The 144,179-nt window shown below is 37.5% G+C and overlaps 1 protein-coding gene across 2 annotated transcripts; it reads right to left on the minus strand.

The window, feature by feature from the left end:
• Positions 1 to 34,939: 34,939 nt before the first annotated feature.
• On the minus strand, positions 34,940 to 88,340 carry ST8SIA4 (ST8 alpha-N-acetyl-neuraminide alpha-2,8-sialyltransferase 4). Of its 2 annotated transcripts, XM_063423164.1 has the most exons (5): positions 87,865 to 88,340; positions 83,276 to 83,407; positions 73,846 to 74,103; positions 62,090 to 62,383; positions 34,940 to 39,727 (listed from the first exon to the last, which is right to left on the minus strand). In XM_063423164.1, exons 1-5 carry the CDS (start codon positions 87,975 to 87,977, stop codon positions 39,445 to 39,447), a joined length of 1,080 nt encoding a protein of 359 aa, XP_063279234.1. In that variant the 5' UTR covers positions 87,978 to 88,340; the 3' UTR covers positions 34,940 to 39,444. The 2 variants fall into 2 exon arrangements, with proteins under 2 accessions (XP_063279234.1, XP_063279235.1); XM_063423165.1 differs by lacking the exon at positions 83,276 to 83,407.
• Between the last annotated feature and the right edge of the window lie 55,839 nt (positions 88,341 to 144,179).

The following is a 144,179-nucleotide window of genomic DNA, read 5'->3' on the forward strand; positions in this document are numbered from 1 at the left end:
ATTTTCCATTACCTTTTGTCATGGTTCTGCCCAGGGCAGGATTAATTTTTTCCAATAAGTTTGGAGTCTTGTTGGAACAACTACATTTGGAACTTCCATTCCTAAACCATGACAGCCTTTTTAAAAATGTGTGCATCTGAATGGGTCAGTCTTGTCATTTCACCCTCAGGATAAATTTCTTTCTTTATTTTGCTTTCATGAATGTTGATAGCAGAACACTTATTATTTATGTGTACTGTAACTACTGAGATATAAAAACCAATCCATCAGGTAGATTTTATTGAACATTTGCTTTATTTATTATATTTGTAACTTTTAGTCAATGTGTTTACATTATCAAATAACTTACAACATCCAAGTACATCTCTTTGCTTTTCTTCATTAAAATTGTTACTTCAGCAAAGAAAAAAATTACTCTGGTTTGAGAAGATGCATTTTCCATATAAGAATTAAATTATTATCCTTCAAACTGTTTATGAAGGGATTCTTGCAAGAACTTTTTTATTATTTGTGTGGATTTCTCTAGTTCATTGTTATTTAGCTTATCTTCTTTCATTGTTTTTTGTTTGTTTGGGAGTTTGTGCCCTTTTTTTTTCTGTGTGTGGGGTTTTTGTCGTGTTGGTTGGTTGGTTGATTGGTTTGTTGTAATGAGGTTTTTTTTTTTTTCTATATAGTCAGCATAATGTCATTCTTCTTCCTTTTTGGAGGTTTTATAATTCTCTTTAAGAAACTTAGGTGCCAATTGCTCTAGCCCAATAATTAAAGAAATAATTTTATTCCTTCCACAATAAAGTGCAGTCCCTAAGAATAACTGAACTTCATATCACTATGATATCAAATCATTCTCATTCATAAGTACTTAAAAGAGAAATACCTACCTCTGCTTTAAGTCTTCCCTTTCTGTTTGATAAATAACAAGTTTCTTCTTGAATACTGTAAACTCCTAAACTCCTTCTTCTCCCTATTTAGCTATAGAGGTTTAGCTGAAATCCTTACCTCCCTTAACAACTTTATTTCAGAACCTATCTTTACCTGTTGCCATTTGATGCCATATTTCCTATTGCTTACATATTTTCCTTTATTTACATTAAATTTGAATTAATTATCCAATAGTCTTTTAAATTCCAGATTCAATTCACAGCTGACCTGAGATGGCGTATCACAAAGTTTATTGATTGGAGCTGGAATTCAACACACCTTGTATGTGTTTTCAGCAGGCACTTTTCCTTTATTTTGTTCTCTTAAGAATTCAGGAAAGGGAATTAGGATTTCAGAATTTAATCTATTTTTGAAGAAAATATGATCTGATGGAGCGATTAAGCAGATAAGACATATAAAATGATTCAAACAGCTGGAGAAATTCTTCCCAGGAATGAATGTGGCAGATACGCTCTTTTTCTTTTATGCACAGGTTGATCTCATGAAGCTGGTCTAACTAGTAAGGCTGAGAGAAAGATTGAAATTTGTCATTACACAGTATTTAAGCAAGTATTGAAAAGATGAAATAGACAAGGGGTACATTAAATAACTAACCAAATGCATGATCTCTATATCTTATTTAATGGAGTTAAAAGGTGATTAAGAAAATTATATTATGGTTTAGCAGATTTGAAATGAAAAAGTAATGTAGAAAATTTATGTTCTCCAGAACAGAGTTTTTCCAGATTAAACTGGAGTCTTTGAACTACAAATTTCTAAATGAGTGAAAAAATAAAGATTAAAAATAGATGGATTAGAAAATGAAAGCAGCAGAAAAAATCTGTCATCTTGACCTGCCTGAAGGACCAGGGAAAATAAGAAGAGAAAGTTAACATATACCTCTTTAAAGAAAATTTTGTTTAAAAAATTATGTCTGCATTTTTGTTCTTGCAAAGAACAGTGAGCAGAGCACCTGTTGGCCTCCACAAAGCAATGATAATGAAGTTTCTTAATTACAGAAATATAGATAAGCTGTTACAGCTGGCTACACTGAATAAGTCTGATTTATAATTCAGATAAGTACTGCTACTCCATGATTGCAGTATGAAGACACAAAAGAAGCAGGATCCATAGAAACTGAGAGGAAGCTTTGGGATTATAAAATTGAGTGCTTGTTTTATGCTGCTAGGCTTGAAATTGATGCACATGAAATTAGACTGTTTCTTTTATAGTACAGAAAGATTATCACTCTTGATTTACACAAGAGAGGAATAAACAAGATGATTGCAAATAAAGGAAGATTGATATTCTAAATGTCCCAGTGTGGCTGTTCACAAGTCCTCTCAAGAGCAGTGGGTCCACAAGGCCTATTCTCAGTGTTACTTCTGTTTAAAAGACAATTTAATGGACAGTCTCTTGCCTTCTCTCACCCAATTTAATACTAAATATTTTGCATACTGTGATTCCTATTTCTCAAACACCTCTCCCTTTTTGGAGTTGTGGCACAGGGTACATACTTGGCATATATTTCAGTAGGCTTTTGGACTCCTAAAGAGTTTATGCATACACATATAAACTACACATGCACATAGACAGAGAAGAGACACTCAGTCTCTTTCACAAAAGAATTCAAGCACATCAATCTCTTCAGCATTTCCTGGTAGCAATATTAAGGATTTTGGTGGTCAGTATGCTGGTTTCTGTGAACACATTTATGAATGTCTGTATCTCCCAAATTTTGTGGGGAATTTAGTTTCTTGAACTCAACTTTGTAAATTTTACGTTTGAGCAAGAGATCTATCTTGACGGCATCACAGTAGAAAGTATCGCAACAGTTAATCTTTCCTTGCCATTTGATTCAAGACCTTCACAAAGTCAGAGTGGGAATTATTGAGCTGTTTTAGGAATCTCTCAGCCCAGCTTCTTGTAGGTCACAAGCTGTCTTACTGGGTAGTGATACCATTTCCAGGTATAGGTATTTCCATTTCCAATTATATTTAAGTTTTCTATCTAAGAATAATGCAATTTGAATAAAACATCTTTGCCCTAGAATTAACTGTGGAGTAAATATTCTAAAAATATTCAGTATTGCTCTTTCTCCTGAGAGATCTCTTGATAAGGAGCTAATGGAAAGAGCATCTTTCTCTGTGGTAGCTGTGGCAGTTCTCCTATGGGTAAAACAGCTGGAAATGTGTTGTTCATAGAGATGTCTCTGAACAACTTATTTTGAGCTCTAGCCTGGCAGGGAACTATGTACCACAACTGCATTTCTAAGCTTTATATTTTACGATATCCTAAATTTCTCCAGATAATATAATGGTCATTAATAATTCCTCCTTCTGTTTTCTATGTTCACATGTAAATTGCTGAAAGTTTCCTTTATTTCCTTATAAAGATAGAACATATTAGTTACATACAAAGAATTTTAAAATGAGAAGTCTATTCTATGGAGGTTGATAAATGAAGTTGTTGTACTTCTTGAGCTGAAGTAAAATTTTCAAGCATAATGAACAATTGCCTGTGGGAATTTTTATGTTAAAGGAAAAATAAGGAAGTAAGGGGACAGACAGTCAAGCAAGTGAAAGCTAGTGAAAGTCTCCAACTAACAATGTTGCTTGCATTACTATCATTTTACTAAGCACTCCCAACTCCAAACGGATAAGCAGATTGAAAGGATCAAAGAACGGGACAACATTTGGAAAACCATGTAGCAGCTTGCATCTCTCCATGGTCCTGCAACAGGCCGTGAATAAAAAGAGATTGCTTTATTTACAATGAATTTCAACATTCAGCTGTACCAGCTGAACCAGACATGACCATTGCAGTCAGGATAGACCAGTCTGATGATGAACAAAGATGAAGATGAACAAAGCTGGGTTCTTCCATTGTATAGGAAAGCAGCTCAAAAGCCCTAAGAATGTCTTGGAAAACACACTCCTCCAAAATACATATTCCAGACTGGCAAGTGTAATATACTCCAGTCTCACAGATCTCTGAGTCATGTCTACATCATCTCTGAGCTATTTATCACACTGATTCTAAAACACACATGGTGTGCTACAGAGTCAGTGTTTGTTTATATCAGTTAATGCTTTATGCATTGCCTTCTAATGAGGCAGAATACTAAATATGATGGCTCAGGTATTGTACATTCATACAATGGTTTTTCAGTAGACAACATACTAGTGCTTTTATGCTCCAAGTACAAATACCATACAAGGATGTTGACAGATTATTGAGATACAAGTTTTAGCAATTTCCACTAAAAAAAGAAAAAGTTAAACATACACTATCATGATCTGGTCCTAAAAGACACCGAGGAAATGCATTAGACATGCATCATCTATTTTAATTACCAGTTTTAAACCTTCACTAGTTCTTCAACACTTTGGGCCTAGTGAGCTTTTATAAAAGTTTTGTATGATGTCTGAATTAATTTTTTCTCTTTTTTAATAAGAAATTATGAAGTAACTAAGATATTTCATTTCCAAAATACAACTGTTTTAAAAAATAATTCTAACCACAATATTGTCTATCTGAATAGCTGGTAAATAGGAAGAGCTCCTACCACAAGACCAGTATTTCTCACTCAGTTATCTTTAGCTCTTGAATGCAAATAAAAATGGTTTGATAATCTAAATTCCTGAGGAATCCAGAAAACTTATGGGCTAATGTCTTGAGAAGAGATTGGGTTACTGCAATATTCAAATATTGCTAATATTCATATGAGATGACATGAATGCTTCTGTGCTTGGTAAAATTCTTCACAGTCTTTTTTCTTAATGATTTTTTCCAATACCTGCTCAGTAACAAAGGTGGAGTTTTGCAGCAGAGACTTTCTCAGAGGTATTCTGCATTTTTTAAATGGGTAGGCATAATCCAAAGAATTTTCAAGTACTAAAATGTCATGAAATGCAAATGGAGTATTTGTATTTTAAGGCAGACCTCTGTCTCAAGGTTAGCTAATGAGAAATTGCTAGGTTTTGATGGTACTGCTATTATATTTCATTATAGATCACAGACAAATTTGTAAACCTACAGTAAAATAACAGAACATGCTCAGTTAGAAGGGACTAACAAGAATCATTAATTCTAGCTCGTGGCCCAGCACAATACAATCCCCAAGAGTCACACCACAGACCTGAGACAATTGTCCAAACACTTCTTGTACTGTGTCAGACTTGGTACTGTGACCACTCCCCTGTGGAATCTGTTCCAGTGCCAACTGCCCTCCATGTGAAAAACATCTTCCTAATACCCAACCTAAACCTCCCCTGACACAACTTCATGCCATTAACTTTGAGTCCTGTCACTGGGCACCACAGAAAGGAGATCAGTGCCTGCCCCTCCTCTTCCCTCACAAGGAAGTTGTAGACTGCTATGGGGTCTCCCCTCAGTCTCCTCCAGGCTGAACATACCTAGTGACCTCAGCTACTCTTCATACAGCTTCCACTCCAGACCCTTCGTCATATTCATGGCCTCCTTTGGGCACTCTTTAATAGCTGAATGATTTTCTTTTATTATGGTACCCAAAACTGCCCCCAGCACTCAAAGTGTGGCTGCCCCAGAGCAGAGCAGGGCAGAGCAGAGCAGAGCAGAGCAGAGCAGAGCAGAGCAGAGCAGAGCAGAGCAGAGCAGAGCAGGACAATCCCCTTCCTCCCCCCACTGGTGATGCTGGGCCTGGTGCCCTGTAGGACAGGGTTGGCCCTCCTGGCTGCTGACTCATATTCAACTTGCCATCCCTACATCCCTTTCCATAGCTCTGATGTCCAGGATCTCACTCCCCTGTCTGTCCATGCTTCCAGGGTTACTCCACCCCAGTGCAGAATCTGGCACTTGTTTTCATTAAACTTCATACAGTTTGTGGTTGCCCAGCCCTCAAATTTGTTGAAGTAGCTATGCAGGGCCTCTCTGTCATCAAGGGGTCATTGAAAAACTTAGTGTGCCTTTGAGTCTTATATCCAAGCAATTTTATGGAAGTGCTGAAGAGCTCTGCCCTTGGAATGGAGCCCTGTGGAACCCCACTAGTTACAGGTCACCAGTCTGATGTCACCCAACTCACTGTCACCCTTTGTGCCTGACCCATGAGCCAGTAGCTCATCCATGAGATGATGTATTTATCCAGATGGGTGCTGTACAATTTGTCCAGGACACTGTGAGAGACAATATCAAAGGCTTTACTGAAATTCAGAACTATGATTATATCAACTGCTTTCCCTTGATCAACAAGATCAGGAACCATGTCATGAAAGAAAATCAGATTTGTACAGCAGGATTTTCCCTTTGTGAACCTGTGCTGGCTGTGACTGATGACTATGTAATATCTCTTCTTTCAAAGCTATTAAGATTTATTCAATGTCAGTGAGATCAGCAGTAAGATTTTAGTGAATTCCCAAAGGATGACCTTGCCAAAATTATTCTCTGATAATTTTCATGTTATTATTTTATATTTTCTTGAAGCCTCTGGCAAAGTCTAAACCAGTGTCACTTCTTGTTTATCATAAGTGCAGCCACGATGCATACCCTATGTAGACCTAAAAGTTGAAGATCATGAAAATAAAATAATGTATGAGTCTGCCAGGTTCCTGGGCTTACTAGAAGGCATCTGATGTCTTTTTACTCCTTAGTATTACTGCTTAGCCCTTCAAATTTTGATGCCAGAAGTGACTTAGATGCTAACAACTCTACTTTGGTCATTCCCAAAGGTAGTAAGCATCTAAGATCTTTCCCCCATCTAAAATTGTTGGAGTATCACAGACCACATGTTCTTTCCATCCTGATTTGCAATGAAATTTCCACTCCATGGGATATACTGTAATTAATATGTTTTGGGTTCACTGCACAGCAAGGAAAAATCAGTACTTCAGTGCAAAACACATATTCATGAGAAGGGCTTGCCTAGATTCTGACTGTTAATGCAGAAAAGACTCACTCAAGAAATAACACACCTCTATAACTGGCCTGATAAGAGTCAGATTCCTCTGCTTCCTAGTGATCTATGTGGAAATTACAATCCAAAAATCACATTTGGAGTTGGTTATAGACTACCATATGGGTCTATGAACAAAGCTGCAAGAGAAAACATTACTATGTATCCCATGGTAAAGGCAGCTAGGTAACTTCTGTCCCTTCTTCCACAACTCTTTTGTTCTACATTAGGAAGCTTTTGCACAAAACCCAGAAATAATCAGAATGAAACTAGGGGTCAAAACAAATGTTAGGCTTTCTTTAGGACAACTTTACAACACTGGTAGAAATGCAAGTATCCGCATCAGTTTTCTGTGGCATTTTTTTTCCTTCCATTTTCATTTGTCTCCTACATGAATTTTTGACAGGAAGTTGTCAGTAACATCATTACAATAAGAGCACAATAGCCATAAAAAAATAAAAGTGATTCTGTGCTATTTTAGCTGTAAATACTACATTTTATTCCTGTATAGTCAGTAGTTTTATGAATAACATTGCAAGCAAGACTGTCATACTGAATAACAAAGTATTTTGAGGGCTTAAAGTAAAATGGATAAGGAATAAAGATGGGTGTATTTGTCTGTGTAAAGAGCACTGATCAGAATCTTCACAAAATCCCATGAACTACAATATCTTCTTTTGTATTTCTACAATGTGTGTGATTTTCCTTTTTCTAATTCAAAGCATATCCTAACAAAACCCCTGTTCCTGAGGTTGATATTCAGAATTTTCCTGGTCTGCTTTGAAAGTGAAATCACTTGACAAAAGTGAAATCACATTTGACAAAAACGTCAAATACAAAATTCAATCAAATACACTGGCACCCAAGACAGTCCATTTTGTGTCTACACATTTTTGATCCTTGGCTACTGTGACAGCAGTAAAAACTCTAACATTTAAAGAGGGTTTTTTTTTCTCCGATATGGTCAGAATAAGTTACAAAACAATTTATCCAAGGGGCACATCTAATCTTCATGGTTTTTCTAGATGCAAATAGTATAAATGTGACCTAAGGTTAGTGTAGTCTTCTTTGGTTATCACTAAACTGTATCACTACAGTCAGAAATACACAGCTTTAAAAGCAGAGGATCAACAGCAAAGAGAGGTTTATTTAAAAAGGCCTTTAGAAAGAACTGTTTATTACTTGGGTTTATTATTAAATCTATTTTTTTACTTTCTTTCTCGTAGATGAAAGCTTTTAAGACCCATTTTTCTGGAAAATTAATTTTAATGTAATTGGAATAACTACTAGAACTACCAGGAATGAATCCTTTATGCTATTGTTTTCATTTTGATTTCTTTAGCTCAAATGGAACAGATTGTCAAAGTCAAGGGGCACATGTGCTTTTTCATTTAAATGGATTATTCTTATGATGAATAGAGCTGTCTGCAAGGCCCATATTTTGTGCACTGAGAAATGCAAACAGCAACGATGGTTCTTCAGTAAAAGCTATAACTCAAATAGCAAGAAGAATAATTTTGTTAGTGTTCAAACTGTCATTGTTCCCAAAACAGTATTTCTTTTTCTGTTTTGAATCTTCTTCTCACTTCCACTTTTTTGCTATTATCATATAAATATATATATAAATAATAGTACATAGAATGCAGAAATCAGAGTGAATTAACAAACTATCTGGATCTGCTTCTGAGAAATGTCTTTTAGTTTCTTCTGGAGTTTCATGTGTAAGAAGAATTTTCTATTTTGATACTAGAAGTGTCAGCTGTACTTCCAGTCATTCACAGTTCTTGGTTTTTCTCTGGGCTGAAAAATTCATTTCCCATATATACATATATCACTGTAGATGGATAGGTAAAGATATATATCAATGCATGTGGACATCTCAACTCCTTTCTTTCCTAGTGTTTTACATTCTATCTGCTGTGTCATCCACAAAAGGAGGGAAGGAGGAAAGAAGGCTTAGTGAGAGCCTAGAGACTGCAGACTTCATTCTAGAAGAATGTGGCTTCCAGGCTGGTGTTCTGTTGTCTTTGTCTGATGTACAGTGCCATAAAATCTTCCCAATTCTATGATAGTGTTGTCAAGACACAGTTGGTCAGCAATGCCTACTCTGGAGTACAGACAAGTGGTACGCTTTCCCCTAGCTGATTACAGTTACCTTGAAACCTGCAGCATCTTTGATGCTCAGTTCCCTTCCTGGGGAGTGGGTCTGTGGGACTCAGCAGACTGGAGCCACATAGACCTACAAAGCCCCCTTGGAAGATACCTGGCAGCAGCATTGTTTTTTGTGAGCAGATCTGTCCTAGGAGGTGGAACAGATGTCTTCAAATGCCCTTCAAGGAGAGGACAGTGTCGTTCCCTCCAGCTGCACCTTTAATTATCAGAATGTTAAGTTGTGACAAAATGTGACAAAAACTCACCTGCACAAACAGAGGAGCATGGAGAAACAAATCAGGTGTGGAAGCCCAAGAACACAGTGCCTTGCCATTTCTAGGCCCATCAGAGGACTCATTAACACATCATCTTCCCGAGTCCAGAAGAGGCCAGGGGCACAAATACAGGTGGGAACCCAAGGCAAGGACACAGAAGGGCCCCCCTGTTTTCATCCTTCCTAGAGCCATCTCAGAAGAGACACAGGTGCTTTGTCAAGGCCTTAAGTTCTTTATTGTCCAGGAATGAAACTCTTCAAGATTAATAAATTCCAGAGCACATTTCAGATGCATGGTCACTGCCAAAGCGAAACAGGACATATTACAGCAAGCAGAACAGCATTTTGGGAGAAGTCTACCCATGGGATATGTAGTGCAGGAATCACAGGAAAGGAAAGGGGATGGATTTTAATGATTTAGAAGAAACAAGAATGGGAAAATAGAGGAATAAGTTTATAGAAAAGGGTCAGTTAGGTGTAAACACTTTGCTGGGAAAAGTGTACTCAGAAACCTACTGTATCATAAACATTTACATGTTGTTAAGTTGGAGGTTCAAAAAAGGTTCAAAATAAGATAAAAGAATTTACAATATATGACAATAATATAAATTATAGAGGATAAGCTAAATGTATATTTTCCCCTAAAATGGGGAAGGAGGACTGTATTGGTCTTGTGAGTTACCAGAAATCTTAGACAGCAAATGCTGTTTCTGTAATCCACTTCTTCCATGAACCACCATGTGTAAATAGGTGTCTTTCCTTTGCAGAGTTAACTAAGTTGATAACTGGTTGCCAATCTCCATCACTTACCTTTTGAGAAATGGCATTTTATGGATTCAATTCTGTATTTTGCAAGGATAATGCAAAACCAAAGCAACAATTTCTAGTGCCTTCACTAAATTCCCTCTGCATTTCCATAAGAGGCAGAAGTTCTGTACAATGAACAAGAGATCAGAAAAGCTCACTCTGCAGCATAATAAATCAAGACTAAAGACTAAGCACAGCAAGGGTAAATTACAATACTTGAGCTCATCTAACAGTTTACTGTTTTGTAAAGGGTGTTATTGGTTTAATCCATGTAGTGTAATTTTTTCCCTGATGTAATAAATATGCAGCAGCAATAAACTCACTAAATGTCCTCATTCAAATCATGGTATGCACATTTAAAACAGAAATGCAAGTAAGGGTGAATGGCATTTCTTATAATCCATAGCTTGGCTCTGTTGAACTTTTTTCTAATACTTAAAAGAGGTTGGTCCTGCCAGATTCAGTAGAGTTTTTAGGTATAAAAAAGACTGTTTTTTAAATTTTAATATGCTACTCCATTTCCTTTCATGAAGAAAAATGTCTTACTCTCCCTTTATGGGTTGCAGACCAAACTCTGAAGTACATTTCAAGAGTTTTTATAATTTTGTTCAATTTGTTCGTTATTAAACCCATAAAGATAGATACAAAAGCAAGAACAAAATGCTCATAGCACTTATTATTACAGCCTACAGCTATTTAATTTTAGGCACCATAAAGCTGTTCATATTAGAAATGTTTATTGTGGATTTTGCAAGCTCTGTAGGCCACACACACACACACAAAAAGATATTTAAAGACTGAATTTTATGGCAATATAAATACTACCCAAAAAGGTAAATATTATATGCTTGGGGATATTCTATATCTGGTGCTTCTTCCCTTGTTATTCTTATTATGTTGACCTCAATATGATGTCACAAAGACTTAAGCTTTGAGATCCTTCAACTCAGAAATCTTCATTCAGTGGATGAAGACATTAAAAATAAACATCTTTTTATTTATCTAAATTTATCATCCTGGATCTTAAATTTGTTTTATTGACAACAGTGTACGCTAAACCCACATTTACTGGAAGTTAAGGTTTTTCTCAGGATATTCACTTTATGCCTTCTAGAGTCTAAAATTTCCATGTCCCTAATGGCTATGAATATTTAACATAAAACATAAGTATGTTAAATATAAAAATGAAAAAAGTTTCGTTTCAGAACTAAAGACTGAGTTTCATTCCACTGTTATCTGAACTGTCAAGAATACACACAGAACATGATAGATAACTTTCAAGCCTTCAACTTTGCATAAGCTTTTAGCTGACAAATTCATCTGGAAGCTATTTAAGATATATAATGCCACAAAGCATACTTTATAAGTAACATGTGCAATCAAGGTGCAAATTAGAAAGAGAAAGGGAGCTATAATATTGGAGCATTGCAGTGAATTGAGAATGACAACAATGTACATTTGAAATCCAGTCAACGTTCCAATGTACATTTGGAATTCTGGTCTTAGAAATTAACAAATCACCTAATAGTTGTATATCTTTTTTATAGACTTCGTTATACATAGTAATAAAGATAGATATGTATTTTTGTTGTTGTTCTACAGAAAATTGAGTATATATTTCTGTGAATACAGCTTGAAATTCTAGTGAATTCACCAATATGACTAAAATGAAAAAATACTGTCTTTCAATCTTGAAATCAAATCAATATGTGAATAACGAATTGGAATGAGTCAACTCATTCAAATCCTGGAAAATTACAGGTTTTGATGTTATCTGAGTTAGTATGACTCCCCTGAAACAGAATGACAGAGCCTGACATCAATATGAGGCTGCAAATTCATAATTTTAGGCTATTGTTTTCCATGCAACAGGTACAACAAACTCTTATCCTGCCTAAATATTCCTTTTTGTCATGGAATGTCTTGCAGTCACTGTAACTTGATGTGGTAAACTAATTTTCCACTGAGCAAGCAGAGATTTTGGCTGCATTTGTCAGAGCTAGTATGACGTTCAAAGCAGAACAAAAAACATACCATGGTTCTGAAATTCTCTACCCCAAAGCAACAAGGAGGGATCAAGAGCTCCCTGCCTCTGCAATTAAGAGGGATCACAAGCTGTTCTTTTGCATACCACATAGCATCACTTTTAGTTAGACTATTCAGCTCTGGTTATCCTTTGGCTTTGAGCTTGGTACAATGAGAATTTCTTACTTTTTTTCTTCTTTTTAGACTGTCAGGACAGTAAAGGCTTCCATTATGATGAAGATGCTGAAGAAAGTCACATTTTTGGTATTTATGAACACCTGACTTAACAGGATGCCATTTCCTCCCTTGGATACTTGCAGAGAATTATTCAAAGCAAAATATATGCTCAGCTGTTTGCTCTGGATCTTAAATTATATATACATAGTTCAATGATCACCTAGTTCCACAGTTTATTCTGATTATCTCTTGTTTCTATCAATAGAAATTATTTATGATTAGTATTAATGATACTGTGAGCAACATCTGGAAAAGATATGTTGTCACAGGCACAGGATTAAAGTCATTAGCCCATTCCTCTTTGTGATGCTGAACCTGCCTAATTTTGTCCTTGTTTCTATTTTTTCACTGAAGAAACAACTAATATTTTCTCCACACACACACAATTAATTTTCTTTACATTTCCATGACCCAAACAAATTTAAAAATAATTGTAACCTTTCTTATTTATTTTGAGGAGGCAGAAGTAATTTTCTTTATTTCATCAAATAAAATTAATTCATGGGAGTATATCTGGGAAAAATACTCTTGGGAATATATCTCTTACTTGTGAATTTATATTCCTTATGTATCAGTTGAGTAATAACGTAAGAAACAGTTTGCTGATTTAATTTTACCTGGAAAAAGCCCTGCTCCTGTATGTCAGCATTGTCATTGTAACACAGCTTGCAAAGTGATATTGAAATATCCGTTTCTTTAGAATAGCTAGATTTTATTTTGCAAAACAGAGTATGTGAAAATAAAAAAAAATTCATATTTTTGGAAGATTTTTATTTAACTAGTTGTTATAGTTCCTCTATACTTTTTTTTGGTACAAATAATAGTTTAATTTCATAGTTCTAACCAATATTTCTGAGTGTAAAATGTGCATTCTATCTCTGCGAAGACTTGAAGACTAAACCATAAACTGTAGGAGTCTTTCTTCATTCTGATAGTCAGCATAAAATATATACTTTTATTTATGAAGAAAGACAAAGTTTCTGTGCCGAGCCTTCCACTGCTGATCTGATTAACATTTCTTTTTTTAAAGTAAAGAAAGAATGCTCATTTTTCCCTTCTATATTTAGGAAATAAAATCAAGCAACATCAAATACTATGGAATTATTTCTTCTCAAATGTGCTGAAGAATTCTCAATTAGCCCAATTTATTAAACCAGTTTTAAATTTAGATTTAAAGGTCAGTCCTATAGAACAGGCAAATTTTTGGGCATTTTGCAAGTGCTGATATGAACCCTACAGAAATTATGCTTCTGCTGCTACAGCTAAGCATATTTTGAAAGTTTTCTCAAGTTAAATGAGAACAACTTTCATAAACTCAAGTCAAAAATAAGCATTCTCACTCTCAGATAAGATGTGTTTTCAATATCAGATGGAATTTCCAAATGCTAACTCTTGCATCATATGAAACCTCTCTTCCCTCACGCTGGTGTTTCCACATCATTCAGATAAGCACTAGCACAGGAAGTGAAAGAAGGAGCAAGACTTTCATTTCTCCTGCAGATCATGTGGAAATTCTTTTGCAGTCTGATCTGAAACTGTTGACTTCTCCTTTTCGTTATGTGTTTTCTTCTCTTGTAGAAGAATCAAACACCATAGAGGCGAAATGAGGTGAAGTCTGTGGGAAAGTACCCATGGAGATTTTAACTCAGCTGGGGTAAATCAGTCCTTTTTCCAGCAGATCTCACAGAGCCCTGGGAATATACCCAGGCCGAAGGACTGCTCTGTTTTGAATAAAAATGTAGAGAGAAGTAGGCACTTAGCTAAGAAGGGCCATGCTTGCTAAATTTAAAATAACTGCCTTAGTAGTAATGATTAACGGTGCTCTAGACAATATATCCCTAATGAAGTATCTACTTACAGACCATACCATAAAAGGCTTCCTTTTTCATCTCAGTCTACAGATAAGGGGATTCTATACCCTTGATGATGAAAGAAAGATAAAGCTTAAAGAGGAAAAAATAACGTCATTAATTATCTGAGAACATGTCAACATATAAGACAAAAAAATCATCACCTATTTATAAAGTGATGAGTCTAAAAAATCTTGTGAGAATATATATGCATTGCACTAGGTTTTAGGTATATCTATTTAATATATACACATTTCTCTTAAAAAGATTAGTGTTATATATGTGTTTCTATTTATCTGTGTATGTGTATGTTCGAAAAATGTGAAACACAGTATGGGCAAGTGCACATCGACAACCAGTAAAGCAAGAAACTAATTCCATATCAGTTGGGAATTAGCAAAATGTAGAACCTCTGGGCTAAAAATAGAAAAATATTGAAAAAATATTCTGTGTTGTAGAGAGCTTGATCTGAAACAGACTAGCATCAGCAGGAAGTCAAGAGTTTCCTAGTATGTCATTTTCCTGAGGTTAAAGAACATTAAATATCTTCTTTGCTGTCCTGTATATGCTGTCAGGAAATCCTGTGAGTCCCTTGTAGATGGGCAGGAGAAAACGCAGACCTCAGAAACTTAGTCAAGATAAAAAAGAATTAGGAAACAGTAGACTACTCAAAGCACACAGATCCCACTTAGTCCCATCATTATTTGCCATTGTAAGCATAGAGAAATAAAAGTCTGCACTTACAATGGTCATCTTAAAATTCTCCAGAACTTCTTTTTCCTTGAGATGTCAATGCTTCAGGGACCTGTCAAGTTAGATTTTATCCTAGTCCAATTTAACTCTTTTGGGAGCTATCCATTCCCTCCATAACCAAAGCTAAGCTCTAAGGCAACCACACCAGGGGATTGTAGAATATTGTCATTCCAGTCTAGACAGCCATTTTTCCTTATCACATTCCATCTTTTAAATTGTTTTATTTCTAGTTTTTGAGGGCCTTTAAATTTGGAGAAATGGAACAGTCTTACTTCAGGTGTTAACTTCTTTTGTTACAGGTCCCTGTGCAAGAATTATGTTATTACAGTCCTAAATTCAGGTATGTACAGCCAAAAGCTGAGCTGACAAAGTATGACTATAATATCTGGTCACTGAAAACAGAAGGATTTTTTGAGTGAAAAGTAAATGCTACTGGGTTTAAGTTTTAATTTGTACTGTCTGTTTTTTGAAAATATTTGCTGCCTATACATGTGTGAATAAAATGCAAGAGTTTGTGAAGAAATAAGGGTTATATGTAATTTGGTAAACGTTTATAGATTTTTTTCCTCCATTTTTCTTTTGACACAAGGTGAGGCCAAGATCATAATGACCTCTTACTCTTTTGCTACAGATGTGTTAAAAGGCTTTTTTCTGTTTGCTGCAGATGTGTTAAAGACTTCAGAGATAGTGTTTAGGAAGGTTTTTAGCCCTGTGAGAGTGAATGTATTTCCTTTCTCACATGCACAGTTTGCAATGCTGTCCTTTTCATCGGAAGAAAAGTCTTTTCCCCTTCCATCAGTTTTGGCTTATGTACATACAAAATCCACACCAGGTCTGAAGGGAAGAGCTTAATTCTGTTGTTGTGTGACATGCCCCCTGCTGTGTTTTTTACCATCTTTCGCCTCTTAGAAACTCCGTTTCTTCTGACATTATAATCAAACATGTCCAGTCTTAGACAGCAGCACACATTTGTCATTGATGCCAAATAACCACTTTTCCTTTGGATTGCCTAGCAGTGAGATGCAGGATCCCTTTTCTTCCCAAATAGCTTGTTCCCTTTAATTATACTTTGGCTTGTTTCTTGGATCCCATTTTTCATTAGAATTCCTCAGCAGAAGTTGAATGATCTCAAGACAAATCTGTGAAAATCAGCTAAAGTGAAAAGGTAGGAGCAAACATCAAGATTACCTGATGCTCCAACAGAGCAACTTCATCTGAGTACTCAGCTGAGAAAGCAATATACTTGGTTACAAAGCTAAAGTAGTTGTAAACAAACAAAAGAGAATTATGATTTCTTTATATTTCAGACACAAAAATATTTTAAAATATCATCATCTGCTAGAAATTACTGTTCAAGTCGTACTAACATTACTATTACTTCTTTATTGTTGTAGTTGTTGAGTAAAGTTGAATGAAAGAATGATTTAAATTTTTTTTTTTTAGAGTGCTCTTTAGCAAAGAAAAAAAAAAAACCCTGAACACTTTCCTTCATCCCTCTAAACAACATCTACTTTCCAGGAAGTTTTATTTAAAGAAAAAACAGACATTAAAAATTAAATAGATTAACACAGAAAGAATAATAGAGCTAAGGAGATAGATTTTTTAGGGAAATAATCACAAGAAGTTTATACAAACAAGTATGAAATAAACAAAACAGATACACAGACTCTTGCATGACATCACCTACCTATCTAACTAAACATAGCTTCTTAAACCAGATCATCAATTAACCAAAAAGCTATCAACAAGAAAATAATTTTCTCTAAATATTGACAGAATGTTTTTTTCTTATCTGGATAAGAATTGTAGCCAGACAAAGACATGTCATTTTCAGAAGAACACAGAGTTTTACTTTGTTTCATATAGCTCACAGAATTATCTAAATACAATCTTGTTTACAATTATCCCACATGAGCAGAGTTCTCTGTTCTGACATAAAGGAAATCTAAATCCAAACTGTTTATTTTGTAAATACTATTTTCCTTAAACTTAGGTTAAAAAACGAACTAGGTCAATTTTCCATTTCTTTACTTCTGGATGAACTAGAGAGAAAAAGAAGTGGCCCTGGGGGTGGGAAGAGAGGCAGATCATGAAGGAGAAGTGGCTGGACACAGAGGGTATGAGAGAGAGAGTGAGAATTAGAGTGATAGAAGCAGCACTACATGAGAAAAGCATGAAAGAAAGAGGGAGAGATGGAAACATAAAAGGAAGGATTGGGGTGGGTAGAGATGAAATGTGCATGAGGAAGAGAGGAGCACAAGGAGCAATACCTTTCAATTTATTAGTAAAACTGAGGAGGATTTATGACATCGAATGAAATATAAAAACACTTTCAAAGAAAATGAAATATTTTCCTGCTATACATTTTCTTATTTTTGATTTGGATTTCATCTTCATTTTTGAAACCTCCCTCAAACCCAAAACATTTCCTCCCTTTTGACATCACTTTCAAACAGCTGTTTTCCCAAACATTGTATTAGCTCCAAAGTGTTGTCAAGAGACCTGGTTTGCTCTGTCAGAGAATAATAGATTTGTACTTAAGAGTACAGCAAAGTTATGATATCAGATGACCTTGAAAAATGCATTTCTACCAGCAAGCAGATCAGTGGGTCTCACTGTGGCAGATACAGAGCTTAATCTCCCTTCCACACCTTCTGCTATGAAACTGTGTAAATATTTGGCTGCTGCTACTTCAGGCACTGTGATCTAAGCATGAAAGCAGTATCTATAAAGTACATGTGCATGAGAATCACACAGTGTTATGCTATGATGAGAAAAAACAGAAATTTTGTTGTAATTTGGAGTAGAGAAACAGGAAAAGCCCCCAGATCCCCACGGACAAACTTCCAGACCAACCACCATATGTCACCTTCCAAGATTCATATTCACCTTCCAAGATACAATGAAACAGAGGTGGTTCATGAAATGCACAGTGTGCACCAAGCAAAATAATCTCCTCTGATTAAAATGAAAACTGTTTTAACAAGGTGACTTCAGCTGCAGTACTTCAGCTGGGCTACAGCTGCTGTCTTTGAAAGACTTTGTTTTGGCTCACTCATCACAGTTATTTTTCTTCAATGTTAACTACAAACTCCAAGCAGAAAAAACTCATTCCTGATGGTGCACACAATGTGGAACAATATGAATGGAGGCCTGAAAATTGTGACCAACATGGAATTCAAAGCTTTTGTCAGAACAACTGGACATCCTGCAAGTGAGCAACAGAGATATGAAGAGTTATTGAGCACTTCCTGGTGAGCTGTCATTAGCTTTGATCAAATGATGCTAAATTAAATGCTCAATAAGTTTCATTCATGTGTGATTTGCATACTCTTTTCTAAAGGATTTTTCTGATCTCATCTGAAAACGTCTGCTAAGTTGCATGCAAAAAGGCATGCAAAACATCCTGAAAGTTATAAAGAGATCATATTCTGGTTTAATCCAATCCTATGTCCAGACATGGTAAGTAAAAAATGTAAATGAGATAATTTCTCTGCCAATGCTCATGTTCATCCTCCTTCATTGTGATAAACGCCAATAACTTGCTTTTTTTGAAATTTATGAATATTTAATAAAGAATAAAAATTGGTTACAAAAATATTAATACAATAATAAAAGTTTAAAAAAAATTTTCAGAGACAGGACAAATAATGAGACAACAAGAGCAAAGAAAGTAGCCTGGGCCACCCAAGACCCCCCCCCCTTCCAGACAAAGGCTAGAGGGAGAAGGGCCCCGAACAAAGAGAAGTCTTCTTTTTTAAGCCTTCAGTTTATGACTATTCATATCTTACGTAAAACGAGTAATTTTCAGCTGTTTCTTGTCACAAAAGTTTTCTGTTAATTAAAAGAACGCATGAGAGCATACGTCCTTGAGAAAGTTAGGTTCTGTGGATAAGAGGCCATAAATTCTTCTTCACTAGAAGGTTTAGGGGCCTCTGTAAGGTTTAGGGGCCTCTGTGAATGTTATCTCTGTGCTGAGGAATTTCTCTTCTTGAGCAAAAAAAATATAACACACATACACAGCTTCTATAGTATTATGACATTGTTAATTACAAAACTACATTCACTTACATTATTCTAATGTTAATATAGTATAACTTTTCTATCAGATTACATATAGTAAATATCTGCGTAGAGCCACACATACAATATGCCTTTTTCACATTCATTTTGTAAATGGATCCACAGACTCTTCTGGGAAGAAATCTACCCAAATATAACTGTGCTGCTGCTCTTCATGTTGATACTGCATAGTAGCCTCTGAAGAGACCAGAGACACATGATGCTGAGGCAGTAATGCTCAGCTTGCTGCCTTTGACTTCTCAACATTGCTTGAACTTCCTCTACTCCCTACTGGGAGGGGAAAGGAAAGGAGTGTGCCCTTCCAATATGAGGTATGGCGGCACTCTTATCACTTGGATCTTGCATCACGCCCAAACAAATTTGAAGCCCAAAATACTCCCCACATGAGGTTAACCTTCCAGTTTTTTTAAAAAATATAATATTTCAGCCAAATTTTCAGTCAGGAGGAATGTAAACCTTTGAAAAATATTACCAAGAATTAAATATTTTCACTCAAGCAGTAAGAAGCATCAAATCAATATGCATTTCTGTAATTGTTTCTAGAAAATGAATTCGCTCAAAACCTACAAGAATGTCTGTGTTCCTAAAGCTATGACACACTCACCTGCTGATCACCAGATTAACCTGAGGGTATTTAATGCCATGAATGTTTCCATATCCAGCACTTTTCAGAAGCTCTTAGCTCTCTCAAGTTAATAGTGCCAAACAAAGTGTTTTCTTACACATACATCCATGTCAAAAGTAATTCGCAGTGTGGGTAGAGGGATCAAGAATTTTGCAAGGATTTGCCCAGATCTTTGCATGCAGCTAGCTCTAAAAACTTATAGGCCTATGTTATATTTGGCAGCTATCAAAAAAACACAAACCAAACAAACCAAAAAAACCCCAAAACAAACAAACAAACAAAAAAAACCCCACCACCACAACAAAACCAAAACAAAACAAACAAAAAAAACCCCAAAAAACCAAACAACAACAACAACAAAACTCCTAGGTGTTGGGTTTTGTACAGTGGTTCCCACTCAGTTTCCTGCAGACTGAGTGTACACACATTAAAGGATTTCTTTCTCTGTAGCAGTTCAGTGACTGACAGGTTTCTCAAGGCCACTACAGCTCAGCTTAACTGAGCTCAAAGATTAGTCTAATATTGCTGTGTGGCTGCTCCATGAATCAGAGAATACAGAGATGGACAAATACAGCTTTGCAGTTTGTCACTGTTATCACACAAACTAAAGATACTAGAGCTGCAGCTGTTCCATTAAATGATATATGCTGGAAACTTACTGCCTTCTGAAAATCTGCATAAACATCCTATGCATGTTTTGCAGATAAATTGGTGCACACTTTTGTGGAATGGCTGAATAGCTTGGTAGAAAAAATATATGCAGGCAAATTACTGATATAAGATAATGAGTTAGGAAAATTGATAGTGATATGAATGTTTTCTGCTTTTCAAGGACAAAGCATCTGAATACAAACAAAAAACATTATTTTAGACAAGAGACCCCTTAAGTAATTCTTTCATTTTTTTAAGACCTTCAGAATAAAAAAGTTACAATTTTTCAATTTAAGTACTCAGAAAAATAGGAAGGATGTCAAAGAACAGGACACACTGCAGTTCTTTAAAATGAACGTTTATTTTAAGCAACCCTTGAGTAAGGAGCTCCCTTTCCGTTGGACTTGAAACATTTAAATATATTAGTCAAATGGTTTTTCAATTTTCCTGTCCTAAAATATATTTTTTCTGTTTTACCTAAAATATGTCTAAACAGCCAGAATGTATGTCTAGAATCCTAAAGCAGTTTTTTTGCTGCCCCAGGAATGACTCACTACTATAGGAGGAAGTGTGTAACATTCAACTACCTGCAGATATTTTACTCTAAATATTTCTGCAATGAACACTTCTGTATCATCACACAATTCATATCTCTATTGACAAGATTAAAACTCTTGAGGAAAGTGGGTAGAAAGAATAACTTTCATTTAAATGTCTAAAAATCAAAATATTCTCCACCCAAAACCAACTAGTTGCACCTACCCTCTGACAGAAAGAAGCAGTTCTACCACTGCTTAACAGACACAACACATACTGCTTAAGCAGCTCTGGAAATGCTTTGTTCTGCAGCTGGGCATATACTGGGACAATGTGTTAATGATAGCTTAAAATATTCAGATTGGCCATTTTTGGTATCTATCTCAATGCTGAAAAATAAGAGGGGTAAAGGTCTAGGGCAAATGAGGGCTTAAAGGTCCCCGTTCAGGATGAAGAATGTGATTTTTAGACATTTCATTACATAAATTACAGAGTTACTTAGGTCCACAAGACTTTGCCTAGGATCATGTCACATTCTCACTATAAAAGTTCTCCTTTCTCCAAAGTGGTATTTCTCTGCTGAAGAAATAAAGAGTTGGTGGTTCATTCTGGGTCCTGTGCTGTGACAGTATTTGGTTTTTTCCCCCTATCATTGTTAAAAATAATGCCACCATCCCTTGAGGACATTGTTTCTAAATGTCAACTGCCTTTACCCAGAAGTTAATATATTTTAGACTGATTGTGTGCCATATGTCTCTTCACAAAATAAAGTAATTCCTTGTCAGCAGTGGGATCTTACTAAGCATATGTCAATTTTATCTGATCACGGACATAAAAATAAATGAGTGTACAGACTTTTTGGAGAATCTTTTATTCACCTATAGTTGCTTTGTACTGAAACTTTCATCAGACTTCTTCTGTGAAACTTTGCCTGAGGACAAGATCGTATGAAAGTTTGTCTTGCCCATATTTTGAGGTAAATAGAAGGAGTCTGCAGAAAATCAAAATATGTTTAGTTCTGTTAGCATGTCAATAATGCATCGTCCTAAGAGGCAGAAGATATACAGAAGTGTAACAGTGTATTTAAGTGAATGCAATAAAATATATTTAGGCTCAAATTTGACTTGGATTCTGGGCACACATAAAGTGGGCTGCAATTATGTCATTCCTCAAATGTCCTGTATTTCCAGCCTGTGTATTAGGGCAGTTCATTGTTGTCGTGAACTTTTTCCACATTACAAATTTAAACACCTTGGTGCAGGAGCTTTTAAGCACTGTAGAAGACCTTGTAAAATGTCAGTAGAAGTGAGACTTACCCATCCATCATCAGTATTGCATGGTATACAGGATCTGCTTCAAAAGTACCTAGGGGAGTGTGAAAAATGTGAAATGATTAATTCATGTTCTTATGGTAAATTGGAAAACTATAAAATTGTATAAATTTGTATTAGGTAAAAGTCTATGTTTTAGGAGACCTTGCAGCAGATGGTGAAACTAACAACCCTGAAAAAGCAGGGCCTCCATTCAGAAAAGAGACAATAGGCTTACGGGAAACGGAACAGCCTCCTGGAGCACCGGCAGGAGACCCATCGAGATGAGGTGGCAGAAACATCAACGGTTCCTGACCACTCCCTCTCCGGTCATCACCCATATCTCGATCATTCATCAACCATAAGGATCCATAGAAATTGGACATTAACATATGAACTGAGAGAAAGAACTCTTTCCAGCCTGGTCGGGGAAACTCCTGAATTTGTATAGCTGGTCGGGAAACAATGGGAAATACGGGGAAATATTGCCGAGGGCAGAATAAAGTGTATAAAAACCAAGCCCCGAACCGGGCGAATCTGCGAACCGTTGGGGGAGATAGCAGGCTGCCAGGCCCTGTATCTCACGGTTCACCCTTGGCATCTCCTGGGAGAACTATGTCAAGTGTCTCTGCTGTTGGTGGGTTTTCGAAATTCTGTGATTTGATCTGTTATTAATAAACCAAATTATTATTTTAATTGGAATATCGTATTGGCATTTATAACAGGGAGTAAGACTGATTTTCCGTCACATTTATTTCCTATCAGAGTGCCACAGAAATACATATTTTCATCAAGAATAACTTACCCTCTTTTCAGCTCAAAGCTCTTGTCTGTATCCTGGTAATATAAATAGCTTCAGCACATCATCTCCTGTTCTTCAAGTCAGTGTACAAAGTCTGTGGGTGCTCCCACACAGATCCTGCCTGTGCTGGCAAGGGTGGGACTAGTGCTGAAGGCTTACCTGGTTCTTTTGCAAACAATAATCTCCAAAGTTAATTCTATCTTCATAAAGCCTTTTTTTCCAGGCTCAGCTATCTAAGGCATCCCTTAATCAGTTCACACGTTCATACAGCACTCCAAGCAGAAACTTTTACCACTTCAAAAAAAAGGAAGTAATGGACTTATTTCAGAAAAACAAAAAGTATAAAAAAGTTAAGGAAAGGCTTTCAGGCTTTTAGACCCTGCTTTAGTTCTTTCTTTCTACTATATTTAGGACAGTCTCCAGAAAGGTTTTGTTTTCCCACCTACCACAATTATTAATATCTGGTGAATATCAGACTACTTAACCAGCTTCACTGCCAAAATGGTATCACTCCTTTTCTGCTGACATTTGTCAGTCTTCAGTTTGGGCGACTGGTTCTTTTCAAAAACTTTTTTTGCACATTTAACTCCTGGCACTTTCTCAACACGTGTATATATGACATGTTACCACTTCTTGATTATTCCTGCATCCTGCTGGCTTTTCTTATTGGTAGAAAGCACAAGTGCTTCCCTGTTTTTTTGCTGTTTAACCTACATAGCATCAGAACCCAATCTAACTATCAGCTGTCCCTAAATCCTAATTTCTGGCTTACTGCAGGAAAGCCTTTAAAGCAAGAGGAGAGTCTGATAGCAATTAGCAGCAGCCCAGTGGTGTCTGTTGAAGAACTCAGTTTTAATCCCAGAGGTTGATTAAACCTAAATAGTAAATTTTACAAAAAAAAAAAAAAAAAAAAAAAAAGAGAAAAGAAAAGAAAAGAAAAAAAAAGTAATGTCTGACAACATGTGGCAATGTACAAAATATATTAAATGAATAATCTGTGTACTTTGTCAATGCAAGTGACGCCACAGGAAAAGAAAGTGTTTTCCTCACTCTTTAATTTCAGTACATCTGTGTAACGAGTTCTAACTGGCATAGGATTTCAAGGACCAGTGAACTGAAGGTTATATGTTTATAAATGCTTATGAAATATAAAGCTTCTGCAGTGATGAATCTCGCTCTAACAGTTTTAGATTCCAACAGCCTGGGTGGCTACAATAACATTAATGGCTTTATTGTGCTGCTACTCTGAAACAAATTCACCCAGATGGTTTCCCTAAACTGCTTTAAAAAGCCACTTCTCTCTCATTTTCCTCTGCCCTCCAAATCTATTCAGACCAAAATTTACCACCAGCAATTACGAAAGTAACTTGTCTTACAGATGAGAGGAGGCTCAAGCAATAGGGCTGTCCCAGTGCTGGAAGGGGACATTGGCACAGCTGAGCACACTTTATTTACATGGCAAGAGCAGCAGGATCACACCACTAACATGAGCTCTCTGAACTTTTTCTTTCTGCTTTTGCCATGTTCATGGCCTTTGTAATATGTCCATCACCACATTACTACTCATCTCTCTCCTGGACTAAGTTTCCCTTTATGTACTTCTTTCTGCCTGTGGGTTCAGTCATTATTCCAGAATTCCTTCTTTAAGAAAACAAAAGCTTCATTCTTCTAGTAAAACTGTTATAAAAATATATAGCTGCTTATGTCCCATGTCAAACTTCACTGCCTGGTCACCATTCTGAATGCACAAAGGTAAACACACTTACCCAATGAGGTTTTTGATCTGTTGTCTGCATAATAGTCACCTATTTTCTACCTGGACCCCTTTTCACTTTAAATTGCGTATCCATCATAAGAGAAGGGAAAGAAAAAGCATTCAGAGAAGTTTTTTTGTCAGCTGCATCATCAGCTACAGCAGTGACATCAACCATAGGCAAGGGAAAAATCCTTTGTTCCAATATATACACACCCTATTAATGAGCTTGGTCTGAAGTCACATGTATTATGGATCATTCCTAACTTGTAAGTTATTTGACATTCAAAAGTAAGAGCTTTTGCCTTTGTCAAATTAGAAGCTTGCTTAAAAATCTTAATGATCAACTTTATTGCATCAAGTGTTTTAAGATAATTTGGGTGGTCAGAAATATTACTGCACATCATTAATCGAGTAAATATCTTCTGTTCTGTAAAATAATTACTATTTTGTCACAGCAGCTCAAGAAGAATTGGCTTAAATTAGAACCTGTATTCTTCTCTTCAACAGCCAAGCAGAACTTTGCCACTGCAGGTCAGAGACTGTTTCCAGACATTCATGCTGTACTGTGTTCAGCCAGAGGGCAATGGAATTTCCTGTGAAGTCCAAAGACTGGTATAAATACAGTTGAGTTATTTTTTGTAGATCTTCTACTATTTCTTTCACACTGCCTGCCTGTCTGATGTTCCTTCTCAGGGTTTTGGCCTGCAAAAAGTGAACTGTGTCTGTACTGTAACTAATGATGCATTTCTTACAGTTACTGACTTCTTGCCCCCAGGTTACACAGTTTGTATGTTTCTATGCTCTCTTGCCTAGTGAGGAGAATAGGTGACCTAATGAGGATGGAATGATTGCCTTGTGACAGAAGGTTGGCTGAACTCAGGTGTTTTCCCAATTTACAAGGTTTCTGCCAATTGTTTTCTTAATGTTGGTAGGTATACATAGGATATAAATCTTGTTGTTCTATAACAATTACCAAAGGAGCCAGCAAAAAAGAACACCTTCCTTAAAATAGTACTATTTCCTTAAAAAAACCCAAACAAAATCAAAAAAACAACCCACAGATTGAAATGAGAGCACCATGAGCACCACCTTCAAAGTCTGAATTATAAATTTTAATTAACTTTTACTGTTGTAGCAGATTAGATCCTCTACTTAGTGACCCTCTTTAGATGTGCACTATGTAAGAACAGAAGGATGTTTGCATTAATTCAGTTACTGCTTTTGTGACTTTCTGTTGACTTCCATTATGGCAGCAGCTGAACTGAAACTAAAATTACCAAAACTGAAATTTACCAAAGCTGTGAGGTATTCTAGTGTTGGGGTTTAGGATGTTTTCCTTTTGTTTATTTCGCTTAGGTAATTTTTTCCCATTTTGTTGGTAAGAGACAGTAACGACTGGATACTTGAGAAAGACAAAAGCTGTTGCCACGGGAAGGGTGCGTCTGATTGGGGGTGTTTCTCGTGGAGGAGCAGAGATGTGAGAACTGGGCTGGGGGAAAGGGAGCTGGATGCAGCTTCTTGTTCTCTTGCACTCTTGGCATTCGGAGTGGGTAGGAGGTGCTGCAGGTGGGGGAAGAATTCGCCTCCACTGCAGGATTCCATCTCCTGCTGCCTTTCTTCCACCGTGAGTGGAGCTGTGCCCCCAAGAGCGGCCTTTGCACTGGGACCTGATTAACACCCTACCTCACCAAAAAAAGGACCCTTCGCCTTCTGCTGGGGTGCCTCAGGGGAAACCTCAAGCAACTATGAATAAATACGCCTTATACAAACTATTTTGCATATTCCTATGCAAAATAATTATAAATGCATATACAAGTTCTATGTGTTACTCAGATAAAGAGTTTAGAGATGACAAAATCTTACCAATTTTTAGAGTACCACTGGTATCCAAATCACAAAGTTATCTTCTCTATGTAACTGGTTTCAACAGCACATTCAACAGCACAAAATCCAGGTCATTCTATTTTTTCAGTATGAGTGATTGCCTTCAAGCCAGATTCCAGACGTATTAGTCAATTTAGCTCTAAAAATAAAGCTCAAAGACATATGGCCATATGTTTTTAATGGCCATATTTTCCATTAATTGAAACCTTGTCCAAAGTATGAAAGTAAACAATATGCAAGTTATCTAGAATCACTTACCTGAAGAATCACTTACCTATCTAGAATCTCTTATCATAGCTACCTAGAGATCTGCTCAAGACAGAAGCCATGTTAAATCTATAAAATATAATCTGGCCCTAGCAAATCACAAGAATTTAAGGACAAAATGCTTCTGGACTACATGGTAACTTTCATATTGTTCCTGTGATGCAAGTTACTTTCCCTATCAGAATTGCACATCATCTTTCCAATGTTCATCACATGCTCCAGGCAAGAAGCTGCTGAAGATGAAAGGGGGAGAATTTGGTCTGGACTACTACTCATCTGCCTTTGTATGTCAAAAAATACTCCAGGTAGGGTGTTCAAATACTAGCAGTAGTACTGAGGCCAAGAAATAGGGTTTATCTCATTGACAAATAAACAACTATGTTCAGGCATCTTTATTTACAGTCACATACTTTTGTCTTTAGGTACAGCTAACTTCATCCTGGTTTATTGCATCCAATAAACTTTAAATGAAGCCACTGTTAGTTCATCCTAATAACTTAGCCAATGAGTACTGTACAGGCACATGAAGAAGTTTAAGGGTCCAAAGCATTTTTTTTGCAAGGAAATGCTCAGGAAGGCCTCAAAAATTGTATATAAATAAATGATGACTGTAAAGAAGAAGGAGCCATATTATTCTCAGTAGTGCACTCGACAACACAAGAGAGAAAAGGTACAAATTAAAAACTGGAAATACAATATAAAAACAAGAAAATACAATATAAAAACAAGAAAATGTTGTTTTTTTGGTTTTTTTTTACCATTAGGATGATGAAATAAAGGACCAAGCTGCCCAGGGAGGTTGTGGAGTCTTCATCATGGGAGACTTTGAAAACATGGAACAGTCCTGGGCAAACTGCTCTATCTGAACCAGCTCAAGCAGCGGAAGTTGGACTTGATGATGTCAAGAGACCCCTTCCAAGTTAAATGATTCTCTGATTCCATATTAACCCCTTCATCAAGTTCAGCCATATTTGGTAGAAGAGTAGCTGACATAGACATTTTAAATTCTTAGGACTTTTTGGAAATAACTAATTTACAAGGAGAAGAGGAGGACGGAACACCATTTTTACTTCTGCAGAAAAGACAGTTAGCACTCTGCACTCCCTCAGCAGTAACAGACTCCCAAAAGGGATTCAGATTTATTAGCATGGGCTTATTAGTGCTTGCATAGCTGCCTGTCTTACGAGCTCTCCGGTCTTTGCGGAACAGGTTCTTTTTCCCTCTTCTACAACAGTGGATACAGCAGGAATATGGGAACACTGGAAGAGGAAGCAGCTTAGTGAGAGGGCTCTAGAAGATGCTGGAAGTGTAAAGATGGAAGGTGGAAAAGCAGTGACACAGCTGGCATGAGAGGAGCTGAGATTACCTCAGAATACAACCATAAAATCAGGCTGTACACATTGACTTGCTTGATAAATAGAGCCCTTACAGCACTGAATGCTGCTTGTGTATCACACATTTTCTGTGTGCTGTAGAAGCTGAGCAAAGAGCATTACCATAATCCATTGCCCAGACAACTCCTTCATTCTTCTTAAAGAAGCAATTTTTCCATGTGGAGTACCTTACCACAATAGCCATTCTTCCTCCAGGTTGGTGCATTGCTACATAACACTGCCTCAGGCTTCAAAGTCTCTCTTCACACACAGATTTAGGACCCAGCTTGCACTTGCCAGTGTTTCAGCAGAAAGAAGTATAGAGTAGTGCTTGGAGAGCAAGTGGACAGCCCTGGAGAGGAAAGGGTGAATGCCATGAAGGTGGAGATTCAGGAGGTATATTTGAAAGCATCTGTTTCTATTTTGTTACCTTTTTTTCTTTTTCTTGCTATTTTCATACTCTTATAATGTCATTAACCTTCACTTTGATTCTTGCTGTAATAATTGACATGAAATAATTTGTGTTATTGTGTATATAAAATCGATTTAGGATATGTTCTGTAAAATAAAATGAACCAGTTGGTTGGGCTTGAAACAAAAAAAAAATTAGGATGAACAAAATCCACTGCCAGGAATTCGGGATGAACAATACCCCTGTCGGGAACTTGGGAAACACAAAATTAACAACAGAAAAGAAGGTGGGCCAAGAAACAGATCGACCCTCTTAGGCGGTGGAACTGTGAACAACACAGCTATCAAGAACAAAATGGATCTAGCTTTGGTATCAGGGAAAACGCCTCTCCATTCACAAATGTACCTCCCCATTTGGGCTTCCGAGAAACTGGATTATTATTCATTTTTCCCTCAGAAGCCCCATTCAACAGACTGGACGGCAGAAAAGTGACTCCTATGAATATGAAGAAAAAGACGGAGGACAAAGAACTGTGGAGAAATACTCTGCCCTCAGCTAAATAAACTGTATGTAAGGAGACCCCTAAAAGACTGGATTTGTGAACAGGGGGACTACGGTGCGCTAGAGGCCGTAGCTAAGGGTCACCCAGTGCTGATCCCGAGACTCGACACTGAACTTACGATTGCTGGCTTGTCCTAAATTTTTGTTTTGTTAATTCTTTAATTAATAAAAGTATTTTTTAATTTGGAATTGGCTGAACATTTATAACATTGCTTTTCTGCAGTCAGAGGATTATACAGCCAAACAACACGTGAATGGGCTGCTCAGACACTGTTCTTGAACATGTAAGACTTGAAGAATTTTCTTCCTAGTGCAGCTTGGAAGTGGCTGCAAACAAAGATTTGAATGCTCCAGAACAGCTGTTGAGTCAGGAAGGTAAGCCTGAAAAATGTAAAAGTAAATGGAGGCAGGTAAGTTGCCTAATTAGTTGATTTAATAGCAGCTGTCAATCTCTGAAAGGAAAAGAAACTACTGAGAAAAATATTCATGAGGTAATAAGGAAGCAAAAGTCCTAGAGACACTATCTGAACAGCACAGCTAATTCATCAAAAAGTTTTATTGAGATGGTACTTTTTGAGAAAAAAATGCACTTGACTATCTGCTGCCATCCAGGGAAGTAGCCCATTTCATCACTTCTGTATTAGCAAAACACTTTGTGAGCGTGAATCCACTTCATCGGGATTTCAGAAATTGATTGCTTACTAATTTGAGGCAAGAAGACCTACTAATAAAATCCTGTATCTCTTCCAAGTATTTTTTTGATATACACATCACATAAAGATGGTGACTATTTTGAAGGGTTTAATTAATGTATAGAACATATTTTCAGGCAGCCTGGGCTGAATGTCCATGCCCATTGTGACACTGGAACTAATAACTTGTCCTGCTTTACATAGGTCTTAATTCCTTGACAGCATCCTTGTGAGCAAACACGTGGTTTTTTGGCAGGCACATTCCAGGAATGCCTTTTGTGGTCCCTTAAATGAAATCTATACTTAAAGGGAGGAGTTGACCTTTTACTTCAGTATATTCATGATTGTTCACTGTATGTTATTCACACATGAACATAATTGTCACAGTATGATGTCAATGAGTGGTTTAGGTTCCTTAAAGAACCACCATGAAACATATTAGCAAAAGCAAATTTGATATAAATAGGCAGAAAACAAAGGAGCTGGATGGCAAGGCTCACTCTTTTGATTACTACATGGATGAAATACACAAAGGAAAATCAAATCAGAAGCACCAAAAGAAGAACCACTGTCTGTGTTGGCTTCTGATCTAACAGCTGTTTGCTCTAAAACAAAGGGCATTGACTCTCAAGCAACCTCTCTTTTGTAGAGTGGATCCTTCTTGTTCCTTTTTGTCATTTTATGTTTCTCATTGCACTTCCCTTGGAATATATTTTATTTTCCAGGAAAGAAATATTCTTTTTCTTTGGGACCACAGCCTCTCTCAGGGGCAACAGAACAAACTGAAACAGAAGTTCCATTTCAGTATGAGGAAAACAAACCTTTGACTTTGAGGTTGACAGAGCATTGGAATGGGCTGCACAGAGAGGTTGTAGAGGATCCATCTCTGGAGATATTCCTAAGTCACCTGGTCACTGGGTGAAGCTGTTCTGGCAATGGGGCTGGACTAAAGGATCTGCAGAGGTCTCTTCCAACCATCTGTTTAGTGCTACTCTGCTGACTAGCTATGTGGGCAGTTGGCTAGCTCTGTTACACCAGAGTGCCATGAAGGGACAACTGCATCAGAAGTGGAAATAACCTGCTTTTGGCAGTACTCCTTTTGGGAGTACTCTTTTGAAAAGCAGTCTTTCATCTTGTCAATCAGGTTTCTTAAGACAGCATTTGAATCTTATCAAAAATTTTTAAAGTTTTGCAGTACGAAAAGGGTGAAAACATCTCATTGATTTGTGCATTTATTTGGGGATATAAGGAACAAGCAGGAGATAAGGCATAAACTAAATACAGAAAGAAGAGGTTCATGAGGCCACTTTCAAAAGTGGCAGGAGAAAGTATGGCTGAACAGAACCACTGTGAGCAGGTCTTCATTACAGTGCAGTAATTTTTCATGAATGCAATTGCTTATTATCAATTATATGCTTATATTTTTGCTGTAGTAAGCAATCAGAAGATAGCTCTTTTCAATAAAAATGGATAACAATTTAAAACAATCTGATTAATATTACAGAGCCATAAGCAGAAATCAGCAAAATTAGGCCTCTTTTATGCCTGTGTAATGAAAAAGAACATAGTCATAGAATTTTCAAAGAGGCATAAGCTCCAACAGTGTGTGAAGATTGAAACTGCAATTACAGCATAAAATATCCAACTCATTATAGAAAAACTTGGGGATATTTTCTAGTGTCAATATCCAATAGAATGGAGGTATTTCCTTTTGCAACATGTCTGGTAAAGGTTTAGAATTGTTTGAATGTTTTATTAATAGTGATGGATTTAATAGGCTTTAAATATACTGTATGGTACTTGCACTATTAGCTGTGATTTCTAAATTTCTTCATACAATCACTGAGCACAGTTTTTTCCATTCTATTTAAAAATCTAAAGTGCATACAGAGTTTAAATCTAGATCTCACTGAGTCAGTTTTGCTCTCCTGTGAATTGCTTCAAACGTTTTATAATAGATTCTATTAATGGGGCATTTGGGCCAGGACCTCTCCTGCCTGGCTGATACTCAGTGCCTGGGGGTCGTGGGTCTCTGCACAGACTGAGGGCAGTGTGTCTCAGTTTGAGGGGGAGGTGAATTTTTCAAGGAGTTGTGGGCAAACAAATCAATGGTCAGGTTTGAATATTAGCACTTTCAGTGACCACTGAGGTGTTAGACACACCTCCGAGGACACAAGGAGTTAAAAGCAGGGACTCCCAGAGGGTTTGCGTTTTTGGGTTCCAGTTTCAGCAGGGAAACATCTCCTCTTCCCTGCCCAGTTACTAAGCTGGGTGGGGGAGGGGAGCCACGTGGCTGGGCTGAGGAGAACCACGCAGCCGGGCTGAGGTGAACTGGGGCCCCAGGGGGGGAAGAGAATGGACAGGACTGGAGCTGAGCTGGCCCCATCCAGGATGGAGGGGTGGAAAACTGTGGAAGTGCCTTCCGTCAGTCTGTTCTCCCCCCCACCTCCACTCCGCTCTGGGAGAAGGTGCCCAGCCGTGTGGGAGTTGCCGAGCCTGGGAGTGCCTGAGCCTGCAGCCCTGCCGAGAGATAGAAACTGTTAACCCTTTCTGAGGCAAAAAGAAACTTTTTTCCAGACATTGATTTTCATGACTAGTAGCTTCAGAAGAGAGAGAGAGAGAAACAGCTTGGGACTGAGAAGATAAAGCCAGAAGATGAAAAGAATCCTGGATGGGCAAAGAATGAGAAGAGTGGCTTTTTAGGCTGAACTTTTCTTGCATAATGTTAGCCGTAGACTGAACTTGAGACTCTTTTGAATATAAACTGCATTTTGGGGTGGATGTGGCCAGCTCGACTTGCTGCAGTGGAGCGAACAGAGAAGAGAAGAAGAGGGTGTGGTGGTGCCCTCTGCCCTCAGAGAAGAAACCCTCGGCCCCAGGGGAAAAATGGGGAGAGGCCGGCATGCAAGCATCCTTAAAAAGAGCCCTGTATGCAGCTTTAGCCCATGGACAGTGGTGAGAGCACTGGACATGGAGAAGAGAGTGTCACCATGGCAGCCAGGCAGTAGCTGTGAGTGACACAAATACACATAAAGGGTGGACCTGTGTTTTTCTGAAGAGCAGTCTGTAGTGTGAGAAAGACTCCTCTCTCCCTTGCTGAATTGAAGATTAGTTTTTTGAGTGGTGATTGTTTGATTTAAAACCCAAGGTTTTGGTCTACAGAGGGTAATGTGTAGGGAGTAGAAATTGGGAAAGGAGAAGAAATGGTCTGAGAAGTTTTCATTTCATTTCTGGTTTTGTGTGTGTGTGTGTGTGTTTAGAGTTTTCCTTTCTATTTCTGTTCCTATGTAATGTAATAAAGTTTTTGTCTTCTGTTTTCAAGTTTTGGGCCTGCTCTGCTCTGTTCCTGATCACATCCCACAGTAGTTGCTAAGAAAAACATATACTTATGGGTGCATTAACATCTGGCCAGTCCAAACCCATGACACAGTGTCTTTTCATTTTCAAGCACTTACAGAAGTAAAACTAAGCACACATCCTTGTGACACACACAGGACACTGACATGGCTGGAGAGTCACACTGGCACTGCACAATACCCCAGGGCTCCCTGCTCTTCCTTCCAGGCTGGCAGGCAGAAGATGCCCGGTGCAACACTCTGGGAACACTCTCCAGGTTCATGAGCATACACGTGTTCATGGAGCCTCCTCTGCCTGCTTGGTGCACCTGTCCCAATCCCAGACTCCCTCATCAGACCCATGTGTCCTCAACTTGCTGGCTGGTCCACATGGAAGTTTGCTGGTGATGGCCACGTGCACCCCAGCTACACCAGGTTTGCAGAGAACACAGACACTTCATCCATGTGCAGCTGGCACCGCTGCACAGAGAGACTGTGACCTGTGGTTCTACTGTGGCAACCAGCACTGATCCCCTCATTTGCTTCACTCATGCAGAGCCTCCTCAGCAGCTGGTTTTGGGAACACTCAGCATTCCCTTCCCCTGACAGGAGGTTAAGGAACACTACTTGCCACACTGATGACCCTGAATCACAGAATCATTGAAGTAGGAAAAGACTTCTAAAATCATTGAATACAACTGCTAACCCAGCACTGCCAAATCCACCACTACACCATGTCCCTCAGGTCAGATTCCACCACTTCCCTGGGCAGGGTGTTTGAATGACTAACTACTCTTTCAGTGAAGAAATTTTCCCTCATATCCAATGCAAACCCTCTGACATAAAGCCCCTCATTCCAGTAATTGAAGAAAGTGACTGAGACCTCCACCACTCGCTCCAGCAGCTAACACCACAGGCCGGGGACATCCACATTCCTCATCAGCCCTCCAGCAGCTGGCACCCAATCCTTTCATAACACTCCCCCACTATCTGGCACTGAGTCCTTCCAGTATGCACATGCATGGGACAGACAGTGAGATTACATGGAGAAGGAGGTAAGAGAAGATTTAATGGACTTAAGACCTGGGGAATCAGCCTTAGGAATCTGCCAGACAAGCATATGACCCACCATGGTTTACATGTGACCGGCCCCTTTTCTGTCTATTTCTCTTTTCCTCCCCTGCACATTGCCCCATTTGCAAAGACCCACCAACTCCTCTACAACATTCTGGACCCTAGGATTGCATCCTTATCAGTTGCAAAGTACCATTTGCCCATAGTTTCTTAATAGCTGTTCAGTGTGACTGATGATGTTGGCTTCTTCTCCTTGTCTCTATCATGATTTGCCTGTCAGGTTTGGGTCTCCGTATATTTTGCCTCCCCCTTCTCCTTATTATCCCATTTGACAAAATCCTTGAAGAGAAAATCATACTGGAATAAAAGATCCTACACCCCACCCTTACCATTTTGTGTGACTCATCAGTTTTGGTTCTTACCTCTGCCTCCCTTGTCATTGGTCAGAAGAGCTTCTGTCTCTCTGTTCCTGTTTATGACTTCCTCCTTTTCTTAATATCCCCTTTTGTATTGAGAAAGATTAGACACTTTAAAGGAGCAGACATTCTTCTACAGATTCTTACAATTAGAACAAGACTGATAAAATTACTGTATCTGTGTTACAAAGGAATATAGAACAGAATATAGCAGAAAACATTTTATTTTTAAGTCATACAAATAAAAAACAATCCCCATAGCTGTACTGGAAATAAGACTAACAGTGTCAAACAGGACAATTCTGAGAGAATGTTTATCAATACTTTAAACCACAGAAATTGTATGACATACAGTAGCAATAGTACTGTGCAGGTATGAATCTCTGTAAATGCTCTTCCTTTATTTACATTTATAACAATTGTGCTTTTCCCTACACAAAGTAACAGTGCCCTTAAAAATAAATAATGTGCAATTTCAGATTTCTATCCTGAAATATGCTAATCTAGATCCCCATCTAAATCCTGGACACAGCTCTCCCAGGAAAGTCACCACAAAGAGTGCTTAGCACTTTGCTAGATCAACCACTAAAAAAGGTACTGAACCTGCACCTGTTTTTCTTTAAATTTCAGTCAATTAGAGAAAAAGTACTGACCTCAAGCACTTGTTGCTTATATTGTTTAACAAAAGAATAATACAGTCATTATTACATCAGACTCAGATTTGAAAGGTTCAGTAGAACTTATATCTGGAGAGTGGCTCAGAGCTGTGGAAGAGAACTGTCCCAAAGCTGAAAAGTTAACAATCAAACATTTATCTATTATTTGTATGAAAATAAAAGACTGTCACAGAAACATTAACATGTATCTTAATAAGCAATTTACAATCCATTTATCTCAATGGAATCAAGTTATTTAATGCAAAGCTGCCATAAGCTTTGGAAAAATATACGTGTTCTGCTGCCTTGATTTAGTTTCCAGTTCTTATTTTTTAATGTACATTTAGGAACTACAGCAGGCAATTAATATAGCTGATGAGAGGACAAATTTGAGAAACACTTTGAACACAACTGATTGGCATTTCAGTTGTTCTTCACCAGGGCAGATAACATTACAACATTAGGGATCTTTCCTTTTATCCTACTGCTTTGTATTAGTTGTTGATAGTGTTGGATTTTGAAAGTGGCAATTGTAATATAAATTGATTATCTGCTCTGTGCTGTGGCAGCAGAGGTGTGAATGAGGATAAACAACAGAAATCACCCAAGGTAGCTATGAAGGCTTAAGCTGTTGACTACTAACCAGTGAAGAACCACAAAGTGAAATCTGTTCCATGCTGAAGTCTCTACACAGCAGTTAAGACTTTGCTGCAATGCCCTGGGTCACCTTTAGGGAAAAAGCCACACAGTGGAAGTAATCGTGTTTCTCCATTTAGATCCTGGGGTACATTATCAGAAATGCTCCAAGAAGGTACAGAAAGTACAAGGTACAAGGGAAAGGTAAGAAGGGTGTCTACAATGAGTACATTGCTACAGCTTCCCAGTTGTAGAGTGCAAACAACAGGGAATGTCCTGGGCATATCTCACCTCAGGTCGCCTTAGAGCAAGCACTAACTGGTGGTCACAAACCATACCAAAACAATTCGTAGCACAACAAACCACCCACCAGGCAGCCTCCCAGAACCTTTGGGCTCCACATGGACGCAGGTCTTATACAAGAACAACAGTGTAAAATGACCCCTAGTACTTGCGGAAACCTACACAGTCAAGGACTAAAACTGCTGCTTTCCTCAGAGAATGGTTTGAGACCCATTCCTCACTGTATCACACCTCAGCTCAGGATAAAGTGAGACAGGTGAAAGAACAGGTGGACTGGTGTGGAGTCCCATTGTTTTGGTAGGGTGCTGAGTGCTGTGAGAAGGATGAGTGTGGATGACAGTGGAGTGCCCTGAGCCTATGGCTCATGGTGTCCAAGAGTGCAATACTGAAGGTAGAAAGCCTGCAGAACATGAGGTTAAGGCCCAGTTTTGAGGAGGGATGGAAAAACTCTGTTGTCTTTGAAGCAGGTGCATGACAAGACACTGTCATGTCTTGTGCCAAACCAAGTAAGAGAAATTCAGTGATAGGGTAAATATCTGGACTCCATGGCTCATGTACTAAAGTTAACTTCACTTGCAGAAAATCAAATGTGAAGCGTGCAAACCCAATGTTTAGGCCAAGGTTTAATATTTCTGCTGACATTTAAAGGCAAATTTTCTCACCTTTCTATTTACATAGTATTATTTTCATTTATTCATTTGCACAAATAATTTTTTTACTTGCAAGGAATAAGACAGTCCCCATTGACTCAGCTGTCAGATACGTAATCAGTTGGCATATTCAAACCTTCCACAGGTGAACAAAATCACCTGTCAGTTAATATTTTACACTACTTGAGCATGCTGTTTGTTGATGGCCTGACACTAGAGAGAAGAAAAGACATTCCCAGAAGATAAAGTTGAGCAGATGTTTCTCTGAGCTTCTGAGAGACTGGCAATCTGTGAATTTTTTATTTCAATTTTGTCAAAGTATATGAAATATGCTGTAGAAGATCAACAGCAGCAAAACCCTAACAGCAAGAACAGGAATATGCTCACGCTTCATCAAAGAAATAACCTTGTATTAAACTGAAGACATACACAGTGAACAAATAGCACCCTCTGGTTTATCAACAACAAATTAAACATATTTCAGTCTGCATGGCTGTTTAGTTCCTCATGATGCCTTGGTTTCAGTGAGTTTCGTGTTAGGACCACTTATTGCACATTAGCATTTGGCCAAAGTAAACTGTCCTAGGTAGGAAAGTCTGGTGAATAAGGAAAGATGTTACTGTGTCTTACATGTAACAGAACCGACTTTCTACTTTCTGTAATATTTGGCTGCAAGGCAGTGATTTAGCTACCAAATTTGATTTTAAAGGTCAGAGATAACTGCAGATCTCCAATCATGCATGAAGAATACATAAACTTAAGAGGAGAAAATGGGTAATAAAAAGAGCATTTTCAGCTAGAAAATGTTTGTGAGAGTGATGATACATATGAAATTGTTCAAACTAATTCAAAATTCAATAGATACACTGAAAATCGTATTTGGAGATCAGGACCTAATGTAGCTTTGAAAACATAACAAGAAAATATCCATACATTATACCTGCATGCCTGCTCCTTAGCCAAGCATAACAGGAGAGATGTGAAACCATGCTGTTACCATTTATGTGCTCCTTTAGCACTAAAATATATCACAGGATGACAAGTTTTTTTTCTTAATGTATGCTGTACTGACACTCCACCCTCTCCTAAGCTCCTGTAATTTCTTGTGGTTTTTTTTGGAAAGAAGGAAGTGAAAGAACACTTGGTTTTTTTTGATAAACAAGAGTGATGATCAAAAAAACACTGTGAGATAATGCAGCTCTGTGTTATTTCAGTCAGTTACACATCAGAACATCTAGATAACACAAAGAGGTATATTAAATAAAGAGATCATTTAACAGCATTAGAAGTTTTAAAGAACTGTATGATCTGCATTAATTGGCTAGGTCTTTTTTTTTCCTTTAGTTTCATTGTCACCTGAGTTTCTTTAGACTTTTCCTTTCTACCAAGAATAAAACTCTGTGTGTGTGTGTGTATATATATATATTTGAATGCATGAAGTAATTACTTTACTCCTGCAGATTTTTCTGAAGAATTTTCCATGCGAAGTCAGTAAAGAGGCTTTGATTTGAGATGCTTAAAAAATATAAATAACAAAGAATATGTTCCCTTAAGTAGCAAAGAAACATAAATCCACACTATTTCTCCAAGATAAGGAAAAAATATGTATAAAAGTAATCTTTGGCACCAAAAACAAGTGCATCCTCTTGTATGTCTTCAAATCTGTACAGGAGAGAAAAACTTCTCTTTAAGTCAGATCAAAATGATATCTGCATTGTTTCATGTAACAGGTACTGACAACAATAGCTAGAAAAACAATTGGGATTTTAAGGATTGTGTGACAGTAGGATATAACACAATAACACTTGATAAAATATTTGATGTTCCCCTCCACCCTCTCATGCTTACAATTTTTTTTTCCTTAAGACAATTCTATAAGATAAAAAATTTCATTACTCATAACATCCTTGAAATCTTGTAAGGGCTCCAAAACTTAAAAGCAACAAAACCAAACCAATGGATAAGAAAAACTGCAACAAAAGCTGAGGTTATAATACAGTATCAGAAACAGTTCTCTGACTGAAGGCATTTACTGATTTGTTTGACGTTACAGACTTCTCTTTCTTTACTCAAATCCGTCATGGTATTTTCTGCCAAAGCCTGATTTATTTACTGAAGTAAATATTCCATCCACTGGGTATTCTTGTGTGGGCTGTCTGATCACTGTTGCAAATTGGCAGGCTCTTTTTCTTCTTTAATTCGTGATGAATGTGTCACTGCATCCTGTAAACACTACTGAGCATACATTCAAGCTTTGTTCTTAGTGAAAGTGGCACTTACTTGAACCCTTGCAGTCAAAATAGTTTAGTTATATAGCACTTTACAGGTATAATAGCTCATTATGTACTTCTGATATAACACCTTTTTCCAGTGACTTAGTGGGTATTGAAACAAATCCCCACTGTGGTCCCATTGCCATTCCACATCATCTTTATGACGAGCTGCATATTCTGTATTTATTGTACTTTACATATGTTTTATTGCTGGATGCATTTCCCTGTGGTTAATTTAAGTGCTCCTCTATTATGTAACACATACAACGTTTTAAACTCTAATGGCATCCTATGAGGACTGGCATTAGAAAAGTACCGATACTTCAGATCATCATAATAGTGATACTTGACTGGTTTTCCATGTAAATCCTTTGGGAATGGCCAAAATCCATACAGGTGAATTTCATCACAAAATCTGGTGGCAAGTGTATACATGAGGAGACCAGTGCTGGGTCGTTTAATGTGGACCTTGTTTGTCAGCCAATAGCTGCAAAGAAAGAAAAAGTGCATTAAGAAATACATACAACTTCACATGAATAAATCCTGTGAATTTATTTTATCTACTATACATTAATTCTGCCCTATGAAAAGGTGAAAGTCTCCTTTTCTCTGAGATCATAATGACATTGCTCTGATGCAGTGTCTTTATTCCTTCTGGAAGAGGTTAAGGGAGACCTTATTTAGCACAGTGTTGGAAAAAACCTGGCCAACTAAGGGACTTAGCTCAGGCTTTTATTCTGACACAAAATCATGTCTGCAGAAGACTGTAGTTAACTTTCTTAGACAGATCAGGGAACAGTCTCTTGGTGCAAAATCTGACCTGTTATGGTCCAATTCAAGTGATCAAGTGAGCCCTATGCTGAATGTTCAACAGGCCTGGTGGTTACTTCACAGATTGCTTGTCTAAATAGAAAGCAAATGGAAATGATAAACCTAACTTAGGCAAGTCAGTAGTCAGTAGACGAGAAGCTCTATTTTCTAGCTTGTGATTAAACACATAAAACCACCTGTTTGTGAAGGCAGTCTCCTGATAAGCAAAACCTTACACTACCAATTTTTAAAAGGTTTTGTTTTGTACTCAAACATTCACTGGTCTGACTGAGGCTACAGGACAGTTCTCCTGAGACAGTACCAAGAAGTCTGGGTCTGACTTCAAAAGCAGTAGAGAGTTTTCAAAGACACAAATGGAAACTTAACTGGATTCAAGCATGTAGCACATGTTGGTACCCTCAAAGTCTGTCACCAACATTGTTCCACACCTCTGGCCTTTAAAATCAGAATGTCATTAAAATAGTGCCAGCTGTTACTGGTAAAACTCTTCCCCCAGGTCTGATTCAATAGAAAGTCCACTAGTACTTTATGGAAATAAAAAGGTCACTTAGATTCTTAAACCTAGTCATTCTGCTGATCCAGAGGAACAGCAGCCATGCACACAGCTGTACTGATCAGACTGTGGAAATGTGTGACTGCAAATAAGGGAAGTAAGTATTACTTAGCATTACCACACAAATGTAAAACCATTGCAATGTGCCACAGTACTCTTAGTTGTAGGTTGTGAAATGCTTCTACCACAGTCTACGAAGAAGGTCAAGGGAGATAAGCCTCATGAGACCAGAGTTAACTTTGTTTGAAATGGGATTACAATAAGACTGGAACTTAAAATTATACATCCAATTATAAAGGCATCAACGATGTAGCAGGAGGATTGTCCCACCCCTTAGTATGAGACAAGACTACAAAATTATGTCTTTAATCAAAGCTTAATGTATGTTAAAAGCACCAGATCATATGATTAATAAAATTTCCCATCCCATTGAAACTGGCCTTTTCAGTTTCATTCTTTACCAAAATCATAGCTTTGAATCACAGACAGGTATCCATATGAAAGCTGGTTTTGTATTTTTGGTGGATTCTTTAGGATTTTTCGTTCTGTTTTGGGGGTTTGTTTTGGGTTTCTGTTGTTCTTGGCTTTTTTTGTTGTTGTTGTTTTTGGTTGTTTTGTTGTTTTGTTTGGGGGTTTTTTTTTTGCATTATACTCAAGTTCATTTTTTGAAGGACCTTGCAAGCAGAAAACATTTCTGAGCTGAGTAACTGCTTCTCCAATTCCAGCACAGGGAATGACTCAGGATTTTGCTTGGCTGTAAAAACAGGATGGTAAACAGCATATTTAAGGAGCAAATGCAATTGGGAATGGATACATCTACAAATGACACATGAATGTATCATTTTTCACTGTCTTCATAAACACCATTTTTTAGGCATAACATGCTAAACAGTTCGCTTCTCACTCTGATAAACTGCAACTCTGTAAAACAAGATAAACCAAAGGAAGGACTTCACTCCAGAAAATAAATGTTTGTTTAGGAAAAGTTGCTGGAGGAAGAAATCTGAACACTTTTAAGCACTTCACATCACAGGTACAGCAGAACAGATTAAAAAGCTAATTACTTAATTTTTGTAGTAACTGGCAGCAGTCTCTTGAGAATTTGGTACTTTAATCTCGAGCAGTCATCCATTTACGTGAGTGTTTCTAGCCAAACAGCAGTCAAAACTATGCATCTGGTACTACAAGGAATCACTGCTATCATTCCAGCTGAATTTCACCCTTCCAGGAATAGGATGCTCATGGCAGAAAATTAAATTAGTAAACAGGTAAATATTTGAAAAGGACTCTACATCTTACTTAAGCATTTCTGTCCAGAAATAAGTATGTAATGAAAGACTAAGATGCAATGAAGATCCTCTTACAATTTAAGAGTATAAAAGCATATCTTCTCTTCCCTATAACACAATAGAGGTGTTATACAAAACAGAAGTGTAACTATTTGGTATTTCCTAAAATTGGAAAGGTATCTAAACTCTCCCTCTCTATATTGAAAACAGGTTGGAGGCACTCAGTACTCTAGGCTGATTCTTCCTAAAGATCACTTATCTCTGCACATTCCTGGCTCCCAACATCTGCTTGAATTAATAGAATTGTTAAGTGGTGACACAAATATCAAGTAGTCTTTGTGATTTTTGTTCTGAAAGATACATGTCAACTTTTCAGTCACTCAGGTAGCTGTTCTAGTCTCAAACTGAGGAAAGGCTGATTAGGGTCAATTGATATTGTAGATGATTTAACCAATAAGCATCTTTGTACCTGTTTCTAGTTTCTGGAGTTTTATTATAGCTTTAATTCAAAGCATAAAGATACTCTCCCGATCTGCTTTTCTGGGATGCACTAATTTTCTGTTTAACTAAGATTACATCATGAAGGAAGCAACAAACTACAGGATGGAATGACAATCTCCTGTTTCTCATAACTAATCTCTAGATAGTCACCCATTACCAATTCCTGATTTTCCATCTGGATAAGGAATCAGCTTAACTGACAGGACTGGGAGGATCTCACCATGTTAGAAAACGGTCATCACTATGAAGTCTGTAACTGGCCACGTAGCGCAACACTACAAGCACTCGTTTTCTTGATGCCTCATGCTAAAACAACTCCTTTGTGGGGCCTGAAGGGTGAATTTATTGAAGATTAGTGAATATGCCATAAATAAACACTCTTTAATTCTGTAATTTCTGTGACTTGAAGTTGAGTAACCTGAATTCAAAGAGATCTCACTTCGAATTACTTTAAAATATATGGCTGATGGTAATGTACTAATGACACTGGCAAGATACCATGAACTTCGACTTATGTTCAAAAGTTAAAAGTAATCTCTAAGGGTAAGTGAAAAACAGCAGAAATAGAGAGTATGTTGAAAACTTTCTGCAGTGAATGGAAGGTCAGATCACTACTTAGGTTCATGTGTCGCATTTTATAAAGCTGCCAGTAACAACTACCATGTTTGCAACAGGTAACTATAACACCCCACAATACACTGTAAGAGTTAAGGGTCACCCTGCTGACAACAGGGGACTGCTAAAAATGCCTCTTCCGTGAAATGAAGGGGTATTTGAGCAGGAACTGGTTTCTGTAACAATGTCCTTGTGCTCCTACTATCATTCTGTTTATTTTCACCTCAGCTCCTCACCCCAAATCCAACCATCCTTGCCTCCAAAACTTCTTACCTGCTTCAGATATCAGGTAGTTAGCCATGGCCACACATCTGAGATCTCTTTCGTACAGTCCAATATGAATCTCTCTTCTGCAATCCTTTCTTTTTACATTTCAAATAGATTTTACATGATTTAAAAATCTGAACAATGATATCTTGCATGTTTCACTGTATTTTACAGTAAAGAATGAAAATAATCAAAGACATTTTTGGTATTTCTGTTAGTATTGGAAAGAAATAATGTCCATAATGGATTTGTGCCAGCTTTATTCTAGTATTTTCTGATGCTTTAAACTTACATGTTTTTTTCATCTTTTTTTTATTGTTATTACTTTAATGAAACCTAGTTCTTATATTCAGTTTCACACCATAAATAAATGACATTTTAAAATTCTATATGTAAAAATATATTTTTGTCACAGGTCCTTCTTTGTCTCTACTAAGATTATACAAAAAACTATAAAAATTATATAAAAATTGATTTTTAGTTGAGGTGTTGGTACAAAATGTAAACATCTCAGTAATAACTGTAACTGACTTTTACATGAATCATGAGATTATTTCTATGGGAAGGAATGTCAGCAGACCTCTGACCAACCTCTGACAGATCTCAGTCCAATCTCTTTCTCCAGTCAGGGTTCCTCAGCCATTACTGGCTGGGCCTGTGCTCCAGCCCACCCACCTTTGCAGCTCACTGTTCAACTTGCTTCAGTTAGCAAATATCTTTTGTGCTTTACGGGGCCCAAAGGTGCTTGAGTGAGAAACTAAGTTTAAAAAAGCAATGAAAAAAGTGAACATCTGCCCTGATGAATATAAGATAAATACATTATTTACAACCATAGCACTGTTAAAAGATTACTTTGACACTTACATTTGTCTTTGAGTTTACTGAACCTCAATATTTTGGCTTTTAAAAATACTGAACCTGTTTCTACCAAATCAAACTATCACCTATAGTTAAATATACAGTCAAATCCATGACACTTTCACCTGTATCTAGTAAGATATCCTCATTCTTATGAAAATGGAGCGTTCTACTGCCAGCATGACTGCTGAAGGAATGTCAATCGAATAGCACGTTGCTACCTGATAATGACTTCCTGCAGCTATTGACAAAAATGGAAGTAAAATAAACACATAAAACCAAAGACATCTGTTTTAAAAATAGTTAACATTAAAATGATCTTCTGACAAGACTCTATTACAATGACTAATACATGCAACAATTTATTCCAATCATCATTACATTATATGAATGTTGGGGAATTCAAATTACAATTGTTTATCCTGCTATGGTGGAATAGATGACTTCTGACTAAATTAAAAAAAGAGATGTGCTTTCTCATGGCTATGTTCAGAGTGCAGTGTTGCCTCAGACAAAGAAAATTAGATACAATGGTTACATTCAAATACCAGGTAATTTAGTGTACTTAGCATCTTTATTTGCCTTATCTACAGATTCCGTAAGATGTCACAGCATAAACAGATTCAGAATTTGGTTGCATATATTTCAATGGATTTTGAATTCCTTGTTCTGGAAAGGGCTGAATCTGAGGAAACATATATGTTGAAACTCTGAATAGCTCAAAAGGTTATATACCAAAGCTCTCTTTCTTGAGATGTCCAAGCTGATGTCCAAGCAAACCTACTCAACACACCTGGCTGTCACTGAAATTCTATTCCTTTTACAGACAGAGAGAATATTTGTAAAAAGAACTTCCTGAGAAATCACATATGGTATTTGAGAAGTTAATATATTAACATAAATAGGAAGGTAGGGGGAAAAAGATTTTGAAAGACAACAAAACATTTCAGTGTTACTCAAGAGTGTCTCTGTGAGAAGCTAGAGGATGTATATTGTCTGGATTACACTTCCTCAAAAAATAATTCAGAACAGGACAAGACAGCGAGTAAAGCAACATACACTATTAGAAGGATAAAGTAACTTCTGTATGAGAAGAGAATAAATAGAGTAGTTTGAAAAAGAGACACCTAGGTGGAAAAATGGAAAAACACTCCAAAATGATGAAGTCGTGAAGATGGCAAATAGGAATTTAATTACTACTTTAACATAAGCACTGTAATATAAAAAGCTATGGACTATGGATGTAAAGTCATTTATTAGTAGGTCTGAAATAAACAGTACTGAAAGTACTTTTACACAATACAACACTGAACTGGGAATTCATGGCAACAGGATGTTTTGGAGGCCATTGGCCAACTGACTAAAAACCCACAACTTGCCAATGTTCATAAACTCAGTGGTGCTGATGAAGCTCCTGCTCAAAGGTTTGCTAAGCTGCTGGCAATGGGAGCATACATCACAGAGTAATCTTTCCTCTATTTCTAATTTCTCTTCTTCTGTTTCTTCTGTTTCTGTGTTGGCACCTGGCACTGGTAAGACTACGGGCTAGCAAGGGATCTCTCTTAAATAGCCACTTTTATGTGCTTGGACCCAACATCTGTTTTCTAAAGAAAACAGATTGTGGATATTTGTATTAGGACTAATATCTTCCTCAATTTCAAAGAACAAATCCTTTTCTTGAGCTTTCTTTCTTGTCATTGGTGGCATTAATCACACCAATGATAGGAACAACTCTTCAATTTACCCTCTCAATTAAAAATGGACTACTTGTCTTTTTCTTACTGAGATATGCTGTGCACAGGATACTGCACACAGAATCTAAAGTGTGAAAGAGTTAAAGTGTTAATGACAACACAGAAAATGTAACAGCCAGCACAAAAGCACTGCTGAGTGTTTGCGCATCTACTTCAAAGTTTTCAGTGTACAATATTTTCAAAGAGCATACATAAAAAATCTCTTTCATTAAAGGGAATAAAGCACTTTATGAAGAGCTGAAACTCCATCAGAGCTCTACCAAAAAATCAGGATTCTGTCCTGCTCTGATCTGCCTCTTTAGTAGTTAGAAATGTTCTCTGTGACACATCACACTACAGTACAACAAGGGTAAGTAAAGGCTACTTACTTATGTTTCTTGTGAAACTTGTGATTTTGAGTATCCATCAATATATTTTAAAAATTATTCAAGCGCTCAGGAATTCAATTATGAATCTCATGAAAAAGAGACACAAACCTTTGCTAGTAAATATGGTTAGTCTTCTACATGCAAAAAACCATTTTCAAGAGTGAAACATAGCTTAATTTTAGAAGAAGTCATCTATAAATAATTTGAGATTACAGTTGCTCTAGATGTGCACACAGACACATAGCAAAGGTGCAGTGAAACAGACCTAGAGTACATTCTACAGGCTTAGCAAGTCAAAAGAGAAACTTCTGGAGAAAAGGTTTTCCTTTCCTGACAGATCAGCTCCTTACTGAAATATGATGGAAAGAGATAGATTTTCCAGCGAGGTGTTCCATGTCTAGCTTATTTCTGTGACATACTTGGACAATAACACATGCCAACAGATGCTGCAGATAATGCAGCAAAATATGGAATTCTATGAATTATAGAATCACAGAATTGATTCACTTGGGAAGGACCGTTACAGATTAATTAGTCCTCTCCCCCTGTTCTTGGTAGGGAGATATTTCACTAGATCACACTGCTTAAAGCTCCATCCAACCTAGCCTTGAGCAATTCCAGTGATGGGACATCCGCAACCTCCCTTAACAGCTCGTTCCAGTATCTCAACACCCTCATGATAAAACACTTCTGCCTTCTGTCTAATCCAAATCTACCTTCTTTCAGCTCAAAGCCACTGTCCTCTGTCCTGTCTTTAACAGATAGGTAAAAAGTCTCTTCCTCCCTCTCCAGCTTTCTTGTGGGCTCCCTTCAGGTACTGGAGGGCCACAATAAGGTCCCCCTGGAGCATTCTCTTCTCCAGGCTCAGCAAGCCCAGCTCTCTCTGCCCCTCTTCAGAGGAGGGATGCTCCAGCTGCCTGATCATTTCTGTGTCCCTGCTCTGTACCACTGCAGCAGGTCCTTGTCTTTCTGCTGAACACTCCAAAGACAGATGCAGTATTCCAGGTGGGGTCTCAGCAGAGCAAAATTGGGAATTCATTGAGAAGGAACTCCCTCAACTTGCTGGCCACGTTCCTTTTGATGCAGCCCAGGATACAATTGGCTTTCTGGGCTGTGAGCGAATATTTCCAGGTCATCTACACATGAAGACATGTTAATGTTTCCTTCAGTTTAAGAAATTCTAATCTCTCAAAAAATATTTTCTACAATTTTTTTAAAATCAATTGGTAGAAACAATTCTATAAACTAAAACCCACCAGTGATAACCAACAAGATTGCACCAATTTCTCTTTTACTTCCCACACAGACATTATAAATTAATAAACTAACTTCACAATTATAAAATGAAAGTCAATGAGCCAGTGTGCAATTTCAAATCAATCTGGTTTTGATTAATACAGACTGAACTTGTATCAAGGGAACTATTTTTTGTTATAGATTTGTTGAAAATTGCTAGCATTTCTGGGCTTTTTTTCCCCTTTACAATTCCAGCGGTTAAGATGACTATTTATTATTTTGTATATTTTTATCTTGTTCCATGGAACAATTTAAAAATATGGAAATATTAAGGACTAAGATAAAACCTTAAAGGTACTGGAGAATACTTGAACAGCGTGACTGGTAGATGTAAAAATGGTGATCAAGAAGCAAGCATATGACTTTATAAGGATTTGAAATGTCAGACAGGAGATGTTTTTAGATGCTACATAAACAGTTGAATCTAAGTGAAATACAATGTCTGTAGCAATATACAGTAGCAATAATAAAACACAAAATAAAAAGTATCTGATAAGTTAGGAAGAAATAGAACCATCAAGTTGAATATCAAATCTAAGCAACTATTTGCCATAATTTTCTAGTCCTCCTTTCTCCTTTGTTTCATCCTTCCTGCATGAAACCTAAGAAGATAAACTATTTAGCTATGCCTGCAACTATAAAGCACAGCTACAAAAGAAAAAACCTTGCCTAGAAAAGCTCTGTGGGATTGCCGTTCTGGAAAGCACACTGGGCCCAATTCTAAGAAAACACTTATAAAAGGAACACAGTTTTAAATATTTTAAGTAAATAGGGCTACAAATGGTTTCAGAGGAAGTCAATGGCTTTTGCTGCTCTTGTATATAGGTTGCAAATATTACTTTTTTTCTTCCTATAAAGGGTACTGGCATGAGTTTGGATTAAACAGAAGCAATGAAGCAAAGGGATGATTCATAATCAGATTGAAGATAGCACAACAATATTTTATTAGTTTTAAAAATTAAGTTTTTCTATGCAGTAACATAAGATTACCTACCACTATTCCACACACAGAAACTTATGTAAAGGTAGGAGAAATAAGCTTGGAAGTAGGAAAAAGTGTCAGGCAAAAAAAAATTGCCTAATGTGTAGTGTACAGAAAAGCTCCAGCATTTCCTAATGTGAGAAGGCAGTCACAGGATAGAGATATTTTTCAGGTTTTAGGACATTTGTAGCCAAAGCTTATATTTTGACTCATGTTCACGCTAGGTCTGTCTTAGAAGCAGACTCCTCCACTGAAGAAGTAGTTTGGCTGTGAGTGGCAGCAACTTCTAGAAAGAATTCCTTTGCTCTGCACTCATCCTCTAGGGCTTCATTTCCATCTAGGGGCGGCACAAGAGACATGGCTACTCTTCCCTACTACTGGAACATTTTATGGACCTATAGGTTGATCCAGACGAGCAGTGATGGCTGATTGGCTTCCTTGGCAGGGTTTTTCTCTGTGGCATCAGGAAGGTTGATACCAGCAGCCATCCTCAAGCTGAAAGACAGTGACACAAGCCCACTCTGTGATCTCTTCCATTTTTGGAGCTAACTGAGAAATCTGAACCCAAGAGTATACCCCACCTGGCCCACAGGGACAACTCTGTTGGCAGAGTTGATAGGCAGGATGATAAATAAACAGCCTATTTTTTCTCAGGCATATTCCCTTCTTGAAAGTGCCTTTATTACATTTCTCAGAGTAGCTATTCAAGCCTCAAAAAGACTATTGAAGCAATCCCTTGACAGGAAACCTTGATAATGGCTTAGGGCAGCAAAGGTACCACAGTCAAGAAATTAATTTGACCCATGTTCTGCACAGTAACTTGGTTATATAGCACCAATGCCATTGGGTATGCAAAACCAAATGCTCATACTGAGTGTGAATTTCTGTGCTTTGTCCAAATGGGTCCTGGGGTTCTGACTTTTTCTGGGAATTGGTGAGGGCATAACAAAAATTACATTATATTTCATTAAAAATTACCACCAAAAATCTATTTCCCATGCCAAGATAAGCAAATGGAGTGAAAGAAGAATTTGGTTTGTAAAAAGAGTGCAACTCATTGGATGAAACTCTTCAACTGTATTAGCGAAAGCGTGCTTGGGAAAGCCATGTCAAATCACGAACACGGAAAAATCTGCTGCTGGAACAAGGATACAAATTCAGTTAAAGGATAGCAGATTAGAAAAGAACTATGTAACTCCAGTGTAAAGTTATAACAGTAATGTGTATCAGAGTGACTGGAGACATTGCTAAGTGCTTTGAAATCCATAGGTAACTTCGGATTAAATTCATAAAATACGGATTTCAAAAGCTTCCATTAAATTCGAATATTTTATGAAATAAAATTCACATTATAAAGTATCAATTCTTCATATTTTATGTAGGCATTACAACAACTTATAATTGATTAGCATTTTTCCTATGAAAATCTGAACAGAGTATTACTGGAGGGGTGTAATTAAAATTAGTAACTTGCCGTATATCTAGCTTTCACCATTAGGCCTAGTCTTTCCTACTGAGTGAATATCTGTTCTTATGCTAATGGCCAATGAATATATTTCTGTGTATTTTTTTTCTATAACAGAAAAAAGTCCTATCTAATTTTTTCTCTTTTCAAAACAATGCAAATACAGACATGTTCAGAAGAAAAATCTAATATATGAAGAATAAGAATAAAATGCAGTGTCCACTATGCACAGTAGAGAATTAGGAAGACAGTAATTGGAGGCCCCACTCAAATTGTTAAATTCTGCCTTTGTCATTCCGGAATATTTTATCTGTTGCCTAGAACACTGTCTTAGCATGACTTTATGATGCTTTTATCCCCAAACATCTGTTTACGCTGGGTATTATGTTCTGCACCTTTAATACTGGTTCTGAGAGCAAAAGCAGGGAGAGAAGCAGCGCAGTTTGTTTGCAGAAACTGCACTTGCTTCCCTGCATTCCTGCCCCCAGACCGTGTTGTCTGCAGCATAGACAGACAGTGGGAGAGAGCTCTCCTTTGCTTTGTCGTTGTTTTTTGGCTAGCTGAGGTGGAGAAGTTCCCTAGACTGTATTTTTTCTTGGACCTGTTCAAACCTCCCCTGGACTGAAAACCCAGAAGAACACTGGGAGCTCACACCTTTGGCCTGGGATGCTGCATTCCAATGCTGGAGGGACTGATGAGAGACTGAGTGAGCTGAGCTACAACCCACAACAAGGACTTTCTGAATTTGCCATCTCTCGGCAGTGAGAGGTTGTATTGTTTATTATTATTAATTTTTTTTATGCTTGTGAATATTTGGTTTGTTAAATAAACATGTTTTTTCCACTTTTCTCTGAGGAAATCTTTTCCCAAACCAGTTGGGGAAGGGGCCACTTGAATCTGCAGGACCCCATTCGGAGGTTTCCTCCCAAATTTGCCCTCAACCAGGACAAACATCCATCCCACCAGCCTATATTCCTGAAAGACCATTTTCTAAAAACTTACATCACCTGTTAAATCTACCCTAAAAAAGAAAAACCTTGGTAGGAAAAGTTGTGTTGCATTTTCATTCTGGGCCCAATCCTAACAGAACAACTATAAATGTTGGCAAAAGAAAACAACTCCATTTTAAGTAGGGATACAAATGGAAGTATGTTTGAGAGTCAACTGCTTTTAAAGGGAGTCAGCATGGGGTTTTTTGATCCTTGCAATGGAATATTATATTACGTGTCCCTGAAATAGGGCAAAATTTAGGAAGATGATCCCAGGATGAGTACTCTGCCCTAATCTGAAAGCATTGCATTAATGGCATTGATACTGAAACTAATGTTGAAAAGCAAAACCTGTAAATTTAAGAATATGTTCAGGATGCTCTTTGCTCATTGGACTATAAGCAGTTTCAAACTGCTTTCAGCTTGTGCCCAGCCGCCCTTTACAGCTGAAGTCAATAATACCTAACATCAGGTCTGGATACAGTAAAACAACATGTTCAGTGCTATGCTACTTGTTAGACTAACTTCAGTTAAGGAGAAGAAAATCATGTCTTTTTGATTTAATCAATACAAACTGAAATCTCCTGCTTAAAGATTATTACAGAAAATATGCATTACAGGACCTTAAATTTGATCAGTGCAATGAACCAGAGCAGATTAATCAGATACAAACGCTATTGATTTTACTGTCTGTCTCAGAGTGATTTATGATGATAGTCTATTCCATGATCCTCTGTTTTATGCCCAAAAGTGGTTACCGTGTCTTCAAGGCCCAGGACTGAGTGTGTGCAGGGCTGGGGAGGGGGAAGCTGAAGGGGTTTTTGGTGGGCATTTTTGAAGGCTCACTTCCCGTGGTGTTGTGCAGTTCGGTCCTGCTTGGCTAGCTTGGTTTCATTGGCCGAGGCTGAAAGCTTTCCCCTTGCCCGCCTTGGAGAAGCTGCAGTGGAAATCTTTCATCTGCCTCAAGGGGAACTCAACAGCTGCAGGTCTGAGAATGGAGTGGGACTGGTGAGAGCAGGCCTGCCCTGTTCTACCCGAAGTCTCAGGGAGCTAAGGGAAAAAAAACACATCCAGAGGCTCCAGAGCAGGTTTTTTGCCTGCCATGACTGCTGTGGAGAGGAGGTCGATGCCAGAGAGCCACAAGGATTTTGCCTCCTGCTGGAGATCCTCTGTGGAAGCTTCACTTCGCTCAGACGGAAAGCTATTCTTGAACCATGTGTTGGAAAGGAGTACTTCTCCAACGTTTACCCCATTCTGGGGGCACTTTTGGGTTTTCACTCCTCTGCAAGTCTGGGGCGGAACATGAGTTTTGACAGTTCAACGCTGTTCTTCTTCCTTGTCTAGGTATCTTGCTGTTAATAAATGGTTGGGTTTTTTGTACTTTTTTCTATTAGTATACATCTACTGATGCAGGGACATTGTTAAAACTCATCAGAGGAGACTACTCATTACTCATTACTCCTCTCTTAAATTTGGCTCAAAAGTGAGACATCATCATAAATCCCATGGTTCTCATTGAATTAACCAACCAATAGAGACAGGCTTCATAGAAACAAAAGTAATACTACTTCAGTAAATGAAGGAGGCAGAAGTTACTCCTTAGGATAAAGATCACACAAAACCTTTGAACAGTCAAAAGCATTCACTGAAGCATGTGTTGAACAATATGTTTGAGCAGAATTACTTTGCTGCATCACAGCTTAATGTGGAACTCAAAGTGGCAGATTGCCTTACAAAATCCATTAAATATGAAAAGCACACTTAAACAATACAGAGGAGTCCATATGTCAAAGGACCAGTGTCTTTAAAGAACGAATGAATGAATGAATGCTCACTGTTCACATCCTATTCAATTCTAGCTCATTGCAAACAATGCCAATCAAAATGCCCATTAAATATCAATGGTATGTGACTGGAGTTCTGCCACGCCCATCAACTGGTTTCACAAGGACATGCAATACACCAAGGAAAAAACAGTTTTCAGCCACTTCAACAATCTATCATAAACAAATATATGACACCTATGTGTAAGGCTGCAGATACCACAACTGATTTTACAAGCAATAACTTCCCAAGACAAATTTCTGTGATTTTCAAGTACGAAGATTAATGGCTGTTTTTTTTCCACAAAGATCTTCTGTCTTTAGCTTGCTTTCTGATGTGACAGCCTTCTGCATCATCCTCTCTTTCGACTAGATATGAGAGGAGCACAGAGAAAAATGACAAAAGATTTTGCCATTATTGGCTACTATTAAAAAAATAGAAATGTGTCCTCTGCATTGTACAGTTTGCTTTATTTTCTTTATGTGGGTTTCATGCACTTTAAATCTGCACTGCATCAATAGATGCATACAGTAGGTAGGTATCTACTATTTTTCACTTTATTACTGTAGTTATATATCAAATAAAGTAAAAAATGAATCCTGAACCAAATCATATACTCACTTCACTAGACTGAAAGATTAAAACAAAGCAAAAATTTAAAAAAGAAAAAACAAGGTTGTGTAAATTTAAATAATTTAAAATTATTTTAAAAGCAAATAGTTCTTATTTCATGGATTAAAGCCTTTAAAGAAAATCTGAGCTGTTTTACTGCTACTTACAATGGTATCTTCATATACTGTCAGTGGCTTTACTAAGCTACCATCAACAATGAGACTAACAGTCATTTGAATTGAGATCTTCAGTCTTAATTCAAGCCACTCAACTTCAAGTCATCAGTGCTATAGAAATAAACTGTGTTTACACATTGGCACACTTCCCAGATATTCTGTGCCCAGAACTTGCTTTGCATATTACCAACAAGTTCATAGAATTTGAAAACAAAACCAGAAAGACAGATTTCCTGTTCTCTTTCACCTCTGCTTCAGAGAATGATCATCATACCAAAATAGCAATCTCATGATTTAACTGAAGGATATCTGTGGCATAATTTTGTGCTCTTCACCAGGCTTTATTATTCTCACTGGTGAGAAGCCTACTGTTCTTTAAACAGATCCATTTGGAAAAGATTTAGATACTAACAACAGCAGAGAGCTGACACTAACAAATGCATGAGCCTAATCTTCCTCTACCCATATCCTCTCAAACCTGTTCTCTCTCTCCTGAATTCATCCAGTATATTTTCTAACAGAGCCAACAAGCATCATCCCTCTGAGTCTACTCCACAGAGAAACATCCCCAGGGGAAACCCACAAACTACAGCAAATCAACTCCTCTTTGGAAACCCACGACAAATCCCTTGCAGGCAGCAGAAATCCCAGCTGCCACCAGAGATCTAGAGGTCAAGCCTGCATTTTGTTTCCAGCACCAGCAGCAATACTCCTGCAGCAGGCTGAGCTGCCCTCTCTGCTTGGCAGATATCTCATTTTTCCACAGCACAGCTCTCTGGGTTTCACACACCCAACACCAGTGGATGCCTTTTAGAATGGAGAACATACTGCAGCGTGGAGGGAGGGCTTCTCTCCTTGATGTTGTCTTTATCAGACCTCAAGATTTCTCTTTAATGATTTTTCAATGACTGCTAGCTTTGCAAAGGAAGGTAAAACTTAACACTGAGATTGTTTTCTGAAACCTTTTTGTCATTGAGAACTATGTTCTGTAAACCACCTTCTTCCTACTGCATTTCAATGCTCTGTCCATTATGGACTAAAGGGTGAAAAAGGCAAGGCCTCACATGTAGAGTTTGTGCCACACATGAATCTTTCTACTGCCTTGTTAGCCCATCTGTATGTTACATTTCCTCTGGGGCTAAATAATCTGATAGAAGCATAAGATGTGCCACCTGTTGGTTTCAGTATGACTGTGAAACACCCACTTACTTCTCCTCTGCCAATTCTGCTAGTGTGCCCACACTTAAGATGAAAAAAAAAAAAAAAAAAGGGAACAAAAACCCCCACCTTGCGAGCCTCCAAAATGTTCTGAAACCACAGGCTGCACTTGTTTCCAGGGAGGCCCTATCTCAGATTCTTTTACAGGTCTTCTTTTCTTGAAAAAGAAAATGATTACTCATCTCCTTTGGAAAATCCCCTGTATTCCAGAGGTAGACAATCAAGTACAAATAAATGTGAAATGAAAAAGCAAGTTCTAGTGATGACTTTTGGTAAGTCCATTTTCTTTGACTACTTCACTAAAGATATGATACAAAAATGCAAATTATGACACCTGGTTCTAAATACAGACTAGAAAACATCAATAAGCTGTTTCCACAGTGCTCATGAGGTATAGGAACTATAGTATTTCTATACAGAAATACTGCTTAAAACAAGTTAGAAATGAAAGTAATTATTTTTTACACATTATAGAAGTAACTATTATTTTCCTAATTTTTCCTGTGGCCTACTAATTCATCTGTTGAAGAAAGAAGGACAGATCAGAAAAGGACTTCAATACGGCAGAGTTGTAGTATTGAATTCATAATCTGAATCCAAACAGCACTAACCTCCCACACGTATAGATACAGCCTCAAGGCTCATGCAACAAACAAGAATAAGGATAAGCATAACACCTAAAAACAGAATTCACAGGAGCAACCTCTGCTGAAGGAGAGACAAGACAGAATGGAGAGGGACAGAGACTTTGGTCTAGAATGGGAAGAAATGAGTACTGGTGAGAGACTTCAAATCTCATTCCATCTGAAACACACACACTACTAGCCTCTACCTCAGCTATGGTCTGCTTTCCAACAGCACAGGAGCAGAATCCAGATTTGACACCTCATGAGTGAGTTATTTTCTTTGAAAACATGTTCTGTTCTTAAAACATCACACCAGGCATGTCAGCACTGACCTAACCCTCCCAAGGGTCTTAAATAGAGCAATGCTCACCCTTTTTCTCACTTTCTAATTCTTTGATGTGAACTGAAACAGGCTAACAGGCTTCCCTTAGCCTCTGAAAAGCCTATACATGGCTTATGGACCAAATAAACAAACACCTTCCCTCACATGGGGCCTGACACAGCCCAGATGCTCTCACTTGCCTCCCCACTCCTCAGTGGGGTGCGGAGAGAACAGGAAAAGCAAAACCGAGTCAGGGATCAAGATAAAGACAGCTGACTAGGTGAAGGAAATAGCTGCCTCCCATCTTCTTCTTCTGCTACCACAGCTGTATTGCTTGCTGAGCATGATGCTGGATGGTATGGCATTTCCTTTGGAAACAGGAAAGTTTTGAGGCTGTGCAAGTGCCATTCAGGCCCAGCCAAAACACTGGTGTGTTATTAACAACTTTTTACCCATAAACAGAACACACAGCACCTACATTTTGGCACAAATATACAGCAAGAAGGTAGTAGCCATTAGTCTTAGCACTCGGTAATTCCAGACAAAACATCTCCAGATGCTTCTCAGGGCTTCTGATCTGAAACACTTAGATCTCTCCCTGTATACCAAAAAGAACTCAGAGACTTCAAACATTTAAATCCATTAAAACATTCTTGAAGGAACTCATATGCATTAAAAAGCAAGGCTACAGAAGACACCAAGCCAAATTGCTCCTTCCCATACTGATACCACTGTCTCCATTTGTGCCAGTGTATTATTTCACTGAAGCACTATTCATGTTAACAGCCCAATGAGCTGAACTGACCAAGGCAAGAGGCCAAACCATATAGTGCATATAGCTGTAGCTTTGTTCATTTATTTCCACATTACCTCAGTAGTTAACCAAGCATTTGAAGAAATCTATTACTGGGTAGATTCTTAATACAACCTCTCCTCATCACAGAAGCTCAGTAAAGTAAGATCAAGACTAAAAGTACACATCTTTAAAAACTCTTGGAAGGCATTACAATCAAAACAAAAAGTAGCAGAATTTTTATTATTGTCTTGCTTGGAAACATCACTTTAAAAAAAGAGGAAGGAAACCTAACAATTTTCTCATGCATACATATTCCAGCCAGAATCAACAGATAATTCATCTCATGTGTCAAAAAAATCCCAAGAGAAGTTCTTCTCAATTCTATTAATACTATATGGCCAACACTAGTCTCTGTGAATTCCAGTCCTGTTACTGATGTGGTTCATCAGAACAGACTACAAAAATTGTTTCCAGTTTGCTTCTCAATTGCACAGCTACAGCTTTTTTTTACAGGAATATGAAATTATCAAATGGGAGTTAAAACACATTTTTATAGTTTTCAGAAACACAGGTTTTATGCAAGGGAAAATAATTTAAAAAACCCCAACATAAAATTGGGAAAAAAATCATAATAAGTGCCAAAATAATTTGCAAATAAATATAAATTTGCAAATACACTGTATGAATAAACTATGTGTTACTTACTCCCTGCTTAGCTACTAGGAATCATCAGCATTATTTAGAGTGGTAGAAAACCTAAGCAATAAACTTGAAAACAGAAAATTTCATTCCTACTTTTTCTTATGACTAATTCTGCTCCTCTCCACTAGTGGGAAGAATAAGTTTTACAAATGTTAGGTATATAAACATTGCTGATAAGGAACAAAACAGCTGCCTCAGTCAGAGATTAAACCATTCTCCCAAAACAAAAACTTACAGAAGTTTATTGTCAAAAGGTAAATAAGAATTAAAAAATTAAATACAAATATCCCTATTATCATGATAAACGTCTCTTGGCTTATCTGGCACAATGGACCAAGGAGGGAAAAAATATAAAAAAGCAGTTTAATGTACATTGTCACTTCTGCTTTTATGCTCTCTACTTCAACTGTGCTTTCCTCCAATGAAAACTCTCTCTCAAAAAAACTGAGCTATCTCTTGACAGACCTTGCAAAATCTTCCAGAAATGTGATAAAATAGGAGAATTTGTGCAAAGGAAAAAAAAATTCATCCTGTGAAACTTTAAACTAGATCAGGGCATATCTTTAAGAGATGTAGGGGAGCTGCAGCTCTGGCAAGTAGCTGCTAGACTGAAAAGTCAACCCTGGAGTGTCTCCACTTCAAGAACAAGAACAACACTTCCTGCTCCTCACATAGGACAGGATATTGGGATTAGATGAACAACTTCACACAATAGACTAGGTTCTTAAAATCCAAACTGTCTTACTATTTGTTTCTACAAGTTAAACAAGGCCAGCTCCAAAGATATCTTATGCTAGGATATAAGGGTACTGTAACATAAACCTCATATTTTTAACATCCACATACATAAAAAACCAGGATTGTACTAGACTGAAATGTGTGTTTTTTCCCAGCATTTTGAATATTTATATACATGATGCAAAAGACAAAGTCATTTTATATCTAGAATTCTATCTTTAGAGTAATCACCTTTTTATTTTTCTTCAGGTGATTTATTCATCCATGAATTCCAAAACATCTTTTCTTAATGAATATATTTTAGCAGTCAACTGAAAAGGGAAGTCTGTTAGCAGGAAGAAAGTAAACAGTTTGCAGAAGTTGGCAACATAGATTACTAACAGTACTTGTTTCTCAGCACAGAGCTGCTGGAAAACTACTTGATTTCTGCATGTTTCATTTTCTGAAAGTATTTTCATTGTAATTCCCAGAGTAAAGAACTCTGAAGATGTGGTAAAGTTGTGCAAAAGATCACTACATGCAAAGAACAGCTGTTTGCTTTCACTAACAAAGAAAAAAAGACCCTGCACTGAGAAGTAACCATAAATAGGCACAGCATACTCCTTACATAGGCAAAACTCAAGAGATTTCAGTGGGAGTTCTGCCATGTTTAATGCAGGATAATACTGCTCTTTCACAGGCAGGATCAAAGAGGAAATAAGCATAGCACAGGCAAATCCCACAGGATGTCCACACAATTGTTCCGCACCCAAAAGATGGGAAGGAATCTACTGTGAAGCAATTTCAGCGATACTGCTGCTGAGTGACTAATAGCTCAAAATATCAAGTTTCCTACTCCATGGCTCCAGTTGGAAGAGCAGCCAAGAAAACATTCTTACATATCAAGATGAGCGTGAGAACTTTGTTTTGTGGATTTAGGAGAGGAAATACAAGAAAAAAGACTTCTCAGAAAACTTCTCAGAGTGTATTTTAAATCTGTATTGCGTGTCAGGGCAAGGGGGTGGTGGTGTTCAGCCTCTTCAACAGATGTCTTTGAATATTTGCCAGCAGAAAACACACACACAAAAAAAAAAAAAAAAAAAAAAAAAAAAAAAAAAAAAAAAAAAAGGAGCTGTGCAAGGCTCTGGGAGTTAACTGACCTCCACCTAATGTAGTAACTACATGTTTAGTCTCAGGAACCCTCTCTACTACCTCCATGGATCCACGACAGAACATCCTGCTGATCCTACTTCTGAGTTTGGTTGTCTGCCTCCACTAGAAGTAAACAACATGATCTGGACTCTAATCCCGGCAGATTCAGTTCCAGTTTGCCTACTGTTTAATCCATATGCAGTTACAGTTCTCCTACTGGAACAAGCCTCTATACAGACACTTTCCACACCTCAGAGTGTATAATTTCATTTGGAAAATATTACTACAAATAATCCTAATGAAATAGTTCAGCATTAAATCTCAGCTCTCTTGATAAAAAAAGTTTCTGAATTTAGTCATTGAAGTCAATTAAAAAAGTTATGTGGCTTGTTCATTACAATTACTTTATAATTACTGTTTTTGGCAATGACATTAGAGAGCAAGTAAATGTTTTTAATCAGTTAGATGTTAATTTAAAGATCTTGGTTCAATCTTGAACTCTGTCATGTATTGATTGCCTCATTTATTTTATCAATGTGTGCACAGTGACATTAAAAGTTCTATAAATCAGCTTTTAATGACACTTTGGGAAAAAATCATGCAATGGTTCCCAAATCACTTTCAAAATCTAATATTCAAAACTTACTAATCAAGAAGTGAAAATGCAAAATAGAGAAAAATTATCACAGGTAATCACTTGATCTAAATCTACTGAAGAAAAAATATTTGAATATAATGACAATTTATGATACTACTGATTTAAAAAGTAGTTATTGTGGTGGACTTTGTATGTATATAACCTGGTTTTAAAACCTAAAATCCTTCTGAGATTCTAGAGGAGCATCCATCACTCACAGCAGTTTTATAAAGCATGAAATCAGCAAAGCAGTAGTTTCTTTTTCCAATGCCACATTACCTTTTTTTTTAACCCAGAAAGTGTATAACGGACAGAAAAAACTTTTAAAAATTTTCTCAGACTGCCATCATCTGATCAATAGAAACTCTGGAACGCTATGTACTGCTCATGAAGTTTTTTTTCTTAAAAAGAGAAGGAACTTCAGTGCAGTGCTTTGATTGTAGCTAAACTGACCTGTTACTAGATAAAACTCTAACATAAATTTATATTGCATTAGAAATAAAGAATTTGGCCTCATTAGATCAGAAGTCTAAGAAACTTTATGCTCTTCCCTTGGAAAGTGCCTAACACCACATGCTTTGAAGAGTAATGAAAGAAAAAATTGACAGTTTGAGGCATAAACAAAGGGATACAGATGACGCTTTCCAAATCTTGAGCCTGCAGCCTTCAGCATAGTATTAACATGTCAGGTTGGAATCATTAACTACTGATTACTAGATATTAAATGCCCCAAAACTCACCATACTTCCATATTTTAGTAAAATGTTAGGTTTATAAAATCAAAGAACTCTTAATATCAATTTAAATTTACTGTTGAGTTTAAACTGCAGATGCAACAACTGGATGAACCCATGTATCAAATGACACCGCCAGATATAATCTAAAATACAGCTGAATCCAAATTTTCAACAATTTGGATGACAGAGCTTTTGTTGCCTCATTCAGAGAGACTATGTAGGTACTAATAATTTTTTTTAAGACAAAGCCTTCTAAAGGACTTTTAAACTGGCCAGCTTAAAGACTGCACATTCTGAATTACCATTCACATTTGATAATTTTGCCCAGATTTAGCAGATGGGAATTAAAACTGTTGTTTCTAAACTGGAAGCCATCTCAGACAGGTTTATATACACATACAAACCACTATACCTATGCACTACAGACATTTTGAATACTTGATAATTCAATTCAACCATAGCCCATAAATAGTAAAGTCTAAATGTCTAATGAAACTGAGTAACTCAGTAAAAAAGTAAAGGTTTACTGAAGGATTTCCTAATTTCAGAGGCAACAGATTATTTTCTTTCCAGTGCCAGAAGTGCAACACAGAGGTAATGGGGTGGTTAATCTATGAGACATGGCAAAATAGCCTGAGGAACAACTTATGTCTAAACTTTATTCTCACACTACATTGGGATAACAGTTCAAACATCCTTTCTAAACTTATCTCTTCTGCTGTAACAGTAAGAACAGCTACATAATCAGTAACTGATGTACAATCCAATAGCAGTACTTTAAGGCATCTTCCTAAACCCCACAAACAGCACATTTCAACGAACTTCAGTGGAATATTACCATACTGTCATAATTTGATGTACAAACACTTTACCACCATCTTTTGAATGATTTTCAGGCTTAGCCCGACTTTTAGTATGTAGTACTGACAAAGACATTGGAGCCTTCATCAGACAGTTTGTTTAATTATGGGGTTAAAAAGAAAAATATCTGCTCAGAGCATCGATACATCTTTTTTCGAATAAGTGGTTTCATTAACATTTTCAGTGATTCTGATCAATATTTTTGAATTGCCCAAGCATCTGGCCAAATTCAAAAGGAGAAAGATTGCTCCAAATCCATAGATATTTTATGAAGGAGCTCAGTACTTTCAGATCTGCTAGGCTCCATTATATACACGGTTGCTTCTTTACCCCCAATGCTATTTAGATTGTATTTTTTACCTTCAGAGTTGTTTCCCAAAGAAGACACATGGCACTTTCACTGTACACTGAATTCAGACTATTGTTAAGATTAGCTTATCGCTAAATGATGATACATTTTTGCACACAGAAGTGCAACTGGAAAAATTACTGTGCTAATGCATTTCAGCTGTTAGCAGCGGAGCTGGCTAAATGAGTGGCCAGCATTTATTACCAAACAAAGTTGTCACAAATGCAATCCATTACATCAGAAAGGGAAATACCATGCTTCTTCTGACACCCATCTTTTTTTCTGCCTGCTAGGAATTCTAGTTGTGAGTTTCACTGCTCTGAGGACAGACAGGTCTTTTCCATACACTTACCCTCTGACAGCATGAATAAGTCTCAGTGATGGATAGGCGGTTCGAACTTTCAATTTATTCTTAAGGATTAATGCATTAACCCACTCCACATGCTTCTCTCCACCTTTGACCATGAAAGCTGGGATCCAAAGGACACTGTCATTCAGCATGGACAGTCTACGCACAAATTTTTCTCTGTCACTCTCATTCCGAAAGCCTCCAAATGCTCTTTGTACAACTGATGGGTTCATGGTAATAAAATCAGATTTAGTTCCCACATCGGCAGCAAACTCCACCACAGGAGCTAGATTGCACCTGAAGAGGAAGAAATTAATGGAAAAATGAAAATAAATATGAAACATTAACTCAGAAAAATGTGTGCATGAAGGGAAAGCTAAAAATGAACATGCAAGCCTATTTCAATTTAATGTGAGAAAAAAATACCAGTGGCAACAGGTGTGATAACAAAGTATTTTACTTAAGTTGCACAAGGATCAGACCAATTTTTGAAAACACTGTGAAAAAAAAAGCTTGTGAAAAGAAAGCTGTGAGAAGAAAAATTCCTCTTTGGAACCACTTGGAAACCATCTCATCATGCTCTAGAACGCATCAACATCTAAAGCAGCATTTGTGAATAATATGCTTTCTTAAACCTATTACCTTTCATTATTTGTTTATCATTATATAACTGACAGCTCTCACACAAACAAAGCCATACTAGCAAAATAAGGCATAATTTATACAGTTTAGTCTATGCAGTTTTATCTTACTTTACTTATAAAAGAGCATTTAAATGTTATTTATAAACTAACTTTACCCCATCTTTAAATGAGTTTTTGGTACTTTCATTTTGAAAAGTTTTTGGTATTATCACTGCAGTTGGTAAGACATTTAGAAATTTAGTATTTTTATTTGACTTAGAACTGTGATTTTTAGAAAAAAGTATCAAACTTTCAATTTTTTGTTCATATCTCATTTTCAAACCTTCTTTAATTTTGCAGTAGCTTTGTACCTTTTTCCTAGGGTTGAGAAGTTCTCATTGTGCCATTGTTCAGTAGATTTTTACCCCATTTACATAAACACATAGATATATAACAACACAAATGCGCTGAGTGCAGGTGACAACATGCTATTCAGAAATTCAGCAACCAGTATGATCTGACTGAAACAAATCATCTCCACAACATCCTCAATGAATTAGCCTGTAGCTGATATGCTCCAAAAAATGTATCCCGACACAACAATATTTTCATAACTTAACAGACAGCTCTGTTGAGGCAAAGGATGGTAAGAAGCAGTGTTGGAATGGGTTCCTCCAAAATATTTGCATGTTATCACATTCTTAATATAAACAGTATTCCATTATTTCTGCAATTTTTTATCCACTAGTTTCTTCCAATGCCAGATGGCATAAAATGACATAATGTCCAATGACATAAAAATAACTCGGCATTACTTAAAATCAACTGATGACCTAGTCCTGTCTGATAATACTAATTACCCAGAAAATAATTTTCATTATGTAATTTTCAGGTCAAGAAGTGGTCCTATCTTCTTCAGAAATATATTCTGAAGACTATAAAGTAAACATATTCCTAGGAGATAAAGAAGTCCAAGTTTCTGACAACATGTGGGCAGATGTAGGCTAAGGAAATAGATTTACATTTTTCATTATCTTTACACATCTATTGCACAAACCATCTGCAAGCATTTCACGCTGCTAAGAGTACTATCTTCTAGAAAACGGTAGTTAGGGCATGAGAAAAACTCCCACTAAATTTAATACTAGCTTTGTAAATTGTTTCTGAAAACCTTAATGCATGAGTTTACAACCTACCATTATTAAAAGCTTTTTAAAATCTAAAAATAAACATGATACAATAATCAAACCAAGTACTTAAAACCAACCAATCAAATTCACTGAATTACTGCCGCTTTTGAAAACACCTCTTTTAAGGGCAGATTGCACAATATAATGAGGGATTTGTATTGTGGGTTTGTTTTAGTAGTCACATATACACACATGATGAAATCTATTACTTAAAAATGTAGACAGATCTTGACATTGCAAATGCTGCTGTGAGTCCAAGTTTGAGAAACAGACCATGTATGTATCAACATCACCATGTTTACAAAGCTGTATGCCATATGCATATATCATATGTCATTACTGCTACATCAGTAACTCATATCTGTATTTTAGAAGGGTACACAGCGTAAGCAGTATAGACTCTATCGTACTGCATATTCAGATTTTTCAAGTATAACTTCAGAAAATAATGAGCAATCCAAATACACTCAGTAACAACAGGACTGCAACGCATTACCGCCCTTATTGTAAAAGGGCTTGCTTATAACCAGTGTGAATCTAACCTCCTTCACTTTAAAATTATTTCACCTTGTGCAACAGGCTGGGCAAAAAAGTTTATCCTTATATTTCTTTTATGTTTCAGGACTAATAAAAGTGGCTGTTGTCTATTTATATATACACTTGAGTGTATGTATATAGCTTTTATCTGTTTTGGAGCTTTTATCTTAACCTCTAATACATCTTTATGCTACTCCACAGTTTCATACTGTTGTTGGAATTCTTAAGTTTATTTTGTTAGAAGATGTCAATGACCTCGCACCAATTATCAAGATTCTTTCAAGATAACTTCACATTCAGAGGCAAACATACATATACTAATTTTCTTTCATATGAAATGAAAAAGTCTATTAACTGAACAACTTTTAAATAATCATAGCAATACCCTTCTCTTACAGTATTTTTTAAATTCTAGCTAATTTTCCCTAAGGCACAGAATGCCAAATATAATCACAACTGAGATGAAGTAGTGAGGCTGTTTCTGCACGAAAAGCTTTACCATTACATACCTAGGGATTTATTCAGTGTAAATAAAACCATACTTTCATTAGGGTTTTTTAAGGAATAATATATAGAAGATTGTAATTTACACAATTTCCTCTTTCTCACATGGCACATTATTAGTACCGTGCTACATATGAATGCATATTTACAATGTCTTGCAGCATAGTACCCTTTTCCATTCATTCTAAAAACAACTTCAGTGTTGTCTTCATGTTAGCATGCAAGTAAGCAAGCAGCTACAGGTGAAAGCTGAGCAAGACAAACTTGCTATGCTACTGGTACTGAGAATATAAGAACAGTAATTAAGAGTCACATTTAACACTGAAGATTGACTTAATTAAGCAAATAGCTGAAAATGAGTATTCATAATAGATCACGTTATAAAAAGATTTGCACATCTCCTAGATCTCCTTCTCCTGAGCTGTTTCCAGACACAAAGATGGAATGAGTTTCCTCCCAGTAAAAATAATTTTCTAAAATAATGGTTATAATGAGTTCCTTTGCTATTTTTTCCATAAAAATTTTGTTTCAGTATATTGCTTGAAACAAACAATCTTATGGGTATTTTTTCCTATAAAAAAACATTTAATCAGAAGCTCTACTACTTCTTTCTCTTGCACAGAACTAGCAAATACAGTTATTATTTGTTCCCTTACTTCTTGTAAGCAGTGTCTATGGCAGAAATGCTTAGAAAATGGTCTAATGAGACAAAGATTGATACATTTGAGAGTGGATGTTAGAAAAAGACTTAAGTGTACGGGAAACAGTCATGATTCATGTGATTGGTAGTATCACAGGCAATAATATCTATCGTACCTCAAATTAATGCTACAGTGCCTGTTCTTCCCATGACATCAGAGCAGATCATAGACAAAACCTCTGCGCAACAAGGTGATTACTCTGAACTTAGTATTAGGCCTCAATTATATTACTTAGAAAATCTCTAAGCTTACAGAGGCACCTAACTTACACAAATACTATGTGCAACCATGACACTAAAAGGCAAATATATCTATAAAATATTCTCAGTAGAACTACAGGAGTTTCCACACATGAGCTTTCAGTGTGATAACATAAGATTTCCAACTTAAAAATGCACTGCAATGCTATCACTAAGAAGAGCTCTGGAATAAAAGGGAAAAATTGATAATGTCTGGAATATTATGTTGTATTTGAGCTTGAGTAAAACAACTGAGATACTAAGACATGCAAACCAAAAAGTGTCAGTGATTGAAAACCTGCTTCTTCCACAATCACCTGTAGCATGTATTAGTTATAGTGGGATACGTTAAGAAAAAGTGTGGGGAAAAAACTCCGAATGGCTGGAGTTGTATGCCATGAGAAAAAAATGAAGAATGGAGTAGGTGCTTCTATGCCACACTTTCACCAGGCTGGGTGATCATCCCTGGGTTTGCTGTGCCATCTTCAGGGTCCAAACATCCATAACATACATAGTCTTTTAGAGAGCAGAGCTTACCAAAGAAAATAATGCAACCAAAATCACTAAAATATGCTCAAATGAGAAGTCAGTTATTCCACAGAGATTCAGTTCAGCTTGCTTTGTCGCTAACAAGTATATACAAAGGTCCAGTGCATAGTATTCATAGACCATATTTCAAGTTAATTTAAAATAAAAGCCATTCAAATTTCCTTGAGTAAAACGGTTAACATTTCCAATTTATCTGACATTGAGAACCAGAAGAATTTTCTACCTACACTAGAATAGTGCAAGAAATGGCCACGAATCTGTACACTACTTAATTCTCTAACAATTGGTGGACTTTAGGTTTACAAGTTGATATGATTACTTTAAAAACAGGGAAAGAAGTGCTTTATAGCAATGCTTTGTTTCATTAGTATCTTCTCTTGGTAGAGCAAAGCCAAAAATATCAGTTACACAGTAATTACCACATACATTCTGAGAAGACAAAAATGAAAATCAAGTTGTTGCTGGCAGACATATTAAACCTTTCTGAAACGTAAGGCACTACACCTAGATTAGTGTCAATAACATACACTCCTTTCCTGAAAGGGTTCATATCCAGATTCTAGAAGGAATGAAAACAGTAATCTCAAATTAAGTAATTCATGCCATTTTAAAGAAATAATTGGACATGAAAGAAAAATTAAAGGACTGAGCAAGCAGGAGAAGAAAAATGAGTTGATACTGAAGGGAGCCTCAGAGCTAAACTACACTCTACTCAATCTACATGCAAGAAGTACATTGCCCTAATACTTGCACGTATATAGCATATTTTCTCACCTGGCTCTCCAAATAAAGATGTGCAGCAGTGCTGTGGTAACTTTCATACACAACCAAAAAGGAGAGATTAAAAAAAAAAAAAACAAAACCAAACCAAAACAAAAATACCTACCCCTCCCCCCCCAAAAAAACCCTCAAAAAAACACCCCAAACCCATGCACAAACTTTCTATTTCCCCCAACAAATATAATTATTTGTAAAGTGTACGGATTCTCACATGTTCTGCATACTTCTATAGCTACTGAAAAAACTAAAGTTGCTTCAAATTAACCACAGGAATCTGCAATAATAGCGAATCCCCTAACATAACCACTTCATCTCTTTCCCTATCCATGGCAAAATGGATGTCTCATGAGAGCTGCAAGGTTAAGAGGCTTAGGTACAGCATTGCAGATTCTATTCTTACACAATAATCATGAGTTTTTTAGTATGTGCCATGTAAAATACTAACTTGATACACCCCTTCACAACACAAGTTCACAAAAATATGGAATTTATGACTTCAGTATGAAGATGTTTTTTGTAACATCACCTGCTAATAAACTTCATTAATTCCTATTATCCAGATTAGAACATATATAGGTAATCAACAAATTCTTTCTTCCCAGCATCTACCTTGAAATCAGTGACTGAAATCCATCAACTGACAAACCACAGTGGAGTGCCAGAAAAAGTCTGTGACATTTTTAGACAGAGATGCAAAACATATTATTTACACATTTATTGTCTGTCCTGCTGCAAAACTACATGGATTTGTTTTTCTGTTCTTCCCAGTACTATTCCTTTGACAACAAAATAAAGCAATGAATTTCTACCACTGAGAGTTCTTTTGCACATATAAAAAAGTTCAGCCTCTTCAGCCACAAAAGCTACAGCAGCAAAATATTGAAAACTATATTTTAATTAATGAAAAACTAAGAAATGGAACATAGCAGTATCCTGAACGCCTGTACCTTTGCCTTTTTATGTGAAAATACCATCACACATTACTGTTTATAAAGTGCATATTCTATAGGGCAATCATGAAGACCCACAGAACTGTAATTCTGATACAAAAAAATTTTTAAAAATCTGCAACATTATGAGAACAGAAAGAGTTAAAAATTTTATTATCCTTGCAATAAGTTCAGAAAAAAAATATGATTTTCACTGTTTTGGAGAAGCACTTTGGAGTTGTTAAAATTGAATGTAGAAAGCAGCAGTAGTTTGAACTTTCCAAAATGGAGAACAGCTTAAAAGCTGTTAAAAAGCTCACTTCTTAAAACAGCCAATGGGGAATAATAAAGCACAGTGTTTGAGTTTCCAACTGTTTAGAAAACTACTAAACTAAAGGCTTTGTATTATCAACCATAGAAGTAAGTGACTTTAATAGAATAGTATCCTTTTTTCTCAGGATAGTTATTAGAAGATTCAAGGAAGAGTCAGGCTAACCCTATCTGCTCCACATTTGGATGCCTATAGGATATGCATTTATTTAAATAGCCTCTTTAGAACCCATGATCATTTGTATATGGGTGTAAAGAAGTCACTTTCTACTGGTATTTCCTGAGTATTCTAGACTTCTGTCCTTAAATATCCTCCTAAATCACCTACTTAAGGACTAACTCCTTTAAAAAAACCCCAACAACCCTAAAATGCAGCTACATGAGTCAAGCCTTCTCCAAGGCTCTCCTGAGGTGGAGACCACCCACGCCTGGTTCACTAGAACAACTCCACCTTTCTCAGACACTCAAATTCCTGAGCAAGAATATTGGAACATGATGGTTTTCCTTTGCTTTCATTTTATGTTTCAACATAGTGTGACAAGTTTAAGGCAGAAGCAGAAGGCAAAAATAGAGCTGCCACATTTGAGATCTGAAAAGGGTCTAATGAGCTAGTCATGATGTTATTTTTAGAGGAAGACTCATGCTTTAAAATATGTGTGTTAAGTTGGTAACTTTACTTTCAACGGATCTGCTGGCTCCAAGGATTCAGATCTGCTTGGCGCAACAGCCATGGACCAAGCAAGGTGTACTAAAAAATATTTGGAAATGAAAGCTGATATGAATTACAAAAAACAAGTTCCAGAACATAGGTAAATTATTATTCTAAATATCTTTATTCTGACAAATTTATGATGCTTTTTTCCTAGCATCAGAAGGAACAACACACATAAATGAAGCTACTACTAATTTCTTATTAATTTAAATTGTTCTCCTGAAATAAGATACCACACCTGCATGGTATGTTTAGGTCTGTCCTTTTCTTCTGCCTAACATTATCTGCTGTCTTCTGCTCATACCACATAGGATGCTTGCTTCTCCATATCACAATTACTCACAAAAATCAATACACTAGGGAGAAAGTCAATACATCTATTAAAGGATGTATTATTCCAAAAGGAAAAAAAAAAAAAAAAAGGACTACAAGCTTTTTCACATCAAATTCACTAACCACATGGATGGTCAAGTTAAAAAACAAAAGTCAAATTATGTTGGAAAAATAGAGCTGCAGCAAAATTTGCCCCGCAAAATTTTATCATTAGTGATGGCAAAAACAACCATTTAGTTCCTAAATTCTGTCAGAGTCACCAGGAAAAACCTCTAATTGGAAGAGTTGTAACATATAAACTAGGCACTTCTAGCCAAAGACAGAAGCAACTAATATCTTCTCATGGCTGCTCCTTGTCAGAGCAGCCCTAACCTATTGAAAAAGCTTCACTCAACAGGTCTGTTCTCCATAATGTCCAACTGAAATGAAAGGGACTTTTCCAGAATTGGTGTCACCACAAAAAACCCACAATATATTTACTAGGGTTTGTTTGACTGGTTGGTTTTAGCCAAATAACTCCAAAACTGACTGTGGCGTCTGTTTTTGAATATATCTCATCACAAATGTGGAATTAAATTATTTTTAAAAATAAAAAATAAAACCGCTTATTCTGATTTTTGATATTGTTCAAATTCTGAACCCAAAGCTGAACTGTTTGGTATATATTGGCTTCCAGAAGTAATTCCAAGTTACCACCTGGCAATGCTTAGTATTGTTATTTTACACTTGCCCAAAATACAGCTGCATTTCTCAGAAACTCCTATGTAACCACTGCATTTCAAAGTATACCACTTATTATAACAAGCCTATCTGCTCTGTAAGATGCAACAGGTAGCTCAGCCCTGGCTTGGTAATTTCAGCATAAGAAAAAGCAGATAAGGTGGAAACAAGATGTATTTAATCATCTAATCAGGTATTTTGGAATGCTTCAGACTCTCTGGGTATAGTATCAAAATGCAGCACACTTAAGCTCAGCACTGGAAGAGAGCAGTAGGGGCACACAGATCAATAGTTCCTGATGGGCTATAAAAACAGGAGAGGTAAAAAGGAAGGTATACAGCAAAGGGTCTTCTTGCTTCCCATTTTAATTAGACAGACCACATTTTTACTGCCAAAATATGCAAGACTTCACTAATCTAGTGAAATGTCTAAGCGTTTGTCCTTTATTATAATCACCTTCACACTACCTTTATAGAGGACTGAGTTTATCATACTGCAAATATTGTTGGATATCCATTGTGTCCTCTTCATTGCCACAAACCTTCAGTGTCAGGTCAAACCTTCAGTGTCAAACCTTTATCATTAAATTAATGGTATTGTTGGTGTTAACTCTAACATAAGAACTGCTGCTCTAAGAAATAACTCTCAGAGACAATTTTCCTTCAGATTTCATCCCTATTCTCTCCCCTCCCCCCATAAAATACAATAAAAATCAAGGGAATCTATTTAACCAGAAGAGTATGACGTACTTGTCACAGCATATAGGCATAATGCACTTAGCATCAGAGGATTCTACAAAACTGTCCTTCACCAGCCTACACACTTGGACACATTCAGTAACTCCTTTCGAGAATACCATCAGGTGGCACATAAGTGAGGACATTTTACTTCTAGAGAGATCAGATAAAAGTAAAAAGATTAACAGAGTGTCATGGTACGTTTTCAGTAATCGTAACAGCAATATAAGTAAGTGCTCATGAAGCACTCCAAAACTTCGTAATTACACCATTAATTACACATCAAGCGATGCACAACTTTTTCTAAATGGAACATGAGGAATGTAGGAAACTAAATCTGATGAATGATTTGCTTTTTCTTTAACTTCCGTTAAATTAGTTACATGAATTAATTATTTAAAATAAATTATTTGCTATTTAAACAGATGCTATATAACTATACATGTATTGAAACTTAATAAATATCATATAGTTTAAATTATAATATGTAAATTCTAAAACACCTTAACTTTAATTTTTAAATTAAAAAAAAAAATTAAAAATCACTGCATTGAAATTCCCTATAGGCAGCAGGGCCAAGCATGTTATTCCCAAAACACCAGAGATTATTAATCACAATATTGTCAGATTCACTAGTTGTTATACAGATCACTTTAATTGTCATATACCATATGAGAGATGTTTGGTGGAATCATAAAATGGTTTAGGTTGAAAGGGGGCCTTAAAGAGTATCTAGTTCTAAATCCCTCACCTTTCACTAGACCAGGCTGAGTTCTCAGAGCCCCATCCAAACTGGCCCTGAACACTTCCAGGGATGGGGCATCCATAGCTTCTCTGGGCAACCTGCTCCAGTTCCTCACCATTATCACGAAACACCCACATCTCTCTCCAGTCTAAAGAACTGATTAGCAAAAGCAACTTCTTACTGCTCCTATTAAGCTCCACCAAGTCTTTAGAATATTATCTTTCTATAGTTGAACTAGTTAAAACCTCCTATCAGATATCATCACCTAGTTTCATGGCTAGTTAAAACAAGTGGAAGAGCATGCGAATGACTACAAAGATAGTCAGCACATGATTTAAAATAAAGTATGTACCTATCCGTCTCTATGAAAATTTTAATCTAGAAAATCTAGCATCTAATTTTTTCTGTAGTCCTGTGTCCTGGAGTGATGTTACTGTATCCCCTATTGCCTGCTTTGTGCCCATAAAAGGGTCCTACAACTTTAAGCTAAGCCCAGGGAGAGACAAAGAGGAAAGAGAAGCAATAAAATTTTTTCACTGCCTGTGCTTAAAAGCACAGAGCTAAAACTCTCAGTTTCTCCCAACTCGCGGCTTTTTCTCTCCAGAGAAAAAGAGACAGAGTTGTTTCTTTGCTTTTTAAGCTAGCTTTTCATTTGTTAACTGATGCAGAAGTTTTTCCTGGAACTGTAGCTTTGTCTTCTAGAACTGTTCAACTTTTCTCCAATCTTAACACCAAAACATTGCCCGGAGCCCCCCGACACCACACTGTGACCCAGAGGCCAGCTCCAGACTCGGAAAAAGACTGAACCACACCTACAGAAAGAACTCTTGCTCTCTCAAATCAGCAAAAGGTTTTATTGTTCAACATTATTCATTCTTTTCATATCTGTAAACAACTTGCTTTTAAATAAACAGTTTTTTCACTTTCTCCAAGAAAAATCCTTTTGAACCTGTAAGAACCCGTAAAAAACAACTACTAAAACCTACTCTTCATTAAAGGAAACACCTTTTCAGAATGTTTCCTCCTGAATTTGTCCAAAACCAAGACATCCTCTTAAATGAATCACATTTAATCTCAGAGAGAGTACAAAAGCATGCCATAGGCTAAATGCAATTTAAAACTGTGGTAATTACTTTTGGCTTTCCTCTGTAGTAAGTAAGGATACTAATTTGAATAACTAGTTGTACAAGTAAGACTAATAAGGAAAATGAAAGAGAAGTTGCTTCAGTTGCAATTTGTTAAAATAAGTTGCAAATGAAATACAAAACTCATGTATATTCTTCTTTTATTTATGAACTGCAAAACTATTATTTTTCTTTTTCATGTCCTTTTACTATTTATTGTCACCATCATTTTTTAGGATGAATAAAGAAAAAGCAAATAACTCACCATGACTACTATTTCTATATTGTCTTCTCTCACAACCCTTCTGTTTTCTGCCCTTCCACCCTTCTCAAACCAATCAATTGAAAGTTCTGCTTCAGAAGCAAAAGTACCCATCTCTTGCTCAGCATTTTCTACATAATGCCAAGATGTCAGATAAGGTCAGCTTTGACATGATCCCTGAAATCCAAAGGCCCTCTATCCTGTGTGTTTGAAGAATGAATGAAAAGTGAAACATGTAATTTTTTCACTAAACTGCAATAATAGGTTCTTAAACCCATGTGAAGGAATATATTAGGGTGACTTCCAGCTACCTCAGTGGTATCCTGGTTTAACATCAACACACCACACTGAAATTTTACTATATGCTCCACAGAAATAATGTAGTAATTTACAGAAGGCCATCTGTGCTGACCAAAAGTTAAGAAAGAGTATTTTTAAAGGAGAAACCATTTTGCATTTATGCTACCAAGACCTCTATAAGAATATTTTTTTCTGGAATAAGCACAGCAAAAAGCAAAATTAAGTCATGCAAACCTCTCTCTCTTGTTTTAATTTCACTGTAAAACTAATCTTCTTGTCAATGATATAAGCATGAATGGAAATTAGGGGAATCATGTCAATGGATACTGTTTCAGATCAATTTCAGACAATGCCTATAGTATGTACCCCAGGTTAAAACATTTCTCCCAGCTTTTCCCCAAGAAACATTATAGCTTGCATCTTCAACAGCAGATAAAAACTTACCTTATCACGAAGTCATGGCTATCAATCTCTTTTCCACAACCACTCTTCAGAAGAATGCCAGAATTCCCAACAACTGCACAGGTTTTAAATCGGCGATTTTTCATTGGGGAAATTTCAGGGAGAAGGCTGTGCAAATCCTGAGAAATGTTTAGAGTGCGACGTCTGTCCAGTACATAATGAATTACATCTCCTGGCTTGAAGCTGCTTTTGACCACTGAGACATCTCTTTCGGCATCCAAGAACTGCAGAATGTTCTTCCTGCATTGACAGAAAAATGCAGAGGTTAAAACCCAACACTCCCTGCTCGAATGGAGTTTATCTAACAGCAGTATGGACTGTACAAGGAACACAACATAAAGCAGAGGGTAGACAGCATCAGCCCTGCGAGGGTAATTTCCAATGCTTTAGGATGGAGTTAGAGCAAAGCTTCTAGAATGGCGTTCACACTCTGGTTACAATGTAACATAAAAATACTACCCAGCTAGAGGTTAATGACTTGTACACACAAAGGCACAGAGAGACAAAGGAAAAATGACTGAAAATTTGAAGGCATACTATGCTTGACTATCTTCACAAAATTTTGGAATTAAGACATTTTTAAAAAGGGCTGTGGCAGTTTGTTTTCATAAAAACAAACTGAAATGCATGAAGTATTTGTGATCAGGAAATGTCATCTCTTACAAATCAGCTTGGCTCAGGAATGGCCATGTTTTCTTATAGATTCTTACTTCACTATAAGAGTTATAAATTCAGTTTAGCATAAAATTCCTCCTAATCACCTGAAGTGTAGCTAAAGCTATCCTAATTAAATTGATATGAGAACACACCCAGTCTGTTTTACCAATTTGAACAAAATCAGCTTAAAATATATTGTGAATTAAACTACCACAGCTCAGGGTCTAGTCAAGCTGTTACCTGAACTCAAAATCTCTTACAAACTCATCAACACTTTGAAATATTTATCATCTTTTCTGCAAATAATTGTTTAAACAATTGGACAGATTTAGACACACATGACCAAATATCAAGGTTTAATAAACTATGATGTATCAAGTGAACTACCGCAGTTGAACAGTTGTATACTCCCAGCCTCCTGCAAGTAACTCATGAAGAATGTTTGCTTTTACGTCAGCTGAAAAGTGAAGTCATGGTATCTGCTTATGGGGCCATCAGGACACTCTGCCTAAGTGGAGGTCAACCACCTCAATCTTGCCTCTATTTGAAAAAGTTATCAGTGCTGATGGAGAAGAAGGCTTCACCCTGCTTTTGGTGTTGAAGAATGCTGAGACCATCCTGACTCATGACTCCCACAGTTAAACACTCTATTCTGTGAAGAACAGTCTTTCCTGACAGAAACTGGCACTGGTGAGGATGAAGAAAACAGAGCTCCTCATAATGGAGATAACTTAAGTAAAACTGCTGAGCTGATACATCTGACTGTCAATCACTTTACAGTACAAAAGCCAAGGCTCCCCTTTTTAATGGCAGAGAATTCCGACACACTCCTTCCTGGATGAAGTGTGTGTGCAGCTTCCTTCCTTGAGTGGAAATCACCTTCCAGATTACTCCTTAAGGCTGGGTAAAAGAGACTTGCCCATGGTCACTGATATGGGTAAGTACCATCAATTTCTACTCAATTATAGCTTTAATATTGTTGATTCAATGTGGCTTCAGTAGACAGTGCACTATACTAGAAGTTATAACTATACCATGTATCAAATAAAAATGATCTTTTAGTCTAATTATTATCATTATGATCATCAATAAATAATTTACTTTAATAACTTAAGTATATTTGGTTTGCCATCCATAATCCTGTGGGACAATGTTGCATAAAGGTTCAATTACACTTGCACAGTCCTTTAAACATCAATTGTTGACCAAGTCTGGGGCTAAGATTAGATCCAATCATACCCTGACTCCTGCTCTCTGAGAAGGAGTTCAACATGCAAGGGTTTTAAAAAACAACTTCTGTACCTCATAACTCAGTGGGAGGGATTATCTAATAAACTCTGTCCAAAGCTTCCATTCTACCTGCGACAGTGGGGACTGGAGTCCAAAAACTGGCACACGTTCAATACGTAGGTTCAAAAGAGATACTTAATGACTGCAATGAAATGACTAGTGTATGCAATGACTAATACCTGCACTGCCAGTGTAGAGCAGCTTTCAGTACACACTTGACATAAAAAGCTGAAAAAATCCCTAGGCCAGAGCTGCAGGAGCCACTGATAACTCAGGATTGCAAGTGAGCAAAGCTTTAGAAGCTTGAGTCCATCTGTGAACAGGAAGCATCTGTTCTTCTGTTTGTGATGGAAGATCACATCTGAACCAAGTACAACTCTCTTATGGAACAGACAGAGGGAGTGCTGAGCTGGGGCAGGGTGTTTAATATATGATAAATCTAATAGAAACTTTTGCCTCCACAAGTCTAATAAGAAAAGAACAAAACAAAAAGGTTTTCACTCTTGTCAGTAGGTAAGGTGGAATTTAAAACAAAATGGGTATTTTGTTGATTAAAAGAATGTTATTTTTGCATATTAAGCTTCTAGAGAAGAACTCCCATAGAGCCCAACCAAACAGAAAACGATAGGCAGAAGTGTTATTCTAGCAATGTTGCAACATTCAGTCACAGCCATAAAGGTGAAATAATCCCCCACAAATTAAAAGGGATGAACTGCAGAAACACCCATGCGCACTAGCCAGCTCTTGTCTTGCTGCCTCAAGTAAGAAGAGCATGTCTGAATCTTGCAACCAACACAAAATACTCACCATGGAACTGATCTTAAAAGCCACAGGAGAAGTGAAACATAACAGAAGTGGTTTTTTAAGTAATTCCTCTCATTTCCAAAACTTGGCCAAAAAAAATAAAAGTGTGGGGGTGAAATATCTGGAATGTGTTTGGCTGTTACAGCTGTCACATATGAAGGAAGCAGCATCAGAGCAAAGGCTGAGGCACATGAGGGACTCAGAATAACCAAGCAGGACAGACAATATAAAAATCCTGAGGGTAGCTCTTGGTTAGGTCAGTCAAGGCATTCCTGTAAAAGGAAGACGAATACTCAAATCTGCCCTTTAAACTGAATGGACTTTAAATCTCCTTGGGTTTGATAGCTTAACTTTATGGGCACTCAGCAACAGATAGACCAACTGATACAAAACAAAAAAGAGCAAGAAAGAAAGAATTGTGCAATCTAGAAGTATTAAAAATTACTGTAATTGTCCATTACATAGGAAAAGAGCTACTACAGCTGGGGCTGCAAAAGATAATATGAGTGCATCAAAAGCTATGAACATCATCAGCCAATCTATCAAGAGACTTATTTCAATGAACTCTGACTTGAGAAGGAATGACCACAGACAAGTCTCAAAACATCAAAAAATTATGTGAAATGTACAGAGACTAGATTTCCAACTATAAAAATCACATGATCACCAGAAGATTTGCCTTAGTCCCTGGTATCTAGAAAAAATTGGCCTAAAACTGTCCATGTGAGCAAAAAAGTAGCAGCATTTGTATATGAACACAGTATCTTCTGTATTATTTTAAAAAACAAGAGGAAGGCAGTGAAGTTATGCAAACAGTATCAAAAAAATTAAAAGCACCTTGGCTTCCATTATTCATTTGGTTGCCTGCATTCACAACTCATTTACCCATATGCTCATGAAAGTCCTCCAAAGAATTTCATGTGGACCTGAATTAGAATCAGATAATTAACCACTCACCTAACACAGCTGAAATTTCCAAAATGTCAAAGGATTTTTTTTTTTTCAAATGTGCAAACAAACAGTTTAATCTGACGTGGTTTTCAAGATTTTTTATGACAAACAGAACTGTATTGGGGTGTGACCTGAGCCGTTTTGTGGGCAGGTGAGACTGATGTGACTCACCCTTAATTGTAGCCAAGCAGCTGTTTGTTTACATGTTTACATGACTCCAAAAAACACAGTGTCATATTCTGTGGCTGACCTACATTTTTTCTTTGATAAGCAGAAACAAATTTCCATCATATTTAAGTACCAAGTGAAACTCCCAGTTATCTGATGAGTTCATGCAACAGTAATGTCTCTGAACAGCTTTCCAAATGTTCAGACTATGGTCTTAACATTTGAGGCAACATGGTGAGTTTTTTCATTATGCATTTTTCTGGTTTTATTTTGTACTGTGGTCTCTGTACCACAAAACTATTATATAATCTCAAACTGTTCTTCATTTGCCTCAGAACTGTGTGAATGAACGAAAGAAAACTGATCACTAGAAGATTTGACTTTTGAGATTACAAAAACATGTATATTTTTAGACATTCTCAAGAAAACTGACATACGACCTCCAATGCTTTTTCTGGGAAAATCATTTCTGTAGAGGAAGGCAGTGCCATAAATCACTGATCCTAGACTTGAGTGGATGCCTCTGGAGTGCATCCTAAGTGCTCAGGCGGGTTCAACAGCAATCACATTATGGAGCAGAGATGGACTAAGTGTCTAATTAATCCTCTCTGTGCCCTCTGAAGGTGTGCCTTTATCTACATCACCCCCAGCCCACGTTTACCCAGTATGTCCCTAATAATCCCTTGTGGTGCGGACTTGACAATCACCCCAAGCACCTCTGTTGGTGCTTCCTTGGCCTTACTGAAAGCATAGCATTCCTCAGGCCTTTCCCACAGCAGCTGAAGCTGCTCCTGTTCCTTATCCCTTGCTTAGGACTACACCTTATTCTTAGCAATAGCCTTCATTTATCTAAGGATTAGAAACTACTAAACTTTTTTTAAAAAAACTTTTATGCTGTAGATTTCTCTGCTTGATCTCCTGCAGACTATCTCTGACACGCCTTCATAAACAACTTGACTTTCTAACTCTATCAGCTCCTGACTCCACTTCGCACTCTGCAGCTGGAAAGCAGAAGGTGGCTCTCAGCCTTTAGAGTCACCAGGGACTATGGCCCAGATAAACCACAATTTTTTGCCAGATAAATTAGTTTAATTAAAAATAACATGAAAGAACAAACTCTGTGGTAAAAAAAGGTCACAGCTTGATCTTGTACATGACTCAGAGCTCCAGCTCCTGTCGGTTTATTGAGCAGGCAGTGGGGACCACAGGTATTTGCACCAGTGCTGGGTTTCACTTTAGTCTGAAAGGAAGTTTTTAAGAAAAGCTCTTCCAGGAAAGCAGCCTTTAGAATCATAGGATAGTTTGTGTTGGAAGTGGACTTGAAATATCATCTAGTTCAACCCCAATTTTGATCTGCTAAAAACATATATAGCTGCAAATAACCCTGGAAGGGTTCCTAGGAGCTCCGAGCTTATGGAGGCCACACTACCAGAAATGGTGTAATACAAGAGAGTGGGCATGCAGAAGGAAGAGGGCTTTTAAAGAGACTATGACTCAACTACTGCTTATCACAGCAAGGTCATCTATACACCAGCTTTTCACCAAGATAAGCAAGGTAGAGTAAGACGGATTGGCAAGCAAAAATCCCCTGAGGTTTACTATGACTAAACCAGACCAGAGAACCACAGATTCTGCATCTTTGACACAAAAATGATCAGACAGAAACAGTGGAAATAGCTTCAGAATATTGCTCCAAAAGCTTCAGAGCAACTGTGGTGCTCCATTTCTGGTTCTGTATTTACTTCTTGCACTTCAGGGACTTATCACAGCTGTTTCACACTAACTTGTATGACAAAAATTGATAATAATAATCTAAACATTTTGAAGGAGGAAGCTGTCTTTTTTTTTTTTTTTTTTTTTTTTTTTTTTTTTTTTTTTTTAAGATGCTGCTGACATCTTACAAGTTCTCACACTTTTCTGACAGGAAATATTCTCTGTTAAATTGCAGAGATAAATACATGTCCAGTGTACTCTTTACAAATTTTGCCTTCCAGCAATTCATGACCATCTTCTGCTCCTTTCAGCATAAATTCCCGTATTTATTTAAAGGTGAATAGAAGAAAGTCACAGACATCAAACTGTGGTACATTTCACACAGGTTACAGATGGGCTGTCATCAGCCCTGTAGGGAATGCTTCCCCATATAAGATCTGTACCATCTCAGCCACATCCCCACTTTCTGAAACTATAGCCTTCATTACAAACCAAGTCTCCTTATTTCCATATGCACAAGGAAAACCTTCACACTGCTACAGACAGTAAAAAGGACTTAAGACATAAAACCTTAGCAGATGGTGGACTCTTCCTCATGACTGAAATAATTCAGATGGAAAGGAGAGCCAAGAAAGCAGTCTTCTCTTTCTTCCCTTTGTCACAGGAATTATCAATTCTTCTTCAAAGAAGTTGCCAGCAATGAGAAGGTTAACATCAGCTGTAAAAACCACTCTCCCACTAAAGCAGTCATTGTCAAGGCAGCACATTTCACATAATCCCAAGTAATTAGTAATACCCATAATTTCCACCTCAAATACAGAAAGTGTAGCTCTTTCTTCTTAAGCCTGCTTAGTATCTACAAAGAGCTACTGCCCTCCCAAGTGGGCTGCTGCAATCCACAGACTGCCTTCTCTGGCTGCAAAGCCCCAGAGCACCAGAAACCCACTGGAAGCTTTCCATCCTTCCATAGGGTCCTGATCAAGGAGATTTACCACTCATTGACTCCTGTCTAAGCCTAGCCTTGCCAAGAATTCCTAAGGCCTTTGAGGCTGATAGACACATCACTAACTTGAGCAACAATAAAATGGCCAGAGATGATGAGCACAAAGTCAATGAAGCAATAGCAAAGTATAATATTCTAGACGCCAATCAATAAGATTCGCTGACCAACAGTCCTTGCTCAAAGCAAAAGTCACTGTAAAATACTTTCTACATTTGAAAATCGCTGATGTGGGTGGCAAGCTGATGTAAGACACAAAAATATCTCTTGTTTACAGGTGACTATAAGTTTTATGAAATATCACTATGATACAAACTAAACTTCACAAATTATTTCTCCACTGCTTAGAATTAATACCATTTTATATATTACATATAAAAATATATATTATATATATTTATATATATTATTCAACAGGAACTAGCTTGTTTAACACTTACTGTTACTTCCTGTGGTCAACCTCACACCACAAGACCACCAACCACTGCTCACGTTAACAGCTGCAATTATAGACTATGAATCATCTTCATGGTCCACACAGTGCACGTAACATATCATGGAGGACTGAGCAGTTAGTTAAACCACAAGAATACTGAACAGCTTTGATAGACACTTTTAAAGTTAATCTTGATAGGTGAGTATAAGTGTAAAACTACAGCTAAAATGCTTCTTACTGCTCTAGCATGGAAGAAAGGTGTACAGCAAACTGTCTGTAAAAGTGAGAGAATGTACATAATTTAGTCAGCATCAGACTCAAAGACATAATAAGGGGTTGCACGCAGCTTCCCCAGTGAAAAGCATGCCTGATACTCCTTCCTCACCACTAAGCACCATGACTGAATGGGCTATGCATGTCAGCAAAGAGGATTTTTGGGAAGACTATGCCTGGCAAGTAGCACTGACTCCTTTTGTAGAGCTCATATCAACTTTTGGCCCTAAGTCACATTAATCTAAAATAAGTTTCTGTTTCACTCCTGCTCTCTGCCCCAGTGTTCGCTAAGGTTGCCATTTCCTCTGAAAACAAGACTGGCAATGTGGACTTCTAAATACCCTCAGCTTTATGCTCTCTACGGTAAAAAAAAATCTTACAGTGGAAGAACTACAGGGGAACCTGTAATTCCAGTGCTTAAGCCAGTGTACAAGATACACTGTTTTCTTCCCTCTACTAATGAGAAAAAAAAAAATCCTTTCCTGCACAATATTTTTAAAAACCCCACATGTAAAAGTGCTTCTAAAGTAAATAGTAATTTATTAAAAAACATTTCTTTAATGTTTTCTCCCTCTGGAAAACATTAAAGAAAAAAGTTGTTTTGAAACTTATTAATTTAGTAGATTGAGATGATGCACATGCATTATAGGATGAAAAAATACTAAAGCATTCTCTTTTTTACCTTTTTGTCTGAATAATATATTTTGCATTTGGAAGAGGTGGAAAATTGGCATAACCCAAGCTTAATTGTCTCTCTTAATTTTAACCAAAAGGTTATTGTAATATTTTTTCTTGTTTGTTGTTTGGCTTGAGCAGCAAGGTGTATTGGTTTTAAATGGTTCTGAAATATGATACTCAATTGTTCAGTAAAATGACTGAGAATAATTGTCTCTACTTATAGTCACTCACTCATTTCCAAATCAGCTTACCTCACATGAAGAAAAAGCTGTTTTCTCCCAACTTTTTGACTCATAACTTATGATACATACATTCGTGAGCTACTTTTATCTTCTGCATGCTTTAGAATTAGGGACATAAAATAGCAGTCAGTAAAAAAAATCCCTAAATTTCTACTTCAGTGAGGTCAAGCTTTTATACAAGGAAACAATACTTGTTTAAAGGGTTTGTAAACTGTCCTTTAATAAAAAAAATTAAAACTAAAAATTTTTAAAAGTAGAAAGGGATATCACATAGAAACCACATTTTAATTAGACCACACCACTATTCAAAATGTTAATATTCAGAAAATCAAGTCTAATCCGCTATTTGATTGTTGTTAAAAATAGTTACTTTCCCTCATTTTTCACAGAATGCGACACTCCTAGGACTCCACACTGCCAATCCACGCTCCATATGCTTCTCTCATGGGCCACCTTCCTGATGAAGATGGGGAAGATATGACACGACACACTCAGACATCTTGCTACTCTCTGTGGCCACAATGTGCAGAGATCCACTGCGAAGACACATCAGAACTATCACTCAGTTTAACTCTGCTACTGGGTTGCCTCCTCAGCATAAGCCTAAGGCTCTTTTTGGCCTCTCTGACATCAAGAAAGGAAACTGCCTAAGTCATAGCTATTGCCAGTGTATGACCCTGTGATGTGGACCAGCCACAAGTGGATTCTCAACGCTTGATGGGCCAGCTACTGCCTCCTGCATCTCAGCTCTCTGCCTAAGCTCCCTCTGTAATCAAAGGGAGGAAAACTGGTATGCTCAGGATACTTTCACCTGTTCTATTTCAAACATTTTGGATGAGAGAAAATCACATCCTAAAATCACCTGTCCTAAAAGAGACAGTTCCTCGCCACTGACTGTGGAAGAGTTCTAGACAACCAGCTTAAATATGGACATGAATAATATAGACTGATTGCACAGCTCTGACAGTCACAGCCAGATGAAAACACTTTATTAATTCTTGTGAAGGATGACTTAACTTTGAAGCCTATTGAAATGCAGTTGCATTTAACACTGAAACCTTCATAGATACAGTTTAAAAACAACCACTTGCAATGTAAATCAAATTACTGTTTTATAGACCAAAGGAATTATAAAGCAACATGAATGGAAAGAATTATAGGTAAGGTGAAATGAACTGCTTTTTTATTTAAGAAACTCACCTTATTTCCATCACCAAAGAAGAATTGATTTTCCAACCTTCTGCAGCATGTTGGAAGATTGAGGAGCCACCCTTTCGAATTATCTTATCAGAGCTATTGATCATTGATCTACTCAAACTCAGTTCACCATCTCTGCAATGCAATATAGAAAACACACAATTACATCAAGGCTAACTCCAGCTTAACTAATTTACATCCCAGGCATCAGCAATATATCCTTTTATTCACAACAGAAAATAAGCAACTATCTCTTAGCTTTCTAAAGAAAATAAACCATAACAGAAAAAAAATCTATGAAACTGCTACCTGTAATAGTTGCATATGCAAATTACAAGCTTAAAAATGTTTATATTTGTAATGGAAGAGACATAATAAGAACTACAATAAACTCCAAATTCTGAATCTGGACAAAACTTATTTATGTCTGTAAGGCAGAATCTGCACTTCAAAATTCCAAATTTCTCGTACTAAACTAAGAATTAAGTGTTACATTTCAAGCCTTTGCCCAGTTCATAATCTGCAAAACTGGCTTAACAGATACCTTTGGCCTCCTGCTGATGCTAAAGATTTTTAAGCATGGAATTCTGGAATTTAATGGTATACAAAATACAAAATTTTCCCAACACTTCATGAAACTTTTGCATGCACACACACAAAATACCTCAATTGTCTTATCCTGTCCATCAGTCTTATGATTATAACTTTTTGGCAAGGTAATTTTAAAAAATAAGTGCAGTATGCTTTGGGTGATGACCACCGAACATATGGTGAGCTAGCATAGGTTGTAGTGATATTAGCCAACAAGATCAAATAAATGAGCCAGAGAATTCCAGACACTACAAGCACAACTTAAGGTGTTAGGACTAAAACTCGTTTTTATCTCCACACATCTTTCCATTATCATTCACAGTGTTCCCTTTTAGATGCCAGAGCAATATTCAGGTGAGTTCAAACACAGCTGTTAATCACAAGTATATCAAAGTTGTTGGATATAAAAATCTACCACAAAAAATGTCTTGTAACTCAGGAGTATTGTAATTCAGGTGTGCACAGGACAATAACATAGAGAATTCCATTTATCTGTTAAATAGCCATGCTCTGAAACACTGCCAATAACTTAACTTGGAAACAGAGTATCTGACCACAGACCTTCAAGGAGCAAAATGGTAAAGATGTGAGACTGTAAGCTTTCCAGGAACTGCTGAGTTGTGTCTTTCTGTGGCTGTAAGTTTTGATAACAACTGGATCACTGCCCTTAGCAAGAAACACAGCAACATTACTGCTGTGTATAAAGCAATACTATTTAGTAAATTATACAACAGACTAAACACAAGCTAACCTGCAATGTGACATTAATTAAGCTAAATTAACAAAACTAGTAATATGTAGTAATTTCAAAATGTGCGGTCATTGCAAAAGCCCTTATAACTAACAAACCCATATCGTACACTTCACCAAAACCGTCCTGCTTTACTTGCAGCTGAGCTCCATTTCTCCCTCACCCCCACACCAGCACCCTGCAGCCCCGACATCACACTGCAGAGGTAAGGCTGCCACCTACCGAAAACCTACAACTTCAGGTTCAAGACCTGTTTGTAAATTGCCCAAATCCTGCTAACCTGAAGGTATGGGAGGATGCTGCAGAAGTCCCTAAATCAAATGGCCAGAATCCAAGATCCTTTTTGCTACATTTTTTTAATTCCCTAAAACTTTTCCAAAATGGTTGTAATATTAATTACATACATATTCCTGCATGTATTTTCTAGATGCATTGAGTGCATGAATCTAAAGAAAAAATATCAAACTACATCCAGGTAAAGTTCTCAGTCTAAGGATAATTCAGAGATGTCTTTGGTTTATTCTCGGTTGAATATTATTTAGTATATACTTGAACAGCAAAACAAGTGACAAAACTTAGCAACAAAATGCATCGCCAACACGTAAAATTTGAAATGTGGTTGATTTCCAAAGTCAAAATTTACAACTGCTGTGAGTTCCTCAAATTGCAGATCGAAAAAATGTTAAATTATATCCTTATGAAAGAAGGTCCTAGGCACTTTGTGTTAAAGTTATTATTATGAATGCAAATGTGCTCATTTAGAGTCTCCTCTACCTTTTATTGGATTAATTTCACTTAAAGCAATATTGAACAAACTAATATATAAAATCAAAGCTTTTCCCAGGTAATTCTTCATTGTGTAAATAACTGAAAGGAATTTGGATGACTTTGTATCTTCTAGAATCATTGCAAATCCTCTCTGATGTAAATGAAAGAGCTGCTATACTGTGACAGCAATGTACAGCTGACAGTGCCAGCATTCACTTTGGATTACCTTGCCGTGGTGACCAATTGGACCCATATAATAGGATCTACTTCTTGTGAAGATAATTCATTAAATAATGTAACTGCCTTCAAGTGTATTCTATATCAGTAGACGATGACACTGCTTAAGAAATACCATCTGCACATAACATGCACGTTTCATTACTCGCTTAACTTTTAAAGGGACATTACTGTCTATTTGAAGCAGGGCACACTTCACAATAATTGTCCTAGAACACTTCTCTATGAGAGCACACAGCTGGTTTAAAGTTCCTCGTGTAATAGAGGACTGTAACTTAGAACTGTATATAGTCAGTCCATTTTGGATTGTCTAGGATTTATCTCTGGTGCCACTAATAACCATAAAATGAGCCACCTCACATCCATAACTTCTTAAGGTAAAACAACCCACGGAAAACCAACTTAGCTTGCCCACACAGCCAGTCAAAAATAACCCAATGTCCCGAACTACTAATTTGGGAGAAAGGCAAGTGTAACATCAATAGGAGCAGCAGTTATGAGCATTTTTAGGGTACTATTTCTGCTTCATACAATAATGAATGGGATGACAGGCTGTGAAGAGAAAAAAAAATTCAACAGATAAACTGAGTAGTATCACACAGTACAGTTAGTCTCTCTGATAAAAGATAGACATACCACGAAGTGACTAGTCAGAAGTATATTACTGCTGTATTTTAAAAGGCTTTTTAAAGAACATGCAAATTATAACTAAACACACTTGTTTCCTTTCATTTAACCTTAAACAACAGCTCGTTTTAGTAAGTTTTAAGGTGTGTCAAACAATGCGCAGTTAAGCTGAAGGAAGTTTTCTTTACAAGCTTATTTAAAACGTAATTTCTGAATAATTTCATCAGTTCCTTCTAGTCTGAGAGGAAGGAGCACACACTAAGAAAGTGGGTTATTAATGACAATTCTACCTCACACGTTCATTTCCACCTCTGTTTTCACACAGCTGTAACCCCAAAACTTTAGACTTCTGTACATTGCCTAAGAATACAGATACCTTTGTGGTAGAAACCAGGTTACATCCAGGCTGAACAAGAGGAAGAGATACCAGCAAATTGTGAAAATCTCGAATAACAAAGGAAGCAAATACTGCACACACAGAGGTGAGGACAGCCCCTGTTCTCAGCACATGCCGGGGCCACAGCTGCCCAGCCAGGCCAAGCTGCCTGTGTCCTCCTCCCTCACCGGACTGCCTTGGAAAGACAGATGTGCTTTCTGTCTTTAACTCCGGGGCCAAGGAGGCTGTCACTGCCTCAGTTTCCTCCAGGCCTCTACAGGTACTTACTACTTCCCTATGCCTGCTCCTTAAATTAAGGCAAGGGCTTACACAAGAGGCAAAAAAATCTGCTGTGAAAGAATTCTACCCACAGATGACGTGCATAAGCAAACAGAAAGTGTGAGTCCCTACTTAGCTTTTACTGATTACATTAAACAACCAATAAATATATCCATACATGCACAGTAGTGAAAACAAAATCTTATACATCTCCAAGGAAAAAACAGCGTGGCTGAAACCCAACATCTCCAGAGAACAGGTGCAAGTTGAGAGAACAATGAGGAACGCAGGCATTCACGTACATAAAGAGAAAGCTGAGGTGTAACGGAAAAATGGCAACGCACTCTTTGCCTTTTGTTTTGAGTCAACGACAGGCAGCAAAGGGAAGGTATGCAACAAACGGTCTCAGCCAGAGACCACCCTTTCCAGCGGAACAAGCTCGAGAGCTAAGGGGGATGACCAACACTTCTCTCAGAGCAAGAATCCCTAAGAAAAAGCCAGGTTAAGCAAAGCTGCCACGCAAACTTCAAAGACGAACGCAGGCGTTCACCTGCATCCCATCACGCTTGCCTAAGAAAGGCAAGGAGCCGAGGCACAACGGGCACCGGCGGCCGCCGCCGCCACCTCGGGCCGTCCCGGCCTCCGGGGCAGCCGCGGACAGGTGAAACATCCCAGGAGCGCCCCGTTACGGCGGCTGAGAGGCAGCCTCAGAGGCAGGGCAGCTCCCGTGCTTTCCCGTGCACTCGCACCCACCGAGCCCCGGCAGCAAGCCCCGCTCGCCACCCGTCCCGCGGCGGCATCCGCGCCCTCCGCATCGCCCGCCGGCGAGAGCACCGAGCTACGGCGGGACACAGCCCGGGCAGCGCGGGGGCACCTGACAGCCCCCGCCGAGGGCACCTCGGGCAGGGAGCACGGCCCGCCGCCCCCTCGGACCGCCCTCCCGGCGCGGCGCCCCGCAGTTACCCGGCAAGAGGTATCTCCTGGCGCTCCTCGGTCCGCGTTATTTCCTTCGTCTTGTAGAAGATGAGGAGGAGACTTATGGTGCACACAGTCCACCTCTTCCTGACGGAACGCATGTCTTCTGCGAAACGCGGGCCCCCTCCCCCTTTTCCTTTGTTTATCAGGGGTGTGCTGGAAACAACTGCACACGCAGCACGAATTGCTAAAAACACGGCGATGTATTTTTTGTTGTTGTTGTTATTTTTTCCCGAAATAATTACAGAAAATAAAATAAAATAGAACCAGGTAGGAGTAGCGGCTGGGGATTCGCTGGCGTTTAGTTTGTCTCTCCTTCGCCCTGCCAGGCAGCTGGGCTTGCAGGCGGTGTGACTCGCTCGCCTGGGCGGCGGAGACGAGGCGGCGGCGCCGCAGCGCGCTATCCGAGCGGCGCCGAGCCGGGCAGCGCTCCGCGGGCTCGCCCCGCGTCCCGATCCGCTGCGGCGCCGCTCGGCCCGCCGGGGGCGCGGCCAGGGCCGCCCTCGCCGCGGCGGGGCGGGGGAGAGCGGAGCGCGGCCAATGCGGGCGGAGCGGGCGGGGCCTTGGCCCGGGAGGAGCGCGGCGGGCGCGGGCGGCGCCGGCCGGGCAAAGGGAGGGGAGGAGAGGTGAGAGGCCCGCCGGCGGCACCGCCGGGTTTGGGGAAGGCGTGCCTGCCCGCCTGCCTCACGTCGCTTGTGCCGACATCGGCAGTTGAGCGCCTGAAAGTGAGAGCGAAGGACCGCCAGCGCAGTACCTCTGAAAACGAACGCGCTTCCTTTTCAGAGAAGGATGAGGGGGTTTGTTCGTTGGTAATTTTTCCCCCCCCTCGCTCCCGGTATGGATGATTGTGGCTTGAACAAGGAACTGGAGGTTTTTCCCGGTCTCTCTGTCTCAAAGCCGCAGGAGAAGGCGGGAATGCAGAAGGGAAGCGGCGTGGTCCCCGCACACACCCGCCTGGAGTCCTGAAGTCCGGCCAAATCCACTGCCCATGCCCCGCTCCCCAGGGTCGTTTTTCATCCGCACGGTCTCAACACGGCTGTTATTTTCCTAGCTTCTGCTAAGATGGTTTCTCTGAAATGCACGAAAAACTGGACAAACCATGAAACCCCAAAACCCAAACCTTTGAGATGGATAATACAACATGAATATTAAACTATTGTCTGTATCCGCTTTTCTCAGTGTTGCCTTCTTCAAAATGAGTGAACTCCGCTGGAAAATATGCTCATTCTGTATGACAGGGATCTGCCCACAACCCTGAAGTTTGCTCTTAGGGGACAAGCAAGACCAATATCACACTTCTCCCACGGGGACCCAGGAAGGGTTTGCGGTATATCTGGAGTGACTTCTCTCTCCAAGCTTAGATTACAAGCAAGAGCTCAAGGGATGACAGAAACTTCCCTGGGTCTATTTGGTCTGATATCTTGTGTCCAGAACTGATTCGTAACAGACATTTCACAGGAGGATGCAAGGAGATTTGGAAGTAAGTACAGATTTTTTCCTTCCCGGGAGAGTACTCCATCGCAGGCATTAGGACTGAAGAAAGGTTAGAGAAGTTTTTGAAAAACTTAAGCCTGCTAATAGTTATGTTGGAAAAATCAGTTGTGTGTAGTAAGAAAGTTTTAATTCAGTCTCAGGAACGGAATGAAAACTGCAATTTCCTTCCACACAAGCCAAATCAAGCCGCATTTTCTGTGCTCTTTCTTGCTGTGGCTCTGATAACTTCGTCTCAGAAAGTGATCTCCATAAGGCATCAGCAGCAAAAGGAAAAAAGCCCGTTCTATCTGTGAGAGTGAAGTTCAAATTTCCCATCGTATAATATTGACATTCTTTTCTAAGAAAATAAACTTCTTTCAATGCAAAACCCTACTTAATACCTTTGTGAAAACTACATCACATGTTCAGCCTAACAGGATTCTGTCAGTGTCATTAACCCTGTTGAATATCTGTGATACATTTTTTATATCTTATAAAATTTTTGTATATTACGTTATTTTTGTAGTTAGATGGACTCACTGAAAAGAGATGTTGAAAATGTATATATAGGATCCCAAAGTCACCCATCTTCAGAGGTGGTTTTACTTGATTCCACCCACGACTCCCAAAGGCATCTTAGGATACAGTTAGCCAGAGCAGCTCCTTGGTTTCATGCCAGGCCACATGTACATTCAGAAAACAGTGTTGCCTCCACCTTCTACTTCTTGTAGAACTTCTCTACCACCTTGTACCTTCTGCTGTGCTTCTTCCTCCCTGAAGGTTAAAACCCAGCTCCCCTGCTGCTTCATAAGAACTAATCCTCACTCCACACAAGAAATTCCTGCCTGCATCTAAGACACTTGAGAACTGACAGCAATGTTTGTGTCCTGCCCAGCAGTGCACTTTTCTCTCCCTACTCAGTCTGGTTGCAACCAGTCTGACTGAAACTGACCCCAAGTGTTCAAGCTCCTAAACATCAAGAATCTAAAGGGGTTTTTTCCAGTTACTAGAATGTAAAACTTTAGTCAGTTTATGTTTGAGTAAAACGGAGAAAACCACTTCTCAACAAAAGAACAGTGTGCATAACAACCTGTGGCATTTTCCTGAAAATTTCAGCTTTCCCCATGCCTGTCATTCTACTACCATGAAAACACACTTGTGGGTCAGAAAAGGACTGTGACATCCTGAGACATAAACCAGCTTATCCCCTGCAGTGATTCACTGTCTTCACCTTCTGCCCATGCCATTCAAAGCTCTGATGTGATCTACGTAACAGGGTCCCAGAGTTTCAGAAGCTGCTTAAAAGTGGATCCAGAGCAACTTCTCAATTTGTTCATTTCTCTTCTAAATCACTCCTGAGCTTTCATTCAGAAATAGGCTTACAGCTCTGACTACACTGAGGAGAACCCCTCTCTTAGCTCTTCTGCCCTTCCTTGGGTTTCTCTCCTGGTATAGTTTTATTCTCTAGCTGTATATTCACGTAACAGGCAAACACAAATAATACATATATGTATAGCACATACATATAGAATAATATATATATATGTATAGCACATATGTAATAGAATTCAGCCAGGTGTTACATTGCATTTACAATGATAGAATTTATTCTTACAGAAAATGAGTTTACTGTGCAGAGTTTAAATATTCATATCTAGTATTTCACCAATTCCTTTATCTTTCTTTAATATGTCATCAACAGCAGTTCATACCTCTAACAAGCTATCTAAATTATGCCTTGAAATTATTTCCTCTTCCTCATACATCCTAATGATATTTAAATAATGAATAGCATTTCTATCAGATAGTATGGTTTATTTTACATGAATTAGAGGGATGGTTTAGCTCTGTGAACCAGAAACATGTTCAGTAAATCCTATTTCATGGCATCTGGTAATAAGAGTAGAATTTCTTTCATGAAGACTACTGGAGGAACAAAAATGTAAATAATACAAATAATCATGCATTTAAGCATTTCAAATTTCAGAGTGCTAATTAGTTTCTATGGCAAAAAATTCTTGAAGGACTGCATTTCATGCTGAAGATAGTGCCTAGAAACATGAAACATTTGTGTTTGTTAATACATATTACCATATAAAGTCCTTTTTTCATTAAGAGTATTTAATGTTTTATGTGGGTGGTCAGAAATCACTTCTGAATTAATTCAGCCTGCTTTATCACTGAGGTTAGAGAACTAGAACAGATTTCCTGGGGAAGCTGTAACATTTCAATCACTAGTTGTCTTTAGGATCAAGTAACACAAATCTGGATTTTTAACTCAAGGTGGCAGGATGAATGAGGTAAATTTGTCAGGTACCGCTCTATTTTTTTAACATATTATTTTAATATTAATCTATCAAGTTACAGTGATACAGCTTTCTGATTCCTATATAGTAACTTTTAACAAAATACTCAACATTGTGGAAAAGTCATGTGTTCATATGTGCTTTTGTTTCAGGAGCAGGCAAAGCTAATGTGGCATTCTTGCATTTGCTTAACAACATTAACTCTGATTTAATCCTATGGAATGTATTTAATAGTATTAACTATTCTTTTTTTTTTTGTAAAAAACCCAGTTAAAACAATAAATTATGCTTTGTGAGTTTGTAAGTACTAATGCTACTTCTATGTGTTATCATGGCAGACTTCAATATCCTTCAATACTTTCACTGATGGTTCAAGCAAAAAAAAAGGAAAAGCACAACACATCACCTTAGATGCTTATGACTAATGTGCACAGAACACCTAAACTTACAGAATTGCTATTACAGTCTAAATTTGAATATTTGAATATTTTCTATACTTCTGATTATCATCATCTACACATACTTTCATCTGAAATAGAACTCTTGAAATATTATCTCTATCTCTAGTAGCAGAAGTCACCATTACATTTTTTTTCTGGTAATGCCAGCATTACTGGCATTGCAAACAGCAGCACAGCAAATACTTCATATTTATAATGCAACAGCTTTTTCATAGGCAGCAGAATAAAAGACAATGCACTAAGCTGCATTTTTGCATAGTTATTCTACCATATAGGACTCAAGGTTAGTGGATAGTAAATTTTTCTTGATGTTCAGAGGCACAAAAGTCAGGTCAGAATCCATATTCCCATTCACCTCCCCTGTCACTTTTGTAACTAGCGTCCAGTGTGATGACTTAGTCTTTGCAATCACCTTGCAGAACAACCACAGGATCAATAGTAAGGAGACAGTTAAAATAAACTTATCTGAATTTCTCAGGCATTTCTTTTATGTGTGTGATAACAGACAGCATACCTTTCTCTAGCAGAAGTTCTGCAGCAATTCCTTGGGAAATGTTACAACTAAATCCCAATGAAGTCATACTCTCTGTTTTACATTCTTTTGTGCAGTAGTGTATTTAGCCAGTGCAGAGGTCTCCAGATAAAGTTGCAATGCAACAGGAAGGAAGGATGTTTAATTTAGGGGCATACACTGTTGCATTTATTGCATTGCATACTTCCCTGATCTATGTTTACTTTAGTAGGAAAACACAAACCATGTCCATATTTCAAGCAGAATGATAGGGACCACTCCAAAAGAAGATACCATCAGTTGTCATGGTCTCCTTCTTACCATTGTGACATAGGATACTCCAAAAGTCCCACAAACACTGGTTATAAAAATACTAACTCTATGCTAATTCAAGGTGGCTCTCTGCTAGTATGCTTTTCAAGAAGGCTAAACCCTCACTAATTTTAATCAAAATGTCTATCATATGCATAGGGACTGTGTATGTGAAATTTGATAATGATGAGCTGCATTATTTCTCATACTGTATTTGAGCGAGGCTTGAGACAGCCTGTATTTTTTGTAATTGGGATGAAGAGAAAAATTAGGGAGCAGGGATAAAGGTTAGAGAACACTGGGAAACTAACAGAAGAGAAAGATAGAAGAAGAAGTAGATGTAGAAGAAGGGTAAGGATGAAAGGATTAAGGAGTTGGCAACTGGGAGAGAGGGCAACAGCTATATCTGGTCCAATAAAAAAAATTAGAGGAAAAGTTCAGAGTCCAGAAAGGGTACAAGAACCTACTTCAACGGTGTCTTATGTTATCATGTAAGATGTAATCAGAAGTGTATATTCTAATACAGGCTTCATAAGCTGTTAAAAGAGGTAGGGCAGTGTTCTTTATCTTCTCCATGAGTCAGCCCTGATAGCACCCTTCAGGTGCTGGGGGGCTGCAGCTATCTCTGCTAATGGGCCACCGAGTTCTCACTGCATGACTCATAAAATTACACCATCCCGTTGTGAGATGCTCCGCCCAGGGGGAGGAACCAAACAGTCCTACCTATACATAATCTGATGCTTAGAAAACCAGAGCAGCACCTACCACTGGATTCCCAGAGGACAAGAGCTCTGTAACCACCGCTGGACCTCCAGAGAAGGACCAGACTTTACTACAGGATCCCTGCTTTGACAGAGCCCCATCCATCACTCCAACAGGACTACAGCCTACTACATTTAATCGGACTGCTAAGACCACCCTGACCAACAGGGTGTCAGGGTGTATTCTGACTTTGTCAGGCTAAGCCAGTGTTTCTGTACAATTGCCTTTATTCAAATTTTCCTATGAAATTGTAATTCTGACTTGGAAGCTCTCACTGGTTTGCTTTCAATATAATACAAATGGAGAAGTGTGACTAATTCAGGCCTACTGAATAAACAAGGTAAGAAATGCATATAGCTGTGTCTGTTTTTTATCTCGATCTGTCCTTCTGGCAAGAACACACCCCTTCTCTCCCTTACTTAAATGTGCCTGAGCCTGTGGTCAAGCCCTAATTCACTTAATTGATCAGATACAGTTCTGTTTTGGAGTCTGAATAAAGAATTTCTATAACATAAAACATGACTTAGCCAGGAGACTGCTTTTTCCTTAGATGTTTCTTTTAGATGTGAAAGAAAGTGAAATAAATTTCTGGCCGTATGCTTGCAGTTTAACTTATAAATTGCAAACATCTAAAACATAACTGGATAAACATTTAGAGCTCCAGAAAGCAATCAGCTTTCTCATTACATCAAACCTCCAACTCCTCTCCTCATTAGGGCAACAGGGCAGCTTTCCCTTCAGACTCTGAAACCAGCAAAAATGGTTTAAAGTATTTCCAGGTAAACTTAGGGAATTAATCAAGAAAACCTGCACTACTGTCTAGCCCCGCTGAGATATTCCTTATGAGTTATGGGGTATTCCTGAGAGTTTCAAAGGACTCTGTACACCTCCTTATGCTATTGGTTGAACTGGACATATTGCTGAAGAAGAGAAGAAGAAAGATCACAGCTATATGTTATCAGTGGATTAATCTTAATTTGTTTGTGCTTGGTCATGCCTGCTGTGAGATCTTTTCCAAAGTGCTTCCTCTTAGGTTTTAGGGTTTAGGTTTGGGGCGAGAGGTCAGGGTTGGGTTTGGGGTTAGAGTTAGTGTGCCTAGAGCTAGTGTTATGGTTAGGGTGGTAGGGCTAGGTGTTAGGGTTAATATATATATATTTTTTTAATTGCATAATAAAGGCCTTTTCTGTTTTCCATACTGACACACTGACAAGGAAGTTGGAAGTATGTGGTAAAATGGGAGGAGACACAGCCAGGAGAACTGTAACTGACCAAAGGAATATTCCATACTATGTGACATCATTCTGAGTATAAAAAGTAGATGAAGAAGGGGGAAAGGGTGGTGTGAAGGGGTGTTTGGAGTGATCATGTTTGATGGTTGTCTTCCCAAGCCACCTGTATACATTATCTCTGCTCTCCTGGATATGGCTGAACAACTGAAGCAGTGAATTAATTCCTTGTTTTGTTTGCTTGTGTGCGTGGGTTTTGCTTTCCTTATTAAACTATCTTCATCTCAGCCCCTGAGTTCTCTGCTTTTTACCCTTCCAATTATCTCCCCAGTTCTACAGATGGGGCAAGGAGTGAACAGCTGGGCTGCTGGCTGGGGTTTAACCACAACACCCTGTTTTGGTCCTGTGGTGTTTCCAATGGCCCTCCTGAGCTAAGAAGTGAGATCAGACTTAGGCAGATCCTCTCTGCTTTGGCAGACTCTTTTAACATGGCACCAAATGTCCAGGTTGATATTCTTCCTCTATGATTTAAGCAAACTTCTAGGGCTGAAAGGCTTGGAATCACAGCAAGGTGAACTTGTGTTTCCACACAATCTCAAACCCCTGCACAACAGTGTGATTAGTTGTAGTTAAAACATGTTGTCAACACACCTGTTACCAGTCTGCTTTTCACTTGTTACTGCAAAAATGAAGTTTAAGGAATTATCTCAAAGTCATAAAATAATACCTGCTTTACATCTATTAATGTAGAGTTTGCGTGTTGATCTGTTTTTCAGAGTGAGTAATGATGGTTGTAAAAGCAAAGGTGACTTTTTCTTTTATGTGGAATGCTATGTTTTAGTTTCATTTATTTATAATTCTATGTAACACATCAGTGCATGAAAATATATTTCCTGAAATTGTTTTGTGAAATTATGAGAGATTACTTCATGAGCTTTTCATAACTGAGAATGGGAAAGAGATTTTCTGAGAAGCTAAATGGTGGATTTGTAAGATTCTATTATATTTTCATAACAGTGAATGGCCTCCCATTGAGAACCATCATTTTTATAAAAGTTTCCAGCCAGATACCCACATAGGCTATATAGATTTGAAGATGGGGAACTAATGTTTTTTCTGTATTCAAACCACCACAACAGCTATTCAGTCTTTGGGAACTAATTCCCATTTTTATTACTGCTATTTTAAAATTTGCTTACTTTAATGCTGGTTAAATTATATAGTTAGACAGTACAAAATAGCCTGTCTTTTATTGCTTTGTGCTGGATGAAGTAATAAAAAAGAGTTTTCCATGCCTTCAACTGTATTTTCTTACATATTTCTTTGACAGTAACACTTTAAGGCATTTCCTGAGTTTGACATTTTGTTGAGATTTCTTTTCCTTTTTTTTTCCTAAATGGAAAAGCGTAGTTCAACAACACTGTTATGGTATCCTTATAAGTTTTATAAGTTATACGTTTTATAAGTTTTTCTTATCCTTATAAGAAAGAAGTCTTCTCCACATCCAAAACTGAATTTCTTGTCCTTGGGGCAGGTCAGATCTAACATTGATTTAGCCTGTTCTGCACTCACCTGGCATACAAAGGATTTGGACTCAAATTCCTGTCAAAAATGGATTTTTCTCTGTTTTCATCAGCACTTTATAGACCTTACAGATCTTTATGAACAGGTGAACAAGCAAGCCTTTTTGGTTGACAGCTAAAATACATTAACATAATCTCATACTTGCTGCAGACAAAAGCATGTGTGCAAATTGTTACTGCATAACTAACGGATGCTGTAAGTTTACAGTACACCCTCTGCTGTGGTAAATTGTGAAGCTAATTCTCAGCCTGCATTGCTATGATCAAATTAATCTTTAATGACTGCTTTCAATGACAGTTTTACAGTATAAGTGAGACAAAGTGGTTTACAACATGACCTGGCATTTAAAATGAGAACCCCACTTCTTCTTCTCCATTGCAAAAGTAAGTAGCATCCCCTTCAGGTCAAGTTATTCTCTTAAATGCAAGGATGCCCATTTTTCACCCCTCTATGTTTTATTTCTTTACAAACTAGGATTTGGTGTTCCACTTACAGATGACCAGGGTCCTAGGTATTTTCACATGGAAAGCCTGCATCTGAAATTTTCAGCCCACAGAGAAGACACTGGCATCAACCTGGGCAAAAAAAATCCACAAGGAAATTACATTTCCTGTATGTCACCTAGGTCAATAGGAAGACATGTGAAGGAGATCTAAGATTATGTTGCTGATCTGCTGATATTGGTGTTAACTTTTGATTGACTTCAGCAGTGTTAGGTTATCCCTTCAGCTCACCTAACTTCAAGTCATATACTCAAGGTAGGCAGCCCTTGAGTTTAAAAAGATATATAAAGATACTTCTTAATGTTCCCTAATGTATTTCATTACATCTCTTAGTCTAAAAAGTTTTAAAAAGTACAAATAATGCAACTTCATCACATAAAAATTGAAGTAATAATCTAATCCTATTACTTGTAGTCTCCTCAAAGACAGTGTTGAGGGCAATAATCTTTTCCTTATTTTGATGGCTTGGGAAAAGCATACAAATTCTTAACCAGTCATAGTTATAGAAGTCCTTTAGAAGCTTTTCAATGCTGAGATTTTTCTTCTTAGGACGTATAAGAATTGTATCAGTTTCAGACACTTACTATTTTGACTTCTATAAATATGATTTGCATTAAATAAAAGGCAGAAAACTTTTTAGTTTTACTTAGACAACTTTTTTTTAGTGCTCTTTGAAGAAAATCATGTCAAAAAATCAAAATTAGCTATTTTTGATAGAAACAAAGAACATTATTATATAGTTCAGAGAAACACTATGGAAAGAAAATTTGATTTACCAAGCTTATCACAGACTACGAACCTTAACATTAGAGCAAAAGAAATATTTGGTTTTGAAATCATTGATTTAGCACTAAATGAAATAAAGTAATATGTGAAAGGAAGAGAAAGTATATATGTAAAGTGCTATAAATCACAAGATGTGAATATTCTCTAATTACAGAATTACAGGGGAGGAGACAAATCTGATTCTGAAGTGCTTGAACAGGAACTCACCACTTAGATGGGTAGAATTTTGGGAATTTATTTTCACATACCTGCTTTTTCTGACTGGAGAGTGGGAAGGTGTGTGTTGATCTTAGGCTAAAGAAAGATACGATGTATCTAGGTTTGTGTCCAGAAGCAGGTACTTTGAAATTATTTTCCTCAGCTTCTGCAAAGTGCTATAGTCTTGTTTGCTCTCAGCGGAGAATTTTCACAATACAAAACACAGATGTGCCACATTTAGGTCTGTTATCATCTCCATGTCCTTTCTTCAAAACAAAAAATGCCAATCAGAGGGAAGGACAGAAGAGAGGTGTAGTGTACAATGACAATTCTCTCTGGCAGTGACTGGAAATTGCTTTGTAGTGAGGTAAGTCCTACCAGCCCAAGGTCTGGCACAGTGCTTTCCAAATAAGATCTTAGGAAGCCTCTTTTTCATAGCAGTATAATATTTATGATGAGTTCCAGGTGACATTTGCTTCCCCCAAATCAATGTCTTTTGGATTTTATAGTATATTATAGGACTATCTCCTAGTACAGGTGCATTGACATTCAGCTTTCAAAAGCACCTGCGATACCTTAGCCTGCTTGAACCACACACTGCAAATGGGATTTAGCAGCACCTAAATCTCTGAATTTTGGGCTGGACAAATTAAAGCTGGACATATCTCACATCCAAGACTCCTAGCATTTCTGTCGGCATCTCAGATTATCAAGATTTGAGCTGTGCGTCCTGCAAAGCAGCATTATTAGGGCAATGGTTTTAGAATTCAGGCTGATGTTTTCGGAAGAAAAACTTGCTTATTTGGAGGAAACTTAGTACATTTTCAGTCTGGGAAAGGAAGCAAGTTGCAAATGAATGAGCTCAGGCTTACTACCAAAAAAATCCTTGTTCTTTGCTACGTTAACTTTCATCACATGCCATTCTGTGCTCTTTCCCTGTGAAATTCTTTCTACAGGGCAATCCAGAAAGCAATTTGATGACATGGGCTCTCCCCAGATGAAACATTGTTACGTATTCATAGACCTCTTTCTCCACTGACAAATCCTACACAACACAAAGACTCCTTTTTTTTTAATCCTCAATAGATACATCTTTTCTGGCAGGCTGCCTGTTCTTTGGGGTTTTTTGGGAAAAAAATACTATGGTTTTTTTCCTTCATCTTGACTCCCCATATCTAGTCAATTACCCACTGCATTTCATATTGGTTTTCCTCTGTCTCCTGTACAGCACAGGATTTTTTTTAACTAAATGAATTGTGTGTCATTTGCTCAGTTTCATCTTTAGATTTGGCTTAGTGATTGCTTCCTAAAGGTAGGAAAATATACTCAAAGTCTGGCAAAATTAATTTGATCCTTTACCAATCAAGTGAAGGTAGCATTTTCATAAGATGAAACTTTATAACCATGCTGAATAATATTTCCTAACAGTAGAGTCCTGTATTTAAGCACAGATCATTCTTATATTCCACTAGTGAGATGAAAGTAGAACTGAAAACACTACATTTCAGTGTGTTCTGCAGGCCTTTTTCTCTACCCACCCTGTGCATGCTCAGTAGTACTGACCAACCCACACCAAGTCTGACACACGGCTTGCACCTTTGTTTCCAGGCGCCATGTAATACCCTGGCTTCCTGGCTGTCACAGCCTGTATCTCTTCATCTCCTTAACACAAATATTTACATTTCAAGATCAGAATTTTATTTTTTTGAGCCAATTTGAACTCACAGTTATTGTATCAAATTACTGGTAATTCTTATCCCTAAGTTTCTTCTTGGTTAAATGAGATTTAGAAAGTTTTAGGTATCTCACTGTTTTAGTTGGAAGCTCTGTATTCCAGCTACTGTCATCACTCTCAAGAAGGATTTATTTTAATCAATTAAGACTGAAAATTTACTCCTTTGTTATTTTAGTAATTTTTATTTTTCAGCTGAAAATTGATATGTTCCCTTTCCATATCAACTAAAGCAGACTTTCAGTTTCTGTTTCAGGTCTCAAGTGAATATTAACCAAAGCTACCATTTCAGTCAGCCCCTCATAACTACCACATTTTAATTCTGCTGGAGCATTTGCCTGTCTTCTCCTTCCAGCCACCACAATTTTATGTGTCCTATGGGAATGATCTTCTGTGCGTAGTCAGTCCATGGCTGCTCTGCCCTTTTTCAGGCAAGAGTGAAAGAACTCTGCCAGTCTCCCTGTAACTTGTCTGTGTGATAATGATATCCTTTGTAGAGTTTCTGCATCTGAGAAGTGAAACACTTTAAAACCAGAGGTCCTGATTGAAGCAGCACCTACTTTTGCAGTTGCTTGTCTCAGCTGTTTAAATGAGGTTGAAACAGAAGGGAGGGTCTCTCAGCAGAAGCCAAAGCAAATATCTAGGCTTTTTCTTCCTTCTTCTAGAAAGAAATGAAAGGTGCAAAAATAATTTAGCTCTCTTGATCTTTTGAAATTGCTTCAATTCTTGGTGGTCTCCTTCAGTGCCAAAACAATGCAACATCCTTTTGGATGCTTTTCTCACCAAGTTTCTGGACCATGTGACTAAGGAGATCTGTAGGAGTACATGTTTAATTCAGCAGTTTCCAGCAACAGAGACTTCTTATGCTGTGAGACATTTGACCAGGCCAAGAAAATGAAAATTTTTCCTCTTGCTATCACTTCTCTATGCAATATTTCCATTATATGGTTTGAGAAAGAAAACAAACACTTAGCAAAAGTGAAATGAAAACTCAACATTCCCTCATATATCTGTCAGTCTGACCCTCTTTAAAGTTGGGGGGTTTCCTTATTTCAAGCAAATTGCAATGCAAAGAAATTGCATGTGTGAAATCCTACATGTGTAAAAATTCAAGAACCTATGAAGTATTCACCAGGAATGGGAAAATTACTAGATTAAGTTATTCAAAATTTAAAGAATTCTTTGATCTGTGCATAAGAGCTTGTTTTGAGGGGGAAATGCAAGGTGGCCCACGAAACTGCAGACCCATCTTTCTACAAACCTGCAATATAGCTGCCATACATATTTGAATATCCCAGGCAGAATTTATTCAGTGACCAATTTAGCATGACATGAAAGGCAGCATACAAAGTTAGTGTGCAGAAAGAAGCTTGCTCTGCAAATCTTGACAAATACCAACAAGGCTAGTGAAAACTGCTTCACAAATGTTCTTGTTAGGAAGCAAAGGAAGAAAGAAACTCTAGATAATCAAACACAAGTATTATAATAAGAGTCCCAGAAGGGTAAATCACTAACTAGAACAAGGTGTCTCTGTGATAAATGGGTCAGTTCTCAAAGAAAAATGCCGAGCAATGCAGGACAAAAGGGAATAAATCACACAATCCATAAAAGCAGCAATAGCAACATGTGGTATCTGAAAAAAATACTGCTGATGAAAAAAAGCAAATAATTTGAAGTTGGTAGTGATACAGAAGTCTTTGTTGGTTAGGATTCATTGTAGATACACAAGGAGACATCCTACATTTAACTCATTTATTACAGGAGTACACTATAAGTAGGAACTCAAGTTATTACAGACCATCCAGTGTTGGCTATGGAGGTGGTGAAGGGCCTTGAAAGGAAGCTGTATGAGGAGTGGTTGAGGTCACTTGCCCTGTTCAGCCTGGAGGAGACTGAGGAGACTTCATTGCAGTCTACAACTTCCCTCACTGCAGTGAGGGAAGAGGAGGGGCAGGCACTGATCTCTTCTCTGTGGTGCCAAGTGACAGGACTCAAGCAAATGGCCTGAAGTTAAGTCAGGAGAGGTTTAAGTTGGGTATCAGGAAAAGGTTTTTTACCCACAGGGTGGCTGGGCACTGGAACAGGCTCCCAGGACAGTGCTCACAGCACCAAGCCTGACAGAGTTCAAGAAGTATATGGACAAGGCTCTCAGGCCTATGGTGTGATTCGTGGGGATGGTCCTTTGCAGGCCCAGGCATTGGACTTGATGATCATGATGGGTCCTTTCCAACTTAGAATATTTTGTGATTCTGTGAAGACCTAAAATTCTCTTTGTCCTGGATGTATTTTGCTTTTTCATGAGGTGAGCTATTTTATCACTCAGGGCTTCAAAATTTTCAAATTTTAGGCAAAACAATAGTATGCTAGAAGAGATTTGTGGTGGTTTCAGGTAGAAACTGGACAGAAACACCAATTAAGTAGCAGGTTTGGTTCACCAGTTTCAGATTTCCTGGCCAATGCACCTAATAAATGTGATGGATTGAGCGCTGACTAAACACCAGTGCACCTACTAGAATTATTTACTCCTTTTCTGTTGCGAGATAGGATTAGGAGAAGAGCAAAGTAGGCTCAAACTTTAAAGGGTATAAAGAAAACTTTATTTAAACAGAACTAAAAGAAAAGAAAAAAATAATAAGAATCAGAATAAATCCTTCAGAACACTTCTCCTCCTCACATAGCTTTCTTTTCTTTCCCACTGACAATATATAGAGACAAAACCTGGGACTTAGGTCAGTTTACCATGTCTGAAATAGTCTTTCATCAGTTCTCTTAGGGAGAGGAGTTTCTCTTGCCATGTCATGGGGAGTTCTCCACAAAAAAGTCTCTCATGGCTTCAATTTCAAGAACAGCAGCCACCTGTAAATTTGCATTTGTGAAGTCCCTCCCATCTCTTGCAGTCTTCCCACAGCTGCCTTCATGGGCCATGTCAAACTCATGGGGTACTATTTTAAGACTGAGCTGTTCAATAGCAAAAGTTCTCTTCATCTAGCTCTGAGATCATCTTCATCTTTGGGAACAGATGTCAGAGGTCTTTTTCTTTCCCTAGGGCAGAGGGTCTTCATCACTTCATCACTTTCCTCTCTCCCTGTTCAAGCCTCTCATGAGATCACAGGTACTTCAATATTTACTTGCTTCAGCATGAATACCTTTGCTCATGTCCGCAATTTGAACACACCATCCTCCCATTCTTCTTTCATGAATTAAAGGGATATCCTAGTCCATCATCATGGCCTTACATAAGAATTTCAGCCTAAGACTAAGGCATCTTCTCATTCTCCTCCCATTTGGGACTTGACCCCTTCTTCACCGTCTTTGGGATCTTCATGTTGTTTCTCTACGTGTCTTCACTCTGTCCTTTTCTCTCACCCGAGAGAGGATCGATGTTTTGCAAGTTTGATCTGTGCAGTGAAAGAGTTGCTGTCTCCCTGGGGCCTGCAGAGGTCCTGCTGGTTTCTGCAGGGCAGTGGCCGCAGCCGTCACGGTGACGGGTTCAGCCCGCGCCGGGGCTGTGCCAGGATCTCCGGGGGCCCGGCCAGGACGGCGGCGGCCGCTGTGGGCGCAGGGCCGGTCTCAGGCCCGAACCGAGTTTAATTCCAGCCGCAGCCCGGCCTGGCCGTGCTGGGGGAGTGGGAACCAGCCCGGCAGAGGGTGTGAACAGCTGCTGGGGCATGGCCTGGCCCAGCGGGCTCCCCGGGAAGGGGCCCGGCCCATCAGCAGGGCCCACCCAGCCTGGCCTGGCTGCATGGAGGGGGCCAGGCCAGCCCGTTATCCATTCCCAGGCCAGGAGAAGCAGAAAGCTTCCCTGGGCTTGTTTGTCTTAGAATGTGAATCTCACAAAGGCATATTCAGCTCTTTAATTGGTGTGACAGGTTCTCAGTATTTTAACTAGTCACTGATTGGTTTTGTCAGGCATGGAGGAGACTCTTAGCAGCTCCTCTTAGAAAAATCATTCTCATTGGTGGCTTCTTGCCTGCTCACTAAATGTCAATCAATGCAAAACCAGCACAAGAGTCCATTCCAATAATTTTTACTCTTGGTAGACCTAAATCAGTTTGCCACAAAAAAGATTGAAGACAATGCATTATTTGAAGAGAACTTCTATTTATAGGAAAGGCTCTAAACTGAGTTATCTTTAATGTGTAGAGGTTAACTTTGACTCATTTAAGAAAAATAAATCTGTTCTCCTGTTTAATAAGTTTTTTATATATATTCAAACACAGATTTACTTTTGTTGTAGCATTTTTATTTGAGCAGTAATTGAATCTCGAAAAGCTGATGTGGTTGAAATATTATCCTCATCACCTCCATTTCTTCTATGTGCATTTTAGGATTTTCAGTTCAGCCTAAAATCAATTACATTCACTTGAATAAACAATATGGGGAAAATACATAATGCTGCTCCTCAGCATATATGCTATGGCTATTAAGGAGGTTTTTAAAAAGTAATTTCCAGATGACAGGCTTTGTGGACACTCTTATGTATCTCTAAGTATTACATTAACAGCATATGAATGGACATGTGCCCATGTATCAAGCACTAAGTTGGATTTTTTATATACTGGCCAGTGCCTGTACGTGTGTTATATGAAGTGATTATGTGAGCCGATATCAGGTGTGTTCTTTACTGTTGTTTATAGCTGGCCAATGAACCACAGCTGCTGTGTTCTCTTAGAACTCAAAGTCGTGCGACAAGTACTGCAGAAAAGATTCTACCAGACTTTGCAGGCAGCAGAGAATATCAGGCAGGTTTTATCTTCAGGGTTCTTAAGTCCTTTAGCTATGCTTACAAAACAGCAAACACATGAAGGAAGATAGACCCAAGCATTGCTGCAATCTGCTTACATTATGACTCCACAAAATTGCATTCATAATAATGTTTTATTTTTTATTTTGGATAGAGCAATTTTTTTTTTATTATGGTTAAAATGTTTAAAAGGATTTCAGAGTAAAGCAGCCTGTTTAGGATACTGTTTAGTCCTTACAGATAATATTTTCTTCATATTCATTCTGAGGGTTCTTTGGGTTTTGGTTTTTAGTGATTTTTTTTTAATGAGTTCATTGAGGAACAGATGGAGATACTTTTAAAATGGCATAGTTCTAGTCACAATCTAAAAATACAAACAGGGTGCATATGTGGCCCAATATTTATAGAAATAAATACAGATTAAAGAGATATGCTAAATGCAGGAGGAGTTTTGTGCATTAAAATCCATATTCAATTTCAATGTTTCAAGAAAACCTGATCTAATGCATACACTGGAACAAACAAAAGACTACAGAGATCACACTGTTTCTACCAGCTGCTCTTTGGAAGGACTCTCATAGTGCAGATATTTAATCAACATTTACCATTACATATCAGGAAAAATTTAACAAGCTATTGAATTAATCAATCCAGAACTCAAACCTCTGAAGCAGACCAGCACCCAGCCAACATTACAGAAGCTATCTCAATCCACACCTGTTCTTACCACATGAGCTGAAAACAGTGGAATCAAGTCACATTTCGCTTGGATTTTACCTTTGTGCCACCCTAAGTACCTAATCATTAGTCCTGGTCAATTGACTGATGACATGCTTTCTGCCCGGGGGCCTGGTTTAAGGACTGAAGGATGGATAATAATACAAAGCTAAAGTACTTGCTTCTTAATTAATTCCTGCTAATGAGGAAATATTTGTGTTAATCTCACCATCTAAGTGGAGATCAAAAATGCAAAAATACAAAAGTAGACTGGGATATTGATAGTACTGCAATAGTATTCTTTGCAAATGTAATATTCTATTGTATTTGAACAGTTTCCAAAAAAGCATACTCTGAGAATATCTTTTGTGTCAGATCCTAAAAATCAAGATGGGAATGAACTACAACCCTGGCAGCTAAATATACATAAGGTCTGAATAATAATTCAAAAAACATAAGGAGGTTTAAGTAGAGTCTAAACATACTATTTGAACATTAAAGTGTTTGAAATCTTCTGCCCAACCCCAATCTCCCCAGCTAAGTCATCTGACAGATCTGCCACATACATTTATTTGAAACTATTACTGCAGCATTTTAGCTTCTTGTTAAATTTTATATTGTGTTTAATTTTTAATCTGTAAGAATTAAATACTTGTATAACTATTTTGTTTTTTCCTATGTAGATCTAACACAGAGAATCATTCACATAATAACATTTTCTGAACAGGAATGCTTTTTCTCAGTCAGGACCAAAAAAACCCCATATAAAGAATGTAAATGTAAAAAAATCGTATTTCTTGAAGTGCTGAATCTCTTTCTGTTTTCAAAATATCTTCCATATGTATATTATTAAGTCTTAGTAATTGCCATGTGAGTAAATTCCAATCTTATATTAATACATAAAAAGATTATGTATGCCTACAGATGATCTTGCTCTTTGAAGTATCATAACATGAACTAGAGAAAGATTTCCCCATTTGTCAGCTTCAGCTGTCTAATACCTGCAACAAAGAAATTCCATCCTGTTTTTCAATCACAGACTCAGTGGACTGATTAGATTTCTCGTGGGTCAAATCATCCAGACAGAATTTCATTCTTGATGTTCAAGTAGAAAACAGATGAAAGAGAAAAAACCCAAACAATAAATACATATCTTCAAGTTCACTAATAAACTTCTATGTAAATTCCAAATTATGGGAAATTTCTAACTTTTTTCCTAAGTTATCTGTAATGCCATATGACCTGTACAGCTTTTCTTCTTTTCTCTGCTAAAAGTGCTATAAATTGCTTTTTCTCTTCAGTTAAATTTGAAGCCACATCTGTATTACAACACTGACAAATGAAAGGAAGGTCTTTTTAAACCTTAACTGAGAATCTGAAATTAAGTCAGCACTTCAAAAAGTCCATTTTCCATGAAAGGAAAACAAAGTAAGTTCTTTCTTTCAATAAAGCTAAAAGACTAACGTTTTGTCAGGAGCATGAGTAAAGCAGGCAGATGGTTTTCAAATTTGTCAGGGCTTCAATTACTCCTAACTGTTACATTAATAAATTCTCAAGGGGCTGACCTGCTAAAGACGAAATAAGATTCCTGGGCCATATTTTGACTTTCACTCTTGTGAAAATAATGCCAACTTTTCTGTATTTATTTATAAAAACTTGACAATTTTAGACATGCACTCTCAGGATCAGAAGAAAACCTATGTTGTAAATTGGACAATCTTACGGTTAGATAGACTCAGACTCTAGAGCCTTTTTTCTCTTGTGCCATTTCTACTACTATAAATTTATTCTATAAGTGGCCTACTCTAAAGAGGGTGAAAGTAGATCTTTATAGACCAAGCTCAGGCAATCAGAATAAATATAATTTATGCAAAATAACCTCTAGTATTTCCTTTTCACAACTGCAGCAGTGATCTCACTCCTTTGCCTCCAGTGCTGCTTAGGCTAGCCAAAAGCACTCCTAAAACAGAATGTGTTACGACACAAAAACCTTTACCACTGGAGAGTATGAAAAATGAAAATAAAAAATGAAAACAAAATCCAACCCCGCATTGATATTTTACTGTGTGTAACTAGCTCCTTTGGGAATAAAGTGGTTTGTTACCAGACTTGGAGGCTTTTTTCCAATCTACTGGGAAATCTATGTTTGAGTGAGAATGATGTGATCAATGAACACACTGAAAAAATTCATCATTATTACTTATCAAGGCAAGTGTCTATAAAGTGGTATTTTAAACTTCATCTTAATCCTTTTTATTTATGTTATTCAACTCCCATTTTAAAAGCTGCATTTACTTTCATGTCAAGGAAGTATAAGGGGAGTAAGTGTAGTAGAGTGTCCATTTGAGAGTTGGAATTTGAAGGAATACATTCAGGATACAATTTAAGTGCTTTACTTTCAAATAAAAAACATGTTATAAAGCTAATGTGTTCTAGTTGATAGTCTCTTTACACTTTTATTAAAAGTCACTATTATAGGAACATGGCATGAATATTGAATGTTAAAGATATTACTGTCTGGAGCTGAGAGCCAGATGAATGCTAAGTGCTGGAGGTAATGAATATATATTTTAGGCAAAGTCATGTTCTATGCAATTTATACTTTTTTTTTTCATGGAGAAAAACCAACATTTTCAATCACTTTTAGAAAGTGTTTGCAAATGTTGCTGTATTTTCTGATAGGAATCTTTATTTGCCACTGATCACTGCATTGTTGTCCCACTTAGTCAAAATTTGCTGACTTAGTGCCTTCTATGTAATACCATGCTCTATCTTCCTTAATTAATGGGTATTGAGGTTTATCCCTCAATACACAGAGAGAAAAGGAGGTAAAATCCAAAGACTATTTTCTTTAGTACATATGTATTTCAATGGAATTAGGCTAAGTAAGGTTGCTCCCCATCTTTTGTATTTAAGGACTGTTGTACTGGTTCAGACCATTTGCCAAAAACTTGCTTTCAGCAGTATCCTGCAAAGCCTGCTCTCCAACACTTGTTACAAGGTAATGCATCTGCTGGTGTTCCTTCCCAGGAGTCAGTAGTTTTATGACATCCTGAGTTGGGTGATCACATTTATTAGTCCCCATTTGGACTTTTGTTGCACTAATTTGCCTATTCATTTTTTTTCAGATTCATTTGCACTTTCAATGTTAATAACCTCCTGTGGAAATTAATTTCACAGCTTAATGTTAAGCACACTGTGAAAAAGCATTTCCCCTTCAAAAAAAGCCCAAGAAAACGTTGCCTTCTCATTTCAGTGGGAGCCTGCCAAGTTGTTTTTGTGCTAAAAGCAGTAATGAATAGTCTATACTTACCTCCTCTACACCATACCTGATTTTGCATGGATGTATCATCTATTACTCTTATCCTTAATTTTTCAGGTTTTACAGTTCCTTTTCCTCTAAAAGTCATGGTATAACTTCCACCATAATTTTTACTCTTCTCTGCATTTTTGTGCTTCAGTATTTTGGAAAAGGGTTACAATGCACCTAGTGTTCAAGACGTGACAGTACAGTAGTGATATTTTCTGTCTATTCTTCCTTAATATTTCCTAGATTTTTGGACTGAGCTGCCCACCATTCCTGGCAAAATTGTGCTATAATGAGTAGTTCTCAACTGACAAACCAGGTGCTTTTCCTTTTGTTCATCATTGCGCATTTTTCAATTCTGCATGTCCTCTGTCGTGCTATCTCCTCACCAGCTAGTTTCTACAACCATTTGCAAAGATCTTAGTTTTTGGAAAATTTTGAAGCAGCAGCCACCTTAATCCTTGTACTGGGTGCAGGTGCCCAGGTGCTGGCAGTGAGTGGCTTCAGAGGTACTTCTGAAAGGGGACAGTGAGACTGTTCTGTGCAGTTTCATCTGGCACCAGTGGACCTCCTTTTAGAGCAAGTCTGAGTCCTTCAGCCAGAGTGGTCATGCCTCTGTGGAAAAATATTCAAGGAAGAGAAAGAAACAGTGGGGAAAGAGAGGTGGAAGAAGGAAAGCAGGAGTGAGAAACAAAGGTGGGAGCACTATGGTCAGAGAAGGAGGAGTTGTTTCCCCAAAGAGACTTAAGCTTCCAGAGGACCCACAACAGCATGAAGAAAAAATATGAAAATAAGGAGCAGTAGTGAAGAAAACCCCTACCCCAAACACACTGGGCCACTCAACACCCTCACTGAAGGGAAAATGTGTAGCCTGTGATGCTATCGGGGTCAGGAGAGCAGTCTGAAGTGAAAGTGAGTGTGATTATGTGGGGGAGCTCTTTTTCTCCATATTTGTTTTTGGTTTTGTTTTTGTTTCCCTAAAAGATCTTATTCACTTTAGAGAGAGGATTTTTAAATACCAGAGACAGGTGTGACAGCAGCCAGGAAACATCCTGCTGTGAAAAAGTACATTTTCAGCTTCATTATTAATCCCAATCTCTGGTTAATGCGTAAGAAGATTGTCTTTTTATCCCAATAAAGTGTCCTAGGGTGACTTTAGTGATGCTGGTATGTCCATTGTCTGTCTTTTTGCTCAGAAATGGGTCCTGTAGCTTTAAGCTAGGAGCAGGGGGAGAGAGAAGGGGGGAGCCATGAAAATTATCCCGCTTTGTATTCAAACCACAGAGAGATAAGAGCTCAGTGCTCTCCGAGTTCTCGACTTTTGCAGAAAGACAGGGGGAGAGACAGAGAGGTTTTCTTTGCTTTTTTTTCGCTGGTTTTCCTCCTTAGCTACGGAAAGGAAGATTTTCCCAGAACTGTGTATTTTTTTCTGGAACTGTTCAGCTTCTCTCGGGTCCAGAACACCAGGACAATCGCCCAAGGGGGCCCCCAAACTGCTCTGCAGCCTGGACACCGTGTCTGAGCCTGGAGGGACCGAGAGACACTGAAGAGACTGAGACATACCCACAGAGGACTCTGACCTACAGAAGGACTCTCTGAATTTGCCATCTCTTCAGAGCAACAAGAGATGTTTTAGCCATCTCTAAGCATCGATTAATATTATTCATTTTTTAATGTTTATGAATACTTTGCTTGTTAAATAAATGGGTTTTTTCCACTTTTCTCCCAAACTGGTTGGAGGAGGAGGTGCTTGGATTTATTTTTAGAGGACACCCTTTTAGGAAGTTTCTTCCTAAATTTTGTCCCAAACCAGGACAGGAAGGTAAGATTTTCTTAACTGTCTTTAGTGATGGATATGTTAAAATGTGCTTTATTATAGTACATCTCGCTCTTGCTTTATTGCAACGATTAATCTTTTTTTGTTTTAATTCAAACCATTTCCCTAGTAAGTAAATCAGAATCAGCTATTCTCTACAATACTCCGAAAGCCCTTTTTAAGGCTGGTGAATATAGTTTTGTTTCTGTTCTGATGCTGAGGCTTCATGAGACTAGAAACTATTACTAGTAATTTTGTAGCTCCATGTTTGAATTTCTTTCTGACTTTTAACCCTTCCTTTTTGGATGTTGAGGATTTTTTACTGTGTATTTCATTGATCAGATTGACTTAATTAATTTCATTAATTTGATGATGGCACTGATTGGATGTTCTTTTCTAGGATAATGTGTTAGATTCTTTCCTCAGAAAAGAATGGTCCCAAGGTAAATATTTGTGAGGCAGATCTCTAAATGATTCAAATACATATGAGATTTTAAATATCTTATCCCTCATTTTGAAACCAGCACATTTTCTCTGCTTAAAAAATCCCTTCTCTAATGCAGCATAATGTCAATGTGGAAAAACACTAAGTTAGACCATATAGCTTGGAATATCCAAGAATGCAAAAATGTCTGTCAGCACACTTTGCAGGTCACAGCTCATCCTGGGTTATGTGCTTGGTCAGGGTTTTTTTGTTGTTGTTGTTTGTTTTTTCGTGGGGTTTTTTTGTTTGTTTGTTTTTGGTTTTGTTTTTGTTTTTTTATTTAAAGCTTGGGAGAACATGTTCTGCATTCCCAATTTCCATGTATTTTAGCTTTCAAGAAAAGGAATGTAGTTCTGCATTCTTTGAAGGACAGAAATGGAAAATACCATCCTTGCTCTATGAAAAAACAATGAAATACTAGTGATGTGTTGTCTTCAAAAACTGATAAGTACAGAGCTTACTAGAGTCAACAGATGACACACTACACAAAAATTATAGGCAAGCCTAAAATAATATGGTCCTATAGCCTGAGCTCAAATGATTGACTCAGGGTGTTGGAATACACCTGTTGTTTTAAAGTGGACTTAAACTTGCCCCCTCATTTATCAAATCTGACTAAATCAACTCAGACAGGCCTAAAGGAGAGTGGTAAGAACCATTCCCAGACAGGCTATATATATATATCTGTCAAAACGAAGTGGAGCAGTCTTACAGCCAGCCCAGGCTTCTCTAAGCATGCAGAGATGGTAAGACAGCTAAACCCAAAACATTTAAATGAGAAAGGGGCAACTGAAACAATCTGGCACGAATAAACCTGCTTTAGAATTTTATATTCAATTCACAAGGCAAGCTTGCAGACAAATGTCAATACTGCTTTGTCATTTCCTACCTTCAGATCAGGATCCTTTACCATCTAAATAGGAGATGGAGAGCATCTGCTCTTAGTGTGCATAATATATGCACAATGTATGTACTTTTAAAAGATCTTAGTATCTAGTAATAACTTCATTTTACCTGAATAGCAGATTATTTACATACAAAAGCCACATCAAAAACAAGCAGATGGTACTAGGGTATTATGAATCAGTAATAAAAAAATTACTGGTTCTGCTATGGACCCTGTTAAAAACTATAAGAATGGAAAATTTAAGATGATAAGAACACCTGTGACATTCAATAAAGGATTATCCTTATTTGCAAGGAAACTACCACAGAGAAAAATATTTATAGTGTTAACATTTAAGATAATCATAAAATAATATCTGTAACACTAGTGCTCCAAAAAACTTTAAACATAGCCAAATCTCTTGTCCATATTTAAGGTCACATCTGGTCTGGTTCTAAGTATATATGGAAGATAGAGGAGTGTCATAACTTTCCATACCCAGACTATTTTCTGCACTTTCAGCTCAGCACCACACAGGATTTGTTTCTATTTCCAGACCAACTCTGATGCTTGAAAGCTATATGACTTTGTAGATATGTGAGTACATGTATACAAAATTACATATTCATTTAGATGTGTATAGATATACATTGCTTCTTCATTTCTACCCCCTGCCCCACCCCCCCCCAAAAAAAAATTGGATCTAAAATGAAAACAGATACTTCATGACTGTAGTCAGTTAGAGGAAGGAGAGGTGGCTATATTTTTGTGGATCAGAAAGCTCTCGGCAATTTTAGACAAATGTTTTTTTTCTTTCTGTTTGAAATTAGGCATGCTAATTTAACATTGGAAGGGAAAACATGCTTCTCTTAATAAAAGTGATTATCTTAAATAATCCTGGGTGATTATCTTAAACCCAGCTAGCTTAGAGTTGCCTCACACTAAGGAAACTTACTTTTGAAGCTGTCACCAAACTTTCAGATTCCAAAAACAAGACAGATAAGACCATCATTATTTGCAGAATTATGATATATGCAGGAATTGTTTAAATTAAGTTTAAATATTCCCCGTGGTTAAAAAGCTGACATCATTCTCACACCAATACTACCCATTTTTAGCATTAAATGTTTTAATTTTTTGTAAAGTTGATTATAATCTCTCAGGCTTAAACTTGATTTCATTCCTTTCCTAAAAGGAGTACAATTTAACCATTTTCTATTTTGTTACTTCCTGACCGATTTTCACATCTTCACAAGTTAAAATTTAAAGCATTGATTCCAATGCTTACAGAATGCCAGGGGTTTCCCTTTAGGTAAAGACAGGAAAATATCATATACAGCCACTATGAGAGTGAGCCACTTCAGTGATGATGTACTGTGTATATGAAAAGAGATTAAAAAAATATTTTAAGAGAAATTTAATTTAACTTTCCATTCAGTTCAAATCCCTCTGAAATGGTTTTTCAATATATAAGTCCAGGTCCACAATGTTCTGTTGCCAGGCAAATATTTTTTATTAAAAGCTCCTTCAAGGATTTCAGTTTACCAATGAGAAATTTGACAAGAGTCATGATTTATTATGTCATTTAGAGTGACATTAAAAATACAATGTCATTACCTTCATAATTTATTTTATGTATGTACATATACATTGCACTTCTCCAAAATAATGTAAAATGTCTTCTGGAATGCTTTTTATGTAGTTGCCTGGGGTGGGTATTTCATGAATGTAGGGATTTTTTGCTTAATTTTGTTTGTTTGTTTGCTTGTTTGTTTGGTGTGGAATTTTGTTTGTTTTAATTGGCTGGAGGGTTTTTTTTGGTGAATGGGTGGGTGGGCTTTTGTGTTGCTTTCTTTTACCCTAGTAAAATATAGAAATCATGTTAATTTTTGCCTAAGTCTATCAGTATATAACTACATTCCTACAAATGGAAGAAAATTAATTGAATGATCAAGCTACCAGTGCTCATGGTACATTGAGATACCATAAACCAGCAGATAAATTAGATCAAAAAATGATCATCAAAACATGATCAGGCAGAGAAACAGCTTTCAACAGTTGCTTCTCTGTCTTTTTCACCTCACAGAATGCAATTTGTATCATCACAGCAAAATATTGAAATAATGTTATCATTAGTGAGACGAGGTAACTGTTTTTGCCAAGACAAGCACTCTAAAGCTAGGAAATGCTACTGTCAAGCCGGTCACACCTTAATTTAGTTTCCATAGTTCCTAGGAAAAACATGTTAATTATTCCCTTCCTCTTCCTTCTACTTCATTCAGTGTGTTCTGGTCTCATAGAGGAGTGGAATGAATGAAATAGAATATTTTTTGTGAGAATGGGGCAAGAGAAAGGCCCTGAACACTGCCCTGGAAAGTTAGATCCCTCTTCATTTGGCCCCTAGGGTTTCTTCCAGTAAACACCACCACATTTACTGGGAAATACAGTCGAGATCCTGTGGCTATGCTGATGCAAAACATATCCTGGTTCTCAGGGCTACAGCACGAGTCTCCAGTGTAAAGAGTTCTCTTAAACTTTGTAGGGTTTGGTATGGGATGACTATGATTTGTCTGTCAGATATCATTCACAGACAGTGCTGTGGAAAACAGAAACTTCAAGGTGGGAACCTGGGCCACCCTGGGTATTTTTGAAAGAGGAGAAGAGGAAGGGGATCAGAGGACTCTTGAACTAGGATTGCAAACCAAATAATACAGACTCTGATTTGCAGTGGCAAACACTTCTGGAAATCTCTACTGAAGTCATCAGAAGTGTGCTTTGTGCACAATGAAAAGGGAAATCTCTGATCCTAGCACTGCAATGCAGATAGCCAAATGTTTTGGCCAATTCTGATATCTCTGCATTTGGGATTAGTGTCTCTCCCTCACCTCAAAGCTATGCTGTGAAAATAATTCATTAACATTGTAATCCTAAGGATAAATATCACAGCAATTCTGAAAATAGGTTATTAAGACTGTCCACAGAGCTTAGTTTGAATGGGGGAATATTTAATTGAACAGTATTTTCTACCAACACAGAGGAATTGGGAGATCCATGGAAAATGCACCATACGCACTCAGCCAGATGAACTAAGTTTCCATAGCAAATACTCATTCTGCTATTTTCTAACTTTCAAGTAATTAATTCTGAAATCCTGTTGATATTCTTTAAACAATTTTGTGTTTCTTTAATAAGAAGCATACTACAACTAATACACTAATTTCAGTAGAGACATGCCAGTTTGAGAAAAGGTATTTGATCAACACCTGCACTCCACAATTGTGAATCAGATTATCCAATTTACTGAGTACTGAGTACCGGTAAAAAAGCTTGTTTCTTTTATTTGTCTTGAGACATGAGAATGTGTAAGTAACAGAACTCATGCCTTATATATAAATCTATACCTATTCGGCCAAAGAAATCTATAGAAGTTAAGCCTTACTCAGAGCTGAAAAAACCAATCCGTTTATTTAAATACAAGGCTTTACTGACCAATTTAGTTAAAGACAGTTAAAATATTTAGTTAATGTTATTTAAAAGTAACAAGAAGAAAAGGAAAGTAACAGTTCATCTCAAATTGAAATAGATGCATTTGGAAAAAAAATAAATCTCACAAAGTAACAAAATGTAATACAGAAAGGCTTTTAATAAAGAATTTTTTATAAAATAATTTAAAAGTAAAACATGGTAAGTGCTTTCTTACTAAATCAGCCATTCCTTCAATATTTGAAGCCTAAGCAAATGAAAACATTGGACTGTATTTTTCCACTAAATATCAAGCAACGCTTTACAGTGATGAATTTGTTGAAGTGTGATGGCATATTTATCTATCTATTTTAGAAGTAGATTTAAGCCAGTTTCAATAATATTCAGCTGCTGAATCATAGACCACTTCAAGAGGTAATGATGTTAGGATGTACATAAAATAAATGCACTGTTATAATGGTTATATGACAATACATTAATTTAAGTAGGCTATTATGTCCATATTAGTTTAAATGTGTGACCCACTGAACTTCTTTTTCAGAACTATGCCACCTATTTTGATCTCAGCCATCAATGTAATGTTAATAGAAAAACACCTTAAAATAAGTTGAAAACAAAACCGAAGTATAATTACAGTGCATTTCAAGTCAACTGTAAAGGTTACAAGAAGAGTTTTGGAATCTGTCTTATTGGAAAGTTTTTAATTTAATAAGAGATAAATTCAGAGAATTATCATGGAGTAGATTCCTTGAGGGAAAATATTGTTTTGGGCAGCATTTTCTAGATAACATTGCCTAGCATAAGGTAAACTACGTCAGTCGTCTATTGAAAAGAGCTTTTCATGCTTAATTTTGCATTTGAGAAATAGTCAGGTTTACTTTTAATATTTGTCCTCAGATGATCAATTATTAACTGAGATCTATTGGTCTAGCAGGCAGAAGCATTTTTCCACTGAGCATTCCTTCCTGGTGTAATCTTTCCTTAGAGGCATCTAAAGGGGCTGTAATTACAGGCGAAATGTTCATGTCAAAAAACTGTCAGAAAATGATGATTCTGAGCCCAGTCTCTTGATCATTCTTGGAGAGGCTTTGCATCCTTCAGTGGAGGCTCTGAGAGCCTCTCGGCTGGGAAAATTGAGCATTGCTTGAAGACAACCTCACCCAACAGTGGCTGAATTTATTCATAATAGATCAGTTTCAGTAGAAGAAATCACCTCAGAAGGGTCACTAATATGTTCATCAGAAGTTATTTGTGATTCATATACCATAAATACATCTCCAGTCATTCTTTCATAGAACAGAGGGAGAATTGTAGTTTTATGTAGTGCTGTTGTAGTCTGATTCTAGTAGTGAAGTACCAGCTTTCACACAACACTTCCTGTTTAAAGCCCTCATCCTGACAGTGAGATCTGGACTGCATTTCCTCCTCCCCTTGAGGAGAATAAAAGGAAAATCCTGGCTTTTGCAACAATGCTCTGACAGTGTTACTCTGATAGAAAAAATCTCTGAAACTGTCATCACACAGAAATTTTTATACCAAAGTAAAGAGGATGTGCCCAGAAGCTAAGCATTGTCTAGGACACACATAAATTTTACTTTGATACCTTCATTATGCCTAAAATTTCCACTTCTGCAAATCTTCCTGGATTTGGCTGTGTTGTTGATGACTTCAACTGAACATTTCACATAGTGATGAGTAGGTTTCTTATACATGAAACATTCCGGGTACATTTCAGCTCTACTTCTGACCCCAAACAAGTTTTGTCTCACAGAAGTCTATGGAATGCACCAGACTTAAAAGTGTAGGGATTAGGCAGATTTTGATGCTCAGTTGTCAATAAATTTTAAATAAGAGAATTTCTGCTGCTCAGTCTTTCTGCTGCTCTGGAAATAAAGACCGCAGAAGTGAAATATCTTTGGTCGTAGAACAGACCTTCTGAAGTTCTTCTTATGGAATACCTCAATACATTAAAATGGAACTCAAAGTTCTACATTAAAAATATTTAGTTATCAAGCTTGATAATACTGCAGTTCCAAGAGGTAAGCAAAGTGCTTTTGGAATGTTTTTTCAAGGTCTAAAGTTAATTTGAAAAAAAGTCTAACAGGCAGACTTTATCTTATTTTATATTGAAGATTCACACTGTATTCCATCCAGTTCATGGTTTTCGCCAAGCAAAAATCGCTAGTGAACTGAATGTTCCCTGAATGACAAACGAATCACAATGGTAAGTACTGCACTCCTTTATCAATTATATTAACTTTTGTTTGGCTTTTTTCCCTTTTATAAAAAGGTTCAACTCAAGATCATATTTTCAGGCTGCTTTTAAAACAGTGTTGTGATTTAATCCCAGCCAGCATTCAAGCACCACACAGCCATTCATCTGCTTGCCCTCAGTGAGGAGTCAGAAGGGAAGCAGAACATGTGGGTTGAGATGAAAGCATGTTAATAAAAGAGATAAAATTAATAACAACAACAGCAACAATAGCAACAACAATGATAACTAATGTAGTGGCAAGAAAAGAGAGGGAGGAATAAAACCCAAGAGAAAGAAGTGATGCACAACACAGTTGCTCAACGCGCACCGAAATATGCCCAGCCCAACCCTGAGGTGTGCTTGGTCTCTCTCAGCCAACTGCCCCTAGTTTATGTGCTGGTCATGATATTCTATGGTGTTGGAATATCCCTTTCCAATGACCCATTTAGGTCACCTGATCTGGCCATGCCCCCTTCCAGCTTCTTGTGTAGCTCCCCATTGGCAGAGCATGGGACACTGTCAAGCCCTCAACTCAGGGTAAGCACTTCTAGCAAGAGCCAAAACATCAGTTCATTATCAACATGACCTCACACTGAATCCAAAGAACTCACCAGCTGCTGGAAAGAAAATTTACTCTGTCACAGCTGAAATCAGGACAAACAACATCCAAGAATTTCTTCCTTGTTAAAATCTTTCCAGTATTATTTAAATGGTAGTTAATTTATATTGTATTCCTTGTAGAGCTACACAGACATATCTAGTTTATTCCGACTCCAATACATCTTTTCATGCTAGGGTGTTCTTAACTTTTTTTCAAACAAAGTAGAAAGTCTGAGTTATCTCATTATTCCTCTGACTGCTTATTTTCCAAAAATTACTATTTATATTGAATCTATCAGATAATGATAAATCAAAAATGTTAAGAGTTTTTCAAGGCTTTAATTCTCAAGCTTTCCTTAGTAACTCTGCCATTCTGTAAATGCAAAGACATAAATCTGGTATTCAAGGAGTATCAGGGGTGCCATGTGGCTGTCAGACCTTTTACTTACCTGTCAGCTGCTAGGACAAACCTGTCCTAGCAATTTCCATAAGTCTAGTCCTTGCTTAGTTTATAGAGTAGTGAATATATTTAAGCTATCTAATAAAATTCCTGCTGATTAATTAAGAAGATAATTTTTAATGAAAAATATTTTTAAATTATATTTTACCCCAAGTTTTAATATCTTCAATGAGTACCTTAACCGTCAAATTTCTGATTGTATTACTTGAGAGCAGTGGAGGATGTCAATATTTTGTGTTTAGAATTCAATTCATTCAGCAACTGTTCTTTAGTATCTGAATAATTCTTTGGATGTGGAAAGCTATTTTTATTTGCACTTTTCTAAGCTAATATCCTCTTTATCAAATTTCCCTCTGATGAGATTTTAATATTACTTTCTTTTCATTTTTCATTTTGATAATTAAAAGCAGATTTTTATTTTACAAGGGCAACATTTTCTATATGCATTAAAATTATATATGCATGGAGAGTGAGATGTGCATAGCCACTTACAGTCTTTCATTATTTCTTTTCTAGTTTTAAGGCCATTGACAATCAGCAAGTATATATTGTCTTGGTAACACAATACCACTAACCAGAAAGATCACCACTTAGAAAACAGATAAGGCCCAAACTTAATTGTTGGAAGATTTAAGCAGCTAAATGAAAAGCTTATGCTACGATTAAATCACTGAAGAGCAAAAATGTAAATGAAAACAAATCAGGTTTCCTCTCACCATTACCTCATCATAGTTATAAATATATTTTCTAGTTATTTAGCACTATTGGTTTAAGAAGGCTAAATGCAAACTTACATGTTTGGGTCTTGGGCAGAATCTTGGAATGCTTGTTTCCTTGCTATGTCACAGACTTCTGCAGAAGTCAGTTATGCCCAGATCCTCCAAAGACTATTTGCCTATTCCTGATCACAGTATCATCCTTGAGAACATCAGCTTCACAGAAACAGTAACAGATGGAAAAACACTAAAACAATGTGTAGTGGTGTTAAATATGCCACAAATTGGTTGGTGTCATATTTAACAAATTTTTAATGTATGAAGCAATTTCAATGTTTGGGAAGCATGTATGAATGAGTTAGAAAAAAAGAGATCTTTTGGGTTTACGCCCCAGATTGACTGGTACACATGAAGAATTATACACATCCACATTGCTGAGTTAAATTTTAAGAACAGAAAAAAAGGTAAAGTAATTGTATTCAACATCACAACACAGCATGCTGTTCCATTTTTAGGAACATGCAACTGGGGAACATAATTAACATATTTAGAAACATCTCCCCCCCCTCCCCCCACCAACAAAACTCTATGTAAAATTGCATCTATGAAACTAGTGAATTAGGCTCATGTCTAAAAAGGTAACACAAGGTTTAGCATATATTTTCAAGCAGGGACTGCCAGGAGTCCTAAATACAGCACTTGCTCTTTGTGGCCAGTTAAAAGGGTTGTAAAAAAAGTCACTTGTAATTGAAGTTAAAATTGTAATTTTACTGTAGCTGCTGCAGTGTCTCTGGGAACAGTGACAATCCATCCACCTTGCCTCAGTTTCCTTGTGTGATAGCCCAAACCTGCTAGGAAGATTGTTCAGTTCTCAAAAAAAAAAAAGCTACAAGGACCTAATTGATTCTCCTGGGAGGAAAAGTGAACAATCATTTCTTATGGTAACTTACCTATTTTATAAAATTATAATATATATAAATAAAAATAAATATTTATCTTATTTTGGCCTCCCTTTCAACAGCCTCCTTATTGATCTGTCCTTAGCTGAAACAGACTAAAATGTCCATCTTCCTCTTATCAATAAATAAATCTTTAACCAAATCTGGCTAGACCTCTTGTATCATACAATTCTCAAGAACTGAATATTTGGTTCAATTAACTGGAAAAAAGTGATGTAATTTCCTTTCCATTTCTATATTTCCAGGGACAATTCTCCGTGGCGGGGGGGGAGGGGGGTGGTAATTCTGAACCACTGTATTCTGTTAAAAAGGGTGACAAATAACAGTAGTGTTCCCATTAGTGTTCCGCTCCTCTATATTTAAGGATATGCTGGAAGTTCACTTGCCACAGTAGTTAACTAGTTACCAGATGACCACTACTGAGGCCAGCTGTCACAGAGCAACCTCTGCACTGTTAAACTGTCTCTAAAAGGTTGTCACAGCTGCCCACTAGACTTGTCCTACCCCACTCCAACTTCTAATGCATTCAGTGAAAGATGAGAGAAAGCCCTGACAGAGAACCCCCCAAACAAATAAACAAGTAAACAAATAAACAAATAAAGACAGAAAGAAATAATGGCAGTGTTTTTTCTAATCAGTTAATAGTAGACAGGATTTAGTTCAATTGCTTGGGAATTTATCTTATCCATATTGTACCAATACAATATAACTGTATTGTCTTCTGTATTTTCAACCCTGCTATATCTCCCCAAGAACTACCTGCTTTGGAGATAATACAGTGACAAATTTTACAATTTAAATTGTAATGCATGAGCATTTCTTCTTAAATGCACACCTGGCAGCATCTAAATTAGATTTGTTCTCTGAAAGGTAATGCCTTAAGTTCGTTCTCTGAGAGGTAATGCTCTAAATTCCTTTATGATATCCTTCACACTCTCAAAGACTAATTCTTTTATGTTCTGCAGTTACAGAGGAAATTACAGAGCTTTTAAGAAGTATTTAACAGCAGTCTCCTAGGATAAAGAAGCTGTCACTAATGCTTGTTGTCTCAGTAAGTAATTCAAAATAACTTTGTAAACAAATCATGAAATAAGGGTAATTTTTGTCCTTCTGAACTTACCTCTTCTGAAGTGTAGTGCAACAGGAAGTGCAAAAACTGCCAGTATCAGCACAACAGCTGCTGGCATTCTACAAGTTTTCTAGGAGTACCTGTTGGAAATAAATACTCTGAAGGCAGCAAAAGGATAGTAAAAGGGAAAAACAGAGTTTATTACTCTTGTTAGCCTTAGGACTGAAAGCAGAACTTGGGTATAATTTCAATGAAGATTTCTGCATTGAATTGATGGGAGATACAGGACCTCTGACTACAAATGCACTCCATAGGTATCAGAAGCAATGATAAACTGTAACAGGGATAAACTAGACCAAGTAGCCAGTAAGGGCAACTGGGAAGCTGCTGGAAAAGGTGCCCATTTGTGCCCTAATGTGCCCTATAACTTACATTAGACTGAAGCACAGACTTCAAGTTTGCACTACATACATGCAGAATTCAGGTTTTTACCTCAAGTAATGGCCTACTTATAAGAAGACAAAATTCTTAGCTGTGACAGTTTCGTAGCATCTATAATACTTGGCCTCTGGAACACAGGAATGACTTTGGTGCATGTATATTCTGAAAGAAAATGCTGTACTGGGGTGTTTTCTGCCTGTCATGGTGTCGTGGTTGCGGGGGGAGGTGAATTTTTCCAGGGGGATGTGGGCAGGCCTATCAGTGATCAGCTTTTCTGCTGGCACCTGGATTGGTCACTCAGAGGTTTGGACACGCCTCTGAGGACACAAAGAGTTAAAAGCAGGACTCCAGGGGGGTTCGGTCTGTTTTGGGTTCTGGTTTCAGCAGTGGAAACATCTCCTCTCCCCTGCTCAGCTCTGGGCTGAGTGGGGAGGGGAGCCACGTGGCTGGGCTCAGGACAACCACGCGGTGGAACTGAAGTAAGCTGGGCCCCGGGGGGAGAAGAGAATGGACAGGACTGGAACTGAGCTGCCCCATCCAGGATGGAGGGGTGGAAAACTGTGGAAGTTCCTTCTGTGTGTGCTCACCCCTCCCCCCCCCCCCGGGAGAAGGTGCCCAGCCAGGTGGGAGTTGCCGAGCCTGGGAGTGCCTGAGCCTGCACCCTGCCCAGAGCTAGAAACTGTTAACCCTTGCTGGGCAGAAAGAAACTTTTCTTAGACATTGATTCTCATGACTGGTGGTTTCAGAGGAGAGAGGGAAGCGGCCTGGGACCGAGATGATGAAAGGAGATGAAAAAACCCCAGATGGGCAGAGATTGAAGAGGAGTGGCTTTTGAGCTGGACTTTTCTTGCATAATGTTAGCCATGGACTGAACTTAAGTCTCTTTTGAACATAAACTGCATTTTGGGTGGATACAGCTGCCCTTGCTTTTGCTACAGTGACTGGCACTTGAAAAGTGGAGCGAGCAGAGAAGAGAGGGGGAGGGTGAGGTGGTGCCCTCTGCCCTCAGGGCAGACCTGCTCCTGGAACCCCGGCCCCTGGGTAAAAAGGGGAGAGCTCGGCATGCAGCATCCTTAAAAGAGCCCTGTATGCAGCTTCAGACTATGGACAGTGGTGAGAGCACTGGACATAGGAAAAAAAAAAAGAGAGTGTCACCCTGGCAGACTTCTCCGGGCGGTGCCAGGGGTGACATGGAAACACATAAGGGGTGGACCCGTGTTTTCTGAGGAACAGTCTGTGGTGCGAGAGAGACTCCTCTCTCCCTTGCTGAATTGAAGATTGTTTTTTTTTTTTTTAGTGGTGATTGTTTGATTTAAAACCCAAAGGTTTGGTCTGTGAAGAGTAATGTATGGGGGGTGGAAACTGGGGGAAGAGAAGAAATGTTCTGAGAAGTTTTTATTTCTGTCTCTGTGTGTGTTTAAGAGTTTTCTGTCTCTGTTCTTATGCAATGTAATGAAGTTTTGGGGGTTTTTTTGTTTTCAAGATTTAAGCCTGCTCTGCTCTGTTCCTGATCACATCCCACAGTAGTTGTTAGGGAAAAAACATATATTCATGGGTGCATTAACATCTGGCCAGTGCTAACCCATGACACATGGTTACCAGATACAGTAACATTTCTTGGGAAATATCAGTGAGCAGCTTTAAGTAGAGTTTGATTTTTGTGTTAGTGCAAAGTTAAAGTGAATATATTGTATATATGATGATCTCCTCTCTAGTATTAACTACAATCCCTATCTCATACAATAGTAGAAAAGGAGTTTTACTTTACATGGTTGCAAAACTGAGTAGATATTTTACATATTACACAAAAATATATTAAAACTTTAAATATATATATAACTTTAATATATAAAACTCCTTTTGGCACCTATGCCCTATGATAAAGATTTGAATCCCAGAAGGGAAACAACTGTTCTGTGGGAACAAGTATAGTAATTCATGAACCATGTCAGAGTTCACATCAAGTAAAAGAAATTACTAACAGATAAACGAGGAAATCTTATCTTAAAATGAAAATGTGTAATCCTAACTCCCATCTAATAACACTTTGTTCATAACCAGAAGTCTAGCTCTTCCAACAATCAGAAGACCAACTGAATAATCCTAAAGCTTGTTCATTGTCTTCCAGGGAGCTGTCACACTGCAGTCTATCAGAGGAGAACACTAATAAGCTCTGAATAAGTCAATAAATACAGAACCAGGATGGCAAGAGTATACTTATTCTCTCTTCACCACCCTTCATATGTATTTCATTCAACAGTACTTATGTAAATGCTGGCTTTAAAAAGAATTCTTAAAATCATTCTGAAAGAATTGAAATGGGCTATATTTTATGTTTCCCTCTTATTCATATGAGCCACATTCACCATTGGTCACAAATGCAATAGTGAACAAGCCAATACCATCCCAATATCAGAACAACTGATTTTCAATATCTAAGAAAAAAAGCAAAAAAGCAAAAAAAAATCATAACTTGTCACTGAATACAAAATATCCCATTCATGTTAAAAACCAGCTTTAAGCTGGATATAAGAACTGATGATGTAATGATTAATAGTATCAATAACAACTGCAACTTCAAGTGGGTATCAATTGACAAAGAATCTAAAAATGCTAAAGAAACTATATGGCAGAAAAAAAGTTAAAAATCTACAATAGTCTATGGGATAAAGTTACTTACATAATTTGCTAAGGCTAAACAGAGCACATTTCTTTAATATAAAAAATAAAATGAGTCCTTTGTGCCTTTACCTTTTAGAGTAAATAGAAGATAAGTATATATATGCACACCTCCTTTTCATCTTATAACACCAGACATGGAGTACACAGAACATATGCTTAATTTTGTGAGTTTTTAAGAACTTAAGATTGTAAGAAAACATTCCTAAATGTTTGCATCTCAGAGAGTTCTTGATGTCAGAGTATAATTCATATACATACATATATATATATACACATATATATACACATATATATACATATATATATATACACAAATATATATATTAGATTTTCACTTTATCTTTCATATTGTTCTGCTATAAAGTGGCGCATCTATGTCTTTTGTCATATTAGAAATTATGCACTGCAAGCTCAGTCTTAACTGGTTTTATTTTGGTTGTGATTATACTGTGAACACAGTTCCTCTTCCTGGTTGCTAGCACTATGTAGATAGCCAAATGTTGAATTTAATATGGCCAAAGTCTACTTGAGTTTAGTAGCATCACTGGTACTCTAAATGGAAAATCTTGTCCTTGTGACAATTAGAATACACAAAGCAAGGGCCAGTCCATCACATTATTTCTCTGCAACTGCCAAGCATTTGAAAGCTTACAGGAATCTGGTTAGAAGTTTGTATCTTGAGAGATAAAAAAAAATTAATGAAAGGAAACAGATAACATCTTAGCAAAATGGTTTATAACTGAAATATACTTAATTGATAGAGCACAAAATAATACATACTTTTTTGAGATCAAATATATTAATTAACATATTTACAGCTCTGTCTGGTCCTAGCAGCAGAGCACTTTCCAATGGCCTGTATCTGTGCAGTCCCCGATCCAGCAACAGAAGCCAAAGGTCCAGGCAGCCTTATTGGGGAGTAACATTTCTTGTAATAGACCATTTTTGCTGGACACAAAACTGCCTTAACCAAGGAAGATTGTTGTATCAGCAGAGGGCAGAAAGGTTCAGCAAAAAAAGAGCATGAGATGGTGAAGTTGATGTCAGTTTAATTTAGGTATTATTTGTGATAGGAAAATAACGTTGCATAGTAATTTAAATCAGTGACTAACAAGATGGGGGTTTTTTCTGCACTGTAATGGGTGGACATACTTAGTCTATTCTTCGACTTAAAATATTAGGTATCACACACTGTTCTCTTAGGCAGCTCATCTGTTTCTGAGATGCGGATGCTCTATTTCCAGCATGTAACATTATCATCACCACAGATAGAATGAGAATTTGCTTTATCACTGCCATAGCTTCAACTGTTGAAGGTCCTAAATGACACTAAAATATCATAATTTAATTGACATTTTGCTTTTGAATAAGATTCCAGGATAGCCTGTTCCAGAAAAAGTACAAGTCTTTGCTGAAAATTGAGCTAGGGAACTCTGCCAGTGTTGGATATTAAAGCAGCTGTGCTGGCAAAGCTAATCTTCAGTGATGACCTAGACCTGAGTTTTCCACTACCTTTCTGGAAAAAGTGTTGCCTGAGAAGTTCTTTTATCTCATACACTTTGTTTTAGAACAGTTACACATTGTTGAAATCAGGGACCGGATTAATTTCAAGGGGTGTTTAACAAAATCTATCAATATTCCTGGTTTTTTGTATAGCAATTAATTTCATATGTCATTCCAGATAACTTGAAAATGCAAGAAAAATTTGTTTGGCTTGCACACTTCTTTTCCTTTTGGATCAAGGTGGTGGAGGAGGAGGAGAATAAAAATTACATTGAAAACATGTGTTAGCTACTGAAAGATAAGGTGATTAGTTCTTGCATGTGAATGCCATAGTTTGTGATATAGTCCTAAAATATTGACATTCCTACCTTTCTGCAGAAAATACATCTTTTTAGAGAAGAAATAGAAGTCTTCATCAGAGCTATATCTATGTTTCTTCAATTTCTATATCTCCTGGATCTGAATAAAATTGATGTTTCACATTTAGTTAAGAGAAAAATATCAGACAATCTGAAAATAATTCAACCTTTTAGAATTGCCTTTCTATTCATTTGATATAAAAGAAAAAAGAGATAAATACCTGGAAAATATGTAAGTTAACCTCCAACAAATAGGTCTGCTTTCTTACAGAGAAAGCAAAATTACTTCACAGGGCTTCTGCTAATAATACTGTGTTCTCCAGTATTTCCTTCTGCACCAAAAAAATGCTTCTACAAATATAATGATATGGTGAGTGGCCAGTACAAGTAGATGTAGCAAACTTAATCACAAAAACAATTGAGCTGTTTGGTTATACCAAGATGAATCTGCAAACAAACAAATCCACCACACTAACACAGGAGTCACAGAACATGCAAGACTCTACAGAGCCGCTGTTACTTTGCAGGGAAAGCAATGAGTATGGTGTGCCCTTCCTCACCAATAAAGAGCTATTTCTCATCAACACAGGGCAGCTTTAATGCCATGAGAATCTCTCGTCCCCATGCTGTTTATAGCTCCCCAATTTAATCACATCATGAGCTCATTAAACATCCAGAGACTTTTGAAAATTTGTGTGCGAGAGGCTTTGAACCCCCAGTGTTGTTTTCAAAATTGATTTAGTTATTTGAAATCTAAGTTCCTTTGCCATGAAATGAGATAAGGTAGAAAGACTGATATGAAGTAGTGAGAGGAAAATGAGAACAACTGTCTGAAAGTTTGGTGTCACATTTCATTATGATTTTTTAAAAGTAAGTGGATATCGTGTCCTAATTATAGGATTTGCGAGTTTAGAGAGGGAATGAATCCTCAAAATTCATGATACTCCTTGTGTCTACTAATATAGGTTCCCTGAATTCCTGTCAAAATATTGTGGTTTTCTTTCCCAAATAGAATATGCAGGTATTTTACATTTTAGAAACTACAAGTAGATTCACCTCTGGTTCTCCCAGTTGGATAGGTTAATATGTGTATTTCTCAGGTATAACACCTCTTTACCCTATTTCAAATACTTTTGTTTTTGCAAACACATAAAAGACTGAAACCAGAAAATTAAATTAAAACGAGAATAAATATTTCTACCTGCAGTCTGTGTCCATAAATAAGTCTAATTTTGTTTAATATTGTTACCCAATCACACTTCTCTGCATAGTGCTTGCTACTCCTCCAGCTCACTCACTGCTGTATAATGCAAATAAATACAAAGATAACTGTCTACCACAGCAGAAAATTATGAGTACAGAAGAACTACTTTGAGGTGGCAGACAAAGGGGTGGGATAAACCATCCATTAGGTTTTGTTGTGTAACTGATTTTTGTTGTGCCAAGGAACAATCAATCTCTAAGCTAACATAGGAAGTCCAACACAGCAGCTACCATATAAAGGCAGAAAATATGAATAATTTAATCTGCCTAATTATGTAGCCTATACATTTTTCAGTGTATTTCTATGCACTATAGATATTTATTACCATATGTACTTTTTAAAATTCCTTTACCTGAAGAAGGTACTTTATTCAACCTTAGAATGTGAACCTGTGATGAACAGTAGCACTACGTTCTGGAGGTGACCATCTGCTGGCTACAGAAGAAATCCAGATAATCCAGGTCAAGCTAGAGACCTAAGTTCTACACAGCTGCTGTGCAAAGAGATGGGAATTCTAAAGGATTTAAATACATTTTTCCTCCTTTTACACTTGGTATCTGTCATAATCAATACAAGACACTTATGAAAAAGTGAGCTAAATTTTTTCCCTTTCTGTGCAAAAACGGGTAAGTTGCACAAAAGAAGTGCCAGTCAGTAGGAGTTCTGTAGAAACAATGAAATCATTTAAAGCAATTTTCTTCTATGAGTTAAGTGAAGGTATAACTCACAACTCTTTATTCTTGATTATATTGTCCAGAAAAAAGTTAAGTGTGCACTTAGTTTCAAAACCTAAGATGTGAATGCATAGCACTATAAACATTAAAGGGATACTGTTGAAAAATGAGAGATAATTACGTTCGGCTTTCTCAATGGGACTACTCATTTGAGCAGTTGTTTGCACATTAGTAACTGTTGTAATTCTAATCAATTTCTGGGCTATTTCATGCCTGATATCTTGCCCAGACTGTCTAAATATATACACACAGAAAAAGACTTTACAAAATGAAGTAGAAACCTGAGTGTATAACGATTGGTACATAGTCATTTTAAAATCTGCATTTTTTCAATCCTCATTATGTTAATGACACATTTTAGGCTGAGAAACCAAGTAAAAATGAGAAATAAACTGGTCCAAATTTGATGTTGCTCACTCTGATGGCATTGCCTTGGCCTCCCACCAAATTGCTCTTTCATTCTCCCTTCTTAATAGGATAAGGATTGAAAATAAGATGGAAAAAAGCTCACGGGTTAATATAAAGAAATGGAGAACCCTTGTCAATTGCCAACTTGGGCAAAGCAGACTCAATTAAGGCAGTATTAATTTATGAATATTGATAATTAAAATTTAATGGTAAGAAACAAAGACAAAAGCTAAATCTCCTTTCATTCGCTCTCTCACCTTTCCCCAAACATAACTCCTTCTTTCTGGTTTCTTCTATTGAAGAACACAGAGGGTTGGGGAGTCAGGGTTGAGGTCACTCCATAACAATTCTTCCTTGCTACTCCCTCCCCCTCATACTTTTCCCCTGTTCTGAGTGGGTCCCTGTCATGAGCTGCAGATCCTTTCATTAAGTACTCACCTTCTACTCCAGTGTGGTCCTCCATGGACTGTAGGGGACAAATTGCTTTAACATGATCATCCCAAGAGAACCTGTGCTCCAGGGTCTGGAGCACCTCCTCCCTCTCCTTCACCAACCTTGGTGAATGCAGGGCTGTTTCCTCACTCCTTTCTCTCTTGTGCAGTGTTTTTCCATCCCTTTAATGTGCTTTCCTAGAGGCACCAGCACCTTGGCAGAGGGGCTCAGCTGTGCCTTGTAGTCTCATTGGAGAAGGCTGCAACCAGATGTGTCTGGTACTGGATATCTCCTGTTCCTGCCAATACATGGGCACCTACACCAGGTACAGGAACATAATTCCACTATTCCTATCCTTGCAATAGGAATGCAAAATGATGAAAATCTGTAGCAGGAGAAAGAGATTTGAAAGGACATTTTACTGTTGCTGCCAGCAACTCATATGAGACAGACTAAATGCACAAACCTTCTTCCTCTAGGAAAAGTTTTAATTATAGTAACCCTTTTACTCTCAAAAATTATTACTCCTAACAAGCACAAATATGAAGGATCTTACATAATCTTTTCCCCTACATTTCTTAACACTCTGGGAATATAGCATTGGAACTATGTGAATATCAATCACTCTTATTTTGGCTACACTGAAGGTTTCCAAACTTCATCTGGCTTCCAAATCCTATTATTAGATGTGCTAGAAGCAAATAGATCATGCATGTAAAGGAGTTTCTACATAAGTTTCAAAAAATTAGAGGATACTTCCAAATTTCCTCTGATGTCAAGCTGCACTATAAAAGACCTAAGAGGTCTCTCCTAAAAATTCTTCCATAGATGGAAGAAAACCACAGAAATTAACTAATATGATGGAATAGAGTACCCCTGTAGATTCATGTTTCAAGCATGAAATTTCTATGTCATTCTATTAAGAATTAATATTTACTGACTGACGTGCACATAGGAAAGTGAAGACATACTGATGAGATAGAAACAAATGATAGCCATAAAGATGTAATTTCCAAAGTATGGAGACTAAAAAAAAATCTTGTAGATTGTCAAAGGTCCTTTGCGTAGCACATCAGGATTTATCATGTGCAATAATACAATGTGAAGTGTGCAAAATTTCATTGAAACGGAGAATACCTCAATATATGACAAATATATATATAAGTATCAGTATAAATTATACAAGAAAATGAGTCCTTTTACCTCTTGTAACCAAGAAATAACTAATTCAAAACTGAATGATTATTTATCTCTTATTTTTTGGATACGCCACCATCTCAAGAGTACACTATCAACTCCTACTAATGTATTTTGAGCAGTTTAAGTGTACAGAGTGTAAATTTCTTTGGTTCTAATTTTCATCTTAAAATAGTGTTGTCACTGTCTTTCCATATATGATTCAATGAAAGTATTTAATCCATCTATACAAGTATAACCTGCTCTTTTTCCAGTGTTACAAAGCAGACAACTTATTACACATATTTGGTTTGATATTCTCAAATAAAGGATATTCCTTAGAGTCACTTGTCACTGTAAAATGCCTGAGTCTGAATGAGATGAGGAAGAAAAATGTAAAGAAGAAGACGTTATAGTGAAGTACCATCAGAAGCATATTTCAGCAGTCAAGAAAGGAAGACAAGCAAGCAGAAGGAGTCTGACAACACTACAGTGACTCATCCAGATCTGTCCCTCTCTTTTGGACATATGAAAAGTTCGACTACAAATCATCTTGCAAGGAGTATTTTGAATAGTGTACAACTCTTACCACTGCAATATAAAAGCCTATGAATGGAAAAGAAAGGCTGGGAAAGATAAAGAACCTCCAGCTACAGAATTCATTCAGCTTCTGTTACTGTTGTAGTTTAGTAGCTTAATATCATAAAGAAATTTCCTTTGAATTATATCAACATCTAATTCATGTGAATGATGAAAAAGATGGTTTATTTGAATAAGGAAAAGTTATTTTATATCTCCAGGCAGAAACAGGGATCTGTTATCAACAACTATAATCACTCAAATCACAACAGTGTGAATGCTGACTTGCTAGTAAGCACTTCAAATAACTGAGGTAGCTTAAGATGTGTTGTCCAAGTACTCAGCTTTTACCAGCACGATGTGAGATTCTTCTTTGTATATTCATTGTTTTAAACAGAAACATGCAATTGAGTAACAAAAAAGATATTCCACTGACAAGGTTACTCAGCTCATTCAACAGAGATAAAGAGGTAAAAGCAAAAATTATACGAGAATGTTACTTTAGTCTTTCTCCTTATAATGATAACATGTAAAAATTTATCTGTAATTATCAAATAATAGAGGCAAGAAAATATCAGACAGATATGAGATTTTAATAGAAATTAGATTTGTTTTTCCATGCCAGGGCTTAAACCCTGAGAGCAGCTAAGTATATGTAGCTGTTCACTGCCCCTTGTCCTTGGAGGAATGGGCAGGACAATAACAAAAAAACCCCAAAACCCCAAAAACCCAAAAACCCAAAAAACAAACACACACACACACACACACACAAAAAAAAAAAAAAAAAAAGAAGTGAAACTTGTGGAATAATAACAGTTTATTAGTTGGAACAAATTTTACTAATAATGTTAATGCTAATAATAACAATAAAATACTTATAATATTGGAATAAAAATAAGAGACAGAAAGGAATAAAACTCCAAAGAAGGAAGCAATGCAGTATACAATTTCTTACCACCAATTGACTAATGCCCAGAAAGTCTCCAAGCAGCACTTGGCCTCTCCTAGCCAGCTGCCTTCGGTTTATATGTTGGGCTTGTTTCTCTGTGGTATTGGAATATCCCTTTGGCTCATTCAGATCACCTGTCCTGGCTCCTTCCTGGCTTCTTGTGCAGCCCCTCACTGGCAGAGCATAAGACACTGAAAAGTCTTTCACTCAGATTTAGAATTACCTAGCAAGAGCCAAAACATCAGTGTGTTATCAACACAATTCTCACACTGAGTAAAAAGCACAGTACTGTACCAGTTATAACTGGGAGAAAAACCAACTCTGGCCCCATTAAAATTAGGACATTCCCATTTTTTGTGTGTAATTACACATCTGCAAATGATTAGTTATTTATGGTCAGTACTACTTACTGAGAATGTCTTATACATCTTCAGTAAAAAGAGGACAGATTGTCCATAGCTTGTCTATAGCTGTAGCTATAGATATACCATAGATTGTCTATAGCTCGGCAAGGGATATCTAAGCTTCAGGAAGCTCACAACACTTGCAAAAAGCAAGTTAATTAAGACAAATGATACATTATAACTATGGTTTGCTCAGCAGAAATAACTGCAGGAATATTTTCCTTGTGACAGTCCATCCTCTTCCTTGACTTTCCTTACTTAACACAGAGAAAAGTTTTAGAGGAATGAAGCAGCTAGTATATCCACATACTAGAGATGCTGCACATTGCTAATGTTACATATATCCCCATGTAAATATTAAAATAAGTAAGATTTCTTCTAGGAATAAAGCAAAGCTGATGAGAGTTTCCAACAGCACCAACCTCTCTATAACACCAGCTGCACTATCATGAGAAAATACATATGACTCGCACTTCAGTGTGCTGAAGCACCCAAAAAATGATGCATCAGAAGAACAGGCAGGCAAATAAATTCAAAATTTTTCACACATAAGCTGAAAATGCACCACTCTCTCTACTTTTTCTTAGTATTCAGAATTTCCAAGAGCAGAGTTAGCCCCTTTGCTTCAAGCCCTTGTTTGCTAAATATTACTTCTGAGACTTACCAACAACAGAATGGAATTTTTCTTTGCTGTATTAACAGCATATTCTTTCTTTTCAGGCTAATTCAAGAGCTGTCATCACCTATGAGCAACATTCTGCCATTTCACCCTTATATAAACGGTGATGGTATACTGTCTTTTTCTGTCACAGCAGGCTAAATTCAACCTGAAGAGTATGCACTGCTTTTGTTGTTGGTTTTTATTCACTGAGGTCTTAAATACATCTTTCATCCATGTTTAGAGAGTATGCATAAAACAAAAACAGTTATATATGATACATATGCCCCAAAAATTGTTTGAAACAAGAGTGACTAATGCGATCTATTTTTATTACTTTCTTATATACTTTAAGCAGAAGATCTGTTAAACTAGTTCAGTGTCCATTGAAAAATCAATGGAATCTGTGAGCAGTGGACAAAGCAAAATGATCAGGTATGCTGTAAACATTTTTAAACATGTTGTTAGAGCTTTTATCACACAGCAAACCAGGTGATGCTCCAAGAAGAGTTTGTCAAAAACACCCACAATGCAAATTTTAGAATGATGATTGAAGGCAAACAATAATGGAGAAGATTCACACTTGTAAACCATCTGCTTTTGCTTCTCTGGTTATGAAAAAATACCAAAAATGCATAGGAAAAGACTCAGTAAGAGGGGACTTGTGATTGGAAGTGGTCTAAATTTAATAAAGTATAATTAGCATAACTTTGGTGGAAGAAAATCCTAATATGGGAAATGTCTTAATAGTAGACTAATTTTAGCATTGCTGTCCTTAAGGAAGATGAGTATCATTATTTCTGATTCAGAGTTGGAGAAAATTAAATAAAACAAATGCCATGACTTACCAAAACAATGATTTGGATCAGTTACAGGCATTCAGACTCTCATTTCAGAGACCAACATAAGAATTCACAGATCTTGTTTAGATCTTTGGAATTCTATATGACACATCCAAGTCTTACCAGAACTTAAATTTAAGAAATGGATTTGGTGAAAAATAAAAAGATTAGTGTATAAGTATTGCCCAAAATCAAGGCCTCCAAAGCTCTGTTACCTTAATAAACTGATGAGTAGCAAAAGATGAAAATCTATATACAAGGTTTATTACTAAACATGTCGTTCCACATTTGCCTATGATAGTTCATAATTGAAAACACTACAAAAATCGAATGAAAAAAATGTCTCTAACTGGAAAAAACAGACAAAAACCACACACAAATACAAAAAAGGATGTATTCAGCCTAAGGAAACTCCCAGCGGGACTCTCTGAGTAAACACAATATAGTACTGACTCCTCAGTAAATAACTTCTAATGTTTTTTTTTCATTGTTCCCAGTAATTTTGGAGTTAAATAATCTGAAAGCCCTACTGATGGAATGCCCACATTTGACCCTAACTACCAAGAAAACCACTGAAAATGCTTTTAATTGTATCACATGAGATAAAGGTGGAAGTGAATAACATACTGCTTAAAGCTGTGTGAAAGGAAGTCCATGACAATATTTTCCCACTGACTTTATTAGTTCTTAGCATGATACCAGAATTTTATGAGTCTCATCTGAATTGTACGTGATGTATCTGTGTGTAAATACATGTCTGTGCACAGTTACATTTAGGGAGGCATGACATACCACATTGTTTTCTAAGTTCTAATATAGTCTAGAAGTTTTTCAACATTCATTTATCCACTTGTGGAACAACATGATTTGTATCAATGAGATGATGGTATGTCATAGTACTCTCTGCCATCTCTGGCCTAAAGCACGCTTAACTATCACAAAACTATAACTATCACAAAATAAAAGAACTTAGATCAGTACAACAGCGTAAATTCTTGTGGGAACAAAGATGTATTACAAAAAGAAGTCATTGGTTGTTCAGAGGATCACAATAACACATAGGAGAAGATTTGAGTCACTTGTAAAAGACATTTTCAGTGTTTTCCCTTTTTCTATTGTAAGGGAATGTACTTCTTAAGCAAAGTTACTTTGAACAGGATCATTATCCCATGGAATTTGATCACTTTCCCTCTACACTGAGCAAAGCTAATGAAGCTTAAAGTGAATATTGTCCTGTCCCCATGTCAACTATCATTAGTTGCTTCAACTGACACTGCAAAATAAGTCGAGTCTACTTTCAGTTTAAAAGATATGACACTGGGAATTAGCCTATTGTTTTCAATTTCAATATGCATCAGTCTGTGCCACACACTGATTTTGGTTTATAGATGAATAAATGAAGAGTTTCGTGTACGCCTTCAATAATACAAAGTCATAAATATAAAAGAAATGGAAAGATATCAATCCAGTGTGCAACAAAACCATATAATCTATTTAATAATGAGCTGGAGCCCATACAATTACTGAAATGAAATGGGGTTTTTTCTCTACTTATTTTAGTGACTACTTGCCTTTCTGAAATGTATTTTCAGATCCTTTACTGTTCTGTGAAAATAGTCTTGTGCTAGTATTTGATAACTAAGGAAATCTTACTTCTTATGTGATGGAAAAAGGCAGAATGTGTACTATGATCATCTTTCTGAACAGTAATTTAGAGGACGAAGGTTTCAGAGACTTTGAAGACAATTTTTTTCCTAGTGCCATGTGTCACAACATCACTACAAAGAGGCTAGAGACTGTATATGTCAAAGGAAAAAAACTTTTCTTGGAGGAAAGAGGTCTCTAATGAATGGGTGTGCAAGGCAATGATCAGCCATTATCCACAAAGTAGATTAGAGGACTGAAATAGCTTGTATCAACATTGGACCAAAATCTGAACTCTGATCCTAGTCATCTCCACAAACTCTGTTTGGCTGGACAATTTGAAAGTGATTCATCTTTAAATCTGTGGCTTGAACTTTATTAATTAAATTACTAAACTGAATTCATTTATGCCAATATTCCAAACTTCTAGAGAAAAGACGATTCCAGAGGCCCATGCAATTACTGATCTCAGAACTGGAATCATTATAGACTCTTCAGGAATGTTATGTAAGATGTTCTTTAACGAGAAGAAAACCCAGAAAATAGAATGCATTTTACTGTTCTGGTCTGACTTTCATGCCTTTGTGAAATGTACCTTATGTCAGAAAAAATATACTACTGTTTTGTCTCATCAACCAATAGAACCCAGACAGTATTTACAGCCATTAGTGACTAAAACATCAAACAAGAAAGCAATTTTGTCATTATTTTGAAAAGCCTGGAAAAGAAGGGTAAAAGGTCAGCCCATCATAAAGACAGAATATTCTCTGCCTAGATGATGATGACACTCCTGTATCAGTCTTCAGTTCCTAAATCCTGGGATCCCTGTGCATTTCCTCCCTGTGCAGCCCAATAGTTGTTGTTATTAGTGTGGAGATTAATTTGAACTTTACAAGAGGAATCAGAGGAATGCAGCCAGTCAGCAACGCCTCTCATCTGTCCTCTAACTTGCCTGTGGGTCACTCACAGTTCATGAAATAATGTTAATCGGCGGAGAAATTACGGCATCCCTTCTTTCATTTGTTTAATACATTTTAGTAACCAGTGTCTGATAGCAACCATGGATGCTGGATGTAGTGCTACTGAGGACTGAAAGGAGGAAAGAAATTGTTGTCTTCCAGAGGAAGATGTGGCAGGACTTCCCCATTGCCCCTCCTCCCCACAGACAGCTGGTCCAGAAGGGAGAGATAACACAAGCAGGTCAAAGGCCTAGCAAGAGGTCATCTCTTGGCACCGTAAGGTCTGCAGCCCAACCAAGAATCAACAACTTGGTATGGAGAGCAGATGTGGGAAGAGATAAAGGAAAATAAATATTAGTGACTAAAAAGCCTTTTCTTACAGTATAAAACCCACAAAAATTCACGGAGGTAGAAGTGTCTTACACATTCCCTGGAAGTGTGTAAGATGGCTACTTCTGAAGCTGGATGCATCTTTGCAGTTACTTTTCTGGAAATTGAGGGAAAGGATTTCAACGTGTGCACCATCGGCAACTGGATAGTAAGAGACATTGAATCCTAATCTATACTGTTTCTTTGTTAGCTGTAATAATAGGTACCTCTATTGTGCACTGTATGTTATCTACCAGTAGGGGTTTTTTTTTGTTTTATTCTTGTGTAGTAAATAGTCTGTTTAAATTCTTCTCTCTGTTAATTTGTGTCTATTAAATAAATAATTCTTTCTGTGATAGACCAAATTGGCCATTATTAAAGAACTTGTGAACGAGTGGGAGTTTTGGGGTGCTGGTCACCCCAACAAGGTTACTGTCTGCTGCCAGAGGTCTGGACAAAAGGCAAAGACTTATCTAAACCCTTATATCTATTCATAACAGAAGCCATGGCTCAAGACATTTTCTTACTCGTGCATTTCCTGTAACAAAACAAAATAACCCAAACCAACCAACCAACCAAAAGCGTCTCTCATGAAAAAATCAAACAACAAAATTGCCATCACCACCAAAAAAAACACCACCAAGAAAAATATTGCAGGACCACTATGAAAGAAGCAGCAAACTGGCAGGACAGTTTTACATCAGTGTAGTGCATTTAGATGTTGGCTGGCATCCAACTCTTCTGTCAAGGGAGTTTTATCATAGTGACATCTTCATATACGCTATGTTCATGCAGGAAATCTCTGATGCCTTTGGAAATAACACATTACTTCCATAACACCAATATTATGATAGGGTATGTCGGTAGAAGTCATTGTTAAGCATGATGTATGTTTCAGAAGATAAAAAACCCAGTTATGATCCATATGTATTTACAGAATATTTCTTCAATGCCATGTTTTTTGCAGCATATTAATGTAATTTTAACATGCAAATGCTAGTAGTCTCTACAAATTTTAGCCTATTAGCCATCCAGTCTCTCTCTTCATCATATAATTTCTTAATACATAGGAGAGGTCAACATTTATGAGCTGTTTTGGTGAAGCCCAAGATTAACAGTGGGATATATTATGCTGTAAGGTTTTTTTGGTTTTTTTTTTTTGATGAATCAAATGGAGTCTTTAAATGTGCATCCAGTTTGACCCTACTTGTTCATTATTAAATTTCATAAACATTCCCTCCAAATAGATGCCGATTATTAAATGTTAAAACATCTATAAGAAATTCTCTATTCACAATTAATAGAAAGATTATTTTTGTTATTCACAAGAAGTTATTTCTGGACATATGAAAAATTAATCAGAAGTATAACTAAATCTTTAAATATGTCAAAACTATGTGTTAGACATAGCTTACAGTTCTATGAGTTGCCCCAATAGTGGCCATTTCTGTAAATTCAGAATTCATTTCCTGTGTTGCACAGACAAATACAGTAAAAGAAAGAAATTTCAATCATGACCTGTACAGATTTCCACAAGGATACATCAAGAGTCTTTTATATGGAGTTATGGAAAAGATCAGTCATATCACAGAGAGGAGTAGTCAGCATGCAGGAGTTATCTGGAGGGCAGCTCCCACTCACAGTAAAACTTCTCACAGCAAACTGATATTTAATCACTTCACAGCAAACTGATGCTTCTTGCCTTCCATTCTAATGCTGATTTGCAACAGCAAAACATTAACTTTAAGCTAAAATTAAGCACACAACATCTTCAGTCAGAGGCAGTTCTCTTCAGTTGTATTTTCATAAAAAGCCCTTTATGTTGCCTTTTCAGGACAAAACTGTGTATTTAAGTCATAAATCAGAGAATGAAAAGACTTATGAAAAGTCATAAGTCAGAGAATGGAAAGACCTTTAGGATCACTAAGTCCAGCTGTTAAGCCAGCACTGACAAATCCACCACTCAACCAAGTTCCCCAAGTTCTGACACATCTCCACACCTTTATATACACACCCAGGGAAGGTGACTCCATCACTTCCCTGGGAAGCCTAGCTCAATTCTTGGCAACTCTTCTGGCTAAGAAATTTTTCTCGATTCCACTCTAAATCTCCCCTGCCACAACTTGAGGCATTTCCTCTCATCCTGTCGATTGTTACCTGGAAGAAGAGACCAACCTTCTCCTGGCTGCAGTCTCCTCTCAGGCAGCTGAAGAGATGACAAGGTCCCCTCTGAGCCTCCTCTTCTCCAGGCTGAACACCACCAACTCCCTCAGTCGCTAATCAGACTAATGTTAGAGACCCTTCCCCAGATCTGCTCCCCTTCTCTGGATTCACTTCGGCTCCTCAGTTCCTCAGTCCTCCTTTTTCTGGCCATGAGGGGACCAAAACTGGACACAGGATTCCAGGTATGATGTCACCAATGCTGAATACAGGCGTACAATCTATACTCTGGTTCTGCTGGCCACATTAAACTCTTATTTTCCAGCTGCACAATGGCTTCTAACTCCTCCTCTTTGTTGCCCATGCTGCATTCACTGGTGTAGATGCACCCCAGCTGAGCAATTAATCCATTCATCCATGGTGACTGGGCAGTGGGGAGGGCATTTCGGGATCTTCCTTTATAACAGTTGTAATAAAGGCTTACTTAAAAATACTTACTACAAGGTGCTATTCTCAACAGATAGATCAGAATCTATCTTCTTGCACTCTATTTACTGGCCACCATGGCAGAGTAAATAAAGAACCCTTCCACTAAGAGAGAATTTTGAGAAATACCTTAAAATATACACAAAAGTGTGTGAAATATTTGCTTAAGATGTACTGGCCACTGTCATAAACTGTACAATCATGGAGGAAAAAAGCAAGTAGAGAAAGGAGTACCTAGCCAGGCCTAACCATGCTCCCAGTGACATCTAGCAAGACCATTTTGGACATTAAGAGGGCTGTGACAGAAAAGAATTAGTCCAAAGGATTGGGATATAGTTACTCCTAAGGCACCTTTTGTGATCACTTTGTCTGACTTCTAGTGATGTCTTTTTCAACCTAGAAATGGAACAACACAGACTTTAAAGACAATATTGGTATAAGAGGTAATATAAAACCTGGTCTTCTTTGGAGGCGTCCAGAGGCAGCTATGGAAAATATCCACAAATGCCCACCCACATGGGGATGCATACAGTTTTTTAAGTTTGGTAAATTAGCTTGATTGACAAAAAAATCACCAATTAGGAGCACAAGGGATGATGCATTTCCCTCCCACAGGTAAGGCCCCTTCCATGTTCTCCCCCCTCAGATGGAAAATGAACTTGTTGATGAAAATGTGTCTTGAAGAGCTGTTTTTTTGGCCTAGATTCCTAAGGAGAACAAGGATAGGATAGGGGCTTTGGAATATATTTGGTCTTTCTGCCTATGAGGGCAGGGAAAAGTACTGGGAAAACTACCTACAGAGCTCAAAATACATGTGTAAAGAATACAGAGAATATATAAAAGAAAAAAAGGCAAAAATCCATAGGCCTCACTAGGTCAGCAAAAGCTCTAGATTTTCATTAATTATTTGTTGCTGACCAATGGCTATATGCCAGGAAAAATCATGATTTAAATTTTAGACACCAAGTTGATGCAAAGTCTTTAGTATCTTTAGTATTTGTGTTCATGAGCTTTTTAAAAGGCAGTAATACTTTTTCTTTCACTTCCTTTATTTTTGAATGATAGTACCTTACTGACCCTTTCCTGATGAGCTGAAAAGTTTCTGTTTGCTACATTTATGCTTTTTATTAAAAGACCTACAGAAGTAGTACAAATTTATTTGGTTCATATCTGGACTAATTAATACAATTCATGATGAATATGCTTCAGCTGACAGAGACCTTGAAGAATTTGTGGGCACCTGGGGTGGATGTGGTACTTCAAAATAAATTATACATATATTTTCAAAATCTCACATTTATTTAATTGTCCTTGTGTTTCCAAGCTTTATTCAGAACACTTCATACTGACTCAGAATCCTACACATCAAGACAGTAGAAACTACTTTTGTACTTCCTGATGTATAATTTTGAATATTGATATATAAATGAATATTGTTTGCTTATTTTCAGAGGACCAAATAGTCCAGATCTACCAGTGTATCTTTTATTATTTAAAATTTCTCTCAGTAGCTCTGTGTATTGGAATAACCTTTATTATAATAATTAACATAATAATTTTTATATTTTCTTCTCAGGCACTGATAAAAATCAAGACAATCAATATCACAAAAACATAAAGGACTCTGTCTTTGTGGGAAAAAAACCCACTAAAATATGAACATTTATAAGTTTTAACTAGATTTTTCTTCCCGTTTATTTTTCTGAATTGAGTTAGCTCAGTATTTTGGCAAGGGCTATTTTCTCACCTAGAAGTCCATACTTGAATATTCTTGTTGTTTTTCCTGCCCTCTAAGATGACTTCAGTGTTCCATGATTTATCAGTGATCCAGCTAAGCAGCTCCTGAATCTGTTGCTTAACATCCATTCAAGTTCTTACTATACTTGAAAGCATTGCAGTAGCCACGATTCGCTTCATACACAACAAACTCATAATTGTTAGACAAACATTTTTCTCAGAAGGTCTCATTATGGTATCATTGAAAGTTTCTTTATTTCTTGTACAGTTCCCAGAAAAAAAGAAATTCTCTCATTCCCAGATTCCAATTGAATCTTTGAAACTTTGTTTCCCTTGCTGCTTTACAGCAACTTTATCTTCTAATTTATGTTAGTGACCAACAGTCTCCTTTTAGTTTCAAGAGTAATAGATTTCTTATATGTTTTAGGAATTAGCTTACTTCATTCTGCCTGTGCATACTTCTCTCCAATAGACAACTTAAAATGCAGTCCTATTACTTTCATAAGCAGGACTGCTGCCCAAGAGGCGAAATCTGGGATTACAGTCCTCACTGGAACACACATAAGGAAATATTATCATTTATATATCTGTATGTATCTGATTGATTGTCAGCTACAGCTAGGAAAAGTGCAGAGGAACATACAAATTTTCTGTAGCTGTAACAGTTTTAATGGCAGATTTTGCATATAAGCTTGATATCACTGCATTCCTTAACATATTTTAGTTTTGAGTACTCACATACTGACAAAATCCATGTATTTTCAATTCCAATTCAATTCCATTCTTCTGTGTCTAAGCTGCCATTAAATAATTGACTTTTTTTTTTGAGGCTTTCTTCTTCTTGGAAGTTGCTGTAGTGTAGTGGTGGACAAAGTGAATTACTTTCAGGGGAAGGCCATATAGAGTGGGTAGATAGAAATCTGTATTCTCTTGCCTGCACCACTTGGGATAGTGTTTATCTGCTGTCAGATAAACACCAAGTTCATTGTTCCTCAGGATCTCTGACTATGTTATGCTACACAGTTTAGGAAAGTAAAGAATATGCATTTTTTTACATAGAGGTGTGTGTATATGTGTGTATGTATATATGTATAGGTGTATATACACACACATACAACATTACTGTTGAAATAAGGTTTTTGAAGAACAAGTTATGCATATTGCTGCTTAGAGATGTCATTCAGCTACCTGCTTTGTACCTCGCTGAAACGTTCCCAGAGTGCTTTCTGTTGAGCTAGAGTCAACAGGATTTCTTGTCTCCCACAGGCAAACTATGCACAAGACATGGATAGCAAAAAGCCATTCTCCTTAACAAGGATATTTGACTGGCTGAAAACAAGGGGGTTATGGTCCAGGAATCTAAGCGATATGCATCAAGTATATATAATCAGAGAACAAAACTAGTAATTACTGCATCTTCAGTTCCTTTATTTGTTTTAGTCTTGTCTCCTTAAGCTAAAGAGCTCTTCTTGATTGTCTAGTGACTGTTTCATCCTGGAAGATACCCAAGAGAACCATAAAATCATAGAGTAGCTTGGGTGGAAAGGACTATAAAGATAATCTCCTTTCAAATCTCCTGTCATGGGCAGGGACACCTTCCACTTGACCAGGTTGCTCCAAGACATATTCAACCTAGCTTTGAACACTTCCAGGTTTGGCCAGCCACAACTTCTTTGGGCAACTGATTCCAGTGTCTCATCACTCTCACATAATATAACATTTTCCTAATATCTAATCTAAACCTACTCTCTGTCAGTTTTAAACCACTCCACCTTCTCCTGTCACTACATGACGTTGTAAAAAGTCATTTTTTTCAGGACGAAAAATCCCAATTCTCTCAGTCGTTCCTCATAAGAGAGGTGCTCCATTCCTCTGATCCCCTTGGTGTCCCTCCTCTGGACTCTCTCCAGCAGCTCCATGTCCTTCCTGTGCTGGCACCCCAGGGCTGGAGGCAGCCCTGCAGGTGGGGTCTGAGCAGAGCGGGGCAGAGGGGCAGAATCCCCTCCCTGCCCTGCTGCCCACAGGGCTTTGGGTGCAGCCCAGGACACCCTTGGCTTTCTGGGCTGGCAGTGCCCATGGCTGGCTCCTGTCCAGCTCTCACCCCCAGCACCCCCAAGTCCCTCTGGGCAGGGCTGCTCTGGTCTGTTCATCCCCAGCCTGGGCTGGCACTGGGGGCTGCCCTGACCCAGGTGCAGACCCAGCACTTGGCCTTGTTAAACCTGGTGAGATTGCCATGGGCCACTGCTCAAGCTTGTCCAGGGCCCTCTGGATGGCATCCCATCCCTCCGGAGTGTCAACTGCACCACTTAGCTTGGTGTCACCTGTAAACTTGCTGAGGGTGCATGCAACCCCTTCATCTGTGTCACTGATGAAAATATTAAATGACATTGGGCCCAGTACAGACCCCTGAGGGACAGCACTTGTCACTGACAGTAGTTGTGGCACTGAGGCATTGACTACAATCCTCTGGAACAATCACAATCATCTCAGGAACTTTTAAGCTGTGCTTCAAACCTTGTTCAACCAAAATATGGCTTTCGCTTTAAAAAGAAAAGTATTATGGCCATTTTTTCCTTAGTAGCTGCTCTCAAAACTAAACATTTTTGAGGCGAAGAAATGTCCTTTAAATAAGCCAAAGTGTGACCTGAAGATATTTAAACATTTTTCTCACACAGAGCAGAATATCCTAGATGAATAGAATATTCCCTGAAAAACCAAGGAAAATATTATTTCTTCTTCCTTGAATGACATGCTCTTTTAGAAGGGAAGATTATCAATGTTGTCATACTGAGACTCTTTTCCTTATCCCACTGGGCCTAAAACTATCACATCTATTACATGTCATATTACATCTAATGTATGTAAGACACAAACCACTTACACAAGCAGTTCATGTTACCTTCCTGACACAAGGCTCATTGCTCTTTTTGGGTTTTGTGTTTGTTTCCTTTACTGGTTTTTAAAATATTCTTAAAATTTTTTAAAAATTCTTAAATTTCCAGTATCTTCCATTAATCTTGCCTACAGCATTTTACAATATTTGTTTTTTATTCTTTTCTCCCCCCTTTTACATAGTACATATATTTTAGACTTCCTAAATGATCACCTTTTCAATTGGAAAGTGACACTGCTTTTACCCCTGTATGTATTTTCTAACAGCAATTTTAA

Source organism: Prinia subflava, chromosome Z (assembly GCF_021018805.1).
Source record: "Prinia subflava isolate CZ2003 ecotype Zambia chromosome Z, Cam_Psub_1.2, whole genome shotgun sequence".
Classification (NCBI taxonomy): domain Eukaryota; kingdom Metazoa; phylum Chordata; class Aves; order Passeriformes; family Cisticolidae; genus Prinia; species Prinia subflava.

Bases quoted from the DNA above. Each gene is read 5' to 3' on its own strand.
- ST8SIA4 (XM_063423164.1), bottom strand. From the start codon at position 87,977: ATGCGTTCCGTCAGGAAGAGGTGGACTGTGTGCACCATAAGTCTCCTC. The intron at 74,104-83,275 runs GTGAGTTTCTTA...CTGTCAATGCAG, and splicing joins TCTTTGGTGATGGAAATAAG to GAAGAACATTCTGCAGTTCT. The intron at 39,728-62,089 runs GTAAGTGTATGG...CTTTCTTTGCAG, and splicing joins CTTATTCATGCTGTCAGAGG to CTATTGGCTGACAAACAAGG.